The sequence below is a fragment of the Magallana gigas genome, chromosome 5 (assembly GCF_963853765.1).
Source record: "Magallana gigas chromosome 5, xbMagGiga1.1, whole genome shotgun sequence".
NCBI classification, from domain to species: domain Eukaryota; kingdom Metazoa; phylum Mollusca; class Bivalvia; order Ostreida; family Ostreidae; genus Magallana; species Magallana gigas.
This window is the reverse complement of record NC_088857.1, coordinates 38395775-38525158: the sequence shown is the minus strand read 5'-3', so window position 1 is coordinate 38525158 and position 129384 is coordinate 38395775. Positions and strand designations below refer to the sequence as shown.

Here is a 129384-nt window from a genome sequence, read left to right as displayed (position 1 = left end):
GTGATATGGTAAAATATTATAAAATACATTATTATATTATACATATTGCATCATATGACACAATAAAATATATTACAATATCATATAATACAATTTCATGTGATATGATAATATATCATATAAACCAATATCATATCATACAATATCGTATGATACAATATTATATAATATTACAATATCATATAATACAATTTCATGTGATATAATTCTATATTACTGAAACCAATATCATATTATACAATATTGTATGATACAATATTATAGAATATACAATATTGTATCATAGGATACAATATAATATTTTGCAATATCTTATGTAATTGTATCATGTGATAAAATAATAAATTAAAATACAATATAATATTATACAATATTGTATCATAATATACAATACTATATATAACAATATCATGATACATAATCATATCATAAAATATCAAAAAAATTGATACAATATCATATCGTATCGTATAACTTTTTATAATATAACATATGATATCATATTGTATCATATCAAACAATATTGTTTCATATCATACAATACTTTATAATAGGAATCATGTTATATCATTTATCAACAAACACATCTATCTATCGAGCTGGTTTGAGTGAGGTAGGAGATTTCTTTAGCATCCTTGATAATGGAGATCAGGCTCTGCTTCTGAAGCAACCTATGCATTTAATTTATAATAAAGTTAAATCAACTATGCAAGCTTTCATCTATAAAACATGTGACCTGTTCCAAAAAACTAAACCTCATCCAGCATCCGAAACCTATGGCTCAGATTCAGCATTCAAGCCCATCAGGTGCATTTGTATCATAAGACCATGCAATTTTGGTGAAGTTTGGACCAGTAATAACTAAGATATCATCATCAGAGGGCACTAGCAATTAAAACCTTAACTTCCTCCAGCATCCGCAACCTATGGCTCAGATTCAGCATCCATGCCTGTCAGGTGCATCTGTATCATAAGACACACCATCCATTCAAGTTTGGTGAAGTTAGGACCAGTAATAACTAAGATTTATTTTTTAGCATCCTTGATAATGGAGATCAAGCTCTGCATCTGAAGCTACCTCTGCGATTCATTCATATTACAGTTAAATCAACTAGCAAGTTTGAAATAGTACTATCATCTATTAAACATGTGACCTGTTCCTAAAAACTTAACTTTATCCAGCATCCGAAACCAGACTATGCATTCAAGCCTGTCAAGTGCATCAGTATCATAAGACACACCATCCATGGAAGTCTGGTGAAGTAAGGACGAGTAATAACTAAGATATCATCATCAGAGGGCACCTGTTTCAAAAACTTTATCTAACCAGCTCTTAAAACCTTAAACTCCTCCAGCATCCGAAACCTATTGCTCAGATTCAGCATTCAAGCTTGTCAGGTGCATCAGTATCATAAGAAGCACCATCCATACAAGTTTGGTGAAGTTAGGACCTGTAGTAACTAAGATATAATCATCAGAGGGCACCTGCAACAAAAACTTAACCAGCTCTAAAAACCTTAACCTCTTCCAGCATCTGAAACCTATTGCTCAGATTCAGCATTCAAGCTTGTCAGTTGCATCAGTATCATAAGACGCACCATCCATACAAGTTTGGTGAAGTTAGGACCAGTAGTAACTAAGATTAATCATCAGAGGGCACCTGCAACAAAAAATTTAACCAGCTCTAAAAACCTTAACCTCTTCCAGCATCCGAAACCTATTGCTCAGATTCAGCATTCAAGCTTGTCAGGTGCATCAGTATCATAAGACGCATCATCCATACAAGTTTGGTGAAGTTAGGACCAGTAGTAACTTAGATATTGCTATCAATGGGTACCCGCAACAAAAACTTTAACCTGCTCCAAAAACCTTAACCTCCTCCAGCATCCGAAACCTATAGCTCAGATTCAGCACTCAAGCCTGTCTGGTGCATCAGTATCATAAGGCACACCATCCATGCAAGTTTGGTGAAGTACAGACCAGCAGTAACTAAGATACTGCTATCAATAGGCACCTGCAACAAAAACTTTAACCTGGTCCAACAACCTTAACCTCCTCCAGCATCTGAAATTTAGGACCCAGATTCAGCATCCAAGTCTTTCAAGTCCATAGGTAGGTCCAGATGCATGAAGATAGGACAAGTAATAGCTTAGATACAGGACCTGCAACAAAAACTTTAACCAGGTCCGGACGCCGACGCCGACGCCACCGCCGACGCCGAGGGTATAGCATAAGCTCTCCTTGACTTCGTCTCGGTGAGCTAAAAAGCATTCTGTAGTTATTGATTCTTTGTATGCTTATACATGTACATGTATTCCATATATGTGTACAAACTACATACTATGGTACCTGAGGATATACATATACTGTGTAGGTCGATATTTGTGTTGATTAAAGCATGGATTCTTTTCCCGACATACATACAGTGTAAAGATTTATTCTAAAATGTTTTGTAGCTTTAGTTAGTCAATACAAACTTTTTCAATTTAATTTTATTGTTCATACATAAACACAAATATTCAGTGTAAATTATCTACATGCACAAATGTCCTCGTTTTAGTTGTATTCACCTGTTTTGGTTTCGCATTCTCTTTTGTTCAGACAGTTATTGTTTGGAAAATTTTAAAACTGAGCTTATTGATAACTAACAACATAATATAAATAACTAGTGCAGTATGTTGCACTGGGATTATCATTGAGGAAAACTTGAGGAGGAGTGAGATGTATTTCCACGGGTGCTTAGATCGTTCTAATGAATATGTATATATGTACATGGTACATGTACATGTAATAAGTGTAAACTTAGGCAGAATTTTAAAGAATGATATACTGTGGAATCATTAAAATTCGTGAGGGCCAATTTTCGTGGATTGCTTAAATTTTACTGGTTCGTGGGAACGTAATTTCGTGTATTCTCCTATACCTACAAAAGGAAACATAGGTAATCACAGATTACAAAGCTCACCGAGACGAGGCATCACCCCTATGAGACCACCTTTATCATATTATATGAAAATCATACTTTATGATCTTGGATATTCATGGATTCTGTTTTGACACAAAATCATATATCATCTGTTAAAAAATTGTATGATAATCATATGTTCATATATTAATCAATATAATAATATAAAATTAAATACTGCATCCTATCATACTTACAATATATATCATATAATACAATAAAATACTGTAATAAACAAAGATGATATTGTATATATGAAATGACATTGTATTGTGTTAAACCTTATTTTGATCACATAATACAACATTATTATATATAATACAATATTGTATTATATGATACAATATCATATTACATAATACATCATAACATTGAAACATATGATATTATATTGTATAATACAGTATGATATATCGTATTGTATGATATTATACAAATATTGACTGGGGTTGAGGGCAACATTGATTATATTAGCCCCCGAGGGACGAAATATTGCCCGACGCGAAGCGGAGGGCAATATTTTCATCCCAAGGGGGCTAATATAATCAATGTTGCCCTCAACCCCAGTCAATATTTGTATAATATCATACAATACGATATATCATACTGTATTATACAATATAATATCATATGTTTCAATGTTATGATGTATTATGTAATATGATATTGTATCATATAATACAATATTGTATTATATATAATAATATTTTCGTCCCAAGGGGGCTAATATAATCAATGTTGTCCGAAAACACAGTCAACATTTGTTTTGTTATATGAAGAAACAAACCAAAATTAAGAAAGTAATTGAAAACAGATCGCCATAATTTTCTCGGCTCAACAAAGAATTCACGAATTCAATTCTGTGCAAAGTTAATTTCCAAAATATCCTCAGCATCAAACGGTCACTGGTGATATTCCGCCGACCGAAAGAATTAATATACAGATGTTCTACCTGATTTTACTTCACAGTAATTCGCAAATCCTTATATCCGTTATGATAGCAAACCGTCGCATTGCGCGTCCTTTGTTTACTTTGCCTTGACTGACTGTCTATTATGACGTCACCTTGTTTTGGAGTAGCGAAGAGTTATTTACGTCATCGTTTACGAATCAACTAATCAGAGGCGATTATTTGAAATAGAGGGAATGCTCTCTAGATATTATTCCTAGCCGGTCAATATCAAAAAAATATTGACCGGTCAATATTTTTCGGACGAGCTAATATTACAATTATTGACTATTCGTCTATATAGTGTTATATAGTGAGAATATACTACTGAATATAACAATGTATAATATTTGATACATAATATGATATTGTATCATATGATACTGTATAATTTGATATAACATTATCATATCAAATGATAATATATAATGTGATAAAGTAAAATATTATATAATACAATATTATACATACATATTGTATCATATGATTCAATTATATATCATACAAACCAATATCATATTATACAATATCGTATGATACGATAATATATAATATTACAATATCATATAATAAAGTTTTGCGTGATATAATTGTAAATTACAGAAACCAATATCATATCATACAATATCGTATGATACAATATAATATTGTATCATAATATACAATACTATACAAAACAATATCATGATACAATTTCATATCATAAATATCAAAAAAATTGATACAATATCATATCGTATCATATAACTTTTTACAATTTAACATATGATATTATATTGTATCATATTAAACAAAAGTGTTTCATATCATACAATACTTTATCATAGGAATCATGTTATATCATTTAACAACAACCTCATCTTTCTATCAAGCAGGTTTAAGTGAGGTAGGAGATTTCTTTAGCATCCTTGATAATGGAGATCAGGCTCTGCATCTGAAGCAACCTCTGCGTTTCATTTATAATATAGTTAAATCAACTATGCAAGCTATCGTCTATAAAACATGTGACCTGTTCCAAAAAAACTAAACCTCATCCAGCATCCGAAACCTATGGCTCAGATTCAGCATTCAAGCCTGTCAGGTGCATCAGTATACATAAGACGCATCTCCATGCAAGTTTGGTGAAGTTCAGACCAGTAATAACTAAGATATCATCATCAGAGGGCACTAGCAATTAAAACTTAACCTGTTCCAGCATCTGCAACCTATGGCTCAGATTCAGCATCCATGCCTGTCAGGTGCATCTGTATCATAAGACACACCATCCATTCAAGTTTGGTGAAGTTAGGACCTGTAATAACTAATATACAGTGGAGCCTCACTTATCCGGACACTTTTGTCCCCAGGCCAAATCGTCCGGATAGGTGAAGCGTCCGGATATCTGAATTGTGATATTTACCTTTAATATTTATGGAAATATAACTCATAAATAAATTATACAATTAAATATTTTATTTTGATAGCCATAAGGACTACAAAAAAAAGTTGAGTTTTTTTTAAAATTAAGAAAACAAAATATTGTTAAAAACATTATTTAAGGTATGTTTTTTCCACAGGAAAGCAAGCACTACATTCTACAAGGCAACACTTTACGCTGACAAATCTTTTTCTTCAAGCTAGCGGTGATCGCAACTCTCGCTCTCTTGGCCGGTGGTGTTGACATGTTTAAAGCTGCTCAACATTTAATGATTGAAAATGGATGAAAATCTGTATATATTCCCTTATTGATAATTGTCCAAGCTTTTTTTCATTGATAGAACTTACCCAAGCTAAGTTTTACGTATCCATCTTTCTATAGAGTTAATTGCACCCAAGCGATATTTACAAGTAGCGTGAACACTCATCCACGCCATGTTTGGCATAAATTATTATTACACTGTTAATTGAACACGCGCTATAAAATTAATGTTGATACCCTGAACATCCCAAGCGGTCTTAATAACTATCGTAAACAGAACTCAAATTATCAAATTTTTCAATTCAATTACGTTTTAAAATGAATAGGCGTACAAACGATCTAATCACACTACGATTAATAGAATTTTAATTCAATCAATAGATGAATTTTTAAAACACAAATTTAACAATTTTCATGACATTTTAATCAAACAATAACAGTTCATAAGTTAAATGGCGACAATTAAACATGTCGCATCCATGCTTATCGTAATATCCTCGGGCGAGTACATAGCGTGACACAGGTGACCCCGATTACCGGACGAAGGCATTGTTTAAAACCAACAACCAGTGTCAGATGTTTTTACACCAATTTGCACTTGCGCATAAAAAACTTTTGTGCCCCCGAACACTATAATGTGACCGTCCGGTTAAATGAGGTAAAATTTAAAGGAAAACTGTATTATGTGGTAAAATTTGACCGTCCGGATCCGGAACGCGGAATTCCGGATAAACGAGACAAATTATTGTGTAAAAATTCCGTTCCCAATAAAAATCGACCGGAAAGTGAAGCGTCCGGATATCTGGCGTCCGGATATCTGAGGCTCCACTGTATATTTTTTAGCATCCTTGATAATGGAGATCAAGCTCTGCATCTGAAGCTTCCTCTGTGATTCATTCATATTACAGTTTAGTCAACTATGCAAGTTTGAAATAGTACTATCATCTATTAAACATGTGACCTGTTCCAAACAACTTAACCATACCTAGCATCTGAAACCTATGGCTCAGACTCAGCATTCAGGCCTGTCAGGTGCATCAGTATCATAAGACACACCATCCATGGAAGTCTGGAGAAGTTAGGACAAGCAATTACTAAAATATAATCATCAGAGGGCACCTGTTTCAAAAACTTTAACCAGCTCTAAAAACCTTAACCTCCTCCAGCATCCGAAACCTATGGCTCAGATTCAGCATTCAAGCCTATCTGGTGCATCAGTATCATAAGACGCACCATCCATAGAAGTCTGGTGAAGTAGGACCAGTAGTAACTAAGATATCATCATCAGAGGGCACCTGCAACAAAAACTTTAACCAGCTCTAAAAACCTCAACCTCCTTCAGCATCTGTAACCTATAGCTCAGATTCAGCACCAAAGCCTGCCTGGTGCATCAGTATCATAAGACACACCATCCATGCAAGTTTGGTGAAGTACAGACCAGCAATAACTTAGATATTGCTATCAAAGGGCACCTGCAACAAAAACTTTAACCTGCTCCAAAAACCTTAACCCCCTCCAGCATCTGAAATCTATAGCTCAGATTCAGCACTCAAGCCTGTCTGGTGCATCAGTATCATAAGACACACCATCCATGCAAGTTTGGTGAAGTAAAGACCTGCAGTAACTTAGATATTGCTATCAAAGGGCACCTGCAACAAAAACTTTAACCTGGTCCAAAAACCTTAACCTCCTCCAGCATCTGAAATTTAGGACTCAGTTTCAGCATCCAAGTCTTTCAAGTCCATAAGTAGGTCCAGATGCATCATCCATGCAAGTTTGGTGAAGATAGGACAAGTACTGTAAATTCCTTATATTACGCGAGTACTTAATTCCGCGATCTGGCGGTTTCGTATCAAATCGCGAGAATATTAAATCGCGAACACGGAATTTTCATCCTTTTTTCTTATAGTTTTAAACTCTTAAAAAATAATAGCGAGGTTTTAAAATCCGCGAAGGGTGCTTCTCGCGATTTTACGCGGATATTAATTCCTCGCGGTTAATTAGGAATCTACAGTAATAGCTTAGATACAGGACATGCAACAAAAACTTTAACCAGGTCCGGACGCCGACGCCGAGGGTATAGCATAAGCTCCCCCTGACTTCGTCTCGGTGAGCTAAAAATGACTTAATATCATTAATTTATTAATTCGTGGAGAATGTTAATTCGTGGATGAGAGATACCCACGAATTCCACGAAAATTGAGCCACCACTAAATCTAATGATTCCACAGTATGCTGAATATAGCATGTATCCAATACACAATATTGTACTTATTGATGATTAGGACACAAGCACCTGTGGGTCTTTGGCAAAAAAAAGATGAGTTAACTTATCCTGGATACATACAGTACATGTACAGTACTTCATTAAAAAATCCCACAAAAACTTTTACCTTAACATGTATCTTTACAGGTCAATGGCATGAAGGGGTATAATCTCATTACCAGAACTTAGCAATGATTGGCTTTTAGGCCTTGGGGCCACCAACACAAAACTCATAAAATAGGACCAAATCAAAGACCAAATTGCTACCCCAAAAAATAGAAAAAAAGACTAGGAGAATTTGAAACAATTTATTTTTTGTAACGTTACATTCTATCACTAAACATGCATGCATAAAGCAAAGAATGATTATACAAGAATCTGATTTATGTCATAAAACAGCAAACCAATTAAAAGAAAGAAAACCAATGCATATATTTATCCCTTTCAAATTAATTTCATGTGTTAACAATAATGAAAATTTTATAAAAACAGCCATGTACATATTGTATGTCCTCGTTTTAGATGTAAGACATGCAGAGAAAACTAAACTCTACAGATTGAAGTCCTAATAATTCAAAGGAAGTTCAACACTTCTGTTTGTTATTGGATTATAACAGAGAATCATTGTAACAGAAAACCAGAATAAATATTGATTATTTCAATGCATTTTGTATTGCAGAGAATAACATTGAAAATACACCAAATACACATTATATGTAAGTACCAGTATGTAAAATCTACAAAATATTTATCTTTAGCACTATGATTTGTTATCTTCTTTACAGGTTAATAGTCAATAATTTACATACATAAATATATAAATCGAATTCAAGTAAGTTGGTTTAAACATTGTTTTCAATAATCAATACATTTTTTTCAATCAGGATAAATGTCATGTTTACTACATGTATAAATGTATTGACACCCTGTATTTTGTTGGGGCTGATGGTATATGTTCTGGTGCATGTACTGTTATATATGCAATATACAATAAATATATTACACTGAATTTTTTCCACTGATGAAAATGTATGTCAATTATCAGGAATGATCAACCAGTACTGTTCATAAATGTTAAAAGCTTGATTGCTTTGCACATGCCTATAAAATGGGGTTTTTTTTTCTTCAAATTGTGGGGAAAAAAAATTTATGAAGAGATCAATGTATGTCTTTGCCATAAGATATTATTTAATCAACCTTTCAAAACAAGATACATGTACAAGAGAATCAATTAAAGCTCAAAAACAAGTTGAATGCATTTCTGTTGCCTTTCATTAAACTAAATGTAATTCCCTTGCATGTTCATTACTATTGTTCAGTGTTAATAAATGCCTGTTCTAATGCAGTTATGAAAAGAATCTTCCCTTCGAAAAGATAAGTGGAATTTATAAAATATCTAACAATAACTACAAGTAAAATATATACAACTTTGATACAATTAGTCCTAATTTCAATTTACCACCTCCTCATGTGAAATGATTTGATGGTCCAGTTTCTCTTCTCTCAATTCATTTTCCTCATCAAACTTGATCTCCGGGGAAACACACTCCTCCTCATTACTGTCTTCATCCGATTTCTTCATCATGCCAATCTCCTTTTTCATCAGAGAAACTTCTCTTTTGAAACCTCTTTTGAAACCTCTTAACTGAAGCCTCATTGTTTTCATATGTTTATGTATGTCTAAGTATGCATTCTTAGGAGTGACTCCTTCATCCCCTTTTCCACAAATCAGGCATCCTTTAGTACTCTCTTTGGCATGTTGTCTGAAATGGGATTTAAGGGCATCTGCCTCCAGAAAGCACTCTCCACATTCCCTACATCCGTAAGGCCGCTCCCCAGAGTTGATTTTTATCCGACGGAGCAGGTCCATTTTGGCCGTGAATAGGGTTTTACAAGCATCACATCGACCTGGAATATCCTCTGCATGCATTTTCTCGATTTCGCAATCGGCCGAGTGAATGCGGAGATGAAACTGCAGGCTTCTTTTGTGGAGGAACTGTTTGTCACAGATACCACACCTGTAAGGCTGTAATCACAAACATGGGTTCTGTTTATTTCATTGCTAAAATCAAACTTTTTTTCTCACAGAATAGCAAAAATATCAGTTTACTAAGTTTCAAATTAAAGAGACTTAACATTTTTTCTTACACAAGTTATTTATATCAGGGCAAATAGTTAATATAAAGCAGAAATCTTGCATTGGATGTTATTATACCTGCACTTTCTAAAGAAAGTACAAGTATATTGTTTTTATTTTGCTCACTGTTTTTAATGCAGAGAGACAATGTAAAAAAAAAATGAAGCCAAATAATTTGCAGTTTGGTTAATCTCTACCTTTTCTCCTGTGTGTTTGCTCTGATGAGCTTTGAGGGAGTGCAGTTGTCGGAAGGTTTCATCACACACCCCACACTTGTAGGGCCGGTCCCCGGTGTGGAGTCGAACATGAACTTTGTAATTAGAGGAGTAGCTGAACGACTTCCCACATTCCTCACACTTGTAAGGTTTTTCCCCTGAAAAATAATTCCCTGTGTTACAATCTTGTTATCTTTGATAAGAAAATCTTTTAAAAACTTGCATGAAATTTAGCAAAAGGCTATTTATAGTAGAACCTTGGTTTAAAAGATTTACTGTAGGCTGTATTCAAACATCTACTGTAAACTACTGTTTATATTTACGGTTACAATTAATCATTGCAGAAGGATAATGAATTAAAACCTTTGCATGATCATATTTTATAGCTAGAATCTTTAGTTTTTGGTTCATGATTTGTACCTGCATGTATCCTGAGGTGATTTTGAAGGTGTTCATTTTTGATAAAGGTTTGACTACAGAACCAGCATTTATAAGGAGGATTGGTGATGTGAATCTTCATATGAGCTGACAGCGCACTCTTGTCTCGCACAGCCTCATTACAGACAGTGCACTTGACGGCCGTCGAACGGTTGTGGATACGCAGGTGGCTCTGAAGTGGTCCCCGCCCACTGAAAGTCTTGGAGCAGTGGTCACAGTGATAGGGCTTGTCCCCAACATGCTTCTGAATGTGCTTCTTCAGCTCGGACTTGGTGTGGAACTGGTCACAAAATGCACACTTGTACACTGGTTCATGGCTGTCCTCATCCACTGTCGTAACTTCTTCAGTGCGCACCACTTTGGCAACTTCCTCTTCCTCTTTATTGGCAGTTTCATCCACATGGTCTATAACACAATTTACATCCTGGTTATTAGAGCTAACTTCTTCATTAGGTGTCTTGTCTTCCTGGTCTATGTCCTCATCACTGGTTGAAGCTTCTTCTGTGTCCAGGGTCTTCCTCACTTGTTTTGTTGGTGAAAAATACTCATGCTCATTTAAAGCACCCCCACCTCTCTTTAGTTTGTTTTTCTCTAAATTTGCCTTCTCTTCACTAGCAATAATGCTGTCTCTCATACCTGTAGAACAGAGGAAAATACATTTCTAAAACACATTCTACAACATTGATCATGCCCACTTTTTTATTTTAATATACAAGAGGAAAAAAACTCAATGACATTTCACATTACAATATGTTCTTCCTTAAAATTCTCTCAAACTAGATCAGCAAAGGACATTTTTTTTAAATAAGGAAATTCACTGTATGCACTTTTATATTCAAAACTGCATTTAAAAGTACTCTACCTAAGAGAAGACTGACACCCTCTGTATCATGGTCATGAATGGATGCTGGATCCACAGTGTTACATTTCTCCACTGTTACAGGGGTCACCTGTCAAAGGTCAAATTACATAATATGCTATAACCATTGTTTACAATTTCAGAGCTTTGAGTAGACAAATCTCATTTCATATTAAGATACATTTTCAAATGCAATGCAGCTATTTATAGGAATTCAAATGAAATAAAATCTCAGTTAAAAGGGAGATGTAACTTTTCTTATCCTACATATCTCAACATTTTCTCATTTGACTATAAAGTACCAGGTATCTCTGAGTCAATAAGAAATTAAAAATTCCTATCTCTTAAACTTCCTTACAATTAAGTTACACTTTATTCTGAAAAATTGTCTCCATTGAATGTTACCAGCATTGATGATTTTTTTTTAAATTCAGTTTGAATACGGTAATTTCAAACAAACAAACCTTTTCTCCAGATGATGAACCTAGATCAACTTCTTCTTTTGCTTCATCACTGATACAAGAAATAAAATCAATAAATAAACAAAAGATAGAAGGAAGATTTCAATACTATTTGGTTTTTGTTTGCATTAGAAATGCGATCATAAAGGAGAATTAAAAGAAAATTATATTACGAAGAACAGCATTGATGGTTAATATAAGAGGTGGATTTTACGAGAATACAATTACCCAGAAACTGTGTTTTCTGAGTTGGTTGTTGAGGGTTCTAAAGCTTTTTCTGTTCGGTTTGGCTGCTTATCTAGAAACAAAAATGAAAAAATAAATATATAGTGAGATTGATAAATCAAGTCAAGTTAAAAACTTTACTTTGGGATATGATACATTATCAAGACTAATCCTACATTCCTCTTTCTCATCACAATATAAAAGCGGAAGTTAGTGTCGAAGGAATCTTTGATTACATCAAGATCAGAGAATGAAAGTTTGCCCCTTGCATTTTTAGCCCTTTTTTTTAAACAAAAAAGAAAAAAAAAGCAAGGACTAAAGCACTGTAAATTTGTTAATTACAGTGATTTCCAATGATTACCTACTAAACTACGGAGTACTTTCCATTGGTATTTTCGAGGCACGTTTGCTTAAAGAAAACAATTAAAAATGATGGGGATGGGTTATCATAAACCATTAAGTAAACCAACTATCTCTATATTACACAATGCAATATGCTAACACCAGAAAATGAACGACTACGGCGTGTCTGCACGCTTACCAATGATGTTTCATACACATACATAAATAATTCAATTTTTATTATATTCAAAGTATATTCAAACCTTTTCTCTCCATTTTAGCATAAAGACGCCAGTTATTTTGTTTGAAAGCCCTCCAATACAGCAATTTCTATATAAATTTTCGGAAGGATTGAAAAAATTAACACCGGAAAAGATACGGTCGAAATAGCAAAAGAACCATGCAAGGGGAATGCTAAATTCCGGAAAGAAAGTGCTATATTTGCATACTTTAAAAAAAAGAGAGAGAGAGAGAGAGAGAGAGACCGCATACGCATGATAGGGTAGTGGGTGCAGAATTTTTTTTCTTATTTTTCTTTTTCAACATGCATACCTGCAATCTCACGACTTTCAAGAATATTTGATAAATTTGAAATTATAATGTAATCTATTAGTATTAGATAAACGTATTAATTCTATTTGACATGTACAATTACATCTCCAACAAATATCGCCTATTTTCAGCTGATTTTTTTATATACCAAAACATTTTAGTTTCAACTGATTTCCTGTGCGGATCCAGGTGGAAGGAGCATGCATGCACGAGGAGTGGTGGGTGCTTATAATTTGAAATAAAAATATATTTTTCTCTTTGTTATTATTCAATTTTTCAAAAAGCAAAAAAAGGTTAGACAGCCCCACCGGGTCCCTATCAAATCGTAATATGTAATATGTAAACTCCTACAAGTATTCTGACTCATTAAATAAAAAGATCGTCGACATATTGTCGTACGAGTTACCTTGTCTTTAGTATGAATTGCAGACGTTTAGGCCCCAACATGTTTAGGCCCCAAGACGGTTAGGCCCCAGGTAAGATGTTTAGGCCCCAAGATGTTTAGGCACCTGTTGTTAATAATAATAACTGATAGTTGAAAGTACATGGCTTTTAAGCACTTTGGAGCCAATAAATGCAATTTACTTTAATTTGTAGTAAACTAACAATCGTTACGCAAACATGGCGTTGTTTACTTTATATACAAGTTCTTGAAAAACTTTAATCACGAAAAACATTATGCTATTAACTTGCATGCACACGGTATCAATGATAGTATCATCGTGCGTGGTTATGTGTCCGTACTTTAAATCAGTTAATACCGCGATCAAATCATACTATCATCGAACAAATGTTATATAAGGGGAAGTATTTCATTATTGATATTTCAAGAAAAGAAAACAAATTATTGTATTTTTTTCTATTATAGGAATTATACAACACTTGAATGTCATAAAATTGTTCAGTAAGCTTATCTATGGCAACTGATTTATACATAATATTTTTAAGAACCCTTATATATCCCAAAAGAATTCACCTACGTATTACCCAAATACAATTGAAATATTATTTCTGTGATCATACTTGCACAATTAAAGGATATCTCCCCAAATTATGTAATTTTCTGCCAATGAAGCTTAACTTGTATTTGGCCTGTCTTCTTTTGGAGACCCGTCTCTTCATGGTTTACTTCCAAAGTGAGGTGTGAAACCCTATTGTATTACTAGAGGATCTCTTCATTATCTTCTCCTAATTAGCACCTATCTAGAGAGGGAGCAGGATCGATACGGTGGGGGTGTTGTTTTAACAATTTAACTTCATGTCATACACAAAGTAAATGAAAGTCTTTACCGTTTCTTTGATCTCTAATTAGAAAATTAAATATAGAAAATATAATGATGTGACAAAATGATATGATATTTAAAAAATAATAAATTATGCATAAGATGCAGATTATACTTCTTTATAATTTTTAAAGTAAATGAAGTTTTAAATAATAAAATGTAAATTATGATTTACTTATAGAAATGTATGCTGGTGCCTAAACCATTATTCATTTAAAAAATAAAATGAAAATTATAATTAACTTAGAAAAATGTAGGCTGGTGCCTAAACATCTTGGGGCCTAAACATGTTGGGGCCTAAGCGTCTTATCAATGAAGGGCCTAAACATCTTGGGGCCTAAAAGTCTTGCTACCTTTAGTATACTCTTCAGTCAATGAAGGGGATAAAGCGCCATTTCCTTAGCGACGATCCTCACAATGATGGCAGAGGAAGAAACCGAGAAATTCTATCTCCAAAGTAGGTCGATTTCTATGAGGATCAAGCCATTTTTAGAAAATCTTAGCTTGACACTTTGCATACATTGTAACATATCTGAATGATAAGTAGTTATCGCTGTCATTATGTGACTTTTTTGTTGTTTCTTCGAATTTAATTTTAGTATACTTAAACAAAGTTAAATCCCTCTGTTTAAAATTTTTTGTCGTTTAGAAAAGCACTTTGAATTAAATGCATGAAATGTGCTAGCTAGTTCGAATGATATTATTACTGTGACTCTGGCCGAGTCCACGCCATAAGGGTCCTTTGGACAATTCAACTGAACAATATATGTATACTCCTACAATTTGACTTTATATAGATAGATGGTCAATGAATGAAAACTTCAATACAATTTTTCAACTATAACATTTTATACACAATTTATTTACAGAGGAGGAGCTAGTGGTGGACACTGATGATGAGTACCAGTATGAAGAGGTTCCAATTGATGAGATCTTCATTGGTACAGGTAAGCTGGATATATAACCATCACAATTCAACTCCAAAGGAAAAGGAAGAGGTAGTTTCCTGAATATCATTGTGCCTTGCTAATCCACTTTCTAGAAACCTCTTCATCTGTCTTTATAAATCAGTTTTGATGGAAGATTTTTATTCATTCTTTATTCTCATTGCTATTGATTTAATACATTGTGAATTTCCAATGCTCTGATGTGAGATACTTGTAAACAAGGTAAAATCTTCAGTTCAAATTCATTTTTTTTCTATGTGTGATTAATTAATTTATTTTTTAAAGAACCAGATGAGGATCTGGACTTGGCTGTCAGAACCATCAGAGAAGCAGAGGAAGATGCCCTAGCAACAGTAAGTCCAGTGATAGCTCTCTCCTCATTTACTCATTATGTACAAGTACTTTTGAATGAATGAAACTAACTTATGTTATTGAATTTGCTGTGCATGGTGTGAAAATGTGAAACATGATGCATGAACTGCATGTAGAATTTATTAATTTTGCATGCTCTGTCTTTGACATATGTTGGTGTAGAATGTAGAAAATTGCATGATTTGTACTCTGTTGATGTTCTTTTAGACTCGCACAGTCATCAGTTTTAGGTCAGATGAGGTTAGTTATTTTTGCCTTCAGTTGCTAGTCCTCTATAATATTCACTGCTTCTAATATCTATGCATATTTCTACATACAGGTTTTTTTATACAGAAATTCCAAGGTTTCTATTTTCATGTTATTCAGAAAGGCATTTAATTTACTTAGTGCTTAAAAACTTTGCTTTCTTTTTGATGTAGTTTAAGCTGAATCATTTAATATCATATACACTACCAATTTTAATATGAAAGTGAAAATGTTTGATGGTTCCATGGGTATTAATTGAGAGGAGCAGATCAAATCAAACATACATGACAGATCCTGTATAACGTCCTCTAATGCAGCCATGCAAGATTTTAACTCTTTCCCTTAATAACTGTGATATAGAATGAATCAAAATAATATTTTCCAAATAAAGTAAGGTTACTTACGGTAATTCTTAATTGCACTAAATAAGTTTTCTTTGTGTTTTTCACATTTTTTTATCATCTCAAGTACATGTACCTACAATTCAATCAACACTTTCCTTCCTGGCATTTTTAAGAAATGACACAGTTATATACACTAATTGATCAAAAGAGCCAGCTTCATCACCTGCAATTGATCTGTTTCATACCTGCGTTGCACTGCACTGTTTAGAGCCAGCGTTTCAGGTTGATAACAATTAATAGACAAGAGCAATAGCACAACGATATCATGCATATACACTTATGATACTACATGTATTTCAAAACCATGTATATCAAAAGATAAAAATTAACACTTATTTTACTTTACAGGTGATTTTGACTTATATAAAATTTGCACTTTCTTCTCCTAAAATGGAGCACTATACAATGGTTTACAAAAAATTCATATGGCATCAATAACTTTGTAATATGCATTACTACATTGCTTAATTGGATGATTCTGAATATTTATTTATATAGTCTCAGAAAGATGGTCAGACAAAAGCTTCTGTGACTCAACGGCCAGAAGTTGTGGATGATTTTGTTCGAAATTTCCTCGTCAGAATGAATATGGACAAGACTTTGGAATGCTTCCAAACTGAATGGTATATTTATATGCTATATTTTAAAACAGTATTTTGTGAAGAAAAATACAGCACAGCAAAAAAATATCACAATAAAGCAGCTTGGTGTTTATTATCAACAGGATTCTTTTTATGTTCAGGAGGGTGAGGGGGCAATTATGTGCAATTTGTCCCTTGGAGATAATGCATATAGGCAAATGATTGAAAAACATAAAGTATTCAAGATTAAAATCTTTGTTTCCATATATTTAAGGATGACAGAGAGTGAGGGAAATCTATGCAGTCAATAATTACATATCCCAACTTAGTCCTAATACATGTAATAACTATATCACCAATTTTTGGACTGATTTTCATTGTATACATGATTTGTGTGACTGACAGGTATGAGCTCCAGCAGAGAGGCTTGCTGCATGAGGAGGACATCGGAGTGGTGCCGGACATCTACAGCCGGAACCAGGACCTAGACGGAGAGGTCAAATTCTTGAAACTTGAGGTCGCCAAATACAAGGAAGCCGCTATGTAAGTCTGCAGGACTAGAGATGATGATTGTTATATGTTTGCCAAAACTTTTCAATAGAAATACTTGCTTGTACTTCTTACTTTATGTGCATATTATGATTGTAAATAAATAATGCATTGATTAGTTCATTTAATGTAAATACTGAAAAAAGTGCGTAAATCTTGATAATTTCACCGCAACCGAGAAACACGGTGAGGCAAGGTGTACGCCACCACAGGTGAGACATCTACAGCGATATACTTTGAACTGTTAAGAGGTCTGTGGCTTATATAGGGGTTGTAAGGAGAGCGGTGCTGAAAGAGAAATATGGCGGACAGTGCATATTTATGACCATGCAGTGTTCAGCTTTAATTTAACATGTTTAAAAAGTATTGACCTTTTTCTCATCTTAAAACACAGGTACATATACTTGCAGTGATGTTCTCTCAGTATACATGACTTGTATTTGATGAGGGTAGAAATGAATCATAGTCTTTTTTTTTCTTTTAGGAAAGCTAAGGAGACGTATGTGAAGTTAAGAAAAGAACGGGATTACCACAGAATGCATCATAAACGAGTTGTCCAGGAGAAAAACAAACTCATCAATGACATCAAGAGGTAACAATCATGAATGACATATCCACTGTTGATTTACATGTAGTCAAATTAATTTCTTCTCTGCTGGTTCATTATTGCATCACTATCCTTATGTACAGACTGAAGCGACATTATGCCCAGTATGAGCCAACACTGCAGCAGCTGAAAAAAAAATATGAGGTGGCCATGAAGGAGAAGATGCTGTCCAAGCTGGAGAAGGACCGTGCGGTGGGACAGGTGGCGGGGCTCCAAAGTACCCTCAAGAGTATGGAATCATTTAAAGGGACACCACCCAGTGGATTCCAGACTGGTATGTACAATACAGGCCGTACAATCTGTACAAAATGTACCTCCAATGGAAGTCATTCTTTGAGAAATTAGAAACTTTCAAGCACTGAAGAAGTCACAATCACAGCCATATTAAAAACTGATCTTGCTGTTTTCAGCTTCCAATTCTGCCCAGAGGAAGAACTGGGATTTGGATGAAGCTGGAAGAGGCCCCACCCAGAGGACTCTGGCCATGGAGAGAATGAAGGCCATGTCTGGAGATGTGAGGGATCTGCCAGAGAACTATACCCGCCATCCTAATGTAAGAGTCAAAAATTGTTGATACTGAAAGATAAGCATATTGCATTTGTTGGGAAATACCCAGTACATTTTGTGCTTGCGTCAGAACAACTAAAGCCTTTGATTTGAGTTTTTGTAGGGACTTGATGTTTACGTCCTGTGACAATATGTAAATATAGTTACTCCATGTAATTTAATGAAATTAATATTTTTAGGATTCTGAATTTCCAAAGGACACTGGAATTAATCCAATCTTAGCCCAAATTAAGGGTCCAACTGGTCATTTGGCCAGGAGTGGGGGATTCCGACTTTCCAACACATTCCAGGCTCATTCCCATCCTATCAGCAGGTACAGAGAATTTAACACATGCATGTCAAATATACATATATTTTTTTTTTAAAGCAGTGACTGTATGATGTGTGTACTGGGAGGGGGTGTGACATATTTCTTATGAGCTGCGTGAGTAAACAAGACCGATGGCTTTTTGATGTAGTATTTTTATTGTAGTGTTGTCCTACATCCTCGAAAGCAGATCCTGGCTACCACCAGTGATGATCACACGTGGAAAATGTGGGCGGTGCCAAGTGGTGACATCATAATGACAGGTGAAGGTCACACAGACTGGGTGTCAGATTGTGACTTCCATCCCTCGTAAGTACTTGGAATTTTATTTACTAATTATCAAAAAATGAGCAAATACATAATTATATGTATCCATACTATATAATATAGACCATTATATATTACTTATACATTCGTATGTATCCTTTTTCTTACACAATATCTTTACAGCATTTCATTATATTTTTCAGTGGCTCTAAGTTGGTGACGTCCAGTGGAGACACAACAGTGAAGATTTGGGACTTTTCTAAAGCAGAGTGTGTACACACCTTTACAGACCACACTCATGCAGGTACTATAGAAATCACATACTTTTTAAATCTAATAACTTGAGAAAATCTCTCTCTCTCTCTCTCTCTCTCTCTCTCTCTCTCTCTCTCTTGGTAGTAATTAATTTCAATGTTTGTTGCTTCAGTCTGGGGCTGTACCTGGCATTCTTGTGGAGACTTTGTGGCGTCCTGTTCTATGGACAATACTTGTAAGCTGTGGGACCTGAACAGTCTGAGATGTCGCTTTACAATGCGGGGCCATGCAGACAGTGTCAACAGCATTGAGTTCCTGCCATATTCCAACACACTCCTATCTTGTTCAGCAGACAAAACACTGTCACTCTGGGATGCCAGAACTGTGAGTTAGATCTATGAAACTGCTTTTTGAGGTCAGCAATAAGATTTTAATTGAAGTTTATTATCATACATAATATAGCTAGTACATGTACCAATCCATTTTTTTTTTTATTTTTTTTTATTTTAGGGACTCTGTGCACAAACATTTTATGGACATATGCATTCTGTCAACAATGCTACATTTAGTCTGAAGGTGAGTGTACCTTTTGTTTAGTAAGCATAATACTTGTTAACAATTTTAAATCATGAGTACCAGTTTTTGTCCCCCGCCGCAACGCGGAGCGGGGACATAGAAATGCCGGGCGTCCGTCCGTGGGTCCGTGTGTCCATGCGTCCGTGTGTCCGTGGGTCCGTGCGTCCGTGTGTCCGTCCGTCACACTTTTTTGTAAGCGCTCTCATGCCTACAAATTTTGACGGATTTTAATTAAATTTATACCAAATCTTTATACTACTATTACCTTGGTCAAGTTCGAAAATCAGCATTGGTCGATACTTTTTGTTGGAGTTATGGGACTTTGACCACAATAATGACTCCGTTTTATCAAAAAATTGACCTTGTAAGCGCTCTCATGCCTACAAATTTTGACGGATTTTCATTAAATTTATACCAAATGTTTATACCACTAATAACTTGGTCATGTTCGAAAATTAGCATTGGTCGATACTTTTTGTAGGAGTTATGGGACTTTGACCACAATAATGACTCCGTTTTATCCAAAAATTGACATTGTAAGCGCCCTCATGCCTACAAATTTTGACGGATTTTCATTAAATTTATACCAAATGTTTATACCACTAATACCTTGGTCAAGTTCGAAAATTAGCATTGGTCGATACTTTTTGTTGGAGTTATGGGACTTTGACCACAATAATGACTCCGTTTTATCCAAAAATTGACCTTGTAAGCGCTCTCATGCCTACAAATTTTGACGGATTTTCATTAAATTTATACCAAATGTTTATACCACTAATACCTTGGTCAAGTTCGAAAATCAGCCTTGGTCGATAGACTCAATACTAGTATACTGCTTGACCGGCGGGGGACCCTGGAATTCTATTCTTGTCTTTTTATAATTTCCCATTGTTCAAAACCTCTGAATAAATAAAAACGAGATTTTAAAATCTGCGAGGGTTGCTTCTTGTGATTCATGGATATAAATTGCTTGCATTGAATAAGGAATCTACAGTATCTATTCCTATTTTATCATCAAGGTGCATGGTGCCATGGTCAGATAAAAATTAAACACAATATATTTAAACTAAATTAAGAATATCTAACTAATGTAAAATTGATTTGTAGGGTGATACAGTGGTGTCTTGTGATTCCTACGGGACCGTCAAACTTTGGGATGTCAGGACAGTGGCTCCTATGGTCAGTTTTGATGTGGGACCACACCCAGCCAACAGGGTGGCATTTGACCCTACAGGAGCAGTGGTAGCTATCGCTAGCAATGATGCCACTGTCAAGATGTATGAAGTCTCCAATGGAAGGGTAAGAACCATTTTTATATGCTCTCTTAATGATTAATATTATCTCAGATATGGAAATGCATTATATATCTATATATTTTTTATTTGATTCGTATTATTGTATGAAATGCATAAATGAGGCACTTCAAAATGAGATACAAATAACTTCTTCAATTATATATAATATTCATTTTGTATATGTTATAATATATTGTAATGCAGGTATACCGGTATTTACATATTGTATATTACTTGTATGTGTTTATATTGTTGCTTGGGAAGAATTCAATGAACAAATACTAACGAATCATTAAATTTCATTTGTAATTGAAATTTTTAAATTGTAGATCGGAACCTTGGTTGGACACGAGGATGCTGTGCAGTGTCTCATGTTCGACAAGACTGGAGAGTTCATGGTATCTGGCGGAAGTGATAACACCATACGAATCTGGTCCTAGCCAACTTACACTAAGAAGAACAGAGAACAAAATCCAAGGGAGATAACAATGACTTTCTGATACTGTACTGTCTTTTCTTGAGTTGTACTTTGTATTGGTTGTAGGATATATATTTTGATTTTATTTACAGTTTATGGCTGTAAAAAAGGAATAAAACTGACATATTTGATAAGTTAATTGCTTGGTTTTTAGATTGTTATAAGATTTAATGTATATTTATTAAATTGTATTTTAATTTGTATACCAATTAATACCTTAATAAACATGTTACAAGTTATCTCCCTTTACAGCTAACTAAAATGGAAAAGCTAATCCACTGAAAGTTTTTGAGGTTTTATTTCTTAAAATCACACAGAATTTATAAAAACAACAGTACAAGACAGTGTAACAAACAAAGTTGATGAGAATTCTATCTGAAAGACAAATTCATTTATATGTAATTATATTTTTTTAAATAGAAATCGATATCTTTAAAGGTAAAAATCAATATGAAAAATCATATTTACCAAAGTTTCTAGATTCTCTCTAGCTGCATAGCACCATTTGGGCACATATGGGCTATATGGGCACTCATTATAGCAAGGGCATCATGGGCCACCATCGTTTCATTGGCAGCTCCAATCAATTTTACCATAGCCAACTGCAAAATGTAAGAGATCAACTGCAGTTTTATTTGTAAGCCTGTGTTAATATCTTAAGAAATTCTTAAAGTTTGTAATGCATGGTCCAAAACATTTCATCAAGGACTATTTTAATATTAAATTGTTCACAAAAAATCATATACATGTATATGATATACTAGTAAGTAATAAGGAATCATTGTTTGAATATTAATATTATGCGGTGATAAAGATCGGGCGTGATTAAATTAATCATACAGCCCTTTGGGTTTTATTGGATTTGATCACCGATGACCGTATTTGATCACCCCTTAATACTATATAAAAAAAAATGAATCCTTATTCCTTAAATAAAAGAATGAACTACTTTAAAAAACATAATTGAATTACTTTATAAAACATAATCTGCACTCAGAAAATTTTCATTTTGTATGTATGTATCGTGAATTTGAGTCTAAATGTTCTCTACAAAACATTTAATTTGAAATCCCCCTCTTCAACTTCTTCCCTACCCTTCTACCTTCACGACTATAATAAGTACAGTAACTGAAAATCAAAGTACTATTATGACCAGGATGCTTCTGTAGAAGTTATCTATCTCAAATTGTTTGTAACTTGCAAATACAGGTGACACTAAGCCGAAAATCAAGTTTGTTTTTTTTCTTGAATTAATATATTTATTCTATAATTATATTAATAATATTGCAATATGTTAACTTACGATAAGTATACACCGACGAATAAGGGAGAGATCAATCATTCAGATATATTTGTGAAAATTACTTAAAATATATATATTTAACTTTTTTAACTTTCCACATCGATATTCCTGAAAGGATATACAATGACTTCCTTAATCAGCAATAATTTTTTCACCATAGTAATCATCGATTAAAAAATCGGCCTATTCCTAGTTTAATGATTTTTCCTGAATTTTGTCTGAAATGAGGCCTTTGCTCCGCATCGACATATGCCCCGAAAAATACGGTAGATATATAGGACAGAATTACGTGACTTAAAAAAATGCTCTCAATACAATTTTGCCAATATGCTTTGTGCTATGCAAAGCGCTTAATTAATAGTTTTATAAAGATATTTATATATAATAAGTAAGAGAAGGGTAATTTTGATAAATGCAAAACAGAACCTCTATCTCAACGATTCCAGCGGCATCATGAACTTGAGTGGCCTCTGTATCGTCCAGTTTCATCAAGTAACATTTACTGTCGAGTCTCATCACCATGTGGTGCTAAAACAAATGTAGATCTCAGACATCTATAATAAGCACAGTCATATAGAATATTGTATCTAGTTACACTGAACTTTTTTTTCAGTTGAAATAATTTTTGATAAGAGTTGTACTTTGTTTGCATTAATCGGTCATTTGTTTCATGATTATTCCATTATCTATAGTGATATCATCTTTAATGATTCAAAAAAATTAAACAAAGACGGTGATCTTCGTAGTGGGGGAATAAAGTTAAATTAACTCGTAATTTAGTTAAGTGAAAATAAATATATTTCAACGTCATGCAATTATCTAGAGATATATTCCAGTAAACCTCTACTTTCATTGTAAGACTGAATTAATTGCGCTCCTTTCTACGGCCACGAAAAAGAACCTTTTCTTACCGTTTTTGCATCAAAGTAAAATGTGGAGGTTCCGTGCTCATTGTGTTCGTGTGAGTGGGTGTGGTGGGGGATGTGGGTATGGGCGGGGTCATGAGTCGGGTGGCTGTGAGGGTGGTGAGTTGCAGCCTAGGAAAAAACCCCATAATAATTATTTATTAGTTATCTATTAACGAAGCAACAATATTTTCTTTTCCAAGACCTGCAATATTTAATATCTTCCGTTTTCACCCCCCCCCCCCAAAAAAAAACCCACTGGATAATTATACCCGCACTTTCTAAAGAAAGTTCGGGTATATTGTTGTTACCCTGTTCCGTCCGTCCGTCTGTCCGTCCGTCCGTCCGTCCGTCCGTCTGTCACGTTTTACTTTCTCAAACTGCTCTTACATCTTATAAACCAGCAAACTGAACTCTTGGAGTTTGATTTGGGGTATCATGTTGTTTTGTAAAAAGGTTTCAAAAATTCTCTGTTAGTCCTGGGGGTCAAATAATTGGTAAAAAATGACGTTTTTTCACAAAAAACCTTCTTCCTCGAACTCCTCCTACATTTTCAAAAATAGACAAATCATCTTTTGGAATATGTTTTAGGGTATCCTATAGATGCGCAATAAGGTTTCAGAATTTTCAATTTTGTCCTGGGGGTCATTTAATGGCTAAAAAATGACGTTTTTTTACAAAAAAACTGGTTTAAAAAACGTCATTTTTTTTAAGCAGTAGCCAAATGATCTTCTAGAATATGATTAGGGGTGTCATATTGAGGCATGATCAGGTTCCAGAATTTTTTTTTTAATTAAGGGGATCAGTGGGCAACAAAAAATGACGTTTTTTGGCAAAAAAAATATGGTTCCCAGAACTCCTCTTACAACTTTTGGAGTAGCTACGTCATCTCTTGGGATATAATTGGGGCTGTCCTATAGATGTGCAATAAGGTTTTAAAAATTTAAATTTCATCCTGGGAGTCAAATAGTAGCAGAAAATTGACGTTTATCACTAAAAAAACAAACATTGATCCAAGAGCTCCTCTTATGATTTAATGGATAGACAATCATATCTTGGGATATGATAGGGACTGTTCTATAGATGTGCAGTAAGGTTTTCAAAATTTAAATTTCATCCAGGGAGTCAAAATGTAGCAGAAAATTGACGTTTATCACTTAAAAAAACATAGATCCTAGAACTCCTTTTATGATTTAATGGATAGACACATCATATCTTGGGATATGAAAGGAACTGTTCCATAGATGTGCATTACGGTTTTGAAAAATTAAATTTAACCCTGAGGCCCATTACCTACCGGTACATACCTTTTGATGCCCTTTAAGGATCAAGAATATATATGGTTAAGGGGTGGGTATCTCAACCGTTTTCGAGATATTCGTGCACTTCCTGTTCAAGGGGGGTCATGACCACCCCCGGGGCCCATGACCTACATACCGTTTGATGCCCCTTGACACAAGGAACAAGAATATATATGGTTTAAGGGTGGGGATCTCAACTGTTTTGAAGATATTAAGGGACTTGCTGTTTGAGGGCGTCAGGACCACCCACAGGGCCCATGACCTACATAACATTTGATGCCCCTTGACATCAGAAACATGAATATATATGGTTTAGGGGTCATGATTATAACAGTTTCTGAGATATATGGTAATTTCAAATTCCTGGGGGGTGGGGATGAACCCAGGGGTCAGATCTAATAAACCCTATATATTGCCAGTAACAGCCAATATATGATTATGAAAACCCTATATTATTATCTTTGTCCGTTTTCAAGTTACCATTTACAATAGAGTCTATGATTCTTCCTACAAGGTTCAATGTTAGACCCCACACCCTTTTGACACCCCCTCCCCCCCCCTCCCCCAAAAAGTGGTTGTCTAACCTAAAATGAGAAAAATCAAACCAGGGTGCACAACTAGATTTGCAGGCCTATCATATCCTAGAGTTTTGTACAATTATGTTCAGCCATCTCTGAGAAACAAGTTCAGAGCGGGAAAGAAGAAAAAGAAGATGAAGAATATATACATGTATTAAGAACCGTACAAAAACAGTAAGTCTCCAAACTTCATTCAGGAGACTTAATAATTAATAAAGATTAAATAGAGATAGGATCATCAAACATCAATAATTTAAAGATAATTGACAATTTCTGATTCTAAGGGGGTCAGGATGACCCCTTAGGGTCATGACTTACATGCCATAATGATCTGATGCGCCTGCATGACCTAAGGAGGAATAATATCTTTGGATTAAGGTGGGGATCTCAATGGTTTTTATGATATTTGATAATTTCAGGAAGAGCACTTGGGATCATGACCTACATACCATCTTAAATGCCTTGAACAAAGAAACAATAATATAATATGTACATGATATATGATTCAATTTGAGAACCCAGATATAGATCAATCATCTGTTTTGTAATACTTCCTATGTATATATACATGTACATGTATTAGTTTGTGTTATGTTCTATACTATTCATGTTCATGACTGTAGTATGGCTTAGTCTTATTTTAAATTACATTAAAAAATTGTCAAATATATGACTTGGAACCCCCACTCCCAAACAAACTCAAATATAAACTGTTCTCTCCCCCCCCCCTCCCCCCCCCCCCCTTCCTTGTCGAATAATCTATTAAAATCAAAATATAATTTGGGTGTCTAAAAACTTTTATAAACTGGTAAAAAATGTTATTCTTAAAAAAAATTACATTACACCTTGCATAATTGACAAATGATCTATTGAGATACGATCAGAGGTCATATTTCTACCTTGGGATCAATAAGTAGTATTCATTGACAAGTTAAAATTAATTAATAACAATAAATGATTCAAATTATAAATGTTTATACTCCACATTCATCCCCCCCCCCCCCCCCAATCTAACCTGCTTATAAAGATTCAGTCTTCTTAATACATTCTTACATGTGTACAGTAGCAAATTTTAAATCATTTCTTGACTGCTTTTTCTCTCGTGATTCACATTAACATTTTGGAAATTGCTTAATTCAATTTTTAAGATCTATAAACAAAATGTTATATGCATCACTGCCATGTGTATTCACCTATTTGGGGCAATTGTAAAGTCTCCTAAACAAAGCAGTGACATCATTAGGCTAGGAATTACCCACATGGATCAAACACTACTGTATAACATATGAATAAGATAAAATACATTATTATTTCTAGTTCTAAAATGTCAGGGTGTCTCCAAGGGGGCATAATCTTACAATACAATTTTACGCGCAATGACACAAAGAGCAAAAATAAATTAAACGGTTTAGGGATGAGGATCTCAGATCTCAGAAGTAAAATATACAGTGTATCATATCATTTCCTATTTCATAAAGGCGGGGGGGATGGGGGGGGGGGTTTAAAGACAACACCTGGGGGTCATTAATGTACTTTACACCAGTTGATGCATCATAATGACTTTAGAAGATATTTTGTATTTTCCTGTTCCGTGGGGTCAGAACAGTCCCATTAGGTCATGACCTACATTGTATTTGATGCATTATAATACATTAAGAAAGAAATACTCCTTCCTTCCTATTATTACTCATATAAAAAATATAAGTGTCTACACTTACTTACATGTGTAATACACAAATTTAATAAGAAATTGTTTATACAGGGTCAATATGGGGTCAACTCAACAGTGCATGCAGTCTGACAAATGAAAAAAATAACTTTTGCAACTAAAATGACAGAAACTTTACAAATGCGATAGGATAGGTAACGATGATAAGCTTATTTAAATATTAAAAGATGATGATACAGTATGCTGTCAAAGAGAGATTACATTTAGAAAGTGAAAGTAGAACTTATATACATGTGTATGTATGCTGGCAGGAATCCCATGCTGGCATCTTATTATATTGTGCTACTGCTACTACATGTATTATGCTTACCTAAATTGGTCAACATCATAATGATAATCCAATTAAAACACAATAATGAATTCCTTTAGCTGATCTTAACTACGGTAATCCTTTTCTGCATACGGAAAACACAGACATGTACATGTATGTATGGGTGTTGCTAAAACGCGGAACGGAAAACGGAACGGAATGGAAAATATTATCACGTTTATCGCTTAAAAAGGGTATAGACTGACCAGAAACGATTTACTTTGTATCTTTTATTTATATCTAATGAATGATTATCAACATGTTGCTATCTTATTAATATTCATATGAATGTCTATCAATTATAGCATTGTATTCATTTGGCTTTAGTTGAGTACGAAACGGAAAAATCAAATGTATACGAATTGTGAAACATTAACATGATTAAACGAGCAAATTAGCTATAACTTTTTACTTATTTCTCTTATTATAGCATTGAATGATTTATTTTTGACGTCGTCGTGTCAATAACTGCCGTCAGGTGAGCAGACAAATTGAATAACGCGCTAACGCGCGTTATGATCATTTGTCTGCTCACCTGACGGCAGGTATTGACACGACGACGTCAAAAATAAATCATTTAATGCTTATATTTACATTCCCTTACTGATGAAATTAATTATTTACTTAAATAAATCGATATAAATTGCAGATAACGGAGGGAGTAAATTAGTAACAGCAAGAACAGCTGTTTATAAAACCGGTTTAAACTGGTTATCTAAAAGACTGTTGTGATGAGATCGACGAGCATGAAAATATTATCCATGAAAAATGACTCTTAAAATTTTGCTTTTAATAATAAAGTCAATTTTTTTAAGAATAACTGTAAAACATGATGTTTTTGACAACATTTATAAAATGTATTTTACACCGATAACATAGAAATCACTGTTTGAGAACTACTTATGTAAATTACTTGTAAATTCATACGTAGTGAATAGGTGTTGCATTTAGAGGCATTTAAACGTCACTGAATTTAATGGAAAAATAAAGTAGAATGTAAATATATGGTATTGCTGGCATATTAGCGTAACGTACTCAGTTAGTGAAAGCGTTTTATGCGTGTTTTGAGTATTTTTATATTATTTTCAAATATGATGTACATGTATATACTTACATCAAAATTGAATTTTCGGTGTTCTAGACGATCTTTTATCATACAGACGATACAGTATCATTGAGATGGAAGAAAAAACTGTAGGGCTGACGACATTAAAAAATTAAAATACAGTAAACATTAAAATACCCGGTAATTTGTGAAACTAGTAATTTGTGAAACTAGTATTTTTAGCAATGCAATTTTGTTTATGTTTGCATTACAAAGCATGCAGTTGTTTATTCCAGCAGCTATATACATATGATCCAAATAGAGAGCTCTAGACGTGGCCTGGTTTGATTTTCCGATTATATATTGGGACTATAGTCTGTCGATCCCAAAATATTCATGCAGCACATTTGGACGATTTATAATGGAAAATGTTGACATCTTTTCTCCATTTGGAAGTCACTCAGAAGACCTTGCACAATTTTTCAACACTATCATCCGGGTCTGTTAAAATGCAAAACCCCGTAGACTTCTTTATTTTTAGCCGTGTATTTATACCAGCTGATAAACTAGAGAGGACGTTTTAAAGAAAGAATAATGAGAATGTTTAATGCTTCTAAAAGAGAATCGCTTGAACCCTGAGGTATATATAAATATACAGCAAAAAGTGAATCGAGGATATTTTGGGACAGAATATAGTGGTCAATGCATGTACTGTTAATTTTGAGGAAATAAATATTCTTGAATAAATAATCTAATATTGCTAATCTTTCAAAAAAAATTAAAAAGGTACATAAAGTATATCGTTTTAGCATACTTAACAAATCTATGAGGTAAATAACATTAGATAAGATTTTCCGTTTTCCTTCCGTTCCGTTTTCCGTTCCGCGTTTTAGCAACACCCATGTATGTATACACGTGAACCCATCTAATCGAAGAGCTGGGTAAAACTAGTACCCGCTAATGAGATATGCAGACCTGTGTTGTGTACGTAACTTCAGACAAAGATCAGTCATTTGTAACATGCATGTATTTTTATGACCTATTCTTCAAATCCACTTGCACTATTTTATTAGGTAAATAACAGCTTTAAGGTGGTGCAGGACACCTGCATATTGTGATGTACATGTATACTTCCTATTGAGATTGTTACCTAACATTGAAGCGCAATGGGTTAGAGCGTTTACATGTCTGTAAGAGCATTGGGGTCCAAGGTGTATTTTTGGTAATTTACGAATTTTCATGGGGAGGGGGGGGGGGGGGGGTCTGGACCCCTCACTCCCACCCCTTCTCTAAATCTGTGCACACGATGATGTTCATGTAGGCACACAGAAGCAAATCTAAAACCGGCAACCGCCACGGGGAGGGGGCATAATTTAATTTTTAATTTTGTTTATAATAATTATATAGACCATTATACTTCCTATGACATAAAATGTTAAGATTATTGATTAACTGAAAATTCACTGCAAACAGTTCTACCCCAAATTGCACATAAAGTGCTGCTCATGTCACGATGTGTATTATCATATGGGCAGGGATCTCATCCTTCAGTTATGAAAATTATAATTTTTAAATGTATTACCGGAGTTTGCATGTAGCCTTCATTTTTAATTAAACTGGTACAAAACAGTGTTATTTAGGGGCAAACACATGGTGCGGGTATTACTGTCTAATGACAGCATCTAGTTAAAAATTAGACGAACTTGTTCAATGAAAAAATCGAATTAGGTTTATATATCAAATTTCAATTTATAAGGGTGAGCACATGATGATATTAATAATTCAGATATGCTAACACATTGTTCACGTGAATTTTTGTTAAAAATGATGACTTTTCTCAAATGCGTTTCAAAACTAAATAAATACAAAATAAAACACGCACCTGCGCGGCTACTATCAAAGCCAGTACAAAGATCATGGTGACGATGTGTCGCTTTCAAGACCAAATGTTCCACTGGTCCACTTCGGAATCATCTGTATATTTATATATCCAAATGCGGACTCTATTCTAATCTCTTGTTACGATTTAGCGGCACGGTGGTCGTTATGTGACGGATAAATTGGCCTGTGACAGCCAGAGAGGATTAGCCGATATATGACGTGCTTGACGGGAAAATCACCAATATACTCAAAATTTTAAGAATGATGACTTTTAAGATCGAAAGAGAAGAAACATGTGACCTAAATGTGAACTCACTATTGCTTGGCTAACAAAATTGAATTATTGTAATTGCTGGAAAAAACCCCGCTTTTATTACTCACCGAACAGTAATACATATATGCGCGTGTATAAACCAATGAAAAGTTTGCGTTTATCAATTCGCGAAAGTATCGCACCATGTCGCGAAAGTAAAAAAAAAAACGCGTAAGTTTTTTTTTTTTTATTGGGGGGGGGGCAGTATGGCAAATCTATATAAAATGCAGTTATGCGTTTTAATATGCAAAAGTTATGCGTTATAATATATATAGATTTGCTATACTGCCCCCCCCCCCCCAAAAAAAAAACCAAAAAAACTTACGCGTTTTTTCTCTCGCAACAATATATTCTTTACGAAAATAAATTTATTGGACTCTGGTATAACCCAACATCTTGACGAGCAAAGAACACTTTCTTCATTAAAAATGAAATCCCCAAATCAATTCGTCAGGAAGTGGGCAATTTTCTCGTTTTCTTGAATTTACTTTGATTTATACACATGTTAAAATATAAAAACCTGTGATCTCGTTGTTCCCCCCCCCCCCTGTTTATTACTCTGACGTAAATCTTAACAAGGTGTTAAGCTAGTTCGCTTTAAAATATTCCATTTTATTTTTTTAAATGTAGGTAAAGGTTGGTTGACACCCCGCCTTTTGTTACTTGTGTGGAAGAAATGCAACAGTGTACAATCACACATGGCGACGTTTTAAGCCAGACACAACGATGCGTAAAAAACGATATGTGACATTTGCAATATCCGTGCGAGTTGAATAATTAGAAAGTTTGAAAAGACAATCAATTGATTAATTTTTTAATAAATGAATAATTAATTTAAGACTTCGATATTACTTATTTGAATCGTCAAGATATCCGAAACTCAGGTAACAATTAAAAATATATCTTATTTTATCCAGTATATATATTTCATTAAAACAAACACTTTTTAAATAGATTTCTTACGTTTTTTTTTTTTTGGCAGAATATTAGAATATTTTTCAGGTCCAACCTTCAGTACTTGAAGGGAAATTTATCGTCTTGAATTTTGTATAGTAGAGCTTTTAAGATTTCTTTTTAATTAATGTTATCTTTAAAACTTCCGTAAAACACCAAAACTATATTTCAATCAGAGACATATATAAATGTTATTTATGTCTCTGATTTCCGACAATATACATGTACATGTATATCAAAAAGTGCAAAAGGAATCAGTTACATTATTCAGTTTTTTCAAAATCTGGCAAAAATGATATAAGAAAACATTGAAAAATAAGTCTTGTTTTCAATGAAATATATCGGGGGAAAAATATATATTTGCGTACTTTTTGGCACGTGAAACAGATTGTACCGGTACCTCTACCATGTCTACAGCCTATCGACGATATGGGTCGGGATCGGAATACATGTAGTCGAGCAAAGGTGGCGTTTGGAATTTGTTGACAATCTGTCCATATTCATATTGTCAATATGATTCCATGGTATATAATCAAGCATTACTTACAGAAGCATTCCAAGTTTTGTACTTCAACAGTCATCCTTCTCCTATTTACATTCATTTTCTACAGGTAGATTTCTTGGAAGAAGTGAAATTTGCAAGATTTTAATGTCGATCGAATTTCCTCATATCAAGTTTAATTGTGAATTATGACATATTTTCCAGATATTTTTCACTTATCCTCATAATATGGTCGTTCATCTTTGGACTTGCGGTAACTTATAGCTGTATAAGGTAGGTACAATGAAAAATGCACTGTGCTGCACAAACATGGTGAAGTTATTTTATTTGTTATTATTTACTGCAATGCATTTTAATCTGTTAATATGTGCATAATATGCAAAGTAAAATAAACTCACGAATTATGACCAAATTAAAGCTGACATGAATTCTTAAAAGCGTTTGATCTCCATATTAATATCAATAGCTCCTCAACTGTCACCGAGGTATATATACCGTCAAGAAAATTACAGTCAATTGCTTTCCGATCGAGGCATATAGGTTGCACAGACTTCCAAATGATAGAACTAGGCAATGTAGCAATATATTTGTAAAATTGAATAAAGAAAACTATAGAAAGAATAATCTTACCGTGACCAGGCTTCGCTCAGGTAACAGTAAGACAACGTCCCATACACTTGCAATGTAGCAGCCGCGAAGCGAATCAGATTTGGGTCAATTTTAAGTCTGTTTAAAATAATCTGCAGAGAAAAAACACATTTTCATACATTACAAACCTTTTTGAACATACACATGAGTTTAGTCTACAAAATATCCAATTAATGAGTCGTACCAAGGCATTTTGTTAAAATACGCATTTGAATTTGCCTGCCATTTTGTTGGAAATCGCATCTTGAAATGTCTCGGATTTTATCGTTAACATGGCGACCATAAACGGCGAATTTTCAAACGTGATGTTAAAAGTGGCAGTGATTTCGTTGCAAAAACAGTGTATGTTGTAAAATGGGATTATGAAAAAGCAACATTGTAGGTATTTGAGACTAATCATATGAAAATTTAGGCGAGATACAGCTCGATATATTTTTTGAATTTGCTACAGAGCGATTAATATATGGGAAGAATTCTATTGTTAAACCGGGTCCGTAGGACATCTGTCATTTTAAGTTTTTAATGATAGAACATTCTATCATGGAAACTATTATCAATACAAAAATAGAAGATGGTTTATTCTGATATAGAATATTCAATGTATCTGCATTATCTTGCATAGACAGGGCTGTGTTGTCTTACTTGGCATGCCATTGAACATGTGTGTCATTCATACAGAGTACATAAATGTCTGCATCTTATTGTAAACCATGGCCACACTACATCTAATACAGTTAATAAGTGATAGTAAATCTAAGAAAGTAGAAACAGAGTAACACCACTTTTATCAGTTCCTAAAAAACTCCATTTTCTAAAATCCATGTTGTCACTGCATGATCTGCTACTGTGTGTTGTTTGCACATGTGAGATATTGTTACAATAAGAATTGAAACAGGAGAACGGCTACAATGATCAAGGAATTCTGAAATTTCAGTCTATTTTGTTTCATCTTTCATTGGATATTCTTTATACCTGTGCAGTGATCGTCATATTATTTTTGTTCAATGTGCACTTATTCAATTCTTTCCGTCTAGTGTAACGTGTTCGGGTGAATGAAATACCTGAGTGCGGTGAAGCATGAATAGTGCTCTCGGCCTTATATAGGGGGAGTGTAGCGATGAACAGAACAACAGAAATTGACAACTAATATGGCGGTAGTCGCAGATAAAAGGGAAATAATGCATATTTATGAATTCATGGCAGCTTAAATGAAAGCTTATTAATAACAAATAGCTAAGAGTTCACTCAACATTGTTTCAAATTTAATTCCAGATATACTGTTTAGTATAATTACGGAATTGAAATAGTTTGAATTAATGTATTTATATGAAAGTTATTGTAATATAATCATGATCATTTATTGTTTACTTCTAGCTCAGACACACTTTTACCAAGTCTTCTTTTCCTGTACCATGGAAAGAAAAAGGTAATACAGCCAGAAAACTTTGTATGCTATGCTTATGATTCTCCTTAACATTTTGTGTAGGTTTTGAATAATTTAATGTCTATATATACCTTGTCAATTAATCTCAAAGCATATAAATATTGTTAGAAATCTATCATTCACTTTTAATATGATTCTTCTCATGTTTTAATCTGTTTTATTGGATTTACTTCTGTGTTTTTCAGAAGGATGATGAGGATGATGAGTTGACTTTAATGAAGACAGTGTGTACTGTGTGTGGTCAGCGTCGCTGCCCAAGACACAGGTAAGAAGGTGTATTGTCAGTAGTAAAACAAGACACAGTTAAGGAGTTGTATTGTCAGTCAGTAGTGAAACAAGACACAGATAAGGAGTTGTATTGTCAGTAGTAAAACAAGACACAGTTAAGAAGTTGTATTGTCAGCAGTAAAACAAGACACAGGTAAGGAGTTGTATTGTCAGCAGTAAAACAAGACACAGGTAAGGAGTTGTATTGTCAGCAGTAAAACAAGACACAGGTAAGGAGTTGTATTGTCAGTAGTAAAACTTTGATGTTATTAGGGTTTTTTCACAGTATTGTGGAAATGACCGATTGGAAGATCAGAATTGTGGGTACCGTAGTTGACCTACGATTTTATTTATGCACGACAATTTATGCAAAATAATGATTGTTCAAAAAAGTTTTCTTATAACAAAATTTTGTCCCATTGAAATTTCCAAATTCAGACAAAATATTCCTATGAGTATGAATTATTTGCTATAATTGTGTTTCTTAGTTAGTTATATGTACAAGATATGTACTGGTTGGTTGTTATTATTTATATATTCAAGAAAAAATGAAGAAAATATATATGTATAAGTAATAGGTAGTTCTCTGATAAAATAGCATTCTTTCACACAACTTTCTGCTCTGCATGATATCAATGTATTGAATTTCAGACCAGAGTTGAACATACTAGCATTCCAGCCGTGGACATGTCTAAAAGTGCGGAGGCGAGTGGATGAGTCAGTAGAGGAGGTGTGTTGACTGTTCTGTTTCTGTGTAATGTTTATAACTGCAACTGTGTCAATTTTCACACAGTAGTAATGTACATTTACATATTCAAGTGGTACACGTGTATACACCCACAGACGGACATATCATTTCTTAAAGAAACATATGTATAAACTTCTATCATTGACATAATACTGTTTTGATCTTTGAATTGTGTATTTGAAAACATGCATTAACTGAGTTAGCATTCCAGTCTAGGATTACAAGTAAAAACTTTACTTGCAGAGTGATACTTTTTTGGTACATGTACTATCAAGCATGATGATGTTGAAAAAAAATACTTCATTTCATATTTCAGTTTGCAAACATTGTTTTAAAGGAATTCCTCTACACTTGGTATAGGTATGTGGTAATTCTCTGGTTGATATGTAAATCAAAATACCATTCATATTTCTTGTTATCATTCTTTGACCAAATCAAAGTGTTCATCAGTTGATCTTTAGGACTGTCCAAGCTCTTCTGAGTTTAATATGAGATGTTGGTGTCAGCTTTATAATATACAGTTTTCTTAATGCTCCATTCCACAAATTTTGTTTGATATTTGACAGGGACCTCAGTACAGATGAGGGTTTTCCTGACGAGCTGAAGACCAGTATTCGCTTCTTGGCTTCTGTGCTCCTCAGACGGCTGAAAAAGGTAGTTACTATGATATAATGCTTGTATATATTATTGACAGTTTACATTATACAGTCATATACATGTGCATCAGTATGTACAAGAGTTCCCATTAATAGATGTTTTACATGTACATGTTCAACAGTACTTAACAGTGGTGTCAATTTTTGTATGATGGGTGTAAAATGCCTACTGGTAGTTTTTCTTTTAACAACTAGTGTATTATAATCAACAATATAATATAAAACAGTCACAAATTTCTGTATATGCAGAAGAGTTGGATACAGATACATGTACTTTATATGATTTAATTAGATTAAATTATTTTACATGTAATTTTTTTTTTAAATACTAGTCCATAATACATGAATATGGTTTAATTGTGGACTATTTGTTGTGATGCAGGTGGATATTTCAAAAATGGTCAGTGAGAAGCTAATCAAAGCAGCTCTCCAACATCTCCATGTCTACCTGGAGGCTCGCAAGCACTGTGAGTAAATGTCTAATGTTTTATAGACAGCTAAAGGCAGTGCTGTGGTTGTACATGTAATATGCTTTGCTAGCACTGCTGTCTCAAGAAAACTGAAGACTATTAACTTGTGCATTAACAGTGTTTTTAAAGAATTGACTCATTGTATCTTGTCATAAAGAGGATAGTAACCTTCATATAACAGCTCCCCCTGGTGGTGACCTACAACAGGCGACCTTGGAGAGACTGGGACCTAACATGCATGTAGCAATGTTGAGTCGTAAGTGTGAGCTGGAATATCTTCGTCGCCTAGTGGAGTCCCTATTTCCTTATATTCTACCTCCGCAGGCTGTCAAATCCAAGTGAGTCTATATAGCAAAATATCTTCTTCCTTTACTTTTATGTGTTACAAAGAGGTTACAAGCTCATCTGAGGTAGCTTTTGTCTATTTTACCATGCATGTTTACATATAAAATCATCAATCAAGTGATGCTTTGAATGACTAGTACATGTACTGTATATGATAATGATCATCTAAATTATTTAAGTTGAATAAATGAATTAGGAGAGAAGTTTTGAATAGGACACAAAGTTACCTTGTTTTTTTTTTTTCAGGTGTACCTGTGCATTAATCAGGGAAATTCTAGCCGGCTCAGTTCTCTTGCCTGCCCTGGATGCTGTCGCAAACCCTGTAAGTTGTACACCATTCAGAAATTGATTGATGTGCCTAAAAATTCATGGGGCATATTGGTACTGAGTTTACTCAGGTGACCTATTGCTATCCATTTTTGTCCGTCGTCGTGTGTTAACAATTTTACATTTTTAACTTCTTCTTAAAAACTACATGCAAGTCCAATTGTTGTTGATTTTGATGTGAGGCATCTCTATGGTTAGAGGAATCTAAATTGTGAAATTCATGGCTCTACCACCATGTGACCTTGTTTGGAGACATAGTGCTTAACAAACACGTATCATTTATGATAAAAAAAAAATGCAATTAATGGGAATTTGAGGGTTTTCTTTCACTAATTTCACCAAACAGTTTAAATATTTCATGTGCAATATGAATGTAATTTGAAGAGTAAGGGCCATTATGTAACTTTTACTATGAAATATATATCCACAATTTTAGCTGATGGAAGCATACTGTGACTTTATCAGTGCCGTGGCATTCAAGTTCATTTTTATGCCCCTCTTCGAAGAAAAGAGGGCAAATTGCTTTGCTGCTGTCTGTCTGTCGGTTGGTCCACCAACAGTTTCCATTCATTTTCTTCGCAGAGGTTTCACATATTGAAATGAAATATGGTATACAGATTTAACATAAGTATATCTAGGTCAAGATATGTTTTGGGTACGATTGATCAATTTGTAGGGGGAGGGGAACAAGTGTTTCACAAACATTTCTTGTTACCACAGCCCTATCACTGTACCATTCATCTGTTGGGAATTGAATAAGTTTTCTATTTTTTGTAGGATATGGTGAACAATCTCATCCTGATATTCCTGGATAAAACTCCAGTAAGTGTACTCAATTGTTGTAGTAGGGACTACGTGAATCATGGTTATTGGCCTGGGCTGCATTTTACAAAAGAACTTGTGACAAAGTCGTAAATATTTTCAGTTTCATGGAATGATCTTTGACGATCAAAATTTAATATGTAAAACCATTAATTTACCTTCACCGTATTTTGATTTCTATAAACATATTTTACAGCCTTTAAATTCAAAGATTGATTAGTGTTATTTAATTATTTGATTGATTATTATAAATAAGCATTCATTATTTTGGTCATAAGTCATAAGCTCTTTTGTAAAGCTCAGCCCTGGATAACTGTATGGTAAAGCACATGATCAAAGATGTACGGGTCCTAGGTTCAATTCTTGGCCAGAATGCTTTTAATATCCACTGTTTTTTTCTATTGTAAATACATGTACAGTTATCTCGAACACTGGTATCTCGAATACAATGCATATGTCAAAGGGATTTGTAAGTCCCAACCACTTATATTTTAAGTATTTAACCTTCAATATCTCGATTACTCAGATATCTTGAATTTTTTAAACAGTCTTATCTAGTTCGAGATAACGAAATTTGATTGTAAAAAATTGGATTACATCCATCTGATTGATGAATATATTGGTGTCCAAAACAAAAAGTTGAATTTGTTACAGATAAACGTGGTATATTATATTCATTGAAAATTGACTTCATAACTTGTACCGGTATTTATTATAGAAAGTTGCATTGTTAAGTGAACGTTGTTTCCATTCCAGCCTCCAGCTGCCACGGACCCTCCTTCTCCATATGTCCCATTCCTGGAAAACTTTGCCAAACCATTGACACAAAATAAATCAGTATGTTGTTTTATTTCACTCTCTCGTACACACAATCAGTGGCTATGTCACTCTTATAAAGTATATATGGGACAAGTATTAAATAAACATTTTGTGCTTTATTTTAGAAACGTGTTTTATTTCATTGGATAAACAATCTTTTTTTTTTTAAGTACATATAAATGAAAAGGCAGTACATGTAATAAAAAATGTATGAAATGGAATTTGTTTACTATATTCACCAAAATGTAAGCAGGGGCACTACAACTGCACATACCACATTCACAGGGGAGAGGAGAGAGGGTGTTCACAAACAATTTATCATTTTAGTTACCGGGTAAATGTATACATGTGATTTTTATTCATCACTTTTACTTGTGATATTTGCAGTGCCTGAGGGTAGAGCTGAAGGATATATTATGTAGAGATAATCCCAAACACCTGTACCCATTCATGCAGTTCTTAAAGAATGAAGGAGCCATTAATGTACTGCAGTTCTCCTTGGCTTGTGGTAGGTTGTCCATTATAACTGAACACCGTCAAATATTCATTTTGAAATTACTTGCTTGAATTATGATATATACATTTTCTTAGAATACATGTACTTGCATATATTTTGTGTTCAATAGGTTAATAGCTCATTATTTTAATAAGCAAGGTATTATTTGAGAAGTTTCTATGCATAATATTGCAAACAGTGCACCACTAGATTGGGCATGTTCGAAAATTTTTATGCATAGTAATAAAAAACAATCTGAATCAATTACTTTATGTGCTTGATTTTTTTTCCCAAGTCATCTTTCAACTGTGGACAAATGGTTAGAAAATAAACAATTAAAACAGGAGGAAAAATTAACCGTCCTTTAAAAGTTCTGCTCCTATCTGTTCAAGACATCATCTCATTAGCTGATTTCCTGTTACAGAGGACTTCAACACTCGCATCCTGAGCCCAGAGCTCTCCCAGGGGGACCTAGTAGAGCTCCATAATATGGCTAAGGACTTATACAAAAGCTACTGTGCAAAGGATGCAGTGGACCGCATCAAATTTGATGAAGACATTGTTAGTGAACTGGCTGAGGGTAAGATTCAGGCACAGTTTGGTATTTTGAAAATCATTGCCAAACAACGGCTTGCTTGATATTGTTTTATTTTCTTGATGGGGGTGAGGAGATGGGCCGATTGGGTTGGACTGAGGGGTTTTTTTTTTGCTCGAGCCAGATTTTTTTAAATGGAGCAATTGTTTTGATTGCATCTCTTTTAATATATTGATATAACCTGGTTCAGTGATTCTAAATTTACAGAAGTTTTCAAGAGATGTTTTAAAAAAAAAGAGATTAACTTTGAGAAAAAGAGATAGATCTATGATAGCAGAAGTGTCTGTAACCTATTTCTTTTGTGGCTTACCTTATGTGGGTGGTATGTGACTTCATTCCCCTGTTTGTTGTATTGTTACAGTTGTAGAAGGCCCCCCACATCAGGTTGTGAAATTAAGGACATCAACACCACTGTTCAAGTAAGCTACATATGCATCATTGCATGTACATTTCTGGGACTCTGGCAATGGAAAAATTTCAATTATCTTTTTATTACAGCTTAATTAAGATTGATGTAAGTAAAACAGTATTCATGTGTTAAAATTTTCATTTGCTTATGAAAACATACTTGTATTTCATAAGAATGAGATTTTATAGGTACCCTTTTTATACCCCCGCTCCGAAGGAGAGGGGGTATACTGTTTTACCCTTGTGTGTCTGTCTGTCCGTAACAAAAATTTCTGTCGCATTTATCTCAGCAACTATTTATCGCAGATGCTTGAAATATTTACACAATATTTGTATAGGCATGCCATATTGTGGGATATATTTTTGTACTAATCAGACGTTAACTTCCTGTTAAATGATGACTTTGTTTATTTTTAGCAAAAATTTTCAAACAAATTTTTGTCAAAGAATTCTCAGCAACTGTTTATCGCAGATGCTTAAAATTTTTACACAGTATTTGTATAGGCATGCCATATCGTGGGATGTATTTTTGTACCAATCGGACATCAACTTCCTGTTTAATGAGTACTTTGTTTATTTTTAGCCAAAATTTTCAAACAAATTTCCGTCAAAGATTTCTCAGCAGCTATTTATCGCAGATGCTTGAAAATTTAACACACTATTTGTTTAGGCATGCCATATTGTGGGATATATTTCTGTACCAATCGGATGCCAGCTTTCTGTTAAATGTCGACTTTGCTTATTTTGCATATTCACATCAGAGCGGGGGTATCACTAGTGAGCATTGGCTCACAGATATCTTGTTTCCATTGCATTTGTGCTTGAATACTCACACTGAATGAAAAAATGGTTGGTATGACATTTACTGTTATTTAATGTACCAGTTCTGTTTCCATGTAGGACAATTTACAAAAAATGACAACTGCAGAATAACATGGAATTACTCACTGCATAATTTTTATTCTGCAGAGCTTATGATCATACTTACGACTTACTTGAGAATACATTCCTTCCATTATTTCATCAGAGCAATGATGTAAGTACATCTACTGTTACCTGTATATTATTTCCTCTCTAAATATTTTATGGTTATCTGAAAGGAATCATATTTGATAATTAAAATACAAGCACTTAAGTATGTTGTACATGTAACTTAGGTATTGTAAGTAGACATCTGAGATCTTGATGTCGTAATTTTCAAAGGTATTAACGTGGCTCACTACACCTTGAAATAGTTTCACAGATCAGCAGAAAATTACTTGATTATGATAGATAGGATGATGGATAAGAAGTATGGATGTCAAATAGGCAAACAAAATGTGCAATTTTGGATGAAAATAATATTTTTGAAAAATTTATTCTGTAAAAATTAACAAAAGTAGGCAGTAAGTAGGCAGATTCAAACTCATGATCAGCGGTTCCCAGGGCTGATACTTTACCACTGAGCTATGATGATATACAACCAAATCAAACAGTTTTAACAGAACATTCAAATCACCATCTTGTGACACAGTGTCTTAAAAAGTACAAGTCTTGGTGTAGTGATCGAGATACCTTAAACTAGAGTATAGATGTATGCAGAAAGTTGAAAATATAAATTTGGTTTTTTATTTTTGTTATTTTCAACAGGTTGGGACCAGTCGCCCAAAATGGGATATAATAACCTGTTTGGGATATAATAGCCCAAATGAGATATAAATTTTAAATGCAAAAAATAAAAAATTTTGATTTTTGAATTTTTTTACATAAATCCGCATTAGAATAGATGTAATGCAACAACTTTTGGTAATTAACTTTTTCTGGAACCGTACTGTTACGGAGATTGATCCCTCAGTATATCCAAAACTTCTTGGGAATCAATCTTACAAACTATAGACATACAGAAAAACTTCTTAACCAAAAGTTGTTGCATTTGATAAGTATTAATGTGGATTTATATCAAAAATTTCAAAATCAAAAATGTTTATTTTTGGCACTTAAAATTTATGTCCCATTTGGGCTATTATAACTCAATCGGGCTATTTTATCCCATTTGGATGATTGGTCCCAACCTGTTCAAGCATTCCTACATGTATGTATCACGTAGTTCTATTTTTACTACTTTTATTCCTAGTATTATACCATGCTGTGTGGTAGTAGAGAAACAAGTTATGTTCCCAAAGCTCTAGCAAGGTAAGCACTGGCCCATGACTTATAATGCTAACTTGATAACAACACAGCATTTGTGCATAGTACATGTATTGGTATGACACAAAATTTTAATTTTCAATCACATTTACTCACCAAAAAACAATTTCACCTTCATTAACTACCATTCTTGGTGTTTCAAAATTTGCACAGGAAAACAAATACATGCACATCCATCTTCTGAAAAAACAATTGCTATGGAACAAATTTTCAGAAAAAATATATACATTTTGAGTATTGATTTGAAACCACAATATCCGATAATGCATCATACACAGGTTGAACTTAATTTGAATTCAATTCAAATTAGAGTAGGTTAAATCAAATATCATTAACCCAACACAATTACCAAAATGCCTCATACACATGTTGAACTTGTTTTGAATTCAGATTTTTTCACATTAGAGTAGGTTTAAATCAAATGTCATTAACGTACAAATGAACAATATGTTTTTTCCTTCATAGTGTTCTAGACTCAATTGAGAGAAAAACAAAGATGAATCAATGTCTCTATACACGTACAAAAATGTACTTGGATGTTATTCAGTTTTATAGATTTTGTCTCCTAGATTTCGTCTCGGTGTATAATAATAAATCCTGTTGTTTCTTAATTCTCATTTTAAATTTTTTCTTTACTTAAATGTATTCTACTCCGAAATTTATTTTTTGAATAACTGTTTATAATAGAGTATTTGTAACTTTCTGTTTTCTTTTTAATCAGTTTGCCTTTATACTCAATTTTATAGATACTAGAACAATTTATTTATTTGACATGTAGCCTCCTTTTGATTTTGACGACCTTTTAATTTCAGTTCGTTAGCCCCTCCCAGACCAGTTCTGTGTAATTTTAGGTACAAACATCATCATCGTTAAATTCATTTCTGGAATATTTTACAGCAAAGCTTTATTTACCTGCTACAAATTGTTTTCCTAGTTCTGGAAATGAATTTTTCAATAAAGTTATGGATTTCATCAGCTGATAAAATAGCAACAGCAGACACATATAAATTTTTGCTAGTTTTTTTTGCTAGATATTGTTTGCAAGATCTTAATTCAAAAACATAGTGCTTACTTGGTTTGTTGCTATGACATCAGTGGATGAAGATTGGAAGAATAAAATAAATTTTGTTCGACATATTCACTAACATTGTTGCATTGTTCCCGTCTCGTAGAATACTAGAGAAATATGTAACTCTTTTACGCTCCGTATCTTGTTATGTCACAGAATAAGGAGTTCTGTTGCATGGTCCATTTGTTTACAATATACAGATTTACACGTATGTTTGTTGATGCATTTTTATGTATTTTATCTGGTATATTTATTTTCCTCTGTCAATATATCTGCCTATTTCTTTGTCTTTTCCTGTACTTTCTGTCTATCTGTAAGTGTTTTATAGTCTATCCCAAGTTATTTACGCAGCACATTTGGACAATTTTTTAATACAAATATACATATCTGTGAAAGAAGTGTAATTGAAATCAATAAAAGGGAAAGCTTCTTGACACATTATCATTTTTCACTTGAAAATTCACAGTCTTATGGAGATTTATAATGGGGAATGTTTACACCTTTTCTCCATTTGGAAGTCACTCGGATTACCTCTCGCAATTTTTCAAATTATCATCTGGGCTTGTTGCAATACAAAATCCCAGCAGACATCACAATTTTTAGCTGTGAATTGAAACCTGATAAGCAAAAGGGGGTGTTTCAACTGAAAAATTTTTCATACTTTTGAATGAACATCATTTGAACCCTGAGGTATTTATAATTATCAAGGAATTAGGCTATCTTGGGACAGAGTATAGTTGTAAATTATATTAAATGCATGTAGCACATTTTATTCATGGGCAATCATGCTGATACTGATTTTGTTTCTATTACATGTATGTATATCTCAGACATCCCAGCCTGCATGATTGTTCTTGTTTTATGTTGAGTTTAAATTTGCATGAGGCTTAAGGATCACAAGAATGTAAACATTAGATAGCATAATTGTATATGTCAGTAATGCATGTTTATGTACTTAATAGATAATTTTTGTAACCAGACATCTTACGTTTTGAGTTTTTTTGTGGTCATTCTAAGCACATAGGGAATTTTTATTATCATTCTTTATTCAAACACTCAGTTATGTACTGTAATTACAGCGTTCAGGGATGTCAATTTTATTCGGTTTACTTAGTCGATTAATCGGAGGCTTTAGTCAAGCGATAGTCGAGTACTTGATGATTTAAGCGTATTTGAAACTGTAAGTCTTTTTTTAATCAAATAATGTTACTGCCACATTGATCTTATCTTAAATTAAAGAACATTTAAAAACTTATGATAACATATACTAAATATATTTGATTTAAAATAAATTTGAATTTATTTTATCTAAATATCTGTTCTAAAAAAATGTTCTGGCTTTTCCTTTTTTCTCATGACTCTTGCATATAATTGAGCTCCGTATCATCTTAGGCATTTAAAATGTGACCTGTTCCACTGTAAGTCATTGTCCTTGCCTAATCAACAATCAAAGTTTAATGATTATAAAAACTAATGCCTTAAGATAATTATTGATATGATTAAAGTTTTAATTATACAAACATCTAATCCAATAAATAATTTAGAAGAAACACAAATTGTTCTCAAGTAACGGTATATGTCTGTCCAAGTAAATCAAAAGAGATTAATTATGAGCCACTTCAAAAATACAGAAGGGACATTGATGGAAAAGAGCATAACTTACGGATCAAACTTGTCGATAAAAGAAAACTGTTATCAACATTCTTAGAACTAAAACTGCCGCGTTAAGAAAAAACAAAAAATATTTTTAAATTCTATTCACTTTATTACGAGTAATCGACTAAGAAAATTTTAGTCAATGATCGTTGTGACCGAGCGATAGTCTAGTACTCGTTGACATCCCTAGTTAAAATGTATTGATGTCCTCCTCCTGTTTTCTGTACCTTTTTGCTGCATAACAATACGAACAGTTAACATACTAATGATACACGTTTTCTTTATTCCTTGACAATTTATAGACCTGTGGAAAGGAAAGGCTTTGGTCTGTCTAACATTGGAACCAAGATAAAAGGAGTCTTTAAGAGCGGTAAGGCTGTATTCACTGATTCTGTGCTATTGTTCAGCTGAAAGGGTCCACAAATTACAAAGTATTTCAATGACTGTTCATGTGTCATGGGGTAAAGTATCAAAATACAAGGCCTCTTTTTTCTATTTTAGATGCAACAAGAGTGATTCTGTCTTCTATTTATTTATTTTTAAAAAGTCTCTTTTTTTTGGAGGAAGGGGGAGTTGGGGGGGGGGGTAATTTTGTAAGTGGGTTTGAAAAATGACATTGATGCATGCCAAATTGATTTGACTTTATTTGTATTTTTTTTTTATAGGAGAGGGGAGACAGAATCAACTGATGGACCCAGGGATGACTGATTTTGAAGATGCTGATAAAATTACAATAAGTGTGAGTAAATTAATATACTGTAAAAAATTTGGATTTGTTTGGGCTATCTCCAGTTTCAAGGTTAGTATGTTAAGAACTATATATGATAAGAGTTAAATTTGGCCCCCATAATTCACCATTTTTTTAAGTGTTTCGGGTACAATAAAATGTTAAGTTATAATTTAGAAGAGTTGATATAAAATATATTTTTCACATATTTGTTTGATTTATTTGCACTCACTTGCAGTATATGACGACAAAAGTGACGCTATTTCTATAATTCAATCAAAATCAGTCGAAATTGACATTTTTCTCATCAATTTCAAATGGGAAATATAGAGCGCATGCTTGAACCAGGACAAATTTTTTGTCACTTATTAGTCTTGGCTAGATACAGCTCTGATTAACATATTTTGTTGGTTCTAGCATGCGCTCTATGTTTCCTGAAAGAAAAACTTCTTGAAAACAAGCTTTTTTATGCTAAAATGCAAAAATGGCGGGAAAAGGCTGTCTTTACAATGCTGTATTTCTAAATTGTGGGCACTTGAATCATAATGAACATTAAGTTAAAACATCACATATATATCTGTACAAAGAAAAAAATGAATTACAGTAAAATAATGATATTCCTATTAGGGGGCCATTTTAAGCCCATACCATATATAGTCCTTTATGGTCTGACTCATTGATCCTATCAATACAATTTGCAATTATAGAAATGGCTTTTTAAAAAACTTTTAATTTTGAGGATCAATTTACGGTAATGGAGAAATTCATGAAAATTGGTATGGTATTCAGCTAATCTTGATGAAACTGCTGTTATCTATTACATAACCCACATTTATTTTGTGCAGTCCTGTAACTCGCTGGATGACGAGATTTCGGAGTCGGTGATTAGCGACGGAGAACTGCCAGACTTCACCCAGATAACCATTCCTGACTTGAGTACATGGAGGGTTTCCATCCCACGCATCGGGGCCAGGCCTGACCCTGACAACTTCAAGAAGCAATTCTTTGTGTTTATCATCGACATTCGCAGGGTGGACATCTCGGAAGATAACCTTGGAGCTAATGCTGGAAGAGCTAATTGGATTGTTGCTAGGTAAATGAATTGTATATAACTGTAGAATGGAAGAATTTATGCTGCATGATAAATCAAGATTTTTAGTTTAAAAAAAAAATATATACATGTACCAATACTTAATTGATAAATATCTTAATTACAGTACTAGTGCCTTCTTAATTGTTTGAATTGTAATTTTTTGCAGAAGATACCAAGAATTCTACGTCCTTGAGAATAAGCTGGCTGAATTTCATGGTAAGTGTTTATACAGTTGATTTTTGATAACTCTAACATCAATGTCTCGAATACGATGGATATATTGTTGTGATTTTTAAGTCCCAACCACGTATTTTTTAAAGTATTTTACCCCCAATATATCAAATACTCGGATATCTCAAAGTCCCATTTAGATCAAGATAACAAAGTTTGACTGTATTCAAGTTGTCAGGTGAAATTGATGATTTTTAAGTACATTATCAATGAAGTTTTTTCATCGATTAAAATTTTAATACTTTGGTCATTTTTTAATATACATTTCTGGGTGTATTGAGAAATGGAGTTGGAAAACAAATTTGTGTTAATTAAATTTGTGAATAGTGTGAGTATTCCAAATCCATGAAGTAAATCTTTAGGAATACAGTTAAACACTTATAGCGAAGTGCCCGGGATGGGCAATTTTACTTTGTTATAAGTGTAATTCATTACATCCATCAAGATTACAACATTTAAGAAAGTCAAGCTGTAAGCAACAATTCATTTTTTAAAAGCATGTTTGCTATAACCATGTCAATTGTATAACCAAACTGCAAAAATTTAATCAAATGTGTCATGTACTTATGAAACTACCTGCCCCTACGAACATGTAAGCAATCATCAAACATTGAATTTGACCTTCTTAACAGAACGATTTGACTGAGTCTGAAGTTTTGTGTTTTCTGTTGTACAGAGGGCCTTCTGCAGGACTGTAGACTCCCACCGAAGAAACTGATAGGGACCAATAATCAGGAGTTCACAGAGAGCAAAAGGGAACTGTTCGAGACTTACCTACAGGTAACAAAATCTGACATTACTGTCAAGTGTATTGTGACCACAAATATCATCAGTCTTGCATTGACTTGACAATTTTGGCCTGGTCAATTTGGAACCTCTTAGGCCTAGATTATCATGTCATAATGATAAAATTTGTCAGACAAAATAGAAAGTTCTGTATAATTATGATCATAAAAGATGCGAGAAAATGCCAACTACAAGCCGAGTACTTTGTGGTGCCTTTCCGGTTTCTTTGGAATGATTTTTTGGGGCCTTACAAGTTTTGCATTACCATTTTATCATATGATTTTCTAAGTGCACACCTTTTTGCTGGGATTTTGCCGGGCTTACTGTAATGAGTACCAGTATATCTAGGACATGTAGTACTTGTTTTACTGAAATCCTGAATTGATTAATTTTAGAAATTGTTAACCAAGCCATACCTGACAGGCAGTCAGCTTCTGTACAACTTCCTGACAACAGAAAACGAGTTCACTACAGGGTTCTTATCAGACATCAAACTAGGTAGGTTTTCATAAGTGGGAGTTGAAAAACACATGTTCTAGTACATGTGTTTTAAGTGTTAGAGTACAGTTAGTACCAAGAAGTCATTGAGTGGTCAATTGTCACTTTTAATTATGGTACGTGTGATCACTGTGAAAAAAAGATCAAAAGATTTTTAAACCAAGCAGGTGTTTAAAATTAATGTAATTCTTGGATTTGAGTTCCCCAGCTGTTACATGTAAGCACAGAAGCTCCAAGTCATTTTTGTGTCAAGGAAAATACGTGAACTAATTAGAGCTGTTTTTGTAAAAGCTGTCTAAAGAGGACTGACTCACACTGATTAAATGAGACATGTCTGAACCTATCTTCAAAACAAATGTACGAGTAGATCACTTTTTCTTTTCTAATAAAAAAAAAGTTATGCAAAGACTGTTTCATTTTGAAAATCTAATTTAATTTTTAGCTCACCTGAGCTAAAAGCATTATTTTTCGACTTCTTCTCCAGAACCAATGGGGTGATTTCAACCCAAGTTGGCACAAAGCATCCTTAGGTGAAGAGAATTCAAGTTTGTTAAAATGAAGGGCCACATCCTTTTCCAAGAGGAGATAATTAAAAAATCATTGAAAATTTGTTGGTATTTTCAAAAATCTTCTTCTCAAAAACCATTTGGCCAGAAAAGCTGTAATTGCGTGGAAGCAACCTCAGGTATTGTAGATTCAAGTTTGTTCAAATCATGACCCCCAGGGGTAGAATTGGGCCAAAATGGGGGGGTCAATTTTTACATAGGAATTAATAAAAATCTTCTTCTCTGAAACTGATCAGCCAGAAAAGCTGTATCTTGTGTGGAAGCATCCTCAGATAGTGTAGATTCAAGTGTGTTCAAATCATGATCCCCGGGGGTAGGATTGGGCCACAAATCCACAATGGGGGGGGGGGGGGGGGGGGGGGGTCTGTCAAATTTTTACATAGGAATATATATAAAGAGTAAATTTTAAAAAATCTTTTTTTTTTTGGAAACTGATCAGCCAGAAAAGCTGTATATTGTGTGGAAGCAGCCTCTTAGAGTGAAGATTCAAGTTTGTTCAAATCATGATCCCTCAAGGTTAGGGTGGGGCCACAATTGGGGGTTGAATTTTTATATAGGATAACATAGAGAAAAATCTTTAAAGAACTTCTACTCAGAAACCAATTGGGCAGAAAAGCTGCAACTTGTGTGGAAGCATCCTCAGGTAGGGAAAATTTAAGTTTGTTTAAATCATGATCCCCAGGGGTAGGGTGGGGCCACCAAGGAGGGGTGTGTGTAAAGCTTTTACATAAGAATATATAGGGAATTTTTGTTAAAAAAAATCTTCTTAAACACAATTTGTCTAGAAAAGCTGTAACTTTTGTCAGTGCAGATAGTGTAGATTAAAATTTGTCAAAATCATTATCTTCAGGAGTAGGATTCGGCCTACGATGGAAAGGGGGGGGGGATGACTACGTAAAGCTGCTTTTATTATGTCTATTGTTGCTCAGGTGAGATGTGGCCCATGGGCCTCTTGTTATTAAACACTGTTATTACATTTGTATGACTCATTGATTTATTGAACTTGAACTTCAGCTGCATATTGAAAATTACTGGGTCTGATTTTATTTTTGTATTTGAATTATTTGTGTATATTGTTTTGAAATACTGTTAAGGCCAAACAAAGTTTGATCATTGGTTTGCCTTTTATAGGGAAAATGTTCAAGTCTGGAGCCATGAAGCTTGTTAAAGAGGTTAGTTTACCACAAATCATTTTAGTTTTTAAATGCTCAATGTCTCTTTTTATCATTATTAGATAGCAGGCTTGGGGCGAATTACATTGTAAAGTAATGCATTACATTACCATTACTTCATGAATTTGGGCATTAAATTACCTTACCATTACTTGATTTTCTTGAAGTAATGCATTACATTACCATTACATGAGTAAAGTAATGCATAACCATTACCATTACTTTGTTTTAAAAAAGTAAAGCTAATAAAGAGTTTCTGCAAATGTTTCAAATATAAAACACTCTTTAACATATCTACAGGTTCAGTATCAGGTTCAAATTCAATGACTATATATACAAGAGTCATTCTTTATTAGCTCAATATATAATAATCTTATGGCATTATGAACAACATATTACGTAAGTAAAAAGATATTTATAGACATTTGGCATGATACAATGTCAGATATGATATAGAGACACAGAATTCGTTCATAATAGAAAACAATTTATGGAATAATGTTGCGGTTATTAATTAAAAAAGCTAAATAGAGATATTTCCCCAGATAACACAAATCTTTATAATTTTGGACACTTAATTGTATTAATTTATAGACAGAGGGTTTTTCCCAGTTATATTTCTTAATATATTTTAATCGGATTTCTTTATGCTGAGGACACTATAAGACAAAAGATTGCTGTTGCACTTTATGATCAAAGTTTCAAAGGTTTCATCTTTTAACTGCATCCTATTAGTTTGAAAATCTTCCCAGCTATACTAAATAAACGTTCTAAAGGTGCAGTGGAAGCTGGGACTGAAAAATTGTTTGACAATCTTTATCTTACGTTATATTAAGTGAAAAAATAGAAAAAATACATCAATCTTGTATTTTCTATCAGTCCAAACTAATGTACTTAATATACATGTACAAGAGAGAGAGAGAGAGAGAGAGAGAGAGAGAGAGAGAGAGAGAGAGAGAGAGAGAGAGAGAGAGAGAGAGTAAAATTATTTTCAAATGGGTTATAATATTGGAAGTGATTTTGATTTTCATCATGGATGGACAGTGCATTCATTTTGCCCTTAAAGGTGCATGTCTGTCCCCTATTCTATTTGGACAAGGCAGAGGGAAGGGGATTGGGGTGTTTAGCACTTCTTATAACAATAGATTGTTTTGATACTTAGGTTATCCTGGGGGCATAGTGTGTTGTTGACACATCTTTATTGAAGTGCAAACTAATTGGAGTAAATTGTTTAAATGATTTAAAACTCTTAAAAACAACATTCATAAAAATGTTATGAAACTGTGTTGTTATATCTAGTAATATGAACAATTGAAAAATGAAGTTTAAAAAAAAAAAATTTAATACAACAAAAACATTTTTATTTCAAGAATTATTTCTTTTTTCTTTATATAATAAAGTTAATCAAATTCAATTTCAACTATTCATTTATTCATCACATTTTTTAAAGTGAACATGCATAAATAAGCATAGTAATGCAAAGTAATGCCATGTAATGCCAGCATTACACTAGATTTTGGAAAGTAATGCATTACATTACCATTACTTGTAATGCTAAATTTGTGGCATTACACATTACTAGCATTACTTTGAAAACATGTAATGCATTGCAATGCATTACCATTACATTTAGCATTACCCCAAGCCTGTTAGATAGTAGTGTTATATTGTGTTAAATTTGATTGTACCAGTATTCATTATTAGATGGAAAATTGTATTGGTCATGTTCTTGTAACTTTATGCCTGCATTTTATCGTCACTTTTAGAGAGGGCAGCACTTGGACATGTACCTGAATTCTTTTGTACAATCAACCGTGGCTCCCCCTCCCAAGCCCAGGTATTTCACTCAAATGTACACTTTTCCCCTTAATTTACACTAATAAACATGTAAATGTACATCATATCACAGTATTTTCTCCAAAACACATGCATCTCCCATGTCTACACATTGACGCACAAATGAACAAGCAGAGGTACGTGTATTATGTCAGATTTTTATTGCCATGTGTCTCACCTTCATACATATCGGTAATCAAATTCACAGAAATGTTAAAGCCTACCGGTACATACTTTTTCTGAGGAATTTGACTCCCCTGCCCTCATTAAAGTAAATCTTGTAAAAAAATGAAAAAAATAATTCAGTTTCTTAAATATAATATTCTGATTTTTTTTATCATGGATAACATGTACAGATGTGTACATTTAAAGTTTTCATGAAGACTTACCCATATATATATGACTGTGTACAATGTCAGGAGTATCACGTTGGTATTTATTTCAGCAAACCAGAAAGACGGGGATCCGATACTTCTCTGAAATCTACCTCTAGTGAGAAGCTTTGTGCAAGTTTGTACGAGAATAATGCAAACTACTCCAATGACAGCATCTGCTCCAATCTGTCTCGCAGCTCTGATGGAATGGAGTGGTATCCCATGGCAACCACAGACATGGAGACTTTCAGGGGCCAGGATGTAGAGGGAGCTTTTGATATTATTGTTTACATAGGTGAATATTAACAATATGCCTTTATCAGTAATTGGTGTCTTAATTTTAGGTTTAGTTAACAGAAACTTTTCTCAAGAAATCTTTTTATGTGCAGTTTTTTCAAAAGGTTAAATTATCATAAAATAGAAGACAAAATCTTCAGAAATTATAGCTGTTTTAAAAAGAAATGATAGTTATATTCTTGACAATTTTTCGTGGACTATTTGGGATTTTATGTACCCGTATATCTTTAAGCTCGGTATGTGTATGGAGTTCCTGATTGGTTCCATCACCTCCTGATGACGGGTAGAATCCTCTTTAAGTCTTCCCTAGAACACTACTTGCAGCTGTTTATAGAACAGAAATTGGAGCAGGTCACCCAGGAGCACAGAGTTGTGGCCCTTGTTCACTTACTCAGGGGTATGTTGCAGGAATTCTCTAAATGCAGTTTTCCTGATTTAAAATAATGATCTCCTTTCAACGAAATTTGATTTTTTGTGTCTTGTTTTATTTACAGATGTGCTTTTCTTTGACAAAGATCCTCCAAGGTAGCTATTATTAATCTGGGAAAGTAAATACCAGTACTCATGCACAGTTTAACACATAAAAAGCATAAATGTATATATAATGTAGAGTGCTTGCAAACCTTGTAAATTGTATCCATTATTCGCTTCACTATTTAACAGAACTGATGAACAGAAGAGTGAACGGTTCAAGACCTGTTTACAGGGCTGTTTAGATTACTTACCCGGTAAGTTATGTTGGTTCTTCTATCATTTTGACATGCTCTTGTACGCTTTGTAAAGAATATGCATGAGATGCAGTAAAAATTTCAAACTACCCCTAAGAAAAATAAAACCAAGAATAAACTGCAGAGAAAAGCTTTATGTCTTAGTAGATAAAATGTTATCTTTCATACCCAAGACTATGTGTAGATTGTTTCTTGTGTTAAGAATTTTCCTATCAATGTATTAACAATACCTAGCCGAGTCAGTTGAATTTGCTTTAGCAAAGAAATGATTTAAAATTAAGTATTCTATGATAGTGTTATGTGCCATGTTACTAAGATGGAACTATGTGTCACAGGTGCTTTTGTCTCGGTGGTGGGACGGAAAAATCATGAGGAGGGAACCAAACTGGTGTTGGAGGTTCTACAACAGCCAAAACTTAACAAACAGGTGAGTGTAGAAAATCAGATGTACATACAATCCATGTCATAGGATATCAGACTACATACAATGTATGTCATAGGATATCAGGCATACATACAATGTATGTCATAGGATATCAGACTACATACAATATATGTAATAGGATATCAGACATACATACAATATATGTCACAGGATATCAGACATACATACAATATATGTCATAGGATATCAGACATACATACAATCCATGTCATAGGATATCAGAGGTACATACAATGTATGTCACAGGATATCAGACTACATACAATGTATGTCATAGGATATCAGACATACATACAATATATGTCATAGGATATCAGACTACATACAATGTATGTCATAGGATATCAGGCATACATACAATGTATGTCATAGGATATCAGACTACATACAATATATGTAATAGGATATCAGACATACATACAATATATGTCACAGGATATCAGACATACATACAATATATGTCATAGGATATCAGACTACATACAATGTATGTCATAGGATATCAGACATACATACAATATATGTCATAGGATATCAGGCATACATACAATATATGTCATAGGATATATCAGGCATACATACAATATATGTCATAGGATATCAGACATACATACAATCCATGTCATAGGATATCAGAGGTACATACAATGTATGTCACAGGATATCAGACTACATACAATGTATGTCATAAGATATCAGAGGTACATACAATATATGTCATAGGATATCAGATGTACCGTACATAAAATCCATGTCATATGATATCAGATGTACATACAGTCCATGTCAAAGGATATCAGGCCTACATTCATGTTATATCAGAGGTAGATTTCAGATCAATCCTCTATACGAGTAGTTCAATAGTCATTTTTTTTTTCAATTATAAACTGATTAATTTTTTAGAAATAATTTTTAAATGACAAATTAAGAAAAGGAATAGGTGTGCAGGCTTTCAAGTTTTCAATGCAGGATTTTTCTGCTGGGACTTAAAACTTTAGAAGAAATATTTGTCTTTCATTTCAGTTGTCATACGTTTTTCTGGATATTCTTCTGCAAGAGCTATTCCCAGAACTGAGAGGATAGACCAGAACATATTTACTATACTGATGATAAGCACCTTAGTATTCTTAACCCACCTTATTGATCTTCAAAACATATTTAGTGTGTCTGTCTCATCCATTTCATGTCAAACTTGTTGAATTTTATTTTGTGCACCATAATTTTCTAGCAGGATTTGATATTGTAAGTTTTTAGTCTTTCAGACACCATTATTTTATTTAAAGATAGTATTTCATGTTTTGGGTAAAAATTAGGGATGTCAGTTTTACTGGAAGAGTCTAGTCGATAGAATGGGGAGTTAGTTGAGCGATAGTCAAGTATTTGTTGCTTTATTTGAAACTGTGAATTCTTTCTAATAAAATAAAGCTACTTTTACATACATTGTATCTGTAATTAAAAAAAATAAAAAACTTATAATTATACTTCATTGAAAATAAAACCGAAAAGTATTTTTGACATTCATTTAAACATATCTGAGCAAATGTCTTGGATTTTTCTCTTTCTTGTGAAGCTTGTGAGGCTTACGCATATTTGTGCTACATATCATCTAAGGCAAGTCAAATGTGTTTTGTAAAAAGTCATTGTCCCTTGCCTAATAAGGATTAGGTTTTAATGATTACTAAAACAAACATATAAAGATGATAATTAAATTCTTATTCATACAAACATAATTAAATTGTCAATAATATTTAACATTAAAGGAGACGCCAAATTGGTCTCCTTAATTACATGTACATGTATGCATAAGTAGTTTTATTCAAACCAATAATTTAATGTGACAAATTTATTACTGTAGCCACTTTAAAAATACACTAAGTGCATTGATGGAACATACTGTAACTTATGGATAAAAGATGCCGCCAAGGAAAGGCAGCTTACAACTTATATGAAATTCCATAGTTTCTAACTGAAAAACTGTTGAGTTACAAAAAATAAGTCAAAAATTTTATTTACAATGAGTAATCGACTAAGAAAATTTTAGTCAATGATCAATGTGACAGAGCGATAATAGGGTACTTGCTGACATCCCTAGTAATAATGCCTGTAACCTACTGCTAGTCTTGGATGAACTCACTGATTTTTTCCTGTGTTTATGAATAAATCATGATCGATTCAGATTGGCCCCTTCACATTTTCATGAAGAAAATCTCACCAATCATGTTGATGCTTACACATGCATCTGTAAACATTTGCATGTTCTCAAGAAATTGATCTCTGTTTTCATACCTCCGAAAACTAAAAACGATCACTCTCTCATAAGTGGATTCGGAATAATAGACCTTCACAAAATCAAAATATGAGGGAATTTCAGTGAGTTGGCTCATGATCATTAAGCATATCCAAGATTAGTCGTAGGTTTTCAACGATGGCAATTCGTTATTCAATCAATATTGTACTCATCAATCATTTGTTGTTTAACATCAAATTTTATTATTGCTCTCATGTTTGAGATTGGGGTTACTGGTTCATTTGATAAATGGTTGCTAGATTAATATATATGTAAAAAGAGTACATTGATTTTATATATATATATATCTTCTATAATATTGCAAATTTAATTTGTGGTTCCCATATGTGAAGTTTCGTTGTTGTTTCTTTTGTGTTTTAACTTATACTTCTATCATTCATAATTGTAAATATCATCAAGTTAATGCGCTCTCCATTAATATACATCAATGTATTGTAAATCAAATTTTATTCATGTTTTCCAACAACATTACTACATGCATATTTCACCTTTTTTGTGACCATTTATTCAAAAATAATTCTTTGATATGGAATACTGGATAACTAAATATTTTGTAATAAACTTTGGTTTTTAATGATCATTTAACTTTGGGGATCAGGCCAACATTGATACCTATGAAAATTAATCATCAAACTGCAGAAATGTCACTTGAAAAACTATAAATATTGATCTTTTTTTTTGGTCCCCCTTGCATCTCAGATCATGACTAAATTCATATTGGTATTTATTTATTATTGTAGATTGTTATTTATCGCTCATGTACATGAACGAATGATAACGTGATGGAAAATTGAAAAAAATTCTATGATGAAAAGTTCATCATTTTTCATGAAGTCAACTGATATAAAGATACTTAAAAAACTACATGTATTTGAATGCATGTCCATGGATACATCCATCGTTGATAGTTTTAACTTTTTTGTATAGTTAATGTTCTTAATAATTTGCAGCAGTATTTCATTTTTTTTTGTTGAATTGCATAATCAAATTGTACTTGTGCAATATTGTTGTCTGTGATAATAAATATATGACACCTGAAATCATTTTAATTTCTTTCTTTTGAGTTAATAAACTAATTATAAAGGTGACCTATTCAGAAAAAAAGAGTGCTCTCTTTATTGAGAACATGGCAAACAATCAAAATACATTTCACTTACCCGTACATCTCTCAATTTGAAAAACACTGAGGAAAGATATCCCCAATACAGCAAAGCCATTTTGATTGTCATTATTCAGATTTAGTTGATAAAAAATTGAGAATTTAGCTCATTTACAGCCAGGATTGACTTAAATGTCGCTACAAATTTTTTTTTTTAATCGCATAAGTTTTTACAAATGATACGTTGCTTCTATCCAATTTCAATTTCTTTATTTCCTTTTGATCCTTGCTTTAAATCTTTTCATTCTTGGGGAAAAATAAATTTTCTTCCATACAAGAAACTATACTTCATGTTCAGTAACATAGATTCCATAGTTTTGACACAGATGCAAGTTTTATTCTTAGAAGTATAGATGGTGAGGCCATATTTAGGCTATATTTACCTTTTTTTTGATAAAGAATTCTGAATATATAGGAAAATGTTTACTTTCATAGCTGTAGTATTTGAATTTTTTTCTATACCAAATACTAGTTTATGGTAAAAAATAGTGAAGTGTATACTTCAAAGTTTAAAGCAGATCTGATGGTTACTTTGTTGACAATCATACCTCCGTAATTGTAATTTCAAGAACTGTCATTTCATTTCACAGTAACATAGCACCTAAAGCAACTATAACTAGTTCAGGTTAAAAGATATATATAATATTTTGTCCCCATTAATATAAACACTGTGCATATATAGCCATATGAAATAACAAGCAAAGAAGCATGTTATGAATGACATTTTAATGTTGGAAAAACTGCCTACATAGAACCACATTCAGTCTCTTCTGTAATCAACACTTTGTAGAAAAATTATACACAATCACTCCACAGATTCTAATTCACAATAAATTAACAGACAAGAAAGGAAATATGACTCACTTAACAGTCAACAGTCGTCTGTGAAAGAATCCATGGCACATATTTTGACGTGACCTATTTTAATCCTGTTAGACTTGTGTATCATCAGCAGTCCAGATATATAACTATATAAAATGTATCAAAAATAGAAGGTCAATGCTTTCATTTACTTCCCCACTTTTAACATTCCTATATTAAAACCACCTTTTCATGTGAAAGCCCTCTTCTAAACCATTTTTGTTTTTGTTTTGATGAAGAAAAAAATTCCACAGAAAATAGAAAATTCATAAATAACAGTGACCTGACCTTTTTAAAATGTCTTGCATTCAAAAGAAAAGATTAATTATAAATTTTGAGAAAGTATTTGATAAACACTGTTTTTCTTAGAATATTTTCTAGCTTTCTGCATATCAGAGAAAGAGAAATCAGAAAACTAACACTCGTGTCAGAATATAAAGCCACATTGTTTTGTCAAAAATTCACACATACTTCACTTGTTCAATAAACTACCAAAAAATAGTCTAAACATTATGGTGCTTGTATTGCACGAGTGACCTTCAGAGCAGTCAAAGGTCAAGGTCATTTCTCCTTGACAACAGATATAGGTAACAGTAAGTATATAATCCTTCTACATCAAATGATATGCTCTTTGTAGACCATTAAGTAAATGATGGGGACCTATATACAGTAATGAAACGTCTGGATGGAGGTTTGTCATCAAAATGAAATGATGTCGTAATAAACAAAATAACTGTACATGACATATTTACAATGTGTAGACAAAGATATAATACATATGTATATAATATATATATATATATTTATATCAGAACTATAAAGTCTTTGATAAAAATGTTCATAAGTGTAGCCCAAAAATGAAATTCTAATTAAATATACAAGAAAAAAAAATTTGTAAGTTTCAGGAAAAAAAATTAAGACAAAAAAATATACATATATGAACAACCACACAAAATGTTATGTCATGCTTTGCAGGGTATTAAAACCTGTTTCGATGTTTATGGTTTAAAAATGTCTGAAAACACACCCAATGTAGAAATAATTAAATATTATTGTAATATCACTAATTAATGTAAACATAAATTTGTGTTTGATGTAAAAATGAAAGACATTTTAAATCCTTGGAGAGAGTTTGTCTAATAAAGAATTCAGACTGATTTTTAAGTCAATTTGGTGTATAAAAAAAAATAGAGAGAGCTTATTCTTTGGTTAAAAAAAAAAACAAAACAAAAAGAAATGAATGCTCTTAAAGCTATATTTCTCCCCAGGTACCCACAAAAATTCAGAGGGCATAATCGTCAGCAAGGGGCATATAATTTTACCCCAAAAAGATCCTACTTATCTACAAGTATATCTAGAAGTTCATAATCCCCTCTGTTGAACATAAAGTTCCAATGGTTATATTCCTACACAGCATGCTATACCCTGTAAATATTTGATAAGTACCCTTGTTATCGGTGCAACTGTATCACAAGTATACATATTGCAGCAGGTCCTTTGAACTTAAAACGTACAAAAATGCTCAGTTTTCCCAAAACATGCCTGTATTGTTCATCATATGAAAAGTCCCCAGTGTCATTTCCATTTCATGGATAGTAACTAATTATTCTTTCCAAAAATAACACATACTAAAAAAAAACCCAACCTATTTGGACATCCTGCTTACAGTGAAATCAAAGGAAGTGAAGGGGTTCAAAAGAACAGTGACAAATGCTGAGTATTTTGTAAAAAACTTTTGTCATTCTTATCTCAGAAGAACTGTCATTTGTAAAAAAAAAAAAAAAAAAAAAAAATTAAAAAAATTTGTACAATCAAGATTTGGTAGCACTTAGGAAAATAAAATTAAACACGTCCGTTATCACAACCTATAAGTACAAAGTCAGGCCATATTCAACATCATCAGGCAAAATAGCAGTGTAAACTTTGAATATCAGCCCTCAACAGTGTACAATTTGTAGAAAAATCATTTCAATGCAGCAATCTAACAAAACAGGAATACACATACCCTTTCACAGTTAGCAGACATAGTTTGATATATAATCTTTATGGTCCCTGACTAACAAGAATTAGATTGTGATGACTTTTTCTCAAGCAGATTTGAAACAAGACATGTACCCTTAAAGGACTTGAATGTCGTCAATTCACTGTAAGTTAGACATGATTTTAATAAACAAAATCACATGATCAACAATTCATAATGTAACAGCATTATATGGTAACTATGGCCCGGGCATATTGGGCATCATGCCCATGTACTGTCCACCGGGGCCCGGCCCTCCCATCATGCCCTCCATGGGCGACATTTGTCTGGGACGTCCTTGAGAATACAACTGTTGTTGGAATTGTTGATATTGGGCAGTATAGGATGGGTTTCCAGCCTGTGGGCCACCCATGCCCATCCCAGGCCCTCCAGGCATTCTCATTCCTCCATGAGGAGGCATCTGTCCTCCATGAGGCTGCATGGATGGTCCAAAGTTGCTCATGGCTGATAATCGTGCTGCAGAACTTCCACCAGGCATCATTTCCATTGAGGAGGGACCTCTACCTCCGGGCATCATGTCTGGTGGGAACCCTCGAGCTGGTCTCCTTGACCCCATAGGTCCCCCCATCATCCCTGGACCAGGACCCATCATTTGCTCGGGTCCAATATCATATGGTGGTGAATTTGGATGTGGCATAGGGCCCATAGGATCCATTCCCATCATCCCTGGGGACATGCGCATGTTTCCTTGCATCATTCCTTGTTCATTTGGCCCTGGCATCATTCCTGGCGGCATATTTCCCATAGTTGGCCCCATGGGACCTCCCATGTTATCTCCCATGTTGTTCATCATCATGTCATTCATTCCTCCCATAGGAGGTCCCCCAGGACCCATAGAGGAGAACTCTGGACCTGCAGATCCCCCTCGCTGCATCATATGTTGTGGAGGCATTCCTCCCATTTGATGTCCCCCTGAAAATGGAGACATTCTCCCTGGCCTCATAACTTGATCCTGGGGGTTGGAAAAATACTGCATTTTAGAGGTGGGTACTTTTGAATCAAAGTTGTTCATTGGAGATGCAAACCTTTGCATGAAGTTGAGATCAGGAGGTTTTTGGGGTACATTTGGTTGATTAGCAGGTGGATGGGCAGGAAGATACTGTATTGTGTTGGGGGTCTTTGACTGAATTTGAACGCTGGCATTTCCCATGGTATTGCCAGCATGTATGTTGGGAGATCCAGGACGACCACTCTGTTGATTCTGGGCCATCATCATTTTGTTGCCCATTTGAACAGAGGCCTGTTGCTGCTGCATTTTGTTCATGTCTCCCTGCCCCATGTTGGGATTGCCCATCATGGCTTGGCCCTGTGACATGGACACGGATGAAGGAGGCATGCTGGGATGTCCTGGTCCTGAAGCTGACACAGACATTCCCATTTGCTCCATGTTCATTTGTTGCACACTCATTTGAGGATTTGGGTAATTTTGCCCTCCAGGGCTGGCGTTGACACTTTGGATATTCAACTGTTGTATGGACATGGTGGCATTCACATATGTATTGTTAACACTTGGTGTTGTGTTTGTCTGTGAGGACATTTCTGCAGTTGACACAGATGAAATCGTTGAGGATTGTGATGTATTTGTGTTTGATGTTGCTTGCTGTCCTTGCATTTGAATACTATGAAAAGGTCCTCCCTGCATCATATTTTGTTGCATTTGATTTGATAAATGTTCTACTCCTTTTGCTAAGTCGGCGAGAGATGATGAAGTGATGTTGGAGAGGGATGATTTGTTTGATGGGGTAGGGGGAGCACTAGATGTAACATTAGTTGATGACATACTATTGGCTATAGAGTTTGATACAGGTGGTGGGTCGTAATGTGAAAGTCTCATGTTGGCCCCAGAGTGAGGACTCGGTCCAGTTACCGACATCGGGCAGGGTCCTGGGCTATTGAGAGGGCCTCCACTCGATGTCTGGCTAGAATTAGACATGGGGCCTTTGTTTGTTCCTGAATTCATATGCATGGGTGAGTGCGCAACTGGATTTGATCCAAACTGATTCCCTGGCCCATGATTCTCTGGTGTATTGGGGTCACGATATGCAGAGTTGAGTTGTTTTGTAATTGTTAGTTCCTGTCCTTCGAACTGGTTGAGGTAATTGATTTGCTGAGGAGAAGGTGTAGGTTGAAGATTTTTGTAGAGGTCCTCCTCGATTTCGGATCGTTTCCTTTTCAGTGATTGTGCATGTTGTGCATAGCTAGGCGGTGGCTTGCTCACACTAGTTCCTACGCTGGTTCTTGATGATGGACGACTGGGGACAAGCTCAGGAACTAGAGGTTCAGGATTGCCTACACGTTGAAGTTCAGATGAACTGCTACGACGAGATGACTTTTGCTGTCGCGGATGCATTGGACCAGACATGCCAGGAGCCATTGCACCAGATCCTGGCATGTTGGGCATCATGGGATCAAAATGTCCACCGGAACCCATCCCAGGATTTATCATCCCAGGTCCTTGTTCAAGAGATCCAAAGGAGGACCTACGTGGTCCTTGAGAGAACATGTCATGTGAATCAAAAACACCCTGTGAAACCATTGGGGGAGAGCCAAGAGGTCCATTACAGTTTGGGGAGGTAGAACTAACAGAGCCACGTTTTTGAGCAATAGAGTGTTGGTATGAAGGTGGAGGAGGTCCATTTCCTGACATTTCTATGTTAGGATGACCCATGCGCTGAACCATACCTTGACGCCGAGATTTCTCCATGTAAAATTCACGCTGCAGACGTTGCCATTCATGCTGTGCTGGGCTTACATTATGCATCCCTTGTGGACCAGGGCCTCTGGGTCCCATGAATGATGGCCCTGGCCCAGGGCCATACTGAGACATTGGCATCATGCTATTTGGAGAACCCATCATACCATCAGGTCCCATCATACCTTGCTGAGGCATCATCTCATGCCCAGGCATGCTCTGCTGTGTATTCATTCTTTTATGGGGTGGAGACATCATGTTCTGTTGCATCATTGGACCTCCCTGCATCCCATCCTGCATCATTCCTCCCCCCATTCCCTGTCCTTGGCCAGGTCCATACGGTGGCTGATGTTGCTCAGGAAACAACATTTCTTGAATCTTTTGTAAGTTGTGCAAGGCATCTTTCCGCTTCTTTAGTTGTTCAGGAGTTAAGTTTTCATTAGGCACTTTCTGTTGACTTAAGCTTGGGTTATGAGGACCCCCCATCCCCATCACACTGGAATCAAATCCATCCCCCATCATGCCTCCTGGCCACTGAGACATCCCTGGATTATTTCCATTTCTAGAGTTCATTCCAGGGGGGAAACTATACTGTTCCTGCAGCTGAGCATTTTGCTGCTGAACCCACTGTTCGACTGAAGAACTGGGGGGAAAGGGTCCACCCATGGCTGCCTGGTTCTTGACCAGGTTTGGTCTCACGTTACGCGGAGGCATGCCTCCTGGATTTCCCCCAAAGGGGTTGATTTTCATCTGATGCTTCTGAAAAATATAATAAAAACCCAATTAGTGTCCACTATTGATGTTGGTCATTGACAGAAACTCTGTTTTTGGGGTTTTTTTAACCAATGAATTTTTTTTTTATTATTCACACAATTTAAAATCCTTTAATCTTCGACGTATCACTACCTTAGTATTTGTTGCTTGCAATATTTTTTCTTTTTATCAAAAGATGAATTCGATCTCATATTTCAAGCAAGAAAAAAATATTGTACAGAAAGTAATCCTTGTACTTTATCATTGCATCAAAGATGAAAGTATTTAGACAGGTGAAAACAATGAGATTTGAATGGGCTTGTATAGACACCATTATGTAATGATATTTGTTTCATTAACATATCATCTCTAAGACAAATTGGTTTTATGGAGAGATTGTAGAACATATTCACTAAAACTATGCACAACTTAATGATAATGATCAATAGTAAATCAAAACACCAACACACAGTCTAGTCATTACTCCGAAAACAGAGTTAGTGTTGAATCTCTAGAATTCGTGGTGGCTCAAATTTCATGGTATTTGTGGGTAGTCCTCCCCCACGAATTTACATCCTCAACGAAAACAAATTTAAAAAGAGTTATCTTTGCTACTGAAACTGAAAATCTAAGCCGCATCCAGGAAATTACATCCCTACGAATAAGCAAAACACCCCAAATCCATGAAAATTTGCCCCACGGAATTTAAATTATTCCACAGCAACTCCGAAAACGGAGTCTTTGGCTCTATCATACATTGCAGTTAAGGTAGCTCGCGGGTTTACCTGCTTGTGAGAAAACCTACCTTGAAAATTTGTCCACGTGATCCATAGGTTTTAAAGTTTTATTTCTAAAATTTATTTAAGATTCGTCTGCGCGGTAATAATGTTATTGTGTTTCAAATACAGTGTCATTAATAAAATCAAGCAACGCAATTTCAATGAAATATATAGTAAAATGCACATTTTAACCGAGAAACGCATTACAAAACTATGCTCCAAACTTTTAAACGATTCAGACGAAATTAATCATACTCAACACAAAAACAGAGGAGATAATTATAAATCAATTCATAAAAAAATATCAGTATGTGTTCTCGGCCAATTTTTGGCAAAAAAACTTTAAAGATTTAAAAGATTTCTCAAAACCTTATATTTTCATTACGACGTTAGCCTGACGTCATCATTTCCTTACTTCTTAGAACACCAAAATTGAAATGCATTTATTGACAAGACTAGCTGTTTAACACATTTTAGAACATGTAAATGCTTATTAGACATTATTGTGAATGTTATCAAATGCAATTAATGTAAGGCTGTAAAGATACAGAAAATTGCTATTTTTGTTTTTATAAAACTCTGAGTCAATCAATGCAAAAATAAAATGCCAGGCAACTACTGACATTATAAGAAAGTAATCGAATAAAACAGTTATCTCTAGCCAAAAGAAATTTAAGAATTTAATCGGTAGTACAGATAACGGAAGTTATAATTGTAAAAAAAAAAGCGAAGTTAATGCATACATTCTATTTTAAAACATGGCTTTAAATGGAAGAGTTCTAACCAACACTCATTCTTTATCTTTATAGAACAAAATGTGACAATGTATGTGACATCTTTAAATTTTCAGCACTTGATATTATAAATCTTTGTATAAACAGTCATAAACCGCATATAAGCTTTTTAAAATATTTTCTTTTATACTTCTAAATATCTCATTTGTCATTAAAAAAAAAAAAATGAGTTTACTATGACGGTCAACTCTTTACGTCGATTCCTATTGTGACGTCAGCAAACCCGCGAGCTACGTTAAATGGCGTATATAATGTAAACAATGTGAGAGTTATGTCCCTTACTTTCAACAAAATCTCTTAAATCTGCCAAAATCATGCCAAAAATTAATTTTTAAGAATTATCAACATTTCTGATTGTTAAGGTGTCATATTTATGTCATATGTTTATAACTGTTTATTTTTATTAGGTCAGATAAACTTTTTAAATGAAAAATTCACCCACCATTTCAATTGAGCACAACTATAACTGTTTAGAATAAATTATTTATTAATCATTGTTACATTAAAGTATAGTCTCATTTTAATCATTTATACGCTGAATTATTCAATTCTCATGAATTCCAAACATTGGAAACGCCGCAAAATTATTTTAATGAGAGTTATATCTGATCAATCAAGAGTTCTTGTATTTTGAGTGACAACTTGTTTCATTTTCTAGGCCCTTGAACAATCAATCCTCTTTTTTCAATACAAATAAGACTTTTTCAATCATCGCTAGAGCAGCTAGTGTTTGTTAGCAATCAAAGCTCTTCTCAGTTAAACGTCTAAGTACCATATAAACCTCCAACTTTGGAGATAAATAACTTTCTTAAGAAAAAATAAACATCTACATGTATTTAGTACAAATATGATTGAGAGTAAATTATATCCACGGTCTTCATAAACATGTTAGAAGTCTGCCAACACATGCGGCACTTTGCAAGATCATATCTAATGGACCCCACATTTTTATTTGAGAATTGCCATATTTAGTATTAATGCACACGAGTAAACTCCAAAAACAGAGTATAAATTGTTTACAGAAAATCACTTCTGTTGACTCCATTTTAGAGTCCCACTAGACTGATATATGTCATCAAAATAATGTTTGTTTAACAGGATGATGTAAAAAATTTACCCAAAAATATTTTTATTTAATTGTGTATGCCAATATGTCCCCAGCAAACAATGTTTGGAGGGTATAAAGAAATCACCTTGTCTGCATGTCCGTCCGTCCAATCGTTTGTGTAAAATTTGTGTCCTGTCAATATCTTTCTTATGGAGACACAATGGAATAGATAAATAAATAAACAAATAAATAGGTGAAAAACTGCTTATTTTAAAATTTTAAAAGGACTATATATGGTTTGAGCCTAAAATGGCCACCTTAAATGAACATTGTCATTTTACTGTAATTCTTTGTTTTATTTGTACAAATATACATTTGAAGTTTTTTTATAATTTTCATTTTGATTTTAGTGCCCACAATTTAAAAATATGACATCGTAAAGTTTACCTTTTCCCGCCATTTTCTCATTTCTAGCAAAAAACTACTTGTTTTGAAGCAGTTTTTCTTTTAAGGAAACATTGAGTGACTGCTTGAACAAACAAAATATTTTCACCAAAGATGTGTCTCTCAAATACTTATAAGTGACAAAAAGTTTGTTCTTGTTCAAAGAGTCGCTCTATATTTCCCATTCGAAAAAAGATAAGAAAAATGTCAATTTTTGACTGATTTTGATTGAATTATAAAAATAGCATCACTTCTGATGTCATATACTGCCAGTGAGTGCACATAAATCAAATAAATAGGTGAAAAACATATTTTATTATCAACTCTTTTTATAAATTAACACAGCAAATAAATGTACCTGAATCATTTTAAAAATAACGAATTATGGGGGCCAAATTTGACTAATATCATATATACTGTAGTTCTTTGGGCTTTTTTTTTTTTTTTTTTACACATTTGTGATTGGGCTACAAATGAAAATAATTGCCTCCTTTCCTTGACACTCTTTGTCTGAGCTTTGGTAAGATAATAATAAAATAGATTTCGAAATAAATCTCAGATCAAATACATTTAATACTGTAGATTCCTTATTTTACGTGAGTACTCAATTCTGCGATTCAACTGTTTTCCATCAAATCACGAGAACATAAAATCGCGATTGTCGAAATTTTATCATAGTTTCATTTAGTTAACATATGTTCCAAAATTAAAAGCGAGATTTTAAAATTCACGAAACGGGCTTCTTGCGATTTTATGCAGATATAAATTCCTCGCGTTTGATTAGGAATTTACTCTACAGATAAATTAAAAGATATTGAACATAATCTGTAAGTGATAGTACTTTGCATTATACGTTAAGAAAAGGACAAATAAACATGTACTTGCTTACATCATATAAATTTAATGTTATATGTTCATAACTGTTTACTTGTACACTTTCTACGCAAGATAAATTTTGAAAATGAAAAATTCACCCATAATTTCTATCATGCACAACTAAAACTGTATAGAATTAATGAAACAAGGATACATTTATTAATCATTGTAGTCTCATTTCAATCATTTTTAGGATTAATTATTCAATTATCATGAAGGAAATGTATTTAACACGTTTTCCTAACACCGGAAATGCCACGGTTATATTTGTTTTCACAATAATTATCTTATCAATTTAAAGAGTGATTGTATCCATTGTGACAATTTAATTAATTTTCTAGACCTTTAAACAATCAATCCTATTTATTCAATACAAATAAGATGTTTTTCATTCATCGCTAGAGCAGCTAGTGTTTGTTAGTAATCTACTACAAAAAATATCATTTTTTTAATATTGTCCAAACATTAAAATCCAGAGATAAATAACTTTTTAAAGTGCAAATAAATATATATTATGTACAATAGAATCAATAGTAAATTATATGCGGGGCCTTTAAAAACATGTAAAAGGTCTGCCAACACATGCAGCACTTTGCAAGATCTTTTCTTGAAAAACCCACGTTTTCATAAAAAAATTGCCACATTTGTATAAATGCGCATGCGTAGACTCTGAAAAAGGAGTCCAAAATGCATGCAGAAAGTCACTTCTGTTGACTCCTTTTTCGGAGTCTGACTAGACTGGTTAAGACCCAAATTTCATTATATTTAATTGATTTTAATCGAGTGCTGAAAGGAATGTTGGAATACTTACAAATGAATAGTAAATTTTTAATACTCTAATCAATATTTAGTATTCGAATATTTGACTGCATGATTAAAGCCTGTATGCATCACTGTAAACTATACAGCATCGTGTTATTTCGTTAGGATTGAAAAGGGAAGCTGAATTTAGGAACATTTTACTCTAAACGAAAGTAAAGACAATGTCATTTGTAAACTCCGTCCAGTTGTTACAAGTAGTATTACATAGAAAGGCACAACCTTATTAATCCTCTAGAAGGCAACCACCTGATCTACGAATGCCATACTTGTTAACATTCAATTTGAATGTAAAAGCATGGTTTACATCCGACGGTGACAAACATTTCGAATATTAATATGAAAAATCTACATAATTTTTTATCTACAGTAGTATTTTGCCATGCAAATAACTAACAATAAAAAATTGAACGAATAACTCTGAAAAAATAGTTGTACATACCTGAAGAAACTTCTTGGTGTTTGGCTGGTCCATGTGGAAGGACAGGATGTTCTTGTACTGGCCGGCCATCACCGTCTCTGCCGCGTCGTTGGCCATCTGGGTAGAGAACACAAAGATCTGACTCTGCTGCTGCATAAACTGGGACTCTCCACTGGTGGGTGGGGCCTGGTGGGGCATCGGCCCCATGTGGCTAGTTGGGGGGGTCCCCTGCGATGAGTTGGGGGGTGGGGCGGCGATTGGGGACTTGGACATTTTTGGGGGCTGAGGAGTCTTGTTTGGGGGAACCGTTTTTGCCGGCGAGGATCGACGGTCATCAGTGTCTTCACTGAGTACTTCTGCCAGGGTTTGAGCTGTAAGAGACATTGGAACGGTTGATAAGAACAGAATCAAAATGTTTCATGAATAACCTGTCTTCTTATATTGTCAAAGAATCAACTCAATTCACATTTCTATTGGTCTGTACTTATTGTTATATTTTTAGTTCACTTAACACCAATCAAATCATCTTTAAATAACAAATAACAAACACCATCAAGGACTACATGTTTAAAAATGTGCCACATTTCCTGATCAACATACAGTATTGTTAATTAGATATATAGATTCTACAAGCTGCATTCTTTGATTAAAGTTCCTGTGGTTTAAAATTAATATCAATTAGAGAATGAAAATCCACAGGAAAATATTTGGTTTAGATGAAATCTGTGAAAAAAAAAGGTTTATTCACTATGAAATCGAATGATGGTGAATAAACTTTTTAATTTGCACATCATCAAAGTTGTCGGATATCATTTTTTTTTTTTCGTTTTTAGTCCATTTAAATTAAAAAAAACTTAAAGCAATATGAGCTGCAATTTTCATGCTGAATTTTTTTTTTAAGGAAAATGTTATTTTCTACTAAATTAACAAAAATATCAATGTTTTGAAAGTTCTGTTAGCCATATTTTTATTGGAAAAGACGTAAGGAAGCCTTAATTGAAGCAAAATTGAATTATTGTTGTCCTGTACAAAAAATTGATCTGCTCTACATGTATATTCCTTAGAAGAGAAATCTTTCTTCTGACAAAATTAATGATTCTTTCAAATTTTATTTATCATAAGAGTTTAAGTTACATGCAGACTTGTCATACTAGCAGGTTTTTGCAGCCAAAAAAAAATCTAAAAAAATACAGCTCATATTGCTTAACTTACTTTTGAATTTCTATTTCTGCTAGACTTTGACCCGTGCGTGCACGGGTTGACATTGCATATGGTATCGGACATTTACGAAATAGATACATCGACACACCGCATGGTTGACATTTACATTTAACCAAGCTTTAAGCCTACAGTTATGCTATAAATTTCACTTCACTCTGCTTTGTTAATATAATCTAACTGTATCTCGGGACAGGCTTTCGCCATGGTTGAAATGCCTCCTATATACCCTTAATGTAGCAGAAAATTGCAGATCGAATCGCTCCGAAAAGATTTTGGAGAAAATTAATGATGCATTGAAAAAACAAATTACTGTAAACATATTATATTTGGCACGTACGATATTTCGCGGAAATTAGTTTTTGAACAAGTTGGCATGGATTTGAATTAGAGTATTCCTGAATGTTACTATTCTTATACATGTATGCATGACATTTAGCGATGTACTTGATTTAGCGGAAGTCGCATTCCGCCAAAAGCGTTAAATAGAATACACAGCCAAATGTAGTAATTTTCAGTATTCATAACAAACCATTTTGAGGCTATATATACCTTTCATCTAAAAATTAAATTCTATTATTGAAGAATTCAACACTTTTTCACCAACTTTTTTCACTCGCTTCAAATTTACATTCAAACTCCAGGGATTTTTCAATGCACTGTCTTAGCGTTATCTCTCCTATTTTCTTTGATGAATAGAGTTTTTAGCAAATTTCCAGTGAAAATTTACACGTATTTGTATCATCGTTTCTGAGTTTATCCATGCAAATGTGATATTGTGTTAACATAAACTAAAGAGCCTCCCATGATTTAGCGTGAATGTAATGCACATGCGCAAGATCGTAAAATCCAAAAAATCCAGATGATTTCCAGAATTTTTTGAGGAATTTTCGTTGATTATATTAATTAGCGAAGCTTGATTGAGAAAAAAATAAAAACAAATAGGTAATCTTCAAGTACCAATAATGTTTAAAATATATAAAACAAAAGACAGTATTCTTCCGATTTATCGGTATTAAAGCCCAAAAACTCGCATCTATTATTTTAATATAGTAGTATAGATGAACATCCAAATTGATCAAAAAAGGTTGAAGACTCTTAGTCTTAATCTATCTGTAAAATTTACAACATTAAATGTACTGGTCAGCATACAGATTCTCTGCTACTGAGCACTTACGTGGCAGCTTCTCTTCCTTTACTTTTGGTTTATCAATGGTATGGTTGTTGTTATCTGTGAAGAAAATCATCTCTAGATATACTTGTACTTAATCCCATCAATTTAATGAATAATTTTTAAATCACAATTAATCTAAACATTATACATTCTAAACCAATTGACATAGTCACAGTATTTTTTAAATCTTATAACCAAGAAAACTTTTTTTTAAAAATCAACATTGTAAATAAGACCTCCTTATACACTTCCCAACGCCAGACCTAGGAAGGATGGGTGATTGTAGCCATTTTTAGACTATATAAGCCTTCATCAGAAGAAGAGCTCTGTATCAATATATATGGAAACAATCAAATTTTAAAGTTTGAATATATAATAATATTGAATTACCTTACATAATAATAGTTCATAATGAAATTGTTTATTGAAAATTTAAGGTAGTTAAGATTTGATAATTTGTTGACTACACAGCCTCATTATTAAATGACCTTTGCTGTTTACATCCTAAGCTGCCACCTTTTACAGGATGCCCTGATTCCTACCTGTTTCTCCATTGGTCAGTTTGTTGCTTGGAGGCCCTGAGGAGTTGTTGGTTGAATTGTCCGTTGTCCGCTTCTCCTCCAGCGGTTCCTCTTTGACCTCGACCTTGACCTCTGACTTGACTGCGGTGCCGTTGAGTTCTGTGCCCATTTTATCGGCCGACTCTGGCAGCATTTTTGTGGCTGACGGGGGCGTCCCTCCTTCCGCTGTCCCCACGCTGTGCTGCCTATCACTCTCCAGTTTCCTGTTTTAAACCAAGTTCCTTATGTCCCTGAAAATTCACACCAAAACAAAGATATGTGTGAGTATGTATATGGACAATTCTTTTTCTTGTACCTTCAAGATGAAATTTAAGTTGTGACAGTGCATAAGAAAAATCAATATCAACATCAAGTCTCTACTAATATTAATACAGGAAAAAAAACTCGGATTCTCACTTTCTGCTATGAGACAAATCCATTTTTTTTGGTGGGTACTTATGTAATGTGACTTTATTTATTTCTCTGGATCATCTTAACAAGCTTTAAATTATACGTAGGTTTAAAACACTCCCTAATACTCAAAATCTTTTCTTCAAAATTTATATAATTTCGAAGTCAAAGCATGCACAAAAAGAATATATGACCTACATCAAATCTTTTTTTATACTTCATTTTCAAACCAAATCATCCTCCCTGAAAAGGATCCTGAATGTGTACAGAGTGAATTATTTACGTATGTTGATGGCATGCGATCTGCCTTTTCAACATGATAGCAGATCCCTGTAGAACACACTATGTACATTAGAAATCAATAGATACCGGATTACGATTAAAACTGTTAAATAATTGCTCCCATTGCCCTTTTCATTGTCAGTTTCGGACTCTAAGCAATCTTTAAACACACCAGATTCTAAAAATCATTTTCTCTCGTTTTCCATTTTTTCCTTCTTACTTTTGTGTGATAATTTGAGAACATCAATTTGTGCTTGCTATGATTGGCATCATGTATGGCAAGATCAATACACTGTCACTAAATTGGTCTCAAAATGCTTGATCTTGTTAAAAACCCAATTTGCACCTGCTTTTACAGATCTGTCTCCTAACCCATTTCTACTTCTCAAACAACTCAGCTAACATTAAAAATAAAATTAGGTATCAGTACATTCTTGCAATAGTTTGTAGTTGTTAACATTAGATATACTTTTAAACCTAAGTAACATATAATTAGTTTCTCTTTGCATGTTTTTCCTGTCCTAGTTACAACAGCATGGTAATTAAAATGTTTAATAACAAAAACTCAATATTACATAGTCATTATAATTCTGACCTAATGAATGAATTTAAAAGAAAGGCAGAAATTTTTACAAATATTTTTCCCTTACCACTAACAAAGCCAATTAACACTCAGAATTTAATACTTTTATGATTTTGTCATGTCATTGTTATTATGCTGATTGTTGTCTAATATAGTAATTATAAATGAACTGTAAGTGTTTGTTTGTCTAAAATTTCTCTATTTGCATGGGTTATTTAAGGAATAAGGAATCATTCTTTGAGTATTATGAGGTGATAATTTTGGTCGGGGCGTGATCAAATTCCGGCTTTATGATAGATTTGATCACGCCCCGACCGAAATCATTACATCATAATATTCAAAAAATGATTTCTTATCACTTATATTTATATAATTTTAAGCCATTGTACAATTAAATATTCAAATATAAATATATATAAGCAAACCCCCCTGGCGCCTCAATTTGGCGTCATTTGAAGTTATGAGTTATATAGTACAAAATCGATATGTAGTGTTATCACAGGCAAAGACACTGGAAAATGTAAATATAAACCTTTAACGGTGGATCTATTTTAATCGGAGAATCATTTTTTTAATTATAAAACATTCATATAAATTTAAAAAAAAGAATTTCTTGTATGTAATGAAATTCTCATATTTGTTTACTTCGTTTTGATTTGAGAAAACTTGATGTATAAACATGGTCCTTATCAATTAATATTGCAATGGAACTTCAATTCTAAGTTTAAAGAACACACAATCTAAGTTTCGTCATTTCTAAAATAAACTAACACAATATTCAGAATCGCTGGTACAGTATATCACAAACATGGTGAAATTATAATATGTAATGCTGTATTCCAAACATTGGCAAAGCATTTTTAACACCAATGTTACTACTGGTACATGAATACCATGGAATTTAAGGGTATAACCATAATTCAAGATTGGTGCACTGTTTTCATTTGTGAAAAAATTTCTTTCAAAGTACAGTTATCATATCAAAGTAAAATCTATGGCGATGTAAATTTGTGCTAAAGGGATATCTAAGAAACCCACCAATTATTTGTATGGTCCCCCATAAAATACTTCACCCTATAGCTAGTCTTTTGTATGAGCATATGACTATTGCTGCAACCCTCAGGAAATAATTGTTCAAAATAATTTTCCTTTCAGTTTAGCACTTGATACAACAGACTCCCATCTTCCACTCACCAGAAGAATGTCCTCTGTATATATCGACATCCTGTATTTGGTTTCATACCACCTGAAATATACGTAGATACATAATATTATATGAAGTCAAGACATATGAAATGCAGAGAGAGAGCATACATGTAAGCATCTACATGCAAAGCATTTCCTATTTAATAATGTTTTTAAAAGAAGTTGGACATATTCGGACTGCTTTGGTACAAAAATTACAGTAAACCAACTTTTATTCTTGTACGACCAATCTTTGCAATGTTTGCGAGAGCTTCATTGTCACAATTATTTCTCACCACAAACCAGACCTTGCATTATTGGTGAAAAATAACAACACGGGTGTGAATACGATTGATTGAGAAAAATAGTCTTTATGAACCAGTTTACCACTGGTAAATTGTGAATTAAAATAGTCACGATTAAAATTTGGTTTATTGTGAGAACTTACTAGTCATTATATGCATGTAAACATGTTTTGTTACAAAAAGGTAAAAAGCCTTGATTTACCTGACATCTTGTAACAATTTTACTTCACCATGTTGGATGTTTCCTCTCTCAATCAATATTACATTATATCTGAAATGATGAAAAAAAGAGTTCTTTTTAACCTCTAAATAAGACTACTCTGTTATAGCGAATAGCTCCAATGGATTAACTTAGGTATATCCTTAATTCATAATAACGAATTTGTAATAATAAGTAAAGTGAAATCGCTATAAACATGTTCATGTTTTTTTCAACCAGACTTCAATCTTTGCTAATTTAAAAGGCCTGGAATGAAAATAAATTCTTTTGAAACCTATAATAATCTGATTGTTAATTAAAAAATTTATGTGGAAATAAATTCATTTATACTATTATATCAAACGGTAGTGCTAAGCTTTTCAACTATAGAGATATTCATTATAAAAGTTTAAAATTTCGTTCAAAATCAGTTTGCTTTATCTGTTATTTAAAGTTATTAAAATAATATGTGAATTCGTTATACCGGTAATCATGAAATTTTGCAAGGATTTGTACAGAATTTAGCCAGTAAGTAACTCCACAAAACTTTGCTATATCTGATGTTTTGCTCTATCTGTGTTTGTACTTAAGGAGTTTTACTATACTTTACTCCTATTGGGTACATGTAATACTGGGTGAGACAAACACACTTTATACAGTAATCAATCCCCAAACTGCAGGAGTACAAAGACTATGTTTCTACATTGATCATAATGGCAAGTGATAAACATGCAAGCAACAACAGTCATAATCTACTAAAAAATATTGCCTGTTGTACAAAACATTTATGTTTCTCCTAAAAAATGTTGTATCTATGGTGTAATTATTTACAATGGCTATTGGGTTATTTCAGGTGGGTAGCTGAAGTACTGTTATGTCTGACCAGTCAGAGGCCAATAAACTGGTGGCAATAAAAGAAATACACTGTACAAAGACAACACAGCTGTTACTTTTCATACATCTACTACCAGTGCGACTGCATGGAGTTATGTATCTATTAATAGTTGAAAAATGTTTAACCATAATCTCTTTCTCTCCCTAACTCTCTCTCTCTCTCTTTCTCTTAAACATTTATATCAACATATCAACAGCCTGGCTCCAAAAGAGGGCCTGAGCATTAACCAAGTGTCACTCAAAAAAAAAAAGAAAGAGTAAAAGTCCTTTATCTTGAGACGCACTCCAAAACGTAAACATCAAACAAGCAATGTGTTTATTGAGGCACTTCAGTTAAAACACAACCCATGCCGTGCCCCACTGGCATATAACATGTATCACTGTTAGATTTGTCATAAACACTATTTATCAATGAAATCATCTTTTTCTCTGTAAACTGACCTGAATCTGAGAGAGTAGCCTCCCTTGGTGCTGGGTGATAGACACTCGGCTAAATGATACCTTTCCAGTTTGATAAATTCATGTGTGACCTTCCAACTGAAATCTCTTTATCACTAACATGCGGTACACAATATAATCGGACTACATTCCTTTAATTGTAGCTTGAACATTTAAACTACCTGAGAGTTCCCTGATGACCTCCCGACCTTATCCACTATAAAAAGCCAACTTATATATCTACAGAGAGAAATTGAACTTCGCACTGATTAATGATATGGAAAGACACAGAAATTTGCATTATGACCTAATAATCTGGCAGCCTTCATTGTTATGATCTTAAGACAACACATACACACATTTCACACACAGATTTTTTAAAAAGTTCATCAAGTGTGAAAATGAAATCGGAGCTGGTAGAGTGTTGGGGGGAAGTTTTGTTCACTTTGGGGAGGGGAGATAGAGCTCCTCTCTGATTCATCTTCTGTAAGGTGACCTTCTTAAACGCTGGCTGATAAAAAGAAATATCTTTCACAGGTAAATCTAGACCTTCAAATAAAAACACCATCATTGAAGTGCTGGTTTAAATGCAGGACTTAATCCTTCACGTTGCGAATATATGTTATCTTGTTGCACATCTCTGCAACAGAGAAAGTGTCCTGCATGTCATTTCCTTGACCTGGCCTAACCTTGTGAGTGCAGGTCAATTCTCACTTGTTTAAATGTACCGGCCCAGAAGCTGTAAGGCTTTTGTCAAAACCAGAGAATCACAGGTAGCAAGAAATATGTAAATTGACTCATAGCTTAAGCATTTCAAATTTTATGAAGCTTTTTATAGTTGTCATGAGAACCTGAAATTGACAACGCATAGCGTATAGTACATTTCATACAAGTGTGTACAATAGTGCTAAAAATCTTCGATGCACACTTCTACATGTACTTTCACGCCTGCCCATCAATCATAATGATAGATAAAAAATATATTTCTTTTAAAAGCGGGCTAATTATATATGTGAACACGGGGAAACAGCTAGTACGACCCATATTTCAACAGTTCTAACTAAAGAACATGTTTTCTCTGAATTAATTTCCAATTTAAACCCTCCGTATTTCAAAATTTACCTAATTATATGCATTTAATATGAAAATTTCTAATTTTAAAAGCACTAAGTCCACAGCCACGGTATAACATTCACTCATTCTGCAAGACAAAGAAACACGGAATGAACTCTATGCTTATTACACTAATCCAGAATAATTAGGGGAATTAAGTAGACAACCATTCAGGTCAGGGTTGCCTATTTTGTGAAGTGGTAGATAAAAACCTTATAAAGCCAGACTTGGGCCATAAGTTAATCAGGCGAGGACAATGAACCATCATCATCTGCCCAGGTAACTGTGCTGTAAACCTACACACTCTCACAATACACACAGATTGACTACACGCCCATCGTCATATCACCATCATCCTACTTATATTCATATATCTACGTGTCACAATTAAAGGATGGACTGAAACTGTACCAGTCATGCAGTACCATTTAGTTTGACTAAGGATGGACTGTTACGACACCGAATTGGTTGGACTCTTGATTCATGGTGATGATCAAGTGTGTAGGAACAGGCTAATGCTACTGAATCACTTCCTAAATTCTAGACTGCACAACATTCAGAATATGTGCATTATTCATGCTTACAGAATGTATCTTCAGACACTGGGCTCAATTCTGAGATAACTGAGGTCAATTATTGAAGCAGAAAGATTAATTCAAAATAAATTAAAAGAAATACAAATGCCCCTGAACATGGCAAAGCAGTAATATAAACAAAAGTTACAAGACATAAGGTACTACATGTATTTATGTGGACAAAGAAATGTTATATATTATCAATTCATTATATTTTCATTCAAAGCTAATTACAAATAAGGTTAATATCTACATATCTTGTGCAATCCAGATCAGCACCTCTTTTATAGACAATATTTATTTTATGGACAAACAGATGAACATATGGTCTAAAAGACCCACATGGGAGAGTGCATTACTAGTTGGGAAAAAGCATCCTAAATTTGTACAGAATACCTACATAGGTTCAAGAGTTTAAGTTTTTGAATACAGACAGACAGGATGACAGGCAAGACAATTAATTATGTCCAGGATCTTTGTTGTTAACAAAAACAGAAGTACATATATGCAAAAACTTTCGAAAGACAAGAGAAGATCTATTCATACAATATTGTAATAATTACAAGTATAAAATAATAAATGTTGAGTTCAATTTAAAGATCCTATTCACACTTAATTCGATTACCATAATCTATATTAAATTTAAAAGGAAGTTAACATCTTGATAAATGCAGCTTCAAAGTGCATTTCATTGGTAAGAACATGATTCTTTGCCATATCTCTAAACTTATCTGATCTGTTCACCATAATCACTAATTACCATAATCATAAATTACATCAATAATGTTTTAAAAAAAACTGTACTATAGGAAGGTGACTCGTAAAATGCAGATTTAGGTCTCCATCCCTACAAACATCTGTGGCACATCTCTAATTCCTGTGCATTGATTTATTAATTAATTGTCCTTTTAATGTCCTAGGCCTGCTTATTGATACTGAAGATCATACAAAGAACACAAATCACGTTTTCTAAGTTAGACTACCATATTCTATTCATTTAACGTTGATTATTTATTTATGATTCTTTGAATCAAGCAGATTTGTAAATTTCCCAATGTTCCATTTGACAATTCATGCAAAGCTGCTTTATCATAAAAATTTTAATACACATATCCATGATAGGAAAATCCCAGTTATCTCCCTTTGTTTTAAGATGTGATTACCTCTGTCCTCCCATTGATTTCTACACATACTCAAGATCCAGTTATTATCTTATTTAACAGCTCTGCAGAAAGTTTACTATACACACACAAAAAAAAAAACCAACAAAAAAAAACCCTGCTAGACTCTTCACATTATTGTGTTTTGTAATTCCTCCCTGTTTAATTTTTTTTTCAAATTAAAGAAAACCAACCCACACTCTCTAGTGTCTGTTAGGCTTGTAATTAATTATCATTACCCAGTGATAACACTGTCTGCTGTTTTTCTGCACAACAAGTTAAACAAACCCCTCATAAACAAAAGCAAAAAAAAAAAAAAGAAGGAGGGAGGCCGGTGAATGAACAGAGTTAATGGTAATAAGGCACAGCAAAATATATATATCTCACTGTATATATAAACATTATCAGAATCTGACAAAACATTTCAACAGAGTTAAGCTGAACCACTGGTACCAAGGAGACCTTGAAGAAGAGAAATTGTTACACAATGCGGCAATGTGGCAATGCTTGTACAGAAGCCAACATTTAATGTGCCGTGTTCTTAGAATGTAAGACTCCCTCTCTCCACAAACTCTTCTCTCCTGCACATGGTATGCCACACATCCTAAAAACGCCACAGATCATACACGACTTGATAAGAGAGAAATTTTTCTGACTGAAAAATTGAAAAAACCCAACAAAACACTTGTACAATATGTAACAGAGTTTGGTGAATATTGAGCGGCATGTCACTGCTTGTACAATATTGACAACACGGTCGTCAGCGTGAAAGATCATAGACTGCAGAATCAATATGATACTCAAGTAGGTTATTGTAGATTTTTGATGTGCAAAACGAGACTTCATGAATATCTGCGACTTTGATCAACTCTTCAGTTGGCCTTTTGGTGCTCATATCTCCTGCTTAGATTAATTACGTGTAATACATATACTGACCATGAAGCTTAGTTAGTATTAATTGATTAATGTTTATTCACTTTATGCCATCCATCAATATTGTTTTTCCTCCCTCTCAAAATATCAGCTGAATAGGTGCATTTTATTGAAAAAGCCTCTCGTAACAATGATAAGCATATGTATCAAGTACAAAATCAAAATTCAGTGAACTCTTTCTAAAAGGCTTAAGACAGATTTAAGAAGATATGAAGCACTGAAACTTAAAGTACCTGCACATTTACATGAACATTAATCTTCATTGCAAAAGTAAGACAATTAAAACAAACCAATCACTTGCTATAATCCATAACATACACATTCACTTGCATGGCACCACTAAGCACTTCTAGTCACAAGCGTGTACCATCAAAGCAAAATTAAATACTGCACTCCAAAAACAGAGAAAAAACTTAAACTTCCAATATTTACAACACATTCAAATTTAGAATTTCCTGATTAGACGTGTGGCAAAACAAGTGTATGATTGCAGTAAGTTGATGTTTCACATAGGTCAAACCAATAACATTTTCAAGGTCCGAAGGAGCTCACACCTGTGTTTTCTTTCCAATATATCATCAATTTTACTCTTTAACTATACATCCTGCATCTGATAACCTTGATGCTGTACCTTAGTACCTGTCAGGAGTTATCGTTTTTCTTGAAACAATACTATCTCCCATTTTGCATTTTCTACATCTATGTGCATTGTATTACTATATATAATGATATATATACTACATTTAGTAGTCATAAGTTATTTAAAAGTAAGAAGTTACATGTCTTTTCAAAGAAATCCATGTAAACCAAAAGTTTCAGAGACTAAAATGTAAATTATCCCTTTTTGTAAATTCTGAAACTAAAAGGAGTTTGAGGGCTTGCACAGGACAAATACCAATCTCCTACTGACAAGTTATGAGACAGTCCCTAACCATCCAATGTTTGATTCCCCTTAGAGTTTATTATTTCCCATACTGTCTAATGGGGGTGGGGGGGGGGTGTTAGCTCAAAACACTTTGGCTTTTGCTCACACTGACTGGCCATGAAGGCTTCAAATGTTATCAAAATAAAGACTTCAGTGTTCTAAACAAGTGTGTAAAGGCCCTCACTCAGCTAAAACCACAAACACTGGACCCATGATCCTCATGGTTTCATTGGACAGCTTCATAATTAGCTTATCCCCAAGAGTCACAGTGAAAGATCACTCATGGCCCACATCCGTGTGATAAATAGCAAGGTGTCTATGACCATTAAATAGGCCATGGCTACACATAATATCATAACATGTTTGAAATCTGAAAACAGGTGCTTCAGATATATCATATATTTGTAAATAATGCCTCTGAAAGTAAAAAATTGAGATAAAGACATGATCACGAAGTTACACTTAGTCTCCTAGCGAGTATTGATATTATTGTATTCAGTTACTGACATGGCATCAGGCTGTAATAAAGTCATGCTGAAAATCTTTAAGTTCCTCCAAAAGTACATAGGCATGTAGAGAAGCATTGGGAAGAGTGCATACTTGTTAAACCAGAGATTTCGATCGACTCAAAACACTGAACAGGAACACGTATTCTCCCCGGTCAAAATATTCATATAAATGCCAGACTTGAAACGGAAAAATGTCAATGTACAAGAAAGTGCCTATTCTTTCACGTCTCATTGATTCTTAACTGCTATCATTGTTTTTTTTTTTCATTTCCTTTCCTCATATATTAGGATTTTTACTCATAAGCACAATAATAAAAATCAGGGGAAAATAAAAATAGCATAAGTAATATACCTTTGTTGGCTGTTCTTTGGCTTCCCAATGTTATCATTTATATGTGTTAGCTAATTATATACAAGTATACGCTTCAAATTGGATGACAAATTACTAAACACTCGCAATCGGACAGGTGAAATGCATACTGATTTTATGAGGTCGTCATCAAACTTGTTAAGGAAGACTGCGACGGAAAAAGATCTGGACAAAAAAATAATGTGTATAGATTTCACAACGTTAATTTCTGTAAAAATGTCTGCAGTCAAAAAATAAAACACTGGAACTCTGGGAATCAAAAGAGATTTTAACTATTAACTATGTCACAATCCAGAATTGGCCTATATTAAATAAAAAGGAATAGTAAAGAAAATTTAACACGTTTGCAGATTACCGATTGTTTTGAATTTTGTTACCATTTTGAGTAAAATTAAATATTTCATTACTGATGTTTAACATCGAAGTACCATGTAAATACACCCAAAAATTACAGCAAATAATGCATATGGTTAGCTGTGAAGTCAGATTGATGCAAGTATAGTGAAGGTCAATAGAAATGTAGGACATCATTTGAAAATAAGGTCAGCAATTTCTGCACCAATCACTATCCTTATTATTGCTATAACACGAAGAAAAGAGGGTAATTTTGCTTTTAATGATAAACTAAAAAATATTAATCTCTTGTCGCTATTTTGGCCCATGACTACTAGATAAATCATAATTCTGGAGCATTGGGAATCTAGGCCTGTCTACAGAATAATTACAAGGTGCCCCATACAATGAACTGTAGTCAAAAGTATTAAAATCATGTTATATCGGTTTCATCGTCATCTCAATTCATGGTCCTAGGTCTTCATAAAATAAAGCTTAACTTGTTCAATGTTTCAGATAGAATAAAAAAAAATCAAGAATACCCTAAAACTTCATCACAGCATTCAAGTTGATCAGGGACTATTTGAAAGACAAAAATTCTTTTGATAGAGAAGATCAATTTTTCAATGTCCACAAAGCCAGACTGGTATGTCTACATATACATGCAATGCACACAAAAATCAATCTGCTAAATCAGTAACAACTTTGATTTTTGTTGAGATCAGAGCAACCATTGTGAATGTTCTGAGAGTTTTTTTTTAACTGCAGTTACTGCAGTCTTCTGATGTCTCCTATCCATCTCTCTCCTGACACTTTCATCCCGGGTGAAACTTTTTCTCCATCCCATACATTGATTATAAACCTGTACTACGTTGTTCTACTCTGGATTTGTTGTTTTGTTTTTGGCCTCAACGTCGCATTGATTAGCCCAACAAAAGCTGCAAGCCTCGATCTTCATGGAATTTTTTTTTTGCCCAAGTCTTGAATGTCAAGCATCAGCTAGTGACAAATCAAAGACTTGGATGTCTTGCTTTCTTTGGAATTCCTGAAATATGGCTTCCCAAAGGACAAAGTAGGAAACAAATGACTCCATGGACCCCCATAGACTGTCTGGTCCCTACACTCGCGTCTTACACGGAGAAGATGGAGTGACATCCCAATTGCATTTGATTAAATCAGATTTTCTCTCCATGTGTTCATAAAAATTAAGCTTAAAATTTATAAACGTAACTATTGTTCAAATTCACAGCAGTTGATGTATTGCCATGAGTAACCAATTAAACATCATATTATTGAAAATTAATTAAATTTACAAGCATTCTTTTTATAAACATTATAATTATCAATTTTTAACTTCAGAGAAATTTTACAATGTGTTCTGGGAAATGTTCATGACTTTTTTTTTTTAGGGATGCTTGATCAAGTATATGAAGTTACCTGTCCTGTTAGCTGTGCAAACATAACAAAAAGATAAAGAGAAAAAAATTCTCAGACACAACATCAACCTTGCTCTGTCACCCGTAACTTGCGAAAGAATTTCAGCAATTAAACTCCACTTTCTATAAGGCTCTCTTACTCTTTCCCTCTCTCTTTTTTTTCCCACTCTGTATAAAAAACAGACATTGGTTTGTGGGTGTGCTTGACTTGTTTAAACAGTGTGCGTTTTGTGTGTGCAGACACTACAAAGTTGTGATAACTGATCAAAGCCGTTTTATTGGATTATCAAACATATTTGTGTTAAAGCACCTTCAACAGACCATCATGGCGTAACAATAAATCACTTCAGATGAGCCCAGATCTAGCTAGAAATCATGGGTACCATAACTTAAATCTCAAGTCTTGAACATATCAAATTGAACCCTTACTAACCTTTATGTATGCAAAACTTTCCAAAGTCACAATTACAACAGCAAAGAAAACCTTGCACAATGATTTGTCGCTGTTATTTACAACTTTAAAAGTGCAATTAATATGTACCTTATTGGGATGCACTTTGGAACCACTGTAGTCACAAAAACCCCTGAAGCTATTTCAACACATTTTTCTTGTTAAATCCTATTTTCTAAAGCAGCCCAGGCAATTTTTACCTAAGTAAAATAGATTTGGCATTACTTTATTCAGTGATAAACACTTAAAGTATGTCAATAAAGAGATACCCAGGTCAGAAGAATGTCTCAATATCCTGTTATCATGGGTCACAAGAACGAGAGATAGCTAGATATTGATCTTCACAAGAGTATCTATATTTCTGACACTAGAAAAATCAACAACTTGTCCAAGCAGCCCCACATTCACCTTCTGTGCACAGCAATTTATTTTTATACGTAGGAAACTTGCTTGAATGGTGAATTTAATCTTCAAACCCCCTCCCACCATCCCAAAGGATTTTTAAAAAATCTTTCTCCGCCCGCCCTCTCAGAAAGCCACCTAAATTCCTTTTATATCAATTAATTTATTCTAAACCACATAGAATGATTTTTACAGAGAGTGTGGAACAATTAATTGTGGAAATACAGTATAAGGCTAAGAACAACAGTCTATGTTTTAATTGTTAGTACCTGTAATGAAATATATGCACAACTTTTGATGATGCATGCCAGTCAGAGCTTTTTGTACACAAATATCAATTTTCATCTCATGACCTGTATTCAGTTGTCAAATAGAAAGATAAAGAACTAAAGGGACAAAATCCTTCAGCCCCCCCCCCCCCCCTTCCAAAAATAATCCCTGACCAAGTGATAATGTAAAACTATCTTTTTTAGTCCTGCATCCAAATTGTGGAACAAGGGGATCAAGAACTACATACTGAACCTAAGCAAATAAGGTAAACATATATTTACATGATGTACTACTGTTGGTGGGTATTCTAACAAAACTAAGAGCATCTGTTATTTCTGTAAATTCAATAGTACTTAATCATGTTTACAAATGAGTTACCCAGGTGGTGACATGAAAGAATTCCCAGCAGGTGCTGTGTTTACTGTGAGGGAAAGGATTACCCAGGCAAAGCTACATGTAGTTAAATGTAGCATGTCATACAAAGTACACAACTTAGTGAGCTTACATACATATAGCAGAGGACCATTAATATCGTACTTCTGGGAAAGAATTGAAATAGTGGTCCGTACCATCACCTTCAGTTACACGTGGAAGGGCAAAACATTGTTAATGAATTTAATATCATAATTTGCAATGCAAATCAACTAGTTTTCAGTCAGATCTTCATATATTTTGAGATTTCTTGGGCCATTTGACTTTGTATGAAGCTGTCACACATCCTGCTCTTTGTTAAGACGATTCATAAAGTTCCTGTAATGTCTTCTAACTGTCAAGTTTATTGAACTGAGAAAATAATAACACACACAATAAACTTGTTGCACAGGTTCACTGAGACTTTCAATTAAATTCAAATAAAATACAATCATTTAAAAGAAAACAAACAGAAAAAAATCACTTGTTGCTGGAAAAACTGCACCATTTCATAAATGAAATTCATTCATAGACTAAAAATGATATGTATATTAAGACTACATTTCCTAACTAAATGGTTTAATACAGATTATCAGCTGCTAAACAATTCTCTAGATTTTATCCCAAAATTTGATTTTTAAACTTCCCACATGTACTTTAATGTCACCTGAGTCCCCCCCCCCCCTTTTCTTGATTCAAGAAACCCATCATAACCTTTAAAGGATAAAACACTTCTCATCAGGAATAAGAATCCTCCAGGTGTGCTATTACTCATTAAGTTCAGTTAATACAAAAGTATCAAATAGGTCATAGACAGGTGCTTGTCCCCCTTTGTCAGCCATACCTACATCTATCTCCCTAGCTGATGCTAAGTAGTCTGTTTTGCATTATCCTGCAATGTGCTTACTGGATGAAACATCAATAAAAAAAAACTTTCAACAACTAGGGCAATTTTAGCTTGTGTATTGTATCACTGTAAGATGTAAAAAAAGCTGTAACGTAATAATGGGAATAACGATAACAACATGTCGAGGAGGCAGACTCCGCCCCTGTGATAGGGTGATCTCATGCTGCTCCATGCTGCTCTGCACTATCAGGGACCCTGAGCTTCACTCATCACAACGGCAGCAGTCAACTCAACCAACCTCCTCCACAAATTTAAACATGTAGTTTCATTGTTAACACTCTTCCCCCTTTTCCAAGAACAATATGTTCCTGCTGTAAAATTACTAACCAATTACAGAACAAAAGCTTCTTCTTCCCCTTCACAGAACAATTTGCCCCTTCATTCTTGCCATATAATGTCAAACTGTTTAGTTAGAAGCGGCCTACTCATGTCCAAATATCATGGCCCTCTTTGACTCTGTTGCTGCCTAAACATGTTAAATGTATATAAATATCGGGCTTTCTTTATCTCTAAACCTGTCAACTCACAAGATGGCTGACAATTTAAGTTATTTTTTTTATTTGGATCTGACCTATTTTGGAAGCTCAAAGCCTCAAAATGAAACCCAGTAAAATATTTTTGAAAGGTCAATGACTTGAAGTCAAAGAAAGAAGAGTCATCCAAGGGAGATAATTGTTTTTGTAGCCAAAGCCAAGAACATTTACATCAGAAAAAAGTAATAGTGAAGAAGTAAATTATATTGAATATTTCCATGGTTACATTTATAAAAAGAACACAGTGATGAAGATGGAGACAAGCTATTTCTAAATACCTGATAATAAATCAAAAAGTATGTCATACCTAATCAGAAATAACCTACTTGACTGAAAAATCAAATTTATGAACAATCAAGAAAATTTAAATGATTGTTTTTGAAAATGTAAAATAACATCTAAATAACCCAACAATAAAGAAGAGGCTGACTCCTAATCAACAAACCAGCAAGCAAGCTCAAATAAACTAACCAACAAGAACACTGACTTTGTTTGACTTTACATGCATTTAAGACAAGTTGATAAAACTTGAGTTCGAACCATTTGTATGAAGATCTTTTATACATTAAGGTAGGTTCCAATCACAAACAAGCACAAAACAAGGTACAAATGTAAACAAACAAGCAAGCAGTCACTATAGAACTCTTTAGGTAGCCTTTGAGGGGGGCTAGGTGCTCAACAAAATAACCACACTTCAATTCTTAAAAATGACGTTTTAAGGCATAAACATTTATTTTGTAAAGAAAAATTACATATATATTAGTTTCAAAATTGGATTATTTTCCTTTATCTTTATATAGAGCTCTTCTGTTTAATGAGATCAATACAGTCTCAAAATGGCCAAGACAGTGAAGACCATCGAGCCCTCTTTAGGGACTTTCGCTGCTATTACATGAACTTGTTACTGAGTACATGTAGGTGATAGAGAAACCCATAAAGAACACAAGGTATCAAGCTAAGGTTGATTATTTATCACAGCCTTCAAGTGTTTAAACTGTTCAATATAATTTAAAAAGACTGAACAAAAGAAAACACTAAATATCTATGTACACTCATTCAAATCAATTTCAAAACATTATGGAAAATTTATCATAAAAGTGAGACATAATTAGCCCGGTATTGGAAGAAAAGAAAATCACAAATCCCTAGCTTCCCTTACAAAGAGTCCCGCTTGGGCATTGGGAGTTCTTATCACGTGGAGTGATTTTTAAGCTTGTAAATAGTCCACTGGTTCTCTGCCAGATTGATCAAATTTAAAGGTCCAAATAAAAAGCTGGGCCTAAACAAACATTCAGAAGTCAAATAGTGCTATTATGTTAGTAGCCATGCTAAGATCTTGGAGGGATAAGACGGAACTTATTGTCATGATGTGCAAAACACACGCTTGCTCAAATGAAGTCATTTGAAGCAGGTGCAATTCAACAATTTCAACATTTAATATTGCTCAATCATTTCTGTTCACGTTTTTTAAACGTTTCAACTTTGGACAAAACTCTTGCCTCAATCAGTCATTTTCAATGCTTTGTACACAAAGAAATGGAATGTATGGTTTAAAATCTATTCCCCCCCAAAAAAATCAAGGTTATGCTGAAGAAAAACTTTCAGTCTTACACAATGATTATGAATTGCATTTGACAGCCCTAGAATATCTTTCAATGAATCACTCAGCTTACAGTTTTCTGCAGTTGTTGTGAAGAGACTGAATTACATATCAGATACAATTCTTATTAAATTTGCTGCACTCAAAATACGTTGTTTAATGGTTTTATGTTAAGCTCGGGTGACTTTCATACTGCCAATGTGGTGAGGTGATACAAAAAATCTGTACAAAAGGCAATAACAGATCTTTAAAAAAAGACCAAGACTTTCTAGAGAAAAGGTATCTTAAGTACAAATTTTTGTTTTATTACATGAGCTTGAATAATAATATGATTCTTTTAAAAACATCTTTTTGCAAACATTTCATTTTAACTGGTTATATGTAAATCTGCCTCCTACTCTTTCTGCATGTGCTCTATACAAACAGATACAACCAAACTCCAATTCTCCATAAAGAAAATAATGTACCATAATTGATCAGTGATTTTTCTTTTTTGGTGGAAATAAGGGGGGGGGGGGGGAATCACAGATTTTAATGATCAATTCCATTTGCTTTAACCATGTTTTTTTTAACATGTTATGATTTTTTTTAAAAACACATTCATTATTTCTACAAGGTGTCTTAAACTAACTAATCTATATATATATATACAAAGATCTTCAGTTCATAAGCTGTAGCATAAATTGATATGGGTAACCAAAAAATAAATAGAGCTAATTAAGTGACTTTTTAAATTCAATTTTTAACTTAGAGTTTTGATTAAATTACAACAGTGTGTTGATACAATGTAAACTATTAATTTACTTGATTGATATTTAAAAAATATCTTTCAATATTTTTAAATTTATGATCAAGTTATTTACAGACTGAGAGGGAAGTCATTCCATGATATAAAAATTACAAAATTTTAAAATTTATTACAGGGTCTTTAAAAAAAATGTAAAAGTTTACCATAAGATTCTTCATTCATATCAGTATAAATCAGATATACAATATTTATTTATCCTATTTAGTATCAATGTCAATCTTCACTCTCTAATAAACTGATCAGATATGTGTAAAATATGATATTTTTTTGACTGGTCTTATTCAACAAAAGAAAAATAAACATTCTATCTTCTCACAAACACTGCTCTCATCCCAACCCACCTAAATTGATATCAAGAGTGAAGCAAAAGGGAGATAACCTCATAAAGTACCACAATGGTCACAATTAATATTTGAGTTAAATTCATGTTTATCAGATAGTTTCTCGCACTATTCCTGTAGGGACATATATATTAATTCAAACGAACCAATCTTAGACAAACCGACACCATCCAAACAGAAAATTCGCTACGTACACACCAACCCGTAGTGTAAACAACATTCCTTTGCTTTGTCTTGCAACAAATATTCACCCAATTTCATAACCGTTACAGGAGCAATAATGGCAGTTGTGTGAACAGTTTCTACACTTAAGGACTACTCTGTCAGAATTCACACATTAATTTTATCCACATGACTACCGTATTATCGTATCGTTACCATAAAGACTCTATTTACACCATTACCAATCCCCCTCACACAACTTTTCATTCACAAATTTATACGAGACTACGCTTTGAGATCTCGTGCAGACATTAATTAGATATGAATGGTACTTATGACCAATACACAACAATCTGAGTTCATTTACTCACCTGTATCTAAACCAATTTGCTGAAAAAATGTCACTCAAATTGCACTCTGTGCACACCACTTTCTCAAATCATTTCTTGACCTCCATATTGAATACAGTCACGTGATTAAATCAGGTTCATTGATTGGACTGTGTCTGAAATCGAATTTCGCGCAAAAAAGCAAACAAAACAATAGAAAGAACACAGGTATTTTATAGGAAAACAATTTAATTGATTTTCTTCAGCGATAACATGACTTGTGGGTAAACATTTAAATGAATCCTTTATGATTTCCATGATTATCGATTTTGTCGACAATTCACTGGCAAGTCGCTGTCTTTTAAAAAAACTCACTCTCTCTCTTTCTCTCTCTCTCTCTCTCTCTCTCTCTCTCTTAGAGAGTAGTTTCATTCTTGTTCAAATATATCATGCTCCAAAAACCTTAGATACATCGATTAAAGATCCAAAGGATTTTGAAATATTCGATACTTATGCATTACAGACACAATGCACATATATACCGGTATGTTGTTCAATCTAGCTTTAATTATTTTGATTATATATACATGTACATATTCTTACATTTTGTAACTATTGGGACATACATTTTTCCCCCATCTTTGGGGCACCAGGCTTTGTTTCGCTTTAAAAGCTACACGTTTCGTCAGTGATGTTAGTCACTTTTTAAAAATGTTGGATTTAGCATATCAAAATATCCCATGATTATTTAGAATTATTCTCCATGAAAAAATAAAAAAAAACCAAACAAAAGTGTTAAAAAACTGTTTAAAAAATAAATAAACTGCTTGCGTATTTAGCATATTGCATGTATGTAAATGACAATCAAATTATTAATATGCATACTTCATTTGTTGGCCTAAATTTATAACACCCTGATTTATAAAAAAAAATTTCATGCAAAATAAATGCCAGATATGGATATTTTCCTTCGTTTTACAAGCTAGAAAGATTGTATTAATGGTTAGGTATATCCACCGGTCTGACTTTTACTTTTTTAACAAAAAAAAAAATATACGAATTAATATATATATATGCATGTATCGCGCATATATATCCGACTTTTCAACGAAACCTACAAAAACATTAAAGAAATATTGAGCAATATCAATAAAATCTACTTTTTATTTGCACTTTATTTGAATTGAACTACATGTACATGCATAATAAAGGCAATTTAATTATGATTTTCCCATTATTAAACAAACTTGTAAAGACTTCCTGGAATTTCTATAAAATCCAATTATATATTTTTTAACACCCGGTCTGAAAAAATCGGATGGACTACCTGGGACGACCACTTTTTTGTGCGCAATAAATGCACAATTTTTTCAATGAGGGCACTTAGTTTTCAGGTCGTCCATCCGCATTTTTTTTTAGACCGGAGCTACAGCTAGACTTGCAACTATTATATTTTTGAACTCAGTACAAGAAATCGAAGTACAGTTTTTGAGTTGTCTTTCTTTGGCCATGACGTCAATTGATGTCCCTTGCATGCTATGTTATATGAATTGCTCATAATATAAACTTTAAAAGCATTACCCAAAACAAACAAAGAAAAGCGGTAATAAATTTTAGAATTTCACCACCACCAAACTTCAGTACACATTAATGGTCAAAAATTTAATTAAATGAAAGAATTTGTTTGATTTGTAATTCCGGTCAGACAAGTTTCATTCCATTTTGCAAAGAAAAAAAGGTTATCGAGTATCAGTGACTATATATCTATATTTTTAAAATCCACAATCATATGCGAAATTATGCTAGACATATGATTTGAATAGTTGAGAATTAAATCATAAATGAGTTTTTTTTACGCAGTCTGTGCAGTCTGTGCATTATTATTTATACCCCCTAGCTTGCGATGTGCATATGTGTTCATCGCATGTTTTTTTTCTTCACATTTTGTTTTTATTGTGACGATTTAGTGTTATACTACTGTTCCCAATGTATACACATGACCTAAAAATATAATAATGAAATTGTGATTTTAAAAAGATCTGCTAAAAGAGGTGGGGGGTTCTGGTTATACTTGAATTTGTAGAATAAAATAGAAATTTGTCTTCGATGCGTTTGAGAATCATTTATTTAGATACAAGTATTTTGTGGCAAAATTTACTTTATAGACATTAATTTTATGCTAAAAATCCCAATAGTGGTTTATATACATGTATTCCCGATATTTTTCTTTAGAAAACATTCGATTATCATACATGTACAATACATATGCAAATAAACAGACATTCTACTACTAAGTAAAAAGAATGTTTGACCAAACCTCTAATATTTTTCTCCTTTTCTAAAAAAAAAAAGCAAAAAACAAAAACAAAAAACAAAAAAACAAAACAAAGAAAAAAAAACCCCAAAACCGGGACTTAGTCCTGAATGTAGAATAAGTGACCTGCATATAATTTATTTTTCTCTATCAATTTTCATAAAATTAATTACCTTGTGTAAGGTTTTTGGTCTTTTTATTAGGGAGGGGGGGGGGGGGGTCAAAGCAGGTCGAAATTTCTTTTCAAGTTATACACCCAATGCTACCTCAGCAAAATCTATTCATTGCGTATCAGTTAGTGAAATATACTCTTTCATTCTTTGATTTTGGAGAAATTAGTCACAAACACTCTATTTTAAGACACGGAGTCTTGATTTATCGAAGAAAAAAATTATTTTTGTTCCCAAAAGCTCCATATTTAGTCCAAATCAGTCTTCTACAAATGAAAAGGTAAGTTTTTAGATGGCCTGGTGTTCAGGCTTCAATTAATCACAGCATGGCATCAGGTGTTGTTTCTGGTATTTCTCCAAAGACCTCTTGGTTATTTTTAGAGACATCGGTCACCTCCTGGATATTACAAGGAAAAACAATGATAGATTACAAATAAAAATAAAACAAACTCAGCCACGTCTGTCAAAGCACATCCTTTTTGTCCTCTGACGAATTGTTGAGGTAAGGCTTCACTAATCGCCGAAAATTATCTACATTAAGTTTATAATGAGTTGTAATTCATTAAAATATATCATTAACAATATTCTAATAAGGAACTGCATTTTCTTAAAAAGGAACTACAAAAATGCATCATTACAAGTAAACTTGTTTTCCTAATGGCGTCTCTTGAAAAAAAAATGCGTTCTGTAAGGATAGACGGAGAAATAGTAAACGGTCATAAGACTATTATTTAAAAATACATACTCGTACACATGTATATAGAACAAAATCGATATACGAAAGTTAAGCATAGAATCAATATTCATTTATACAATTCAAAAGTTTAAATTGCATACAATTTACGATTCAGTTAGATATAAACTTAAAAAAAATATTTTACCCACCTCTCATTTGTAAACTGACGAGAGCGAGATTAACATAAGCCTTTTGGCTTGTTTCTTCTATGTACTGTCATTATAATATGTATATGATGCAATTTACTGAATAAATATTGTTTAAACTAAACTTTAAATTAATTTTATAGTTTATTCACTTTTACTTTGTAGAATGTATTATCAATGTAATCACCATTCACCATTGTCTAAACAAAACCTGTTTTGGGGCTAACGTGACAACAAAAGGTATATGAAGAATTGGACAGAATGAGCAGCTATAGGCTGTTGTCTTGTCTTTGTTATCGCAATAAAAGTCAGTTACATGTTTTGAAATGATAACTCCCCTCGTAAACTTTCAAATTCAGATTTGAAGTCATATTTAAACAGTGTAAATGGGCTTTCTTATCAATATTGTACATTTATAATACATATTTATGACAAGCATAAATATGTGTATTAAATAAAATAGTAACAATTAATCTATGTGTTTATATGAATATACACAGTGTTGCTTGTTAGTTGCAGTCTTAAAAAAACCCAGAATAAAAACCCCAAAAATATATATTCTAGATGTTGAATATACAGTAATGAAGTAAACAGAGAGTTGTGATAACTTAGTTTTTCCAACATTTTGAATTTTGTTATTTCCTAAGCATTCCTTCTTCTTGTTGGTCATCAACACACAGTTTTTAACCTTGGACGATTCTATCACCCTCATCCCCACGTACAGCAATGAATATCAATTTCCGAAAAACGCCTCCAAGTAACATATTTCCTTTCCCAGTCTCCTTGTTGTGATAAACATTCCGTATGTAAACATGTATGTGAGCACTATTCCACGCCTCCATCATAAGTTTCCCGGAAAATAAAAACCCAATATAAGTTATATAAGAAATAACGATTGTACAAGAAACCACAACGCGTAATGTGTTAGAGGCTTCCGGAGATGCAGGGGGCATGTTTTTAGAAAAAGTCCCCGCAACCTATACGAGTTCCACACTTTATCTTACAATTGCCACAACATGTTTTTCTTTTCTCTATAACATCAAAAGGATATGGCGTACAATGTATCAAACAACATCCTATATAGGTATAAGTTTTTCAGAAAATTCAGAGATCAAATCATTGGGGTTTTTCTCTGGTTTTCTTCTGTGCGTCGCCATCACTTCTTTCTGTAAATGCAGAAAAAACCGATATGATGTAACATGGCTGTATTAAAATTTGATTATTTTTCTTTTTAAAAAATCTAAAATTATATATATCGAGTGTACTCTTGTATAAAACTATATGATTTTTTCCGAATCAGAAGCGAATCACTCAATTATATTATAATTAGGTTCTTTATTTATTTTAATCTGAAGTTAAAATTATTACGTATAGTTAAGAAAACTAGCATCATAGAGGGAATTCTAAGAAATGACAAAGTAAACAAGTATTGATAACTGCATATATGATAACAATGAAAAATTGAAGCTATGAATATTCAGTCTGAAGTTAAAAATTATAATATATAGTTGAGAACACAATCTTCTAAGAAATGTCAAAGTAAACAAGTATTTATAACTGCATATATAATAACAATGGAAAGTTGAAGCTATAAATCGCTAACTCTTGTCTCTTTCGAACGAAAAAGCGATTAATGTAGTAAAAATCACAGTAATTTAAAAGCTTTAAAAATGTCTCGCGTACGTTACAACTCTCGTTGCGTACTGAAACAAGTAAACACGGTAGATACTTTAAATAAGTATTTCACAAACACTGCGCCGTTTCAGTGAAGTGCGCACCATCAAAAAATTTACTACGCAGTGTAAGTTGTTCTGATGTTCAAGTCTTATTTTGGGATGAATCCAGTTTAAACTTGAAATTTTATGTTTTAAGAATGCGACTTTGAAAACAAACAAAACAATGATATTATTCTAGTATTGTAAAGGAAAGTATTGCGTTATAAATACTGTTACCAAAAATAGAACACGGCAATTGGTTGTTTTCTGTGTATTTATAAAGCTGAATTACTGACTTAAGTTACTGATAGGCTATAAAACAGGCATATTATGAAATAAAATTGTCCATAAATATAAATAGAGGAAAACACGGATAAACAAATAGATCATAAATCATAAGACAACGAAAACTTTTATAAACACGTCGAATATATACGAAAATCTTAGCTGCGACTGTCAATGAAACCTTTAAACACTCGTTTTTGATTAAAATCTTAATTATCTGAATTAAAGTTTCTTTACCACCACTTTTCTTTGCAATGTCCATTGTCTATACACATTCACTCTTAATGAAGCTTAATGGTCAACAAGTAATCATTTCATTTCAGACCTACCTCACAAAAGCTATAAACTAGAATTTGATTATTAAAAAAAAGTTAAGCCCAATCATATTAGATTTTTTTCTTATATATATCTTTATACAAAACTCTCCAGGATATTAATACAATAGAGTCTTAAAACGGCCATGAACACGGTGTGTACGTTTGCGAATTAAATTGTGTTTTTATTATCTCTAAAGGAAATAATGTTGCAAGTTGCGTCCTTTACCAAATTAATATTTTAAATTTTGATTTATGGATCCATTTTTTAATAGAACGTAGGTGTCTAATCAAATGGACAATAAGTAAATTAGACAAGCAACATAAGTGCAACTCATTCCTGAAGGTACACTAAAAGTTAGAGTCACTTCTTGCCATGGACCCCACGTGTTGGCGTGTATTGACAACAGGGAAAAACTTTTTTTCTAATTTACGACGGTGCCAAAAAATATACTACATCATTAAATTTTAAGATGAACTCTTTAATAAATGTAGAAGACAGTTTTTGCAACATCTTTTGGTACAATGTAGTAAATCAATGGTAAATTCATATTCTTGAAACATAAAAATTCAAGACGGAAAAATTTGCGTGTACGAACAAAGAAGATTTAGATTAATAAAAAAAGATTAATTGAATAGATTGCACTTGATAACTTATGTATCTAGATAATACATGTATATTAAAAGAATAAAGAAAATTATAATAATAATTTTGAAATTTCGATCGTGGTTTTTACGTTTAAGTGCAATTGTGTCTTTGCCAACTCATAGGAAGGATTTTAAACTACACTTTGTAACGATTGATGTTCATAATTAGGTATAAACTTTACCAACCGCGTCAGACGACCAAGTTTGGGGATGTGTCAATGGTCAAATGCGTTCGGGCAGGCCTCGGTGTTATACATATATATCATTTTCTACAATATCCCGGACCAATATAATAACCACATGATCTAGCAAAGAAATTGGTTTTTGTTATTGTTTAACACGTGTTGTTGTTGTTTGAAGTGTGTGGGGAAAGGGGTATATATCACTTTTTGTTTATGTTATTTATATTTTTACAATAATCTCAGACTGCGGACATGAATTTGGATAATTGCTTTTTTTTTTTTTTTACAAAAGCAAGGAAGAAATGGGCTAATTAATTAAAAATTTAAAAGAAATTGTATTTGGAATTAAATCATTTATGGAACCAGGCCAGCGTTTTGAGATTATTAATGTTGTCTTTGCACCTCCAATCAGCATGCAAACGAAGGACTTTTACTTATACATGTACATGTATATAGAGAGTTTACTTCTTGATGAACCTCTAATTCCTTTAAGATTTTACCTAAGATAAGGTATGCCGCCGTTGAAGGGAACGTATTTATCTGTATGTTATTTTAAAAACTATTGAAACTTTGTAAAACTATAAGTTGTCGGTAAAATTTGACTATAATTTGACTTATAATTTTACAATCTGAGATACAATTTGAGAAACAATTTTAATAATGAAAGTACTGATGTACGCAATATCATCTACTGCAGGACAAAGATGATGTATATAAAATGCAACAACAATAAAATAAAACCTTTCCATAGATACACAAATTCTATAAAGTATTTGTATTTGTTCAATATTGACAAAATACAGCAATAGTTTTAAAAATATTTATTCAGCTTTTGTTTCTCTTTTATGCATCAGCAGAAGGTACATCAAGAAATATGAAATAAGTAGTTATTGTAGTGACTAGTCAATTAGGAAATCCAACATTGCAGAGTCACATCACCTAGGTGGATTGGTTCAGATTATCGAGAAAAAAAAAACCATAACGTGATTTATTGTTAGAATAGGGGAAAAAACTTCTATTTTCCAATTTTACCACCAAAGAGTTAATCACACCACACAATAAAAATGCATAACGATTCTAGCTGACAATAATTTTATTCCAATCCTGCAAGGCAGAAAATGACAAATTGCATTTTACTTCATTAGGAAATAGTCCTATATCTCATCGACCTCACATGTGAAGGTTTGTTTTTTTAACAATTGACATTTTCTGGCACTAAATTACAAAAATTTTTGGAAACCATGAATCTAATTGTATTTTTAGCTAAGGTTAAATTATTTCAATAACTGTATATCAATTTGAATTTTACCTGGATTGTTCTTCAAAAGTAGGCCACACTTTTTGAGCGAGGCGGGAGTTTAAGGTGGAAATTACCCTATTAGATGGAGCGTTCTAGACAATTTTTGTTTATTCTTTAAGTATACTTTGTTTGGAAAGTTTTCATAATGCCATATTTTACTTGTATCCACCTGCTCTGCAAATCGTACGATAAAATAAAAAAAATACATATATAACGATTTATATTATATATAAATTATAAACAACTGTATCAATCTGCAGAGACACGAACGTTAAGATGACTTATGCTTGTACTGTGGAATCATTAGATTTCGCGAGGGACATTTAATTTTCGTAGATGGTTAATTTTTAAGATTTGAGAAGGCTTTATTTTTAGGATAATTTGTTTATGACACAGTTCTAACCATTTTTAAAAATACCTGTCCTTGTATGAACTTTTTCAAACTTGCTTTCAAATGCATTGTTTAACCATAAATATCAACTCTTATTTAAATTATGTTAAGTTTGCATCGTTCATTGATGCGTTTTTGTACTTATGTTGACTTTACGTGGATCATATCTTGATCGATCAAAGCTTGAGCTATACTGGGAGCATGCATACTCCCCTGACTTGCACGGACTGACCTCTCAATTAGTTTTTGTAACCGTGGTAGCCTTCACATATATCCAATTAATGGCTGTTTCCTCTCACGTACTGATTGACAGTAAATGGATTTAACAATTCTAGGGTTAAATCCATCTATCAAAGAGTCAAAAAGCTTGTTAATGCATGGATATTTTCAGTATGAAATGGGTTTAACCCTGGCTTTAATAGCGTTATCCATGTTATCCATGTCCTCAGAATCATTGGCCTTCGGGGTATTAGTCGATATTAGTGGAACACACCCTAAACATCTGACGTCAAACGCAAATTTGCCAACAAGCCAACTCTTGATGCCCCCCCCCCCCAAAAAAAAAAAATAAAAAAACCCAACAAAAAACCGAGAGCCTGTCCAGCCAGCGGTGGCAAGGCCAAAGAGGCGATCCAGACATCCAATCAGAACAGCTTCAGCAAACCCTTAAGCCCAATCAGCGCCAAATCCAGCTATTTTGTGGCACCAGCCCAGCGTGCAACAATGTTGCTTTAAAGCGAGCAGTGCATTAGACGTCAGAAGCCGTGGCTGATATGATAAAAATACTAGATGATGTCCCGCGCAAGGGTGGGAATTAAAACTTTCTAAGTCAGTAAGGATGAACTTCAATTGCGCTTGCGTAAATTGGAATTCTGGGAAGGAATTAGACAGTTCGTGTTAGAGAAATTCGAAGAAGTTATGAAACTGGTCAGTTTATAGCCAGTAGGTTAAACTGCGCATCGATGTATAATTGAAAGACTGTCAATGGGAATCGTCTGTAGCCACAGTCCGGAGTCCGCGTATATCTTACCGACTCTCATAGTGAGCTTGGAAAGTAAATATATTGGTAGTGGTTTGCGATGAGACCTATTGCATTCAGAGAGGTATGTTTGCAAAGTTTGTGCCACTGTTATACACCGCTACACGCTTATCTCCTCACCTACATGTACAGTCATAACAATAAGGGTGCAAACTAAATGTGCATCCGCATATCTATTATTGTTCTGGAAATTAGTTATTGTGTGTTTTTAATAAGATTATGTATTCACTTTTGACCTAAAATTAAAATTCCGCTGGCTGACTTTCTTAGCTTTTTAAAAAGCTAACCTTGTACATAAATATGATACAGTGCTTCATGTAAAAGGACGTGACCTCTATTCTTTTTTTTTTTTTGCTATTACAAAATTGTTTTATTTCATTTCAATCCAGAAAGTTGTTGTATAGTCCGTCGTATCTCTTCTTTAGATCAACTCTCGCCATAACTATAATCACTGTCCCAAATAAGAAATTCAGATAAAAGACTGTCACCCCCTCCACCCAATTTAACTTCCCCGTTTTAAGCATACATCCTCTATTAATACAGACGTAGAGTTATTAACACAATCTCTTCATGGTTCACCTATGATTGTACAAGATTTACTACCAATCTATAATGTAAGTAATTTAAAAACGCTTGTATATACATATTTATTTGCATATCTTAAACCAAAGTTGTCAGATCCAAGGTACTTTCCGCCAAGACGTCATTTAATCAATCCGCGTTCCAATCGCAACATCTCGGGCCTTTCTGGACAGGCACGGAAAAAACCTCGAATGTACTAACATTACCGAATGCTAGAATTTTATACAAAATGATGTCGCTTCCCATTAGAACAAATATCGGATAGACAGCCTTGTGTCTCGCTTCTGTGTTATATTTAAGGTCTATCATTAAATACAATGAAGTCTAGCTCACATCCAATCGCAGCTTCTCGGGTCTTTCCGAGCTTGCCGGAAAGGCCCGAGAAGTTGCGATTTGCTCACATCTCAACAGATCGTAAAATGTGTTGTACTTAAACACCCATGCGAATGTTATTGTCATTTAAATTTTAGACCACGTGGTTTTATTTTACCCTTTCAGTTTCGCAGTAAAAATCGTGCCTCGTGCTTATAGTCTAGTTCATAGAATCTAGGTACTATAGTAGTCAAATATTAAATCTAGAGGTTTATTGATTTTAAACTTTATCTTAATTTATTGGTGAATAGAATGTGTTCTAGAAATAAATGTGACAACACAAAAAATAGTTTTTGTCAGCTGTTGCAACAATTAACATGCTAAGTAGAGATCCCCCCTGGGGATTAGTTTTCGATCCGCGCCTGACCTAGAAATAGCATCAATTGTGAAACAGACTATATAATTTCATGCAGAATGTTCCTTGAAAATGACTCGATATACTAAGTTTTTATTCAAAACAGACATCCATTATTTTTTTTAAAACATGGTATTGCACACCACAAGCATCAAACATGGATATGATTTTATTAAGCCACGCAATGTTTATATTTTCAACCACTCAACACGTGGTTGAACACGAACGATAACTCTGTTCTGAATATTATCGTTTAATATTTAAAAAAAACCGCTAAATGGTGAAATAAGACAAACTTATTAAAAGAATTTCATGTTTTAACATAAACCAAAGTAGGATACGATATGAAAAACGACCAGTACTTACGTATTTTGAGAATATTATCCGAACACTTATACTTTCGCTCGAAATTTCACAGGAACTGAACAAATCTCGGTGATGTCTCGTGAACTTTCATTCGAGCACCTCTAGATTTATTACATGCTTAGCAACGATAAAGAAAACATTCCGAACACATTCGCAGGGGTGTTAAAGGGGGGGGGGGTGCTATGGAACGCTTAGGTAATACATTCGCGGTGTTTTTCCGAGCTTTGCCGGAAAGGCCCGAGAAGCTGCGATTGCCTGGATTTCTGGGCACCTCATTCTGGAAAGTTCTATCATCAAATCTAAAATCGCTAATTCGAGAAACGAATTGGCTCATTTTATTTATTCAACATTTGTCATGGGAATAAATTCCCAGTAAATATATCCAATCTTTACGTTCATTGCAAGCATAATTCCCACTGATTTTGATCGGCCAGAGCGTGTCCACCACCTTACTCTCAGATTTGCTATTCGAAAATGTAAGTATAGATTTTTAGTTTATTTCTCAATAATTACTTATCAGGTACATATATATTCAATGATAGTTTACGGATGTACTTTAATCCACATTAATATCGACCTATGTCCCTACCACCTTATTATCCAAAATTATCGTCAGACTGCTTATCGCGATTTTTTCTCTTCAATGCACCTATCTTACTCTTGTACCCCAATGAACCACCAGCAAAATGATAGTTGGTTGTCTTTCTTTGCCCGAAAGAGGTGTGTCAATAGATACATGTACATACTTTTAATCCCTGCAGACTGAAGTGGTTGTCTTTCGTAAATTATTAACATGTGATAATTAAATCTGCAGGTATTTGATAACTTAATGATATAGTCAACATTTTATAATTAAAACAATTGACGTAGTTACCAATATTTTCAATCCTATTGACGCAGGCCAATATAGAATTTAATAACATTTAATATAAAAGTTCAGCTTGTTATTCAATATCGAGAGCTGAGAAAAAAAACATTGGAAGCACAAACATAAACATAAAAATCAAAGGAAAATATGCCCCCTACCGCTTCTCCGTATCAAAGCAAGTCAGTATTGGTATCCCTCTTATGGAATTCTATTGCTAGAATATATAATTTATGTAGAGTAACAATGTTCGATAATCCAACTATTTTGTAATGGAAAATTTTTAACGAAGTCATTTTGAAAAGTTACGCATTTAATGCCAATGCCCATAAACACATGCCGAATCTGAAACGTCATTTACTTGATTGTAGAACATTAGTAGTAGTAGGGATGCTGTCCATCGGTTGATAAACTGATTTATTAGAATGGTTATAAAATGACATCGAACTGGTCGATATTGTTAAACCGAGTAAAGCTACATGTATATGATTTATCTCTAAGTATGGCACCATACATTACTGGTTTAAACATGTTCATTTCGGAGAATCATACAAATGCAGACACATCCAAGTTTGCTGGCTTCAAAAAACAGTTTTATGCGCAAGATAGTTAAAATTAGGAAGATAGGTCGTGAGTTAGGAAACAGCTCACGATAATCATTTTGGAATTGTCAAAATATTAGAATTGATGTTCTTCTTGTACTAGAAATGACCCATAAATTGATAGTTAAATTATATACGTGAAAAGAAAGTGACGAGGATTAATTGGTTTCTAAATCGATTTATAAATTCCAAATAAAGTCAAACAGTACATTCTTCCGATTAAAATAAAAAAAAACCCTCTTACATGTATATAAATAGTTATAAATGATAAAACACGAGTCACGCACTATTTATTAACAGAGTTGGAGAAAAAAGGGTGAAGTAAATGATAATGAAAAAATGAACTCGATTTCAACCATTGCGATCGTATAAAGAGAGGTTAGTTATTCAGTGTGGGTTCATGCATTAATCTGAAACAATATAGTTTACAATCAAATATTATTAATCAGTACGAAGTTGCGTTTTTAAAACAATTTTTAGAAATCTCATGAGAAATATAAACAGCATTCATTAATTTCAAGTCCTGCATTCTGTTTACTATGACCAATCCAATTTCTGCCAAGAGAAGAATACCCCGAAAGTACGGTAACATCAATCAATTAATGTAAGGTACATGCATATTTTGAAAATGCTCTGTCAAAGTCATAGAAGTAGTGTTATTTAGTCGTGTGAACTGACATTTAATGGCACTTGAACGTTTGTAAAACAATATTAGTACTCAGGTCAGCGATGTAGCCTAAGTCTCTTGTATTTTATAGTCTCCCTTTAAAGGGGCATGGTCACGATTTTGGACAAAAATCATTTTTCCGATTTTAATATTTACAATGCTTCAGAAAGGCATTAATAATGTGCAACTGAAATTTGAGTGTCATTTGTCGAGTTATAAGCGAGTTACAGAGCTTTAAATTCTTCGCTACGTAAACAAAGTGTTTGTTTACATTTTGAACGCTGAAGTAAAAATTTCAGTTTTAAACCTAAAACGAATGTGTTAAACGTTAGAAACTGTTTATCTATGCTTAAAATAAATGAAAAGAGAGACAAATAAGCTAGAAAAATATTTTTTACTGGTATATTGAAACTATGTAAACAAAAAACAGGGCACGAGCCTTGTTTACATGACAAAGAATTGTGAGCCCTGTATCTTGCTTATAACTCTATGATCAAATTTTATTTGATCATTAGAAATGTATTTCTAAAGCATTGTAACTAATAAAAACATAAAAATAGAAATTGACCAAAATCGAGACCATACCCCTTTAAAGGGGGGTCAAACTTTTAAAGCATTGAAGGATCTTCATACTTTGAGAGACATTTAAACCCCTGGTCATACAGGTATAACACTAACACACACCTTTATACACTTAAAGAGACATTCTACAAAATATTGTGAAAGTTACCGCGCATAGGTCATGGATTATGGTGTTACAAAGGGGCTTTGTTGATCATGCAGTGAGAGCATAATGGTTCTCTAAATTCTTTCAAAAATCATCGTTATAAATTGGCATCTCTTTGGCCTACCGAACGCGTAGCTTTCATGAGCATGGAGACCCCCAGCGATTCATGGTTCTTTTGTTATAATTTCACCAAGATCCCAGTCTTATTTGGTGAAATTGTTCAAAATTTTAAAATCTACGATTATTTCCACCCCATAATTATATTTTAAGTATCCACATGCCACGACCTATGAAATTATATTTATCAAAAATGATTCACGTGCTTACAATATTCTTCCATAGTGTCATATAATTGAAGAAAAAAAAATATATTAGGATATTTTCTTGATTCTTCGTTAATGCCCCCCCCCCCCCCCCCAATCATTTGTGCCTAATTAATTACGGCGTTTTTTAAATATTACTTTATTGAAAATTGTTAGTTCCAAACTTACATGTACATCGACTCGATACAGTAAATGACAGTGACATTGACATAAAAGATACCACAGAATCTGCGTCATCTGTTTCATACTTGAATATTTTACTGGAAAGGGACATTGATGGTAACCCAACAACAAAACATTATGATAAACGCGATGATTTTCTATAATCAGCTTTCCTTACTTATGTAGCTATATACCTTTATCACCTGCATATGGAGTTTTTGTCTCTCAGTTGATGCGATACGCAATTTTTAAGGGCATGCTCTACGTTTGAACAGTTTATAAGGCGAGGCAAGCTATTGACAAACAAGTTGATAGAACAGGACTACCAACAGTCTCGATTAAGATCATCTTTTCGTAAGTTCTATTGTCGATACAACGAACCTGTCAGCAAATACAATCTTCCATTGGGTCGCATGTTGACTGACGTTTTTCATACTTATTGTTAGACCATAAGAAACAACCTTATTGTTTACAGATTTTTTCCGTTTTCCCAATTACGATTAAGAGCTCACGACGGGTGTGACCGAACAGCAGAGGATGCTCAGTCCTCCATTGCAACTGATCCTACTTCTAATGTTTTAGAGGTCCGTGTTTGCTCTGGTCTTGTTTTGTTTTTTTTCCTTTGGATTTTGATTTTGAATACTTGTTGTTATCACTACATGTCATTGATCTTTTTTCAAGTAGTGTTATGCTTATGTGAACGTAACGGCCCATGGGCCTCTTGTTGTTAAGAATATTTCTGATTATATGTCAAATATGTTACGTAATTGAATTAAAATGCCCTTTTTTTAATCAGTTGTAAGCGAAAAATGCATAGTGAGACATTTTGATGTAACAGTTAATTAAAAGAAAATAAAAGAAAAGAGTTATGAAGACATTTGCAGAACAATTAGCATTGCTATCTGCGAAACTCATTAAATATACATTTAAAAGTATTTAAAACCAAAAATGCACGCCATAGTTGCTTGAGAAAATATTTTTTCTGCCCGGCAGTTTGCAATACAAATATCGTTTTCTTCGGCGTTTATGCTAACAATAGAAAATTTGAGTAAATTAAAAAAGATTCTTAAACTTAAAATAATCACGTTAATCCTATGTAGTTTCAGTCACTTCTTGTGTTTGTTGCAGATATCGTTGGTTATTTCATACATCATATCATCAAATAATAATATTTAAGGAAAGATTAACACATATTTGAGTATTTTTTTGAAAATGATATAATGGGTTATTATTAATTCAAGATTATATAAAATTACGTCGAAAAAAAAATTCATACCTAGTTTGATCTTTTTCAGGTAATTATTTTTACCTCAAACAGCATTTAATGAAAAATTATTGAAAAACATTTTCGTCATTTGTAAAAAAAAAAAAAAAATAGAAATTAATATTTGTTCGGATAATTTATAGATATAAACGAGATACAAACAAAAATAGTTTGTAAATACATATGCATATTCATTCTTAGCTGAGTCATCCACCACAGACATGAAAATTATTCCTGTGTACTTTTTTTTAAATGAAAGGTTTCAATTTAGAAAACGTTATTCATTTGAAAGTGAAGTACACATTTGTCAACATATAAATTTTAATGTAACTAGATTGCTTACAGACTGTTTAGTATGGTGTTGTTCAAGAAAAATATCTTATTAATTATATTAAAAAAAACTTAAATAATTTTCATTTTTAACAATGAGATAACAACCATAGATTTTTACTTGTAGATAGCTTTAAAAATCGAAATTTCGGACTTAGATTTTCTGTTTCTCTGCAATAAATTGTGAATTTGTCCATTTCTATCGAATTATTGATCTTAAAGCAAAAGATGAGCCTTCTTGCAAATTTTTGTATCTCCACAAAACAAAGCTATGTTAAAACTAAAAAATAATAAATTTGAGTATTATAAATTGATATGAGACCCAAAATTTATCAAAGTATATTTATTTTTATACTCAGATGAATAATAAAAATGTCACGCTGGAATGGGCCCAAAATGGGTCCGTCTTTTGCCCCCACGTTACATGGTCTTGATCACGATGAAACCAAGATAATTGCCAGTATTTTTAGTGTACAGTATGAAGCATTCATAGCTATATACAGGTTTCACATTGAAGCGGATTGGGCACTATTTTTGAACAAATACAATCAAGAGTTTAGATTGTTATATTTACTCTTTAAATAGATCTTTAATATAGTTTTACGGAAGAAGTTTTCCATCTTATAATATAAATGTCTTTCCCATTTCTGACAAATACATTGCAAACTTTGTCATTAATAAGTGTCGAAAAAATGAGTTGTTTTTTCCCCTTCAAATGCTGTAATATTCATATTTCTTTTGAATCTAGAGCGTGAAAGATTGCATGTAATTAAAAATCAACGACAATTATTACGGTGATAAATATAGTTATTAGATATTCTTTTTGAAATAAACGTTCATATATAGTAACAAAAAGTAATATTCGTATTATATAGCTGCATGTCATAATCTTACTGCACTTAACACCGCACTATAGTTGGATACTTTGTGTGGATTTTTGTTTGGCTAGATTTTATAACGAAATACGATATCTTCATAACAACATTTATTGCTTGTCCTTGAAAAGATGGCTCCTCAAATATATTATTAAATGTTATTTTAATTTACAGTGTCATGATTAAACAATTTTAAATTAGTAATTTGATGGCAATCAGATAAAAGTTAAAAGTTACAAGCTATATAGCTTTAATATTTTTTTACAATGTTAAATGGTGAAAAAAAAATTAAAAAATGATAAATGTACATCAAAATTACCCCCCCCCCTCCCAAAAAACAATTGAAATTTGACCAATAAGTTATATTTAAGGAACAGTATAAAGATTTAAACTAGCGCATGATGAATAATCCGAAATTGATATATTATGCTTGTTACAAAAATAATTCATATTTGGCATATATCTTTAGGCGTTTGGGATCTGATCGACCATTTTAACTGTAATAGGTATGTCTTTAGCCATTTAGAAATTGAAGTATCTATAAAAGCTAATGCATGTAATAAGTTACTTTTTCAGATATAGTTACAGAGTTTACATTTTGTCTGAATTTTTATTTTTCTTGATTCAAAGTAAAACTCGTAAAATATAAAACATTGCCTGTTATAAAGTGGATTGTTCTTTGTAATGTCCTAAAAATACATTACAATTAATTATAACCACACCGAATTTTACATATTTTAGTAAAAAGAACAACAATTTTCTGACAGTAGTGGTGAATATCTGCAATTCACAAAAGAGGTTTGTATAGAAGTACCATTAAATATCTTGCTTAAATTACAAACTGCTCGGTTTTCGCAAAACGATGGGTAAAGTTAATTAGTAATTAAAATAATAAATAACACTTGAATATCTAGAAAAATAATTAAAAATTTTAAAAAGTGTATTCATTATTGTTTTTTGTCCTTTATAGGAAATAATGATATTTTTTAAAGAAAAAAATTGCTAGTTACCAAAACATTTTACATCACTCTAAGCTCAAATTGTGGTTACTTTTTTGGCCTGTTCCTGATATCGACATCCAATACAATTACTTGATGTGGTTCTTAGTTTAAAAAATACCTTCTTAAATTGACAGATGAGTTCAACCTTCTTTACCACATAAGGAAAATATAGGTTTGTAATTAAGTTTTGACATTATATAAAAAAAAATCTTTATGTTTCATGAGATCAAACCTTTTAGAAACGAAATATTCTGAAATTAATTAAGTCTTTTTTAAAATCCAAATATACGTAATTTGTAGTCAGTGATGTTTAAAAGGGTCTTGTGTCATTTGTAAATTAAGTGCAAGTATGACAAGAATAGTTTTAGTATAACACCTTTTACAGCTGTATGATAAAATTTATATTGATACGTTACATAATAATCAGACAGTCAATTAACCAGACAGTTCATTAAATGCATTAATCGATAAATTGTAAAATAAACGTGTTTAGATTATATAAATCAAGAAGAGACTAAAAGAAATATTTTTTCATTTTGAACGTAGTTTTCCAACAGATCTGGTTAACGACAATAAATATCTATATTCTCAGTACTTGTTTCAAATTGCAGATGCTTAGCTAAAAAAAAAACAACAACAAAAACCATTTCGTGAGAACTGCTAACTAAACGAATATAAAAGAAAACAAATTACATGTACAAATAGTCATCGAATGGTATTCAATCTCCAAGCATCTCTTTATTTGTAACATTCTTGCCCTTTTTGACAAATCATTGCCATCTTTCACCTGTCTTGCATGGTACAAGGTCCACTGGGTTTTCTGTACCAGGCGCAGACATCACGCAATATCAATTACATACAATGGATGGGCCTTTACTAAAATTGACCATTTGTAATGCGTCTTCATTTAGAATAAAGAGTCTATTTTAAGTGGAAGTGTTGGAAAACTCTTAATTGTGATTTTTCGAGCAATAAAACATTAAAGAAATCAAGAGAAAAATAAAAAAGGAAATTACAAACAATCGCACACGGGTAGGACTAGCTTTACACTTATATTAATACACGTATAATTTTATGATCTTTTATGGTTCTCTTGTCAAGAAAAAAAAACACAAAGGAAAAATTTATGTAATACATGCTGTAAAAATCTATTATTAAGTTTCAAATATATATGAATATCTACAGACCCCCTTTCAGGATAAAATAGCAAAAAAAAATATTTGTATGATTTCTTGAAAATGACAATGCATATTAAGAATACAGTGAATGTTGTTTGTTAAGACTAATGACGCTTAGGTGTGGGTGTGTTTGAATACTTATATAAAACATATTTCGCTGTCCATGTTCTGAGTTATTATGATATCATGCATGATGTCAGCACTGTATTTACATATTTGGTTGAAATAAAATGGTTGTTTTGTTTTGTATAATTAAAAAGACATCAATTACCCTAAGTATAGAAAGTGCAGTAGACATTTACGTGTACTTTGAAATTTAAAATACACATTAAACTCACCTATGAATTGAGTAGCAACCGTGTTAACTATTTACAATCTTATTTAGGTATCCTGAAATAATTTTCATAGGGATATTTTCTCTTATTTGTATTTAAAGGTTAAAACTGTAGACAGCATATAACTAAAACAAATGGTTCACATGAACATGTACAATGCACATGAACCAAGCTCATTTTTAAAGGAAAGTTGGGGGAAAGGCGGCCGCGCCCGGGGGGGGGGGGGGGGGGGGGGTTAATTCATCAATAATAAATAACCACAAGGTCATGGAAAGTTTTGAATAATGTTTCGGAAATTTTTGTATTTTTTCTGAAGAACAATGGCTAATCTAAAAATATAATGCAGATATTTTTCATCAATGCACGTTCCTCCATACGAATATTGTCACACTTTGTTATTATTTAACATTTTTGAAAATAATGAACAATTTGAATTCCTGCAAACTAATCAATTTTGACCAATACTTTTCTGCATACACATTGAGAATTACACATGCATGTGCATATTTAGTATAATTAATAAAAGGTCCTGATATAGGAAATGAACCTTGGCCTCATTATTGAGTCTTGTAAGGTCTCAAGCCATTCATTTCCTTTCAAATTATGTACGAATACGCCCAGTATTCCATTAGGAAATCGATATTTTCTTTGTGCTTTCTTTGTGTGAGAAAATGATTTGTTTTGCGGTGAAATCTGTCAGAAAAGTGTCATTACTGGGAAAACATATTAAAAGTGATTTTCGTAAGGATTATTTTATAACAAGTTCAATTAATAGAACAGATGTGAAATAGAAGATACGACAAGGTCTGAATACTAATATTTCCGCAAAACATCTGGTGTTTTGTGGGAGGTAAGGGAGACGTGTAATATAACAAAGTGATCCAGTGTGTATATCGAATAAATCTTCGACAGAGTACTAAATACGTAGTTTTATTTTAGTAAAATTGATCTAAAATAACCTCCAGTTTTGAACAATAGTTTATTGCAAACCATTTGATTCGACAAAATGGTAATGAAGGCTTTTTGTAAATCATTTTTAATATAGCAAACAGATCACCAATGTTATTATATAAAATTAATGTAAAACAAAACAAAAACAAAAATCTTTTTATAGGATAATTTGATGATTTTTTTTATTCCTAAGTGATAAATTTTGTTCATGTATTTATTCAGTTTTAATTCTTTAAAACTTCCTTTTTTTGCTTTCATCATTTTGACCATAACACATATTTTTTTTCCTCAATAATTGTTATATCAGTAAGATTGCATTTGTATATCTGCAACCAATACTAGACTTATTATCAATTCAAGACTGTTATTTGACAGTCTTTAGAGGGCTTGTTGGTTGTGGCCATATTTAGACTGTGTTAATCTCATTTAGAAGAATACCAAAATGTAAACGGTCAAATATACAGATTTCTTTTCTTAAAAAATAGTTTATAGCTGAGCCAACCATATCTTTAAATTTTTGGCAGATCTGATGATTACATTGTTGACCATCCAGGCTCCTTAAGTTTGCTTGAGCCAAAACAATAACTTTATTTTACCTTCTAAAACATTATCAACCCATACTTACCCAAACCCAAACACACCGTAAACAAAATGGAATACCAATCTTAGCCACCATATAAATATAATATACATTGACAGATCCAAAAATTAACCAAATTCTGAAGCTTAACACATTTTTTAATCGTTGCATTTGTTGATCGCTAATGATACTCCAAAAAACCTTAAGTACCCAATGAAAATGAACCCTACAGATACCTCCAACGAGTCCAAATAATATTCCATAGAACCAATATGATCACAAAAATTAATGCTTTAACAAAGCCAAATTATACAGAAATAACTCCATGAACCCCCAAAATACGAAAATGAATAAGGTAAAAAGACGCACCTGTTGCATGTTGCCTTATAAAAAAACCCAAATTGCAACATTTTGTTAAAGTTCACCATTCCTCTGACCACTGGAAAGATCATTTGCTTTAATAAGTGAGTTTCTATGAAAATTCTCTACAAAAATGTCTGAATATATGGAGCAAATTGAAAAAAAATAATAGAGAAAACCATTGTAAGTAGATATCTCTAGATGCATGTATTGTAAGTTTTTACTGTGTTTTAAAGACCTTAAGTATAAAAGTGTTTCAGGTCAAGAGGTTTTTTTCGTGATCACTGTTCTGATGAGCTAAATCATCAGATATGAATTACTACATTTGTCCTTATTTTATCAATGTAGTGTTCCAAATTAGATTTTTCCTCTCGTGCAAACATTTTATATATTAATACTTTGCCAAACTTGCAACTTGGCAAATTTACAAAGTACATGTATAACTATTTCTGTAAAACACTTTATATATATATATATATATATATATATATATATATATATATATATATATATATATATATATAAACCTCTTCCCGCCAAAAAATCCCACGTTATAATTAATTATATCAGCCACCTTTAATAAACGGAATTAAAAAAAAACACAAAATTTGTACTTGTGACACTTTTAAGCGGGAGAAAAAAAAATTAATAACCCATTAAGCATGTAAACATTTGATTGATTCTATTACCTTGAATTTAACCACATAAATATATAGAACTAAAGTCGATAATCAATGTCAATAAGAAGACCCCATGGGTTGTTTTCTGTGGTTGATTTCAGCCAATCATTTCGCTTGGTTTAAATACAGCACCCAATCAAACCATCGAATTTGTCCGTGGTTTTTTGTTCTAACCCGTATGCTGTCCCAACATGATTTGCATGTCTGTTTGAGTTTATTTCTTGGCAGTTTTATTCCATGTTTATAAGGTGATCCATATAGCAGGTCAATAGGGTCTTCTTCGAAAATGGTACACAGTATATCATAAAGTACATCTTTAAAAAAATCATTGAAATGCAATTCATTATATTTGATTTCAAATTTGTACTCAGTTAATGTTTTGTAAAACATTTGATTTTTTAAACTTTGCTATTTGATAAATACTGACTGTCTTTACATATAATCATATTGCATTTTTTTTCTTGAAGAGTAAAACTAATCCAATGCTTAATAATTAAATCGGGAGGTTTGAGATTTTAAAACATTAATTTTGTTAATAATTCATTTTTTTTCAGATTTGTAATAATAAAACCAAAACTGAAACACATATCATATTGGTATCAAAATGTATTTAAATAGCAGATTTTAGATGGATCAAGAATAAAAAAAGATATGACAATAATTAACCTGTTCAAAACACATCAAAGCGTCACAGAAAGATTACATTAGACACCCAAATGTTTGAAACAACATAAATAATCTTTTGGCATATGTTAACCAGATTTTGACATTTTTCAACACAATTTGAAGGAATACACAGAATGCTAATCAACCCATGAAACCACATTTGTATATGTCATGAAATCTAATTTGCTGATGATGTGTATATATATATATATTGAAATAGATCAGCTGAAGGAACATGATTTTCCTATATAACTAATTTGTATATATATGTTATATTTCGACGAAGCGGTTTTTTTTGCATTCTCATTAAAAAAAAAAAACAACCTTGCCAATCAAAATAAGACTATTTTTAATTTCATTTTGTAATTTTTTTTAGATATCAATCAAAATATGTGGTTAAAATGATTAAACCAGTCTCCCATCATTAAAAACTATTATCGGCAATCTATAAAATGATGCAGTATCACGAGATCATTTCAGGTCAAACAAAAAAACAGAACTGTATTGCATTGGCATTGGTTACAATTCACTGACAAGTACAACCTTGATTGAAATAGATTGACCTATATTGAGTTTGTCTGATTTATTTTAGTTGATATTCTTAATTAGTTAACACAGGAGGCTGGAAAATAGCCACCGCCCAAAATGCTACCCCCATCTTCCTCTTTTTCAGCATTTTATGTATCATCCCGATAGTTAACAAATTGATATGGATTTCAATCTCAGTTGTATGCAAGATCATTTTTTCCTTGACTAATTTTCTTTTAACTTTTTCCTTTATCAATTTTCGAAATGAAAAAAGCGCTTGATTGAATTTGAATTGATATTTGAATGTATGTATACTTTCCTTTCTCATTTAAAAAAAAATTCATGTATTCAAATAACAAATAACTGGTTAAGATCAAGCGTTAAGGTCAAGCGATAAATCTCTGTCAAATTGATAATATTGTGACACAATTCCAGGGTGTCCTATTTGACAAATAATGTGAGAACACAATACCAAAAAATACATTTTGTCTTGATTTCTTTGATTTAATTAGCTTATTTTGGTCATTTGCACGGGTAGGAAAATGACATTTATAATCGAATTATAGGCTAAATAAACAAAATGAACCATCAGCAATAAATGTCTGTAATAAGGTTAACAAAATAAAAAAAAAAAGATTTTTGAACAATAAAGAAGAAAAAAAATAATTCAAAACAGTTTTTTTTTTACCAATTTCTAATAAGCGGTTAATTATTTCGCCGTTGGTTTTTGATATGTTTTTCACAGTTTTGGATATTTGGTTGTCTTCATAATTAACTGAGTATCTTTTGTAATGTTTTTAAGAATCAAAAGATTAGATTATTAGTGGATGTGTATAAATGATATAATTGAAATATTTCATTTCTTGTTTTGATCTTTTATTATGTACAATTTGTTAACAAACATTTTCCTCTGAAATATAATGAAATGCTATACACGTAAACATACGTAAGCAAATATGAATGCATTATGGTGAATTAGTTTACTGCTTAATGCAAAATGTATTTTTAACGATTAAAAAGTTTTAAAAATATACAATACTCTGTCTTTTGGATTCTATATACTTGTCCTTTTCAAATTAAACTTTTCTTCTTTTTCAACGATTGGCGGACAATCATGTATACCTAGATATATTACCTCCTGTCTGAAAGCAATGTGTGTTAAGGTGCTACTTGGTACTCTATCGGCCGTTGATCTTAATGGACTTGCGATCAAAACATTTTGCAGGATACGCTCTTCCTAGTAATCGAATTCGTGTCAACTGCATGTATTGTCGGGAAAGTACAAAGAGATCACAGTAAATCGCTGTTTTCCTGAAATACGAGCCTTATAAAATTTGCTTTTTTTCACTGCTTGGAATGCGAAACTTTTGACTCTATAACATGTTGAAATCTTACTAACTAAATAGAACTTTGATGTTGGTGGATGTTCCTTTAAAGATTTTACAAAATATACAATTACCGTGATTTACAAAAACGGATATTTCAAGTCTTGTCCATTAAAACATCTAACAGTTGTAGATATGCCACAGCCGTTATTGTAATAAATTTGAAACTTGTCCTATCACTCGTGTTATCTTCAAATTATTTTTTTTCATATCGAAGACATATTGTAAATATTCAATTGACCGGCTGAAAGTTTAATTTTTCAAATTTTGTAGTTACATTCGTTTAGTAAATTTGAATTTTTGAACGTGACACTATTCTGCATTTTATTACTAAAGTGGCATAAAACATTTATTTTTAAAATGGATGAAAATTTAAACAAAGGGATTAAGCATCGGATCGGCAAAGAAAGAGAACAACAAAGAAACGGACGAAAAAAACCCCTAAAACACGTTAAACGACCGCTAACACACAAAAGCAAGAACAAAAACATGCTAGAAAAATACTTTCACTTAAATTCAGGGAAATGGTTTACAGAGAAGTGCGCGACCCTTTTTATGAAATTTCGTTTGATATAAGATATCTTACGGTACAGTTAAATGAAGATTTGAACACCACAAGACATACCACTTTGAAGGTTCTTTACATAACGACACCATATAATTGCACAAACAGTACAGATAATTAGAAAGCGGTAATAAAACGAGTTTAGCCTTTTGACGAAAACGCATGTTAAATGCAACATGCAATCGTTCAAGTGGTTAAGAACATGTTTCCTCCATTATTTTGTCGTAAAAGCAATGTAGTTTGCGGGTGTTCGAATAGTTTTCTTGGCGTCAGAGAGGTGACTTTGGGTGGGGGAGTCTGTCACAAGAGAGCAGGAATTCTTTGGTCCAAGGGAAATCCCCAGATATTTTGAATTGTTTAAATCGAATTGACTTCCGTGCGCTCGTGAACTATTTAGCAACATCTGGTGGGACTTTGGAGAAAATGACACAGTAACAAGACAAAATGAAACCATTATCATTACATTTCACACAGGGGTCAAACTCTACGCTGTTTCAATGGAATTTATTTTTATTAATCACTTTTATATGTGACATGTATTAGAAATACGTTAATGGAAAGAGTCGGGGCTATTTATTGAATGACAATGCAAATTATTTTTATTGTTGAAATGCCTCTAATGCTGTTTGCATAGTACCTTAATATCGAATTATTGTAGTCAGCTGATTAAGGGATTTACTGTTCATATTTGCCTAGACTACCACCAATAAATTCTGTACAAGGTATATTTTAGTGCATTTAAGTGAAACAACAAAATATCCATAATAATGAATGTCAACATTTTGTCTTGATAACATGTAGAGACTGTCAGCTGTTAATACACCACAGATATACACATATTTAGGGCAAATCATTGGAGTCTGCACTCAAATATTCTTTGTGCAGGGCGTACTAGCTGACTTATTTTATTGAGGATAAACACAGACAAAGCTGACAATTAAGCGTAAAGACATTTGAAAGTGCTAACAATTGTTGGAAGCTAATTTTGGAATATATAAAGATGTCAATTAAAATAAAATAAACTTCATAAAACTCGAGTAAAACAAGTTGCAATTCTAATAAAAAAAAATCCTGGTCATGTTATGCCATAAGTGCTTTCAAGAGACACGCCCTGGAGTATTCCAGAGACAAATTTTAAAGTTGTCATCATTGATGGAGAGAAATGAACGAAAGGCCTGACAATGATAAAAGTGGTCATTATTGTCTTCAAACATTTTAAAAAATATATTTGACCTTGGCGTCAAAATTGACCTTAAACATTATTTTCTTTTTTAGCTTATTCTGACAATTATAATGGATTCTCAAGTAATGAAATCAGATATATGTCTGGAGTAAATTTTGATCTAGGAAATATCATATAAAATACCAAGAAATTGGTTAATATTTTAAAAAACAATGTATATAGCTAATTGTTTTGTCCAATCGTTTATAGATTTTGAAAAACCAAAGAAAAAGTATATTCAGGATAATTATTAAAAACGTACGATTTTGTATTTTTAGTTAAAGTTTGTAATGTTGTTACAATGTAGTGCATTGTCACATGTAAGAAACAAATTGTTTCTTAATCATTATCTTAAAAATAAAAATCCAAACACGTAAAAAAATTTAGAACACTTATGTCAAATTCCAAACCATGTAATTCTTATGAAAATTAATTAGTAATATATTTGATTTGGTCGGTCATTCTACGTAACAACTATATCAAATTTATTGTTTATTTTTTTTTACTGTTTCTCTTTTGTAAATCCTGCTTTTCTTATACTTTTGTGTATAATTCTTCTGCACTCATGTAATATTATATATTTTTAATAAAAATAAATGAACTTGAACTTGTTTACAATCATTATGTTTAAACAGTATATCACGCAACACTATTGATAAAATAAATTAGTGCCTAAACAAATTGACTTTTTTGATGTAATTAACTTTTGGTAAGTTTTTGAAAACTTACTTATTATACCCCGACATTAATACTGAAGTTTCTGGGCTTTTATACGGTTGTGAAATGATACAAATCGAGAATTGATATGCAAAGGATGATGTGAAAAAAGCACAATCTGACTAGAGTCTCTAAAAAAAATAGATGCCCTTGAAATCAATGTTCACTCTGAATGTAGAGTGGCGCTATTTAAAATCACATTGGTTTTATACCAAGTCACGCTTTCTATTTTTCTCTTGTTCATTTTTGCGTCTTCAGCTTAAAATATACGATGAAAAACAGTAAAAGTCAAAGCAAAACATATTTTTAAATCTGCTTCCGGGTAAAGCTTGAACAACGTGATTTGTGATGAATACATGATATAAAATTTTATATTGATAATTTAAGGATATAAGTTGGAATAATTTTCTCCTCTCAATCGGAATTATCATAGAATTTAAACATATGGATATGCAATCGGGAAATAAGTATAGAAAATAAGTATTAAAGGGCCCCATTTTTTTTTAACATTTAATTCATCCCATCCCATCGTAGACGTAGATTTAACGTAGGGAATATTAATATCTTTCAATTTTGACATTTTTTCTCTCGCAAATATTGTGAAATATCTCATGTCTTTGAACAATAGAAGAATTGTTGAAACGTCTTAATTGCATATCAGAACTAAAAATATTACCTTTCTAAACACCTGGCCATCTAACATATCAGTCTTTGTCAATAAAGATTCTTGTTCATACCAAACAAAAAATAATCCCTCATTTTTTTTTTCTATTTTGACACTAATTTAATGAAACAAATAATTGTTTAATATAATTCTACTTCCGCGACTAAATCGAGACACTAACATTGAGGTGTTATTTTTAGACCTTTTGAGAGATAAATTAAATAGCAATTCTGTTTCGACAAGACCATTACTTCAACACTGCGAAGAACAATTTAATCGGTCAGTTAAATCGTTTATAGTGGAGATGGCCCCGTCAGACACAGGAGAAAAAGCAGCTAAATGATCGCCTCATTTGTCAACTGCAAAAGTCTAACATGTGTTCATAATACGTTTAAGCCAGAATTTTTTTTTAATTCTGATCCTTTTAAACATATATTGACACATATTCTGTGAATGAGTTTTCAGAATTACGAAGTTATTATCAAGGATCAAATAAAACTGTAATTTTGTACATATGTTTCTTTTTAGTTCAGCTATTCACGTTACTAAGTGCTTTCTGTTTTTGCCCCTCGTCTTGCGTCGATGGTCAACTATTTTATTTTCTTCTCTATAAACTTCCCAGCATAACAATGGGTATAACTTTAGTAAAAAGGAAGAATAAATTCAAGATTCAGACCTCGAAATCCATACATTGTTGGTATAAATATAAAAAAGGTAAAATTTTTAAAATTATATTTTTCGTATACGTCATGGCATCGAATAAATTAAGTTCATATTAAAGATGAGGAATGATGCCTCTAGATTCTGGTGTTTGGGCGGGGGCCAAATGATCATAAAGCAAAAATTATTGCATTAATTGATTATAACAGTCTTCTCTACATCTGGACATCTACCAGGCAATCTGAGAGAATGTGCGCTAATACTAGTACTCCACAGCTTTAAAATAACTTATACTAATATGTAATGGTTTCTTCTGTTTTCTTAATGATTAATTAATTATTAATAATTACGATGGGTTCTTTATTGCATTGGAGGAATTTTTATTTTGTCTTTTACGGATATTTTCCTCGACATATATGTGTTTAGAAATGCTAAAGAGAGATACATGTGCCTAGAAATTGAACAACTATTCTTGGAATTCTTTCTTCTTGATTGTGTAATCAATGAATACAGAAATAACTCGATTAATTACAGTGATTTTTCATTGTTGTAAGTTTTACAAGTCGCATAAAACTTGATGAGAGATGATTTGTCAACATAAAAACCTCTTAATCACCTAATTACCTCGGTAACTAAAATCGATTGAGTCTTTTAATTAAAAGTTCTAAGGATAGTTCACCAGCGAAGGAAATTCTTTTGGTATTTATTTATTTTTTGCCCCAATTTTATAATTTTTCTTTTCAAATATGATTATCAGAGAGGTTAAGCACTTGAACGCGTACGTGTATGCGTACATGTACATGTAAAACATTAAATTCAGCATTTTCAAGACTTTCAGCTTTCTCTCGCTGTTTTTCGAATAATTGCCCCAGTATATGATGAAACCAAACTCATATAGTTATCATTATTTATTGTGCCTTTCCATTAACAATGTGTGATATACACTAAGTCTATGTCTTTATTCTCCAAATGCTACAAGTTTTTACCTCGGTGTACTTTTGGGTCTACACATTTTGTACAAGTTGTAGAATTAAGCGGTATGCAGAAATTATGATGAAATATTAATAAGAATTTGGGATACCCCTAGCTACAAGTAGTAACTCGGGCCCGCACACTTCATTGCTTTAAGCAAACATGAATTCATAAATACGCATTATTTCCCTATTATCTCCGACCACCGCCATATTAGTTGTCGATTTATATTGTTCTGCTCATCGCTACACACCCCCTTTATAAGGCTGAGGGCACTTTTTATGCTTCACCGCATTCAGGTATTTCATGCACCCGAACACGTTACCTTGGACGAAAAGACGTGTAGAACCGCGTTTTGAACAAAACTAATATGACAACCACTGCACTAGAAAGGAACATCCAATGAACGACAAAACAAGACAAACTGAAATCCAGGCACAGATACTTCAAAAATCCTCGATAATTGTATACCTTTTTCCTGTGTATGTTATAGCATCACACATGCGCAAACCACACACTGTGGCAGATCGAGCAATGTCAATGATCGCATGGATTTTAGAAACGGAGATTTGTAGAAACCGATGAAAATGATGTTACTTTGTTACTTTCTTGGATTTACTATCATTTAGCTTCTATGTTGGATGTAGTGCCGCTGGGGTTTTCATAAAGATGCAAACGCTATGCACTATGTATAAACGACACACGTGTTCGATGTGCATGCGAAGTAATTAAGGCAGCACTTTCTGTGCAAAATGATACGAATAACTTTGTTTTTTTTTTTTTATAAAGAATAAATAAATTTTGTATTCTATTTATTGTTGTTTCCTTTTATATTTAAGGAATGAATTCAATATTTATTTGTTTTATACGATATAAAATGGTTTGGGGCAGTTTACGCTTTATAAACCGCGAAGCGGTTTATAAAAAAGCGTAAACTGTTTCAAACCATTTTATATCGTATAAAACTAATAAATATTGAATTCATTGCTTATAATTTAATTTTCTACTCTTGATTGTAGATAAAAACGGTCATTTGACCTTTAAAATGACGTAAAATTGTACAAAATTCAAACGTAACGTCAGGCGTATTGATACATTTTTGACGTTAGTCTTACTATGACGTAGGCAACATTCTTTATACGATATAAAACAATTTTTTTAACCAATCAGAAAGCGCGTTACAACCAGAATTAAATTATTTAAGAAATGAATTCAATATTTATTTGTTTTATACGATATAAAATGGTTTGGGGCAGTTTACGCTTTATAAACCGCGAAGCGGTTTATAAAAAAGCGTAAACTGTTTCAAACCATTTTATATCGTATAAAACTAATAAATATTGAATACATTGCTTATAATTTAATTTTTCTACTCTTCATTGTAGATAAAAACGGCCATTTGACCTTTTAAATGACGTAAAATTGAACAAAATTCAAACGTAACGTCAGGCGTATTGATACGTTTTTGACGTTAGTCTTACTATGACGTAGGCAACATTCTTTATACGATATAAAATAATTTTTTAGCCAATCAGAAAGCGCGTTACAACCAGAATTAAATTATTCTTCATTACAAACATTTTACTACAATGTGTAGTTTATGCATTTAGAAGTCCGTGCAACCTGAATATCTCGATTGGAATGCAACCGACCGTAACCCCATTGGTGGTAGAGGAGCGATCGAAACTAATATGGCGACCAAATGCTTTATGAATTCATGTCAGCTTTAACCTCTCTACTATCTAAATCTTTTCAAGTATATTTAAAAGTTTACCGACAAAATATTTGCCTTTGATTTTCAAGCAATAGTTTATATGTGTTTGCATATCATTGTTATAGCAAATACGGGCGTTTACAATATGAAATTTGGACAAATATATATTAATTCTAACAATTATGAGCAAATTGCTCTATGATATATGTTATCTCATTTTCAACCACGTTAAGACACGTTCATTAATCTATGGCTGGCTTATAATGCATACTTTCAACGATAAAAATGCCAAAATATACCAGGCATTTGGCTTGTACAAATGCATCAATGTCAGATATGACCTTATCTGAAAGAAATAATCCTAATATATAATCGTTGTATTTTAATCTGTTTAAGGTTTTTGCTGCTGCATCTTCATACAAGCTGATTGGTTGCATCTATGTTCTAAACCACATCATTTCAATTTGAAACACAAACCAGTAGAAATCCCAATATGGTATTAAATATAGAGTCATAAGTAAAATTCGGTCTTTCACCAATTTTTAAAAAAAGAATTTGGTTTTATTTTTAAAATCCATATACGACGTTGTTAATAGCAAAGTTTTATGATTTTGTGTGTCCAGGATAGAAAAAAGTCAAGGAGATGCATACAGTTGTGTATTTTAAGATCGATAATGAAGGTTATTTAAAAGTCATGTAAAGAAATAGAGTGATTGTTTCATTTCAAATGGTATGTTATATTATGCTTCGAACAATATTCTGTGAAATTTTGTAAGGTGTTCTTTGCCTTATGACATTTAAAAGTCAATAAAAAGATACACAAAATAACTAAGCAAATAAAAGTTTCTGATTTATCGATTGGGAAAGGTTAATTATTTAACTTTGTTACCGCTTAAATACCTGCCCAGATTCACATGACGGTAAGTAGCGCCTTCTTATATTTGTTTGGGAAATCTTCCACAATAATGATAAAAAGACATAAAATAATTAAAATGTTTCTTGAGAAAATGAACTTCATTTTTTATAAAAATGGAATAACCATTTAAAACTTTTCCCCTTGATTATGCAGATTATGTATGACGTGTAGGAAAAATGCCGAAACATAAAATGAAATCAACACCTGCAGTTCGCTTCTTAAAATGCTTTTTGGAACATTTTTTGTTCGTTAATTTTTGATGACACAACATTTATTAGTTACAGCTTATACTATTCTATTGTTCTTCTTTGAAATTAACGATATAAAAAGCTAGTGTATAAAAAACTTACTGGATTTAAAACTAAATTCAGCATCGGCACATTCACAGACATACTTTTAAAATAATACAAATGTAGTTTTTATTGATTAAAAGAAATCATATAGAATCAATTATTTTAGCATATACCCCTATATTTCCTTACCCTGGTATAAAACTACCCTGTCCTGTTTTCAGATTACATCAACAAGAGTTTTCTTTGAAACCGTGCCGTTTTTCATTGCTATCGTTTCCAATTAACCCCAAACATCTTATTTTATGAAAATCTAAAGATGCGAATAAATTCTTTATAGTTTATATTTACATTGTCCAGTGCCTTTGTCCATGATAGAAATCATAAATCAAATCAAATCTCGATTTAGGGATCAATGAAACGATAATTTTACTCTTGGACTGAAATAGGTGTGTATACAGCCTCACGTGATTATTTTTTTGTCCAATTGAAATGCTATGATATCCTACACGTTCGGGAGACAAGTGAGGTTTACCCATTAAAAGACATCATTGGTCTGTGATCAAATCTACCGTTAATCTACCGTAAAGCACGTAGGATTTTATCAAGTGATCAGCAAGATTTTATCAAGAATCAGTATTCATATCCCCTCAAGGTAGCTCCAGTGGTTTTCGTGTCCGGTTCTTTTTTAAGACGGTGTGATAAATTTCCGGTTATAGTTTATAGTTTTGTGCACATCAATGATAATGTAAGATAACATGATTTGGTTTAAAGTATTGTACAAATATGGTTCGGTGGCTTCATAACAAATATATAGCTTACATTTTTGAAAAGGAGAAGAAAACCATAAGTATGTCAAACACTTGGTGAAGAATTACTTTACGAAAAGGGAGGAAAGCACTACTTCACTCGTTTCTACGGTTTTGTCTGCTAGGATCAAATTTTTAATATGTATAAAAAAGTTTGATATGATTGCGAAAAACAATTTGTAAAACCATTCAACAATATGGGGGTATACATGCTAAAGCGACTATCAAGCAAAAACTATGCGGTCAATTTTAATAAACTGAGTTTTTTTTGTTAACAAAATATTTAACTCTTTATTCATGTAAATGTTTACTAATATTACGTGTAATATGTAAACATTTTTTGAGAAACTTCCAAACAAAATGAACGTTTTTGGAAGATCATATATAGAGTAAATGTAATATCTTTTTTAATAAGACTTTTTTATTTAATGACTATTATTAGATTTTCTTATATTATAACCTAACATGATGTATTTTGCTACATGATTTAATAATATTTAGTATGATATCATGCTTTATTGTGTAAAAATTTGGCTGTTGGATTTTTGTGAGCTTAAGCTCACTGTAGAAAAACAAAGGTGCCAAGGTAAAAAAAAATTGACCTCTTTAGTAAGTTTTTTAGTTGCTTCAACTTTTCAAATTTAAGAAAAGTTTGGTTTGACACAAATTTCTTCAAGGTTAGATCTACCTCAAGTTTAAGTATGATTTTTTGAACTGTCATTTTTAGTTAGATCTTTTTTAGCTGATGGGAGGGGTGGGTGGTGTGAAATTTAATTTATAATAATAATGAATTCTACTTGAAGCTAATATTATTTTCATACTGCAAACTCGGTACAAACAATGATAGGAAGTGTATCATAACAGTGAAAATCCTTTTTGAATATACTTAAATCCCAGAGGGTCTTCGAATGCTTTTTTATTATAAGACACGTCTGCCAATTTGGTCTCGCACAGTCGGTAGCTGTTGATTAAATGTGTATAAAAATCAAGCACACAACCTTATATCAGAGACTCATAGGGTTCCCTTAAATAAAACGAATGACCTTCAGTGGGTTAAAAATAGGGTAATATATGTTAACTATATGCTATAAGTGCCTGTAGGGAAAAGTAAAGGAATTTGGTAATCATATTCAATCGTGAATCTGCATCAGCTGCACTTTTTATAAATTTCATATCAATTTCTTTAGATTTCAGAATAATTCATATAAACTCAATGAATTATTTGTCAAATCTTCATGTTTCCTACTGTAACTAGGTAAAGGAAAAATAAGAAAATCCCAGCTCTGATAATTTATCTAGGTTTTACCATCTGTCGCTAAAACATATGAGTCATGGTGTGTTTTTATTTTTGTATAAATGAAACTAGATTTTATCAAATTCTTTTACAAGTCAGTGCTGTTAATAAAAGGGGATCAACATTTTGATATTCTTTAAACACTTTGGAATGAAACAAGCGACACATTGAGTAAGTCTCATTGCTACTTAGTCTTTTAAGCAATATTAGCAACAATTCTCATGTTGAAAATTTTCATTGCAAAATAGTAATTTACTGCTAAAATGACCAAATTTTTTCCCAAAAATTCTGTTAATCATATAAAAAATTAATGATGTTTTAAGTCTCACTTACGCTAAACGTTTACATTATATTCAGAATTATTACAATAGCATGTTTTTGCAGAAAAAAATTAATACCTGAAAACACGCTTTACATTACTATAAGTTTAAAAATCATAGTCCTTCTCCTTCTTTTGTTTAAACATTATCGTAATCTAGAGCGAAAAAAACCCCTACATGTACAATATAATTTGTTCAATTTCCTTACCGCATATACTAATTATCGTTGACGGAAATTTTCTTTTTCTGGTTATCACAAAAAGTATAGTTTGCTAAGTTAAAACGTGTACATATAAGTTCTTTGGAATGTGACGAAACATTATTAAACTTAAAAAAAAAACTACCTAAATTTTATGCATTTCAATTCCATGTCTTCTAAGCTTATGGGTCCGTCATGGGAAATACATCTGAGAATGAAACCGTAGTTGCTATTGGGTGATTAAAAAGCAATCGGCTGATGGATAGAAACACATGATTTCATTGGCTACTTAAAATAGATTTTATGCTTATGATAAAACCTGTACATATTGCTCATTAACGTAGATGCACCTGTGTAAAAGACATACATCATCGCCAGAAGTATATGGCTGCTTTAATGATATGTATTCTAATGTTGAATTATACATGACCCATATGTCTAAAAATCTTCAAATCGATAATAGTTTCATATAATTCCTTTACAAATTTTATAGCATTAGCGAATTTAATCAATCGCTGATTAAAATCGTGTGGTTTATTTCTATGAGAAGGTATAGCAATTCAGCAACGAACGTTAATGGACTCTTGCATGAATTTTTGCATGGGAAAGAAGTTAGTTACATTTGTATGCAAAAAAACCCCGAAAAATACAAAACAAAAGAAATTGATTTTATTATGTTTAAGATTGAAGCTTTTTGTTCGGAAATCAACACTCAAACAAAATATGACAAAGGGAGTTTAAAAGTCAATATTTTTTTCCCCTAAAGTCAAAGAGCTTGCGCAATACAAATTAAACTGTCAAATCTGCAGAACATAGTGCAGCACTCATTTTGTAGTGAAAAAAGTGTCCGTTAATACCTGTGTTTTCTGCTAAATCATGGTGATATTTTATGCTTGTTCATGAGAAATTAATTAACAAAAATGTAAATTTGTAAAACAACATGAAATAAACCGTTACCTATTTGTTAAAAGGTCATCTTGTTGATAATAAAAGTAATGAAAATCAAAATTCGATGGCAAGATATTGTCTTTGAACAGAATTTGGTTTGACAATTGACCTTCCAAATATTTCAATTGCTGGTATTATATATAAACAAGAACTAAGTCAAACAAAAGGACTGAATTTTGGGAATTGCTTCTGAAAGTCCGATTTTTAATGAGAAAAATGATTTGGGTAAATTCAGATAAGATTTGTGAATGTTTAAGGTACTTTGGAACATCCAGACTTTCAAGGTTAAATATTTTACACTGCAAAGCTACATAAAGGTCTTAAAAACGCTAACCTAGATTCCTTTTTAAAGATTATTGCTTCATTATCATCTACGAGAGAAAATATATAAAAGAAGAATCTTTAGAAAATATTCTCACAGTCTCAAGTTTTATTATTTAAGTTGTAAATTTGATAATAGTAACAGCAAATAATTTCTAATACTTATGCACAGATGTGGAAAATGTTTTTGATGGCCTATGCGTCAATCTTATGTTGATCTACGATGCTCGAGAAGCCAAAAACCGACCAGAAGAGCAGACAAATAGCAATAATGTATTAACAAAGCAAAGATAGTTCAAGTTCAAAATATATTTACAATCGTGATTGTTAGAGACAGTGAAATTGACGTGAACATGTAGCATGCTTGTCAAATAAGTCTGTGTTTATAAGAAGGATTGAAATGCACTACCATGTAGGGATATTACTAAAAGTGTAAAGTACAGTCAATAACAAATTCAACTAGCAGAAACCTGTAGTTAACACAGTGCTAGACAAAATTAATAGTACATCCGGATTGAAAGAATCAGAAAAGAAAGAAAGAGGAAATTAACATGAGAACATCCACTTTTTATTAAAACAATTAAGGTTTTTTTTTATTGCAAAAAACCGTTTAATAGCAGAGTAATTACACGATTATAAGTGAAAATAATAGACATAAAAAGCAAAATTAAAATTGAAATTATTCAAAAATGAAATTGAAAATTCCAAACTAGTAATTTATTTAAATTACAAATTTATTTTTGAGATATTGAACGAATTATTGGCGGATATTGGACCTCTACTGTCGTCATGGAAGTGACTACTTTATTCATAAAGGTCAACATGTTCCATTTAACGATTCAAAATCGTTGTTAAAAAATGCATTAAAGTACATTTGCAAATCAGCTCTTTCCCACACAGGCATTACAAATGTATAATATGAATATCCAAATCAAACAAACAATTATACAGTTTGTCTACAAAAGGTTTTATTGTTATTTAATATGTTGATTTATCGAATTCCTTAGAACAATTGAAATAGGTCTAATTATTTTAATTAATAAAATGATAAGACGAGGTCTGGTGTGTTTTTTTCTATATTTAGCATATCATTTATGTTGACCCTTTACCAGATTTGTAAGATCCGAAATGTGAATAACCTTTCTAACGGAATGTGCTGGCCTTAATTAAGCATTTCGAATGTCCTCATAAACATTAATATCAATATGTTCAAAGGACAAAGAACTGGTTGGTTGCTTTTGTAATAACTTGTTTGTATGCACGTTAATTTAAAAGACAATAAAATAATAGGCAAATATAAAATCACAAATAAATGCTGAAGATTATTGAACGATTTCTTAAACTTAGTACTTTCATGATATTTCGTTGCTTTGCAATACATGCTTGGATTTTTGATTATCTTAAAAACTGTATCAAAATTACATATACCAAAGAAATTGGTTATGGCAAACTTGAAACATATATGGTATTATGTGGTATTATGATTTTTATGTTACGGTATATCAAATGTTAACCTAAATTTCCCGATGGAGTTCACAATATTTGATTTCTACGATGCATCTTTTATGTAGAATTTCAGATAACGAAAACTAATCGTTAAAATCCAGTTTGATTTAAATTGAATTCAGAAGTCTGTGGAAGTGTAAAAAAAAAAGGATTAAAATAATCAAGTTCAAGGGATAATTAGGCAAATGTAGAGTACAGGTACTAAGGTAGTAAGGAGAGTCTTTGGCGCCAACAAATTAGAAAAAGGAGATAAAGTTGTAAATACATTATGTTTCTCGCCCTAACAATGTAAGCTAATAACTTGTTTACCATGTTGTTTATGTTAATTCTTGTCTTTAATGGCTTCATTATCTTTGAAGAAACGATATAGCCATACACTATATATTATTTTTTGTGCAGAATGTTAACCTCTGTCATCATTTATCACAAATAATGAAATCAAATATTTTCAGTAGCATTTGCAAGCAACCGAGTTTTCTTCGTCTATTAGTTTTTAAATTTTCACTCCCTTTACAAGTATTTCTAACCATAACTTTAAGCAAAAAAATGAAATAAAAAAATAAAAATGAAAAATTATCAATATTACTGATTAATTTGATAATAAGATTTTGAAAAGCAATAAGCATGATGCATATGCATTATTTCTAAACTTGATGTTTATATTTTAAAACAACACAATAGTGCTTATACAAGATAAACTAATACACAGATACAAAAATACTCCTAAAACTCCGGAGAAAAAAACCTTATTTTTTGCAATTGCTTAGTGATAATAAAAGGGAAATAGAAAACCGTCCAATAATAGGAAAAAGTACGAAGAAGTTTGAGATGACTTTGCTTAAGTTTGGCAAAGGAGCGAAAAGCACTGTGTTTTTTGAAGTAAAACAAACAAAATAAGGATATTCTTATAAAAAGACACCAAAAGCAATTCAGTGACGTCATTTAGGTATGCAAATCCCAGGACTTTCCTCACTTTACTATAAATAGCTATTTAATTACCTGTAAGTCAGAATGAATTGACCGACACCAAAATGTATGTCTTACACTGAAAGACACTTAAACTTATGGTGAACGATGCATGCAGCATGTAATGTCACAATCAAAAATACATCAAACTGGTATTCAAAACATTATTTCAGGAATTAGGAAAAAATTCACATTTTCCGTGTTTAAAGGGAAAGCTTGCGATTAAGATTTTTTTTCAAAAACGAAGAAATCATATGCTTTAAATTCTATGAAAAAATTAGTTTGATATTATTTATGAAAAAATAATGCAACAAAATTAAAAGAAAACAATTAAAAACTATAGCTAGCGTATTTATAATTTATTTTAAATTTTCCACATTCATTTGGTTTTTTTATTTCCACGCTTATTAACTTCACAAGAGCCAGACAAACAACTACTTCCAGACATTCAAGATTTATGATTTATTACAATTAAATACAGGACGGGCGCACTTTACTATTCTTTGTTATTTACTCGTGATTCCATACGTCACATACCTGCTGTCTGTGCATATTTCATTGACCTAATTATTTAACAATGCTGCTGCTGACACCTTTGTTTATCACGTGATGTTTACGTTTTGTTAAAAGCTGACATGAATTCATAAAAGCATTTGGTCGCCATATTAGTTTTGATCGCTCCTCATCTGCCACTGGGGTATATATACCGGTCGAGAAAGTTACGGTCGGCTGCTTTCCCATAG

The 129384-nt window shown here is 32.8% G+C and overlaps 5 protein-coding genes across 12 annotated transcripts; 2 read left to right on the top strand and 3 right to left on the bottom strand.

Annotated features, from left to right (window-relative positions):
- Window positions 1-8152: 8152 nt before the first annotated feature.
- LOC105337352 (zinc finger protein ZFP2) lies at window positions 8153-12931 on the bottom strand. Its single transcript, XM_011442038.3, has 7 exons — window positions 12799-12931; window positions 12197-12266; window positions 11972-12020; window positions 11511-11598; window positions 10631-11284; window positions 10193-10368; window positions 8153-9884 (listed from the first exon to the last, which is right to left on the bottom strand). The coding sequence occupies exons 1-7, from the start codon at window positions 12809-12811 to the stop codon at window positions 9309-9311; spliced, it is 1626 nt and encodes a 541-aa protein (XP_011440340.2). The 5' UTR covers window positions 12812-12931; the 3' UTR covers window positions 8153-9308.
- Window positions 12932-14736: 1805 nt separating this feature from the next.
- Window positions 14737-21960, top strand: LOC105337351 (sperm-associated antigen 16 protein). Of its 2 annotated transcripts, XM_011442036.4 has the most exons (16): window positions 14737-14827; window positions 15240-15317; window positions 15603-15670; window positions 15897-15929; window positions 16838-16962; window positions 17326-17463; window positions 17954-18061; window positions 18160-18350; window positions 18487-18629; window positions 18823-18956; window positions 19116-19259; window positions 19421-19521; window positions 19645-19856; window positions 19983-20048; window positions 21156-21347; window positions 21673-21960. In XM_011442036.4, the coding sequence occupies exons 1-16, from the start codon at window positions 14788-14790 to the stop codon at window positions 21781-21783; spliced, it is 1884 nt and encodes a 627-aa protein (XP_011440338.2). In that variant the 5' UTR covers window positions 14737-14787; the 3' UTR covers window positions 21784-21960. The 2 variants fall into 2 exon arrangements, with proteins under 2 accessions (XP_011440338.2, XP_011440339.2); XM_011442037.4 differs by lacking the exon at window positions 15897-15929 and having other exon boundaries at window positions 14738-14827.
- Window positions 21961-22100: 140 nt separating this feature from the next.
- LOC105337348 (hypothetical protein) lies at window positions 22101-31117 on the bottom strand. Of its 2 annotated transcripts, none has more exons than XM_011442035.4 (5): window positions 30875-31112; window positions 24036-24161; window positions 23551-23652; window positions 22290-22423; window positions 22101-22196 (listed from the first exon to the last, which is right to left on the bottom strand). In XM_011442035.4, the coding sequence occupies exons 1-4, from the start codon at window positions 30908-30910 to the stop codon at window positions 22298-22300; spliced, it is 390 nt and encodes a 129-aa protein (XP_011440337.3). In that variant the 5' UTR covers window positions 30911-31112; the 3' UTR covers window positions 22101-22196; window positions 22290-22297. The 2 variants fall into 2 exon arrangements, with proteins under 2 accessions (XP_011440337.3, XP_065941125.1); XM_066085053.1 differs by having other exon boundaries at window positions 22128-22192; window positions 30875-31117.
- Window positions 31118-32555: 1438 nt separating this feature from the next.
- Window positions 32556-57704, top strand: LOC105337347 (sorting nexin-14). 4 transcript variants are annotated; one of them, XM_066085049.1, is made up of 32 exons: window positions 32556-32751; window positions 32847-32915; window positions 34665-34716; window positions 34920-34999; window positions 35653-35731; window positions 36066-36109; window positions 36316-36403; window positions 36788-36872; window positions 37057-37213; window positions 37467-37542; window positions 38325-38369; window positions 39126-39206; window positions 39576-39696; window positions 40109-40264; window positions 40641-40698; window positions 41657-41723; window positions 42801-42859; window positions 43687-43725; window positions 45902-45969; window positions 46268-46338; window positions 47172-47419; window positions 47586-47635; window positions 48327-48430; window positions 48832-48934; window positions 50632-50672; window positions 52439-52509; window positions 52954-53177; window positions 53412-53576; window positions 53674-53704; window positions 53843-53907; window positions 54243-54334; window positions 55376-57704. In XM_066085049.1, exons 1-32 carry the CDS (start codon window positions 32654-32656, stop codon window positions 55433-55435), a joined length of 2847 nt encoding a protein of 948 aa, XP_065941121.1. In that variant the 5' UTR covers window positions 32556-32653; the 3' UTR covers window positions 55436-57704. The 4 variants fall into 4 exon arrangements, with proteins under 4 accessions (XP_065941121.1, XP_065941120.1, XP_065941123.1 ...); XM_066085048.1 differs by having other exon boundaries at window positions 32557-32751; window positions 46265-46338; window positions 55376-57703; XM_066085051.1 differs by lacking the exon at window positions 43687-43725 and having other exon boundaries at window positions 32557-32751; window positions 55376-57703.
- An 826-nt stretch (window positions 57705-58530) lies between these two features.
- Window positions 58531-90312, bottom strand: LOC105337346 (B-cell CLL/lymphoma 9 protein). Of its 3 annotated transcripts, none has more exons than XM_011442030.3 (7): window positions 90207-90312; window positions 75268-75336; window positions 74770-74821; window positions 72282-72550; window positions 71743-71796; window positions 69369-69718; window positions 58531-64172 (listed from the first exon to the last, which is right to left on the bottom strand). In XM_011442030.3, exons 4-7 carry the CDS (start codon window positions 72451-72453, stop codon window positions 60900-60902), a joined length of 3849 nt encoding a protein of 1282 aa, XP_011440332.3. In that variant the 5' UTR covers window positions 72454-72550; window positions 74770-74821; window positions 75268-75336; window positions 90207-90312; the 3' UTR covers window positions 58531-60899. The 3 variants fall into 3 exon arrangements, with proteins under 3 accessions (XP_011440332.3, XP_011440334.3, XP_011440333.3); XM_011442032.4 differs by lacking the exon at window positions 90207-90312 and adding an exon at window positions 84492-84562; XM_011442031.4 differs by lacking the exon at window positions 90207-90312 and adding an exon at window positions 76600-76956.
- Between the last annotated feature and the right edge of the window lie 39072 nt (window positions 90313-129384).

Coding starts and splice junctions, on each gene's coding strand:
- LOC105337348 (XM_066085053.1), bottom strand. CDS start 30,910: ATGATCTTTGTACTGGCTTTGATAGTAGCCGCGCAG. Junction 24,162..30,874: donor CTTTGATAGTAGCCGCGCAG/GTGCGTGTTTTA, acceptor GTTTTTTCCTAG/GCTGCAACTCACCACCCTCA. Junction 23,653..24,035: donor TTTACTTTGATGCAAAAACG/GTAAGAAAAGGT, acceptor CATTTGTTTTAG/CACCACATGGTGATGAGACT.
- LOC105337352 (XM_011442038.3), bottom strand. Junction 11,599..11,971: donor GTTCATCATCTGGAGAAAAG/GTTTGTTTGTTT, acceptor GACCTTTGACAG/GTGACCCCTGTAACAGTGGA. Junction 11,285..11,510: donor GGGTGTCAGTCTTCTCTTAG/GTAGAGTACTTT, acceptor TCTGTTCTACAG/GTATGAGAGACAGCATTATT.
- LOC105337346 (XM_011442030.3), bottom strand. CDS start 72,453: ATGCTGCCAGAGTCGGCCGATAAAATGGGCACAGAACTCAACGGCACC. Junction 69,719..71,742: donor AAAGGAAGAGAAGCTGCCAC/GTAAGTGCTCAG, acceptor TGTCTCTTACAG/CTCAAACCCTGGCAGAAGTA. Junction 64,173..69,368: donor ACACCAAGAAGTTTCTTCAG/GTATGTACAACT, acceptor TATATTTTTCAG/AAGCATCAGATGAAAATCAA.
- LOC105337347 (XM_066085048.1), top strand. CDS start 32,654: ATGATTCCATGGTATATAATCAAGCATTACTTACAGAAGCATTCCAAG. Junction 35,732..36,065: donor TGGATGAGTCAGTAGAGGAG/GTGTGTTGACTG, acceptor TTCATATTTCAG/TTTGCAAACATTGTTTTAAA. Junction 45,970..46,264: donor AAAAGGAGTCTTTAAGAGCG/GTAAGGCTGTAT, acceptor TTTTTTTTATAG/GAGAGGGGAGACAGAATCAA.
- LOC105337351 (XM_011442036.4), top strand. CDS start 14,788: ATGATGGCAGAGGAAGAAACCGAGAAATTCTATCTCCAAA. Junction 18,957..19,115: donor CATTCCCATCCTATCAGCAG/GTACAGAGAATT, acceptor TTTTTATTGTAG/TGTTGTCCTACATCCTCGAA. Junction 20,049..21,155: donor ATGCTACATTTAGTCTGAAG/GTGAGTGTACCT, acceptor ATTGATTTGTAG/GGTGATACAGTGGTGTCTTG.